The sequence below is a fragment of the Balaenoptera musculus genome, chromosome 8, assembly GCF_009873245.2.
Source record: "Balaenoptera musculus isolate JJ_BM4_2016_0621 chromosome 8, mBalMus1.pri.v3, whole genome shotgun sequence".
In the NCBI taxonomy this organism is placed as follows: domain Eukaryota; kingdom Metazoa; phylum Chordata; class Mammalia; order Artiodactyla; family Balaenopteridae; genus Balaenoptera; species Balaenoptera musculus.
In genome coordinates this window covers 98,803,405-98,925,738 of record NC_045792.1, presented here as the reverse complement: position 1 = coordinate 98,925,738, position 122,334 = coordinate 98,803,405, and the positions used below count along the sequence as shown (strand labels likewise).

The window sequence follows — 122,334 nt, the reverse complement described above, 5'->3', positions numbered from 1 at the left end:
ACCAGGATAAGGGGTTTTGGTCCCTGGTGATGATAGCCCTCAAGAAAATTAAATCTGAATTAATTTCACATGACTGTCCTGATGCACATTTTGCTGTTCTCGCCTTTTCGAATGTAGTGGGGGGACAGGTTGTGATATTTAATGAGAGTAAACATTTTGCACATAGATGTACAACAGTAAGGTCCTCCGTTATATCCAGCTCTCCTTGTTCTCCACCTCCATTTCTTCCCATGCGGTGGCCCTAGGTTCCGCCAGCTGTTCCCCATGACATTCCCTAGCTTCCCCTCTGCCATCATTTTCCACTAGGCGCCTTTCCTACCTTCCTTTCACAACCGATCAAGTGAAGGCTTGATTATTATTTCTTCTTTTCTGTGCTTTATCTTTTTTGTTTGGTTTTAATTAATAAAAATTAAAGTTTCTAAATTTACATTTTTATAGGGTATTGTAAATAAAAACAAATTGTATACTTGAAAAAAAATGTGTGCCTCCATTTCTACTTATTACTTCTGAACATGCTTTTTAATGTGTTTCTAGCATATTTAGATAGACCTCTTGGGGTTGGGGATTGGTAAGGATATTATTACCTAATTTTTTATCTTTTTTATTTTGTCATGAGGGAGACAACATAAAAAGATCTTATGTTTACTTGATAACTTTCCTTTAAAAACCTAGGATGCTTTCAGGACTTCCCTGGTGGCACAGTGGTTGAGAATCCGCCTGCCAATGCAGGGGACACGGGTTCGAGCCCTGGTCCGGGAAGATGCCACATGCCGCGGAGCAACTAAGCCTGTGCGCCACAACTACTGAGCCTGTGCACTACAGCCCAGGAGCCACAACTGCTGAGCCAATGTGCTGCAACTACTGAAGTCCGTGCACCTAGAGCCCATGTTCCACAACAAGAGAAGCCACCGCAGTGAGAAGCCCGCGCACCACAACAAAGAGTAGCCCCCACTCACCGCAACTAGAGAAAGCCCGTGCGCAGCAACAAAGACCCAACACAGCCTAAAGTAAATAAATAAATAAATAAATTTATTAAAAAAACAAAAAGCCTTTAAAAAAAAAAAAAAAAAAACTAGGGTGCTTTCGGCCATTGACGTTTGCCCGCAACTTTTTTTTTTTATAAATTTATTTGTTAGTTTGTTTTTGACTGCATTGGGTCTTCATTGCTGCTCACAGACTTTTCTCTAGTTGTGGTGAGCAGGGGCTACTCTTCATTGCAGTGCGTGGGCTTCTCATTGTGTTGGCTTCTCTTTGTTGCGGAGCACGGGCTCTAGGCACGGGGGCTTCAGTAGTTGTGGCTCGCGGGCTCTAGAGCACAGGCTCAGCAATTGCAGCACACAGGCTTAGTTGCTCCGTGGCATGTGGGATCTTCCTGGACCAGGGCTTGAACCCGCGTCCCCTGCATTGGCAGGTAGATCCTAACCACTGCGCCACCAGGGAAGTCCCTCTTCTCCAACTTTTAACTACAAAGCAGAATTATAAATTTCAGTAGATGGACTGCAGTTCATCTTCATCTCTAGGCATATGAGACTTTTTTTGTAAATTTTTGGCTGCGTTGTGTCTTCGTTGCTGTGTGCAGGCTTTCTCTAGTCACAGCGAACAGGGGCTACTCTTCGTTGCGGTGGCTTCTCTTGTTGCTGAGCACGGGCTCTAGGCTCACAGGCTTCAGGAGTTGTGGCTCACGAGCTCTAGAGCACAGGCTCAGTAGTTGTGGCGCGTGGACTTAGTTGCTCCACGGCATGTGGGACCTTCCTGGACCAGGGATCAAACCCATGTCCCCTGCATTGGCAGGCGGATTCTTAACCACTGTGCCACCAGGGAAGTCCTGGCATATGAGACTTTTTAAAGAAACTTCACATAGCCCAGTTTGGCCTTAAGCTGCCCTCATGGTTAGTATTTCCTTAGCTCTCATTTATATCTCCTCAAAAGAGGTGGAAAAAAGTTGGTCATTCTTTATAGTATTTCATGTTAATTATTTCAAACTTATCACAGCATTATTCATAATAGAAAGATTAGAAATAGCCTAAATGCCCAAGATCACAATAATGGCTAAGTAAATGATAATCTGTGTCATGGACAATTAGAATATTCAACCATGGAAAGTGTTTATGATATAGTATGGGGGGAAAGCAGAAAGTATATATGCTTTGAATCCAATTCTTTTTTTAAGAAAATGTATATATGATGAGAAAAAAATTGGGAGGATATGCTCCTGCAGGTTACCCCTAAAGGTGTCCATCTGTAGATGGCGGGATTATGGGGAACTTTCCTGTCTTTTGCTTTCAGTATTTTCCAAATCTTCTATAGAGAAAATGCATTGCTTATATTCTTAGAGGAAATATTGTCTTTGAACAGCTTAGTTACATGGGAAAATACTTAAAAATATAATGTTAAGTATAAATAGTTTTTATATATGTATATGACTTAATCTGTGTGGGGAAAAAAAAATGGGAAAGGAATGCAATCAAGGGTGATCAGAGAGCAGTGGATGCCTTTAAGGGGAAGGGTTGTGGAGGATTTTGTGTGTAGTTGATTGTTCCTGCTTTTCCATTGTCCAAATTGTCTTCAATGAGCATGTATTGCTGTTACAACCAAAAGGGGGTTATTCTCTAAAAACAGCTAAAATTAGTAGCCCTCTATTTTCTGGTGAGAAAATAAGTTCTAGTGGGACAAAATTGTCTGATCTAGTTGTGCTTGATTTCAGAGCCAGTGCATTTGACTTTGTAGCAGATGAATGTGCTGAAAAAAATACGTGAAAGCAAGGCAATTATCCTGTGAGATGTGGTCAGGTATTCCACTATTGAACATTTAAAATGATATACTAGGGACTTACTTGGCTGTCCTGTGGTTAAGACTCTGTGCTTCCACTGCAGGGGACATGGGTTCATCCCTGATTGGGGAACTAAGATCCCACATGCCATTCAGCATGGTGAAAAAATAAAATGATGTACCAGTTGAGGGGGTCAAAGAACCACTCTGATAAGTCCAAGCCATATCTCCCAGTACGCTTCCATATGTACACGAAATTGCATTTTTTCCTGACTGCTAAATCAAGATGGATGGATCCCAGCTCCATCTCCAGAAAGATCTGCGCAAGTCCATTTTGGTCTAAGTGCCAGTCAGCTGGCTTTCACCAAACCTGCCCTATCAATCGTCAGGAAGGCCAGGACAATCTTCTGAATTTGATAGAGGTCACTGGATGCCCTCCACCATCTACTTTTGGAGAGCAATAATGTCCATTGTGTGAAAAGTCGAAGTGGGAGATTGGAAGGCATCTTATACTTTCCTTCACCCAGCTATGTTTAAATATATTGATACTGTGATCCTTAAGAAATTTATATATGGGTTTTTAGGCAACAAGTCTTTAATCTGAGGAATCCGTATCTTAAAATCACCATTTACCTTCTTGAAGCAGAGGCACAGTTGTGAATAGATTGCAGTTCTCATAACAGCCTCTACTTTGCCTTTTATTATGTGAATGTTGCATGTAAGGCTGTTCCAAAGAGCTTGTCATTTATTATTCAGTGTGACTCTCTAAGCTCCCCAATTTAGCCAAGTTCATTCTCCAAGGCAGTATTAACCTAAGTCAGACCTGAGAGCTGGGAAACATCTAGAAGGGGGCTAGGTAATCAGTGATGTGTGCACTTTGCCAGTTGTGAATAGAATCTCTCATAAGTTGCTTAGATTTTACCCATCTAAAAATAATTCCATCACCACCACCACCCCGGAAAAACCATGGCTAACAGTTTGGCATATTGTCCTCTAAGTGATTTTTCTATGCAATTGCATACATAGATAGAATGGTAGATATTTTTACTTTTTTTCTCAGTACATCATGGATATCTTTCTGTGTTAGTATATAGAGAGGTACCATGTTCGTTTTAATGGTTGTATGGTGTTCCACTGTGTGCCATAATTTATTTAACTGCTCCCCTATTAATAGATTCAATCTCCAAATACTTTTTGTCAGTCATTATTGTTCATCCAACAGTGAACAAAGGTAAACCCACAATATCGCCTTACATTTCTACAGTTTTTTTTTATAGTGTAAAAAGAACACTAACATTCATTTACTAATTCAGATCTTCTCTATAACTTTTTGAAATAGAATGGGCAACTGTAATTGTACAGTAACAAAACGAGATCAGCAAGACCATCGAGCTAGTAAGGGCTAACACTAGGATTTAACCCATAAAGTTTCAAGCTCCACATCTAGCGTCCTGGCTACAAGAAGGCTTCTGTTCCTGGACCCAAGTTTCATGTAAGAGCCACCTGAGAAGCTACAAGCATTTAAGGACACATCTGCAAACCCTTTTGATTGGGTTTTAATGCCTTCATTTTCAGTAGACAGATTAAATAATTCCCTCTCAGTAATGTCCAAAAAAGGTAATTCAGGTTTTAACTGTTGGAGCCAATTGCAATATAAAAGGATCTGAATTACAGAAAGGCAGCTGTCAGGCATCTGTATGATCCTTTTGGTTTAAGCATCTTGAAAAGGAGATTTAAGAAAAGATTTCCTTCCACACCACTTCATCCCAATATTTTGAAATGCATTTTTTATATTAGATATATTCGGTCACAGGTGGTTGGCTCACTCATTAGTTCACTGCGTTAATACGTGAACTCCACAAATGCAGCAATTGCCTTGTTCACAGCTGTGCCCCAATTCCCAGCACAAGGGCAACACCTAGCAGGCATCCAACAAATGTCTTGTTCATAAAATAGTTGGGCTGTGAAGAAACAGCTTATAAAGGGGTTATTCAGAGCACAAACCTTAATGGAATAAATTAATCTGTGTGTGCAAGGCCCATTCCACACTACATTGTCACTCATTTTATCACAACAACCCCTAGGTCAGGAACAATTTGATAAGGTAAATCAGACAAACGTTTGTGAATGTCCAGCGTTACTCCAGGTACAGTGGTGACAAAAACAAAGACTCTGCCCTGGGAGGATATTTGGTGATAAGTGCTAAGAAGAGAACAAACGAGGGTAAAGGAATGAAGAGTGATGGGGGGATTTGTACTTTAGACAGAGAGGCCAGGAAAGGCCTTGATGGGCATATGATATTTAAGCAGGTACATGAATAATGAGAAGAGTACGGCCATGCGAAGGTCTCAGAAGAGCATCCCAAGTAAAATGCAGGAGATGGCCTCTCCCTGAGATGAGAATGGGTGAGGAGTTCATGGGACCACGGCAGGTTAATGTCGCTAGAGTGAAGGGAGCTGGTAGAGTGACCACACTACCTTAAAGGGATTTATTCACATTGCAACGGGAAGCCTTTGCAGAGTTCTTAAGGAAAAAGTACAAAACATCTGATTTATGCTTTTAAAAGTCACTTAGCTGGCTGGGGGGTATAAATTAGGAGTTTGGGATTAACAGATACACACTACTGTATAAAATAGATAAACAAGGACCTACAGTGTAGCACAGGGAACTATATTCAATATCTTGTAATTATAAGGGAAATAATCTGAGAACGAATAGATAGATAGATAGATGTATAACTGAATCGCTTTGCTGTTCACCTGAAACTAACACAACATTGTAAATCAACTATACTTCAATTTTTTAAAAATCACTTTGCTGGAAATTCCCTGGGCTGTCCAGTGATTAGGACTCGGGGTTCAATCCCTGGTCGAGGAACTAAGATCCCGCAAGTCACGCTGCATGGCCAAAAATAAAATAAATTTAAAATAAATAAAAAATAAAAATCACTTTGTTGTATGGAAAAGGAAATAGGCAAAAGAAAGGGCCACTTATGAGAAGGCCTCACAACACTCTTCCTGCTCTACAGGATGAGGAGAGTGAGCCTTTAAAAGGCAAAGTGACTGAGGGACTAATTTTTTTTAAGTAGATTTAGGATGGATGTTACCTTGAGGTGTGTGGGGGCTGTGGTTAAGAGAATGGGATTGGCATAAAGATGTAGGAAATTGGTCATTTATATTTCTTACGTTGAGTTGTGGGTTGACAGGTATTCATTTTACTTTTGTGCTTCATCACTTTTATATATCATGTGTTCTGTGAATGTTATGGGCTGAATTTTGTCCCTCATAACTCAAGTTGAAATGCCATTTGCAGCAACATGGATGGACCTAGAGATTATCATACTAAGTGAAGTAAGTCAGACAGAGGAAGACAAATATCATGTGATATCCCTTATGTGTGGAATCTTAAAAAATTATACAAATGAACTTATTTACAAAACACAAATAGAGTCACAGATGTAGAAAACAAACTTACGGTTACCAGGTGGGAAGGGGGGAGGGATAAACTGGGAGATTGGGATTGACATAATCATACTACTATATATAAAATAGATAACTAATAAGGACCTACTGTATAGCACAGGGAACTCTACTCAGTACTCTGTAATGACCTATATGGGAAAAGAATCTAAAAAAGAGCAGATATATGTATATGTATAAGTGATTCACTTTGCTGTACAGCAGAAACTAACACAATGTTGTAAATCGACTATACTCCAATAAAAATTAAAAAAAAAAAAAACTCAAGTTGAAGTCCTAACCCTTAGTACCTCAGCATGTGACCATATTTAGAGACAGCACATTTGAAGATGTATTAAGTTAAAATGAGGTCATTAGGGGAATTCCCTGGCAGTCCAGTGGTTAGGACTCTGAGCTTTCACTGCCGAGGGTGCGGGTTCAATCCCTGTTTGGGGAAGTAAGATCCTGCATGGCATGGCCAAAAAAAAAAAAAAAAAAAAAAATGAGGTCATTAGGGTGAGTTCTAATCCAATATGACTGGTACTTACAAGAAGTGGTGATGAGGACACAGGCACAGACAGGAGACCATGTGAAGATACAGGGAGAAGACAGCCATCTAAAAGTCAACAGCTCAAGACTTCCCTGGTGGTCCAGTGGTTAAGACTCGGCACTTCCACTGCAAGGGGCACAGCTTTGACCCCCTGTAGGTGAACTAGGATTCTGAATGCCGCACAGCCAAAAAAAAAATTAAAAATAAATAAGTCAACACCTCAGAAGAAACCAACCCTGCCAACACCTTGATCTCAGACTTCTAGCCTCCAGAATTGTGAGAAAATAAATTTCCATTGTTTAAGCTACCCCATCTTTGGTACTTTGTTATGACAGTCCTGGAAAACTAATAAGTTTAGGTGTCAAATATTTCATCATTATTTTTTTTTTAATTTTTAAAAATCCATAGGATAGTAGAAAAATATGTATCAAACTGTTAACAATGGTCATTTCTGGAAGGTGTGATTATGGGGAATTCTGATTTTCTATATTTACATTTCTGAACCCTTTATATCTTTTATAATGAGTTTTTAATGAGTATTTTGGTTTGTATTTAAAGGAAGGAAGAAAAGGGAGAGAGAGCATGGACATGATTTGTCCAATATTGTAGTGAGTGAGTGGCAGAAAAGAAAAACTGGATTACATTTACAATCATTTTCCAACATTTCTCCATCTAACAGAGAAGCAGACATGTTGTATGGGACTTCCAAAAATGTTTCTTAAAAGAAAGGAAATTCCCTTTTGTCCTCGTTCCTTCCCTCTTCTTGCTGCCTAGAATGAAGCTGTAATGACTGGAGCTCCAGCAGCCATCTTGGGGCAAAAGATAATCTCAACAATAGTAACAATGCACAGTGGAGGAGAAAGACGGAGGCTGTGTTTCTGAAGACTTCAGTGAGCTACCATACCAACCCTGAGCTTCCTACCTCTGGATTTCTTTTCGATGTAAGAATAAACTCTTATGTGTTTAAACCAACATAAATTGGACCTCTGTTACTTGCAAATAAACCTAGTCCTAATTATTACAAAGGATTTTTTTTAGTCATTCGATACTAGAGCTCATTAAGTGCTATTGGGGAAAAGTTCTTTGGGGTAATCTTTTAAAAAAATTATTACAAATTTGAGGGAATTCTCCACCCACAACCTCCATTTTCTCTGAAGTGCAATGCATGATTATCTGATGTGAAATAGGAGGGTTTGTGTAGCCTAAAGAGGGTGGTTAAAATGTTGGTACAAGTTCCTGGGAGGAACAAGAACAGGGGCAGGGCTAGTGATACTTTTTTTTTTTTTTTTTTTTTTTTGGCTGTGTTGGGTCTTCGTTTCTGTGCAAGGGCTTTCTCTAGTTGCGGCAAGCGGGGGCCACTCTTCATCGTGGTGCGCGGGCCTCTCACCATCGCGGCCTCTCTTGTTGCGGAGCACAGGCTCCAGACGCGCAGGCTCAGCAATTGTGGCTCACGGGCCTAGTTGCTCCGCGGCATGTGGGATCCTCCCAGACCAGGGCTCGAACCCGTGTCCCCTGCATTGGCAGGCAGATTCTCAACCACTGCGCCACCAGGGAAGCCCGTGATACTTTTTAAAAATAAAAGAAACTAATTCTATTTTCTGTTATCAATTTTAACTAAACATCAGTTCATTGTGTGGATGACACATGACTTAACTATTTGAATAGTTTCTGTTATTAAGAAAAAAAAAAAAAAAGATTCCAAGCCACCAGCAGTAAGAAGCCTGCCAAGGCTGAAGGCCTATTCATATCTGTGTTTGAATGCTGGTTTTGCTTTTATAAGTTATTTTACTTGTTTGAGTCTCAATTTCCCCATCTGTAAAAGGGATGGCAAAACAACTGGGATTGTGACAAAGAATAAATGAAATTACGTTTGTAAAAGTGCTTAACACTTAGTAAAAGCTATTCCCTCACTTTATTAATCCATTTGTGCCTCATATAAAGTTCCAGTATTTCTAGGCTTGTCATACCCTCAAGGAAGACCTGTGGGTCCCACCTTGATGAGTTATGTTGTGCTGCAAATATAATCTTAAATAATTAATAATTGCAGTTAGCGTTTATTGATTATTTACTATAGACCAGGCACATTTCATGCGTTTTTACTTAATCCTTCCCCAAAACCTTGAGAAATAGATGCTATTAATATGGTCATAAGGAAACTAGGAGAGGTCAAGTAAACAGTCCAAGATTTTTTTTTTTTTTTGGCCATACGGCACAACTTGAGGGATTTTAGTTCCCCAACCAGGGATTGAACCCAGGTCTTCGGCAGTGAGAGCTCAGAGCCCTAACCACTGGACAGCCAGGGAATTCCCAACAGTCCAAGATTGCATTCACTTAGCAAAAGCAGGATTTGAACCATGGAGACAGTAAAAAGATAACTGGTCGCCAGGGGTTCAGGGAGAAGGAGGGAGGATTTTTAGAGCAGGGAAACTATTCTGCATGAGACTGTAATAGTGGATACATGTTATTATACATTTGTAAAACTCACAGAATGTACAACATCAAGAGTGAACCCCAATGTAAACTATAGACTTTGGGTGATAATCAATTATAACAAATGTACTACTCTGGCTATTGATGGTAGGGGAGGCCGTGCGTGTGCGGGGATGGGGGATATTAGAATTCTCTGTACTTTTGCCTCAATTTTTCTGTGTACCTAAAACTGCTCTTAAAAAGCCTATGTTTAAAAAGCATGAAAGCGAAAATGTCCAAAGCATTGGTGATTGGCAGGTAAACCAGTCTGGACTGAACAGAGGAGTAAAACAATGGGGTAGGAAAGGAAAGTTTGAACCAGTAGTGAAGGGCCTTAGACAGTCAGGTGGGTAATTGGGACTTTAGCCTGTAAGTCAATGGGGGTTGTTGAGGATTACTGAGCAGGGAACTCAGGTAAAGAACAGACTTGTAGGAATAAACCTCTGGCTGCTATTGTGTGAGGAGAATTCGGGAAGATAGATTGGAGGCAAATAGAGTAGTGAAAAAGCAGGTAAAAAGCACAAGTGGGGGGATTTCCCTGGTGGTGCAATGGATAAGACTCTGCCCTCCCAATGCAGGGGGCCCGGGTTTGATCCCTGGTCAGGGAACTGGATCCCACATGCATGCCGTAACTAAGAGTTTGCATGCCACAACTAAGGAGCCTGCGAGCCACAACTAAGGAGCCTGCGAGGTGCAACGAAGACCTGGCGCAACCAAGTAAATGAATAAATAAATATTAAAATAAATAAGTAAAATAAAATAAAACACCAGACCATAGGGTAGAAATCCAAATGATATTTTAAAAAAAAGCACAAGTGGACCTGTAAAGAAAGGGGTGCATAGCTGTTGGTGGGAATGTAAATTGGTGCAGCCACTATAGAAAACAGTATAGAGGTTCCTTAAAAATTAAAAATCGAACTATCATGTGATCCAGCAATCCCACTTCTGGATATGTACCCCAAGGAAAGGAAATCAGTACATCAAAGAGATCTGCACCCCTCACTGCAACGTTATTCACAATGGCCAAGACATGGAAACAACCTAATTGTGTGTCAATGGATGAATGGATGAAGAAAATGTTATATATACATATGAATATTAGTCAGCCATGAGGAAGAAGGAAATCCTGCCATTTGTAACAACATGGATGGACTAAGTGAAATAAGTCAGATAGAGAAAGACAAATACTGTATGATCTTACTTATATGTAGAATCTTTTTTTTTTTTTTTTTGGCTGCGTTTGGTCTTCGTTGCTGTACAGGGGCTTTCTCTAGTTGCGGCAAGGTGGCGGTGTGCGGGCTTATTGCGGTGGCTTCTCTTGTTGCAGAGCACGGGCTCTAGGCACGTGGGCTTCAGTAGTTGTGGCTCGCGGGCTCTAGAGTGCAGGCTCAGTAGTTGTGGCGCACGGGCTTAGTTGCTCCGCGGCATGTGGGATCTTCCCGGACCAGGGCTCAAACCCGTGTCCCCTGCATTGGCAGGTGGATTCTCAACCACTGCGCCACCAGGGAAGCCCCTTAGTTATATGTAGAATCTTAAAAACCCAAATTCACAGACTTTCCTGGCGGTCCAGTGGTTAAGACTCCACGCTTCCACTGCAGGGGGTGCAGGTTGGATCCCTGGTCGGGGAACTAAGGTCCCACATGCCACATGGTGGGTCCAAAAAAAAACAGGCTCACTCTCCTAATCCCTTCAATTGCTTCCTGTTGTACCTATAATAAAACCCACACTCCTCAGGAGGACTTGCAGGCCTTTCACATCTACACTTTCCACCTCTAATCCCTCTACCTCAGGTACTACCTCTCTTTTCCCCCTCAGGTCTTCACACAAGAAAGACTATCTCCATCCTTTCTTTTTTTTTCTAACTCCTCCCCAGTTGCTTAAAGTGAGTTTAATCCCTATTTGAAACAGTTTACACCGTCATTCTCTTTCATAGCACTTGGTTGTTCTCCATGTTACCTTAGGTATATCATTACTGTACATATTTTCTCTATGCAAATACTGTATATATTCGTTTGTATGCTTCTAGTTTAATACCTGCCTGTCCCCAAGATCCTTTACGTTCCATGAGGAAATAGAGCCTATCTGTACATTCACTACTCTGCCCCCAACACTTGGCAAAAGCCTGGAGATTGTATAGGAGATGCTCAATTCATATTTGTGAAATGAATGAATATGCTAGGCTGTGTGCTGTCATGAGGGAACCAAAGATGAAACAGGTATGGATCACACACTGGAGGAACTCACCCTCGAGTAGGGGTGATATGGCAGGAACATAAATAACTATAGAGCAAGACAATGAACATCACAGGAAATTCTGAGTCGCGAGGAAGGGGCATTATTCTAGGCAGGGAATTCAGAGCAGACTCTACGGAGGGAGAGTATTATGTTGGGCCAGAAAGGAGGGAAAGTGGAGGGCAAATGTGGATAAGACATAGGGATCAACTTAATTGGAGTGTGGAGTATATCAAGACAAAAGAGTCAGAGAAGCTGGGAAAGAAGTGACACCAGACTGTCAAAGGGCTCACTTGCCAGGCTAAGAAATCGGGACTGTATTCTGGAGGCAGCGGTGGGCAACAACATTAACTCAACTCAGCCTTTGAAAACCTTTTAAAAATGTTTTCAGGTATACAGTAAAAGTAGAGATACTAGTACAAAAAATACCTGCATGCTTCTCACCAACATTCAACAACTAACATTTTGCCTATTTGCTTTATATATAGATATACAGTTACGCAGATGTAGATATATAGATATGTGTGTGTGAGCATTTCAAAGTTTGTATTACTTTTCTCTTTCTTCCCGTCTTTCCTCCTTCCTCCCTCCCTCCCTCCCTCCCTTCTTTCCTTCCTTCCTTCCTTCTTTCTTTCATTTTCTGAACATTGCAAAAGAAATCAACAGACTCCTAACATTTCTTCGAATTTTTTTTTTGTTTTTGTCTTTGTTTTTATTTATTTATTTTCTTCCAGTTTTATTGAGATATAATTGACATACAGCACTGTGTAAGTTTAAGGTGTACAGCATAATGATTCGACTTACATACATCATGAAATGATGACCACCATAAGTTTATAACCCATTTGTCATCTCATATAGATACAAAAGGAAAGAACTAGAACAAAAATATTTTCTTTCCTGTGATGAGAACTCTTAGGAATTACTCTTAACTTTCATGTATAATACAGTATTAATTATATTGATTATGTTGTGCATTACAGTTTCTAGTACTTATCTATCTTGTAGCTAAACGTTTGTAACTTTTGGCTGCCTTCACCCAAGTGCTCCTCCCCCACCCCTGCCTCTGGTGACCTCAAATCTGATCTCTTTTTCTACGAATTTGTTTATTCATTTGTTTGTTTTTGAAGTATAACTGACCTACAACACTATGTTAGTTCCTGTTACACAAGATAGTGATTCGATATTTCTGTATATTTCAAAATGTTCACCACACTAAGTCTAGTTACCATTTGTCACCATACAAAGATATTACATAATTATTTATTCCCCACACTGTACATTTCATACCCATGACTAATTGATTTTGCAACTGGAAGCTTGTACCTCTTAACCTCCCTCATCTATTTCTCTCCTTCCCCCAGCCCCCTCCCCTCTGGCAACTGCCTGTTTGTTTTCTATCTATGACTCTGTTTTTGTTTAGTTATGTTTGTTTGTTTGTTTTTTTTTGTTTTTAGATTCCACGTATAAGTGATAACATACTTTCTTTCCTGCCTTTCTCTGTCTGACTTATTTCACTAAGCACAATACCCTCCAGGTCCATCCATTTTGTTGCAAATTCAAATTTTCATCCTTTTTTTTTAAGGCTGAGTAGTATTCCATCGTGTGTGTATACCATATTTTCTTTAGCCATTCATCCATCAGAAGACACTTAGGCTGTTTCCATGTCTTAGCTGTTGTAAACAATACTGCAGTGAACACAGGGGTGCAGATATCTTTTTGAATTCGTGTTTTCATCTTCTTCAGATAAATACCCAGAAGTGGGATTGCTGGATCATATGGCAGTTCTATTTTTAATTTTTTGAGAAACCTCCATACTGTTTTCCATAGTGGCTACACCAATTTACATTCCCACTAACACTGCACAAAGGTTCCCTTTTCTCCACATCCTCGTCAACACTCGCTATTTTTTTGATAACGGCCATTCTGACAGGTGTGAGGTGACATAACATTGTGGTTTTGATTTGCATTTCCCTGATGATTAGTGATTTTGAGGATCTTTTCACGTGTCTGTTGGCCATCTGTATATCTTTTTTGGAAAAATTTCTATTCAGATCCTCTGCCCATTTTTTAATCGGGTTGTTTGGCTTTTTGATGTTGAGTTGTACGAGTTCTTTGTATATTTGATATTAACCTCTTATCAAATATATTGTTTGCAAATACCTTCTCCCACTCAGTAGGCTGCCTTTTCATTTTGTTGATAATTTCCTTCCTTGCGCAAAAGCTTTTAAGTTTGATTAGGTCCCATTTGTTTATTTTTTCTTTGTTTCTCTTGCCTGAGGAGACATAGCCCAAAAAATATTGCTAAGACTTATGTCAAAGAGCATACTGCCAATGTTTCCTTCTAGAAGTTTTATGGCTTCAGGCCTTACATTTAAGTCTTTAATCCATTTTGAATTTATTTTTCAGTATGGTGTGAGAGGGTAGTCCAGTTTGATTATTTTGCAGGTAGCTGTCCAGTTTCCCCAATACCACTTATTTTTTATAGTACTCTTTTATTTATTTATTTATTTTTATATTTATTTTTGGCTGTGTTGGGTCTTCGTTTCTGTGCGAGGGCTTTCTCTAGTTGCGGCGAGCGGGGGCCACTCTTCATCGCGGTGCGCGGGCCTCTCGCTAGTTGCGGAGCACAGGCTCCAGACGCGCAGGCTCAGTAGTTGTGGCTCACGGGCCTAGTTGCTCTGTGGCATGTGGGATCTTCCCAGACGAGGGCTCGAACCCGTGTGCCCTGCATTAGCAGGCAGATTCTCAACCACTGCGCCACCAGGGAAGCCCCCCAATACCACTTATTAAAGAGGCTGACATTTCTCCAGATTCTAAAGATGCTTTCATTCATATCCATCATACCAATATTACATTGAACAAATGTAATAACTGCTTTTTACTGGTATTAGGTCATCTAATACCAGTCCATTTTCAAATTTCCCCAGTTATCCCCCAAATGTCTGAAAAGCAGTTTTTTTGGGGTTTTTTTGTTTGTTTGTTTTTTCAGAACCAGAATCCAGTCAAACATTTGATTGTGTGGGTTTCTTTTTGAAATTAAAAAAAAAAAAAAAAGTTACAACAATCACCACGTGACTCTGTTATGATATCACTTTTCCTTAATCTTTATATCTTATCTTCTGTAAAACCAGTTGTCTTATAGAATATCTCACATTTTTTATTTACTTGATTGTCTCCTTGGGGGTGTTGTTTATCTGGTTCCTCCAGCCCCTGTAACAACTTACGTTTTTGTAGCTGTTTAGTTTATCAAACACGTTCGTATGCATTTAATCACAACAGTATCGCTGTAAGGCTTTATTCCTATTTAACAAAAATGAACACTGAGGCTTGGAGTGCTTAAATGACTTTTCCAACGCCAGAGAGCCAGTAAGTAGCAAAGGCAGGACTCAAGCATAAAGGAATTCACTTTAGTTTAGTTAAAACAACAACAATTAATCCCAAATAGCCTACATCTAACTGCAGATTTTCGAAGTGCATTGTCTCTCCAGAATTCAATAGATATTTCTCTTCTTTTAAAAACGTTTTCAGAAAAAGGATCTTTCAAGAAAGATTTTATTTTCCTGATACCGTGAAGCACATTGCCAAGAAAAAGCAATTTGTTTTACAACTTCTAACAGCTATTTCTCTTGTCCAGCAAAACTAGCAAAATGTAACAAATACCGGGTTCCCCTCAAAGCTGCGTTTGTAACAACAGTTCACAACGTCTAAATGTTAAATGAGTTACTGAATTTATGACTTTCATAAATGTGCGAACAAAATCAATTTATCTAAAATAACTATTTTCTGTGCAAAGTTAAGCATACACATGTGCGCTTATGATGCTAATACCAACAAGGGCCTTTCGGACTGTTAGAGACGCCGGTCGGAAGTACATGTAAACTCAGGTCTTCGCCAGTCTATTTTCTCCTCACAGCTGGGTCAGCAACTCGTGGAACAGAATTAGGAGAAGCTTATGACAGTCTACACTCAAGAGATAAGGGGTGTGGTGCGACGATGAGCAAACCAGGCAAAGGAATTAGGACGGTGGATTCAGGAGGAAACTGGGGAAGACATTTCTGGGCTCCCCAGGAATTCAGGCCTCCAGCTTGGAGCCAGCTGCTAGAAGGGGGCCCTAGAAGGGAGACTTAGGCAGGGGCTGACTACTGAGAAGTACTCTTCTCAGCAAGAAACTATGGAAATCTAACTCAGAGAGAGGGACTCCCAACACTGCGCGTACATCAAAAAACGCTTTTAAGAAGCTGACTCGCTTTCGCCTCTCACAAACATCCCCGAAGGTGGAAGCAGACGGGCACGCCCCGCAAGTGCCCTTCCCTGGTTTTATTGGCTGCCCTGGCCTGCCCCTTTCTCAATCTGTTTCTTTCATTGGTTAGCATTGATACGCTCCTGCTTTCACAGACAATTCCCGGAACCAATCATCTCCAACCACCGCTCCGTCTCTCCGCCGACTTGTGAGTGGCATCCATTCCAACCAATAAAAAATGAAAGTGAGGCTGTGACGACTACACTCCTCCCCTTTCTCCTCAACTCGTTCAGCAAATGGTAGAAAAGGTTGAGCAGCTGATACGAACCACCAATCCGTAAGGGCGGAAGAGGGGCGAGGAGAAGAGTGATGGGAGGGGGTGACGTGGCGGTGACGGGGGCAGAAACTAAAATGAGTGGCAGAAATACTAGCCAATCGACAATCAGACTGGCTGGGTAGTCTGCATTCTCGAGTCCTCCCTGAGCGCCGGAGACTTCGGGAAAGCACCAATGAGCTTTTCATGAGTCTGATTGGCCTTCACCTGCACCAATCAACGGCGTTCCTGGCGGAAGCGTCCCACCACGGGCTCTCACTGGGCGCTGGTGGAATGACAGGCCCAAGAGAAATGCCAATGTCCGAGGGGTCTTCCGCAAGTGACACTCAGCGGCACCAATCGACTTCCTCCTTCCCGGCGGCAGAGCCCTCCTCCCCGCGGCCGGCCTGGCTGGGCGGGGACGCTGCGCGGCGGCGGCTGATGCGCTAGCCAAGTGGGGCCCTCCGGGCGGCGACGGCGGCTCTCGTAGGCGGTTCCGGTCCTGTATCTCCGGGCGGCGGCGGCTCATGGCGGCGACGGAGCTGAGAGGAGTAGTGGGCCCGGGCCCGGCAGCCATTGCGGCCCCGGGCGGCGGTGGCGGCGCCGGTCCCCCCATGGTGGGAGGAGGCGGCGCCGGCGGCCGCGGAGACTCGGGGCCGGGCTCCGGGATCGCCCCGGGCACGGTGGCCGCGGTGGCTGCGGGCGGCCCGGGCCCCGGGGCCGGGGGAGTGGCGGCGGCGGGCCCGGCTCCTGCGCCGCCGGCGGGGGGCTCGGGCGCTGGGGGTTCGGGCTCTGCTCGCGAGGGCTGGCTCTTCAAATGGACCAATTATATCAAAGGCTACCAGCGGCGGTGGTTCGTGCTGAGCAACGGGCTCCTGAGCTACTACAGGTAACTGCTTCCGGGGCGCCGTCCCCCACTGCAGCCCATAGCCCCCGCGCCGTCACCCTCTCCAGCCCGCACAGCAGCCAAGGTCGCCCCAGGCCCCTTTTCGTCACTTGCGCGCGTTGACAGCCCGCGACACGAGTCCACCATCACGAAAGTGAACGCTCCAGGACTTACCGCTCCACCTGGGTGACCCACCCTTGGTGCCATACCTTCCCCTCGGTCCCTGGCCCTTCCAGTTGTTCGGAGAGCATCTTCTCTTCCATTGTGTTTCCAACAGCGTATGGGTGCAATGATTAATTCTGCAAGGAAGGCGCTGTTGTAGGTTTAAGGGACATGTATGGGAGGGCAAAGTCCAGGCACCGCTCCCAAGGAACTTACTGTAAAAAGTCCCAAGGCTTAGCTCTCTGTGCCTGGTCTCCAGAATTCAAGGTTATTAGCAGCCCTTGATGTACCCGCCTTTGCTCTCTCCACATTCAGGCACAAGGACACCACGCGTAGGGTGGCCTTGGTATCTGTCCCCTCTCTTTATCTCTTCAAGATTTGCCTAGGCTTTCGCCTTCTGGACAGACCAGAATGGAGAAGTGCACTCCAGTGTTTCTTTTTGCCTGCCCCACCTCCTCCCATGGGAATCATTAAGTGTTCCATCCAGTATTTCTGGGGTCTCTCTGGTCAGTGAGGTTTAAGTTTCATTAAGGGAAGAGTCCATGTCTTTTGTATGACTACTTCTGTTCAAAAATGCTTGTTTTGGGATGTTTAATATATGTTTACGGTGACCCACAATCTTCCCACAACATAACATGCTTTTGGCTACTCATGTTACTATAGATAGAGAGGTTAGGACACTGGATTTGGAGACAGGACATAAACATTTCCTGAGTGCTGGACAGTTTGGATAGGTGTTTTACATATGGTATTCTTTGACTCCCCAAAACAATCCGGAAGTTAGGAGATATTCCCATCTTACCAGTGAGGAAACGGAGACTTAGCTTGGGCAGCTTTCCCAAGGTCTTGAGTCAGGATTTGAAACTAATTCTTTTCACACCAACACAACCTAAAACCCAGGTTAGTGTTACATGGATCAGTCAGATATAGAGATAACTACTTATCCATAGCTAGTACATTTATAGATCATGATACTATGTATATTTTATACAAAGTGTATAGAAGTTCCCTTTAAGGGAGATTTTGCTTAATATAATGGCATTTCTAAGTGAAATCTTTTTATAAAGACCATTCTATTTGGGCCCCAAAACAGTGTTGTTAAGAACGGCTCACTCTATATTTCTTTTCCTCTGCCAGTAGTCACTTTGCCACCAGGAGGGTTCGGGTGAACGAATCTCTTTTCCACCAACTCCATTGTTTTGGCTCTTAAAGAATTTTGAGAGGAAATTGAAGATGGGAGTTGGAGGTTGTTGAAATAGGAACACATGCTTATCTGGTCTCTAACACAGTGGAAGATACCTTAGCACATCCTCACTGCTTAAGCCACATTAATTGTGAACACTTGTGTATTTCATTTTTTTTTTTCACCATCTTTATTGGACTATAATTGCTTTATAATGTTGTGTTAGTTTCTGCTGTATAACAAAGTGAATCAGCTATACATAAACATATATCCCCATATCCCCTCCCTCTTGCATCTCCCTCCCACCCCTCTAGGTGGACACAAAGCACTGAGCTGATCTCCCTGTGCTATGCAGCTGCTTCCCACTAGCTATCTGTTTTACATTTGGTAGTCTATATATGTCAGTGCTACTTTCTCACTTCGTCCCAGCTTACCCTTTGCCCTCCCCGTGTCAAGTCCATTCTCTATGTCTGCGTCTTTACTCCTGTCCTCCCCCTAAGTTCATCAGAACAATTTTTTTTTAGATTCCATATCTCTGTGTTAGCACAGGGTATTTGTTTTTCTCTTTCTTACTTCACTCTGTATGACAGTCTCTAGGTCCATCCACCTCACTACAAAAACTCAGTTTCGTTTATTTTTATGGCTAATATTCCATTGTATATATGTGCCACATCTTCTTTATCCATTTGTCTGTTGATGGACACTTAGGTTGCTTCCATGTCCTGGCTACTGTAAATAGAGCTGCAGTGAACATTGTGGTACATGACTCTTTTTGAGTTATGATTTTCTCAGGGTATATGCCCAGTAGTGGGATTGCTGGGTCGTATGGTAGTTCTATTTTTAGTTTTTTAAGGAACCTCCATACTGTTCTCCATAGTGGCTGTATCAATTTACATTCCCACCAACAGTGCAAGAGGGTTCCCTTTTCTCCACACCCTCTCCAGCATTTATTGTTTGTAGATTTTTTGATGATGGCCATTCTGACCGGTATGAGGTGATACCTCATTGTGGTTTTGATTTGCATTTCTCTAATGATTAGTGATGTTGAGCATCCTTTCACGTGTTTGTTGGCCATCTGTATGTCTTCTTTGGAGAAATGTCTGTTCAGGTCTTTTGCCCATTTTTGGATTTGGTTGTTTGTTTTTTTGATATTGAGCTGCATGAGCTGCTTGTATATTTTGGAGATTAATCCTTTGTCAGTTGCTTCGTTTGCAAATATTTTCTCCCATTCTTTCGCCTTGTTTATGGTTTCCTTTGCTGTGCAAAAGCTTTTAAGTTTCATTAGGTCCCATTTGTTTATTTTTGTTTTTATTTCCATTTCTCTAGGAAGTGGGTCAAAAAGGATCTTGCTGTGATATATGTCATAGAGTGTTCTGCCTATGTTTTCCTGTAAGAGTTTTATAGTGTCTGGCCGTACATTTAGGTCTTTAATCCATTTTGAGTTTATTTTTATGTATGGTGTTAGGGAGTGTTCTAATTTCATTCTTTTACATGTAGCTGTCCAGTTTTCCCAGCACCACTTATTGAAGAGGCTGTCCTTTCTCCATTGTATATTCTTGCCTCCTTTATCAAAGATAAGGTGACCATATGTGTGTGGATTTATCTCTGAGCTTTCGATCCTGTTCCATTGATCTATATTTCTGTATTTGTGCCAGTACCATACTGTCTTGATCACTGTAGCTCCGTAGTATAGTCTGAAGTCAGGGAGCCTGATTCCTCCAGCTCCGTTTTTCTTTCTCAGGATTGCTTTGGCTTATGTATATTGTTTGCATTATTATATTCAGAATTGATTTTCATTTTAACCCTTTCTAATTACTCATCCAGGACTATCAGTTTAAGGTTAAATCACAAATCTAAAATTTTAGTCTGCTCCAAAGTTTTTCCCCTACTCAGGTTCATGTTTTCCTGTTACACTGGCCATCATTCTAATGTTCAGTTGATTCATGTCCTAACTTGGCTTGTAAGTCACTGTTAACACTGATTCCCCATTTTCAAAAGTTGTGTATCAGCTGAGGGCCTTAATGTGTGGTCATTTTTCCTCATCCAAGTTCCTAATCAAATCTACTTTCTAGCCCAGTTGAGTCTTTGATCGGTACCAGTCTTGATCAGTATTGATCTTGGTTGGCCAGTAATAACCTATATGTTGCTATCTTTTAAGTACTTGTAACCACTTTTCACTTCTCTCTTACAATAGCTAGTGGTACCTGTCTGACTACAGCTAAAACTACTTCCAAAACATATCAAACCACATATTGGGAAATATACCACATGCCTGTCCTTGCCAGCTAAGATGGTTCCACCCACATACCAACCAAGCAGCAGGATCCAAAGTTATCAAATCTACGCACTACCCTCAAAATCACATTGAAGTACTTCCTATCAACAAATTGGTAGTTTATTCTTTCAAACAGGTTCTTTGGGTCCCCATCTCCTTATTTAGCTAACTCGTCTTTCCTCCTGCTTTTCATGCCTCCAAAACGAATCGTATCCTGTATATGCCTTTTACAAAATACTGTTTTCTTTTTAACTGAGTACTTCCTAGACCCGTGCTCTGATGAACTGTCCTAATAGGCTTTGGCATGCCTTCTTTTTACCTATCCTGTTCTTCCTCACAAAGTTACACAGATGTCTGGTTACTTAAAACCATATGTAGAACCCCAGCTCTCCTAGACACATCGTGACAAGCCCATAGTATTAGTTTTCCTGGCTAGCTTCTAGAGACTGAGTTACTATTTCTGCTGGCCTTTTCAGGGAAGACCTTACTAACCAGAAAATACCACCTAATACTGAGGTGCCTAAAGAACTTATCTTGCACTCTGAAAAGCATGTCTTTCTCGCTTCTGCACTAATCATTTATAAGCATAGGTGTACCTGCTTGAACCCAAGAGCTCCGAAGTTAAGCCCGCCCTACTTCCAGAGTTCTTTGGTATTTTAAAAACTGCTACAGACGTTATGTGATTTGAGAAACTTCTTTAGTTCATGAAGATGACCCAAGCAGAAGAGATTCCTAGGAAGTGGCTTGTGGAAAATACCAACACGTTGTGAGGAATGTGGTAGACGGTCCAAGTAACACCTTTGGAGTAGAAAGCAAGGGTGAGCTGGCCTGTCAGCTGTGGGTCTGTAATTCAGCCTGCATTATTCATAATGTAACTGAAGCTTGGGGGCAGGGGAGGGGAGGTAAGAATAGAAAAACCAGGGATTCACGTTACAGTGTGGCAGGTGCGGGCGCGATGGAAAATGGCCTGGTTTATTGAGGACCCGTTTCCCCCCCCCCCCGCCCCCATCCCAGCCATCCCATACTGCTCATTTGTGCATCTGAGGAAGAAAAACCAGTTTCATGGGACAAACCGAACGATAGCAAATCTGTCTTCCTAAACACAGCACACAGACTTTCTCAAAGCCACCAAAATCTTAGTTTCCAGAGCTGGAGTGTGTGTCATCTCTGGCATGCAGGAATTCTGGATGTGCCAGGTATGTTTGGCCGCTTGGCACTCGTGAAAGAGAAATGGCTCTGCTTTGCACTGTGGCAGTTGGCAAAGGACTTTGACCTCTTTATGTTCCAAGTTGGTCAGGGGAAAACTGCAGTCTCAACATGCAGGTCCCTGGGCATAATCGGCGGGTGGGGGAAATTAGCACAGTTTGCCCTGTACACTCAGTTGTGCTGGCAGCTTGATCTTTTATGCCAGGTCTCTTGTAGCTTGTTGTCACCAACCAGTGCTGTAAAGTTCAAAAGTTAGTCTATTAATAGAACTGTCAGTCAGTAGAAATGGGGAAAATTTTTATACCCAGTCCTCTGAGAACAGATTTGCTGAATCTCTCCTAGCTATTAATAGGATGGCTTAGGAGTTCCCACCAATAGAGGTCAGTGGACCCTAGGAAAGAATATATTCCAGAAAGATTATACCACCTGGTGATTCTTTAATGATTATTCTTTCTTTACTCCCACAGAAAGCTAGTTATTCCTATTTCATATCATTTGAGCTGTAGTCAGTATTTAATACTCTAAACGTCTAAGGGTGCCTTACACTTCTGCAAGATAGTTGTTAAGAGTAGTATGAGAATTTCATTTGGGCTGAGTTATAGTTGGGGGAATGGGTTGTTCAATACGTGTAAAATGGAGCTATTCTTAGAGAATAAGATTATTATACAGAATTTTGTTGCATGAGTTTATAAAGCACTATTTCATAATTATATCTTGCTAAGTAAAAGGTAATTCCTGACTGCAAAAGGGCATGAGGGAACTTTCTGGGGTGATGGAAATGTTCTACATCTTGATTGTGGAGGTGGTAGCACAAGTGTATACATTTGTCAAAACTTACTAAATTGTACTCTTAAAATTGCTGGATTAATACTGTATGTAGTTATCCTTCAGTGAAGCCTATTTTTTAAAAGCTAAGGGTGAGAGGGACAGCAGAGCAATAAAATCTTATAGGCTCTGAAAGGAAATCCCTACTGATTGTTTTTTGAATTTTAGGGAGCCATTTGAGGGAAATACTACAACTGGCTAATTCCTAAGACTGCTGTATTTTCGAAAGGCTTAGAGTTATGAAATGGAATGTGAGGAAGGATAAACCACGCATCAGCTTTTTACTTAGCTTGTCTTTGGCTCGTTATTGCAGGTCAAAGGCAGAAATGAGACATACCTGCCGTGGTACCATCAACCTCGCCACAGCCAACATCACGGTGGAGGACTCCTGCAACTTCATCATTTCCAACGGGGGTGCTCAGACCTACCATCTGAAGGCGAGCTCAGAAGTAGAGCGGCAGCGCTGGGTCACAGCCCTGGAGCTGGCCAAGGCCAAGGCTGTGAAGATGCTGGCAGAGTCAGGTAGGGAGCAAAGAGTATTGTGTCTGGGGAACATTCTGTTTGCCCCTCTTATGCACACATCTTATTTTGTCCCTCATTGTCATTGTCATTTAATTATCAGCTGTCTCCTGGATGTCTCAGGCTTCTGCTCATCCGGCAGAATTTCTCCTGGAGTGCTGGTTTTCAGCTGGGGGCAATTCTGCCCCAAAGGGGACATTTGGCGAAGGCTGAGGAGTGGCGGTGTTGGTGGCATCTAGGGAGTAGAGGCCAGGGACGCTGCTAACCTCCTGCCAGTGCACAGGGCAGCCCCACAGCAGAGAGGTGGCTGGCCCAAAATGTCAGCGTTGTTAAGGTTGGGAAACTCTGCCTTAGGAGCATATCAGTTATCCTTTTGGCTTTTAATGCCAACTGACTACCTTAAATTTTTGAGAAATAATTATTTTATTGATAGATCAGTCAGGATTATTACAACTCACACTTTGGATCTGTCCTGACTTTTTTCTTTTCTCCTGGCATCTTCTTACTTAACTCTTTTCTGGTGGAATTGAAACCAACAATCTTCGTAGATTGCCAAAAACATTATATGTGAAACCCCCTGGCAGTGGGCAAAGAGACACCTGATGGGTGGTGTTGCTCTTATATCAGTCGGGGCAGAGGGGCGTACAGCCCTTTGTTCAACCCAGCTTGGTGCTTGCGTTGGTGGCCAGAGCTGTTTCATGCTTGAGGCACATGAAAAAAATAATAATTACATGTGATATTTTCTGTGAAAAATCTTTATTTTGCTACCATAGACTCACTAAAAAGAACAATCTAATTATGTTTTGATTTTTCTTAAAGGAAAATGGTAGGATTTCCCCGCAGATGTTGATAGTTTAGTCATGCTGAGCTTGGTCATCATAGAGCTGACCAAGATGCTCACCTGCTAACTTCTGGTTGTTCATCTCTTGTGTTTCTTATCCCTTGTTCTTTCCCGTGCTGTGTTTACTATCTCTTAAGCAATGAAAGGAAAGTTTACTGCTTTGTTAGTTTCCGGGTAACAGCGAATATTTTGACTCTGGCCCTGCTGTCTGCCTAACAGATAGGGCAGGTCCTTCCTTGTTTCTTTTGTTTTGATTTTAGTGCTGATTTCAGCACCCCCAAAGGAAGTGACACTGCTGGAAAAGAACTTTGCAGTTGCAAAGTGTTAAGGACAAAACTGATAGCAAGAGGCACAACACAGCTCTCTGCTTGACTTACTATTTGAAAGTCATTTAACAGAAGACCTTGCACAGCTTTCAGTGCAGGGGTGGCTTTAGTGTCAGATGAGCTCATCATGAAGTTCCCGAGTTCTCCTTTAGAAAAGATAAGTTGGGCTTCTCTGGTGGTGCAGTGGTTGAGAATCTGCCTGCCAATGCAGGGGACATGGGTTCATGCCCTGGTCTGGGAAGATCCCGCATGCCACGGAGCGACTAGGCCCGTGAGCCACAACTACTGAGCCTGTGCGTCTGGAGCCTGTGCTCCGCAACAAGAGAGGCCGCGACAGTGAGAGGCCCGCGCACCGCGATGAAGAGTGGCCCCCGCTCGCCGCAACTAGAGAAAGCCCTCGCACAGAAACAAAGACCCAACACAACCAAAAATTAATTAATTAATTAATTAATTTTGAAAAAAAAGATAAGTTAATGAGTCTTTTGATGATGTGGACATGGTTTACAGAGAGCAGCTAGACTGCAGTTCTCAACGCATGTCGTACAGGCCCACTGATCACCCAACAGATGATAGTGGATTTGCACTAATAATCAGTGTGACTGGATTGGGCCCCTCAAGCTAGGGTTAAAAGGCTCAATAATTCATTCCCAGCCCCAAGAGCCATTTAGCTTCTCCATCCTATCCTCTAGGTCACTGGTTTGCAAACCTCAATGTGCATCACAATTACCCAGACACCTTATTCGAAATACAGATTCCTGGACCTTGCCTCACAGCAGCCAAATCAAAGTTTTTCTGGGGGTGGGGCCAGAGACTGCACCTTTAAGAAGAACCCCAGGGTTGGGACATGAGGGGATGGAGGAGGGTGGTCAAAAAGTACAAGCTTCCAAGGACTTCCCTGGTGGTGCAGTGGTTAAGAATCCGCCTGCCAGTGAAGGGGACACGGGATCAATCCCTGGTCCGGGAAGATCCCACATGCCACGGAGCAACTAAGCCTGTGCGCCACAACTACTGAGCCCACGTGCTGCAACTACTGAAGCCTGTGCGCCTAGAACCCGTGCTCTGCAACAAGAGAAGCCACCACAATGAGAAGCCCGTGCACCGCAACGAAGAGTGGCCCCCGCTCGCCACAACTAGAGAAAGCCCACTCACAGCAACGAAGACCCAACACAGCCAAAAAAAAAAAAAGATTACAAAAAACAGATTAAAAAAAAAAGGTACAAGCTTCCAGTTATAAGATAAATAAGTCCTGGGGATGTAAATACAACATGATGACTGTAGTTAACACTGCCATTCAGTGTATTTGGAAGTTGTTAAGAGAGTAGATCCTAAAAGTCTCATCACAAGGAAAAAAGAAACTTCTTTTTGTATCTATATGAGATGGTGGAGGTTAACTTCTTTTAATCATTTCACAATATCAGTAAGGTGTATATGCTGTACACCTTAAACTTACAGCAGTGCTCTATGTCAATTATATGTCAATAAAACTAGGAGGAAAAAAAAGCATGAGCAGAAAAAATGCTTATTGTTGTCTGCCCCGGGAAGAAAAAGTAGTAGTACCCCAGGTGTTTGTGACACAGGTGGGCTGTGGACCACGCTGTAGGCGAGTCATCTGGCAGTGGTGAGCTCTCAGTCGGTCAGAACGCACAGCCTGAGGAGTGTCGGTTTGGTTGTGGGCAGAGTGGGTAGGGTTCCGACTCTCAGCCCTGGGCTTGGAGTCCTATCACTCACCTTTCCGCCCGTACAGATGAGTCGGGAGATGAAGAGTCCGTCTCACAAACCGACAAGACTGAGCTGCAGAACACCCTGCGGACCCTGTCCAGCAAAGTGGAGGACCTGAGCACGTGCAACGACCTGATCGCCAAGCACGGCACGGCACTGCAGCGCTCGCTCAGCGAGCTGGAGTCCCTGCGGCTGCCGGCCGAGAGCAACGAGAAGATCAAACAGGTCAACGAGCGGGCCACGCTCTTCAGGATAACGTCCAACGCCATGATCAACGTAAGCGCGCACATGTCTGCCTTTTTGCTTCTTTCCCTCTTTGAAATGTAATTCTCCCCAAATGCTGGAAAATCGTAGTTGGTAAAGCATAGGACGTTAGGTCCAGCTTAATCGTTCAAGGGATTTGAGTTACATTTTTTTTGTTGCATGAAATGGAACAGGGTGCACAGATGGAATGACTTTCCCGCTCTGCTTGAATGGCAGGAGGACACTGCTCCAGCCCTGCGTCTGCCACCAGCAGGGCATCTGATGGTGACGTTAGTTGAGTCCCTTCACCTCTCTGGGTTGTGGTTCTTTCTATCTATCTATCTGTCTGTCTGTCTGTTTATCTATCTACCTATCTATTTATTTTTCTCTAACTTTATCTATTGGAACTAAAAGGTCTTCATGGGCCCTTTCCACTTCCATGTTCCTTGAGATTTTGGTTGGAGTCTGACCCCCTACTTTGCTAACACGCCCTGGCCTACAGTGTGGTAAGTGGGGGCTGGATTAAGTACTAGTGAGAACCTTGTAATCCTGGTTAGTCCCATCTTTAGTCTTGGATTTGTCGGTTCTGGGTGTAATTCTGGGTGATAAGACAAAATATTCAACCTTGGGTACTTTTCTTTTCAAAAGAAGGGGCCAGTGCTTCTGCCTCCTTATGACTCCTGGCCTCGGGTGCTGTCGTTGGTTTAGGGAATGCTTTGGCTGCTTGGGTGCAGGGCTCCAGGTAAACCCAGAGTGCCACTGGCGTTGGTGATGTGTGTCCGATACTGGGTGATAGGTGTGGAATGAGCGCACAGTTTAAACAGCGCTCTTTCTCCCCTGCTGGTGGCTGATCCTCACCCGGCAGCTTATTTTAGTCAGCTTCCACATAGGAGCACGGGAGGATAGTTCATGAGGCACGTGAGAAAGGGCTTCTGCACGTGGTGGTTTCGTTTTTGTTTTTGTTTTCCTATCTAATTAAATGGGATGAACTTACTTCACTAGGGTCAGATTTTTCCTTGTTTGAGGAGTGATAATAAGGCATCTGCTTAGAACTTGTGTTCACGTGGCTCTTAGAGATCGAAGGTCTTTTCCTATGACCAAGGGAAATTTTGGTTTTTTGCATTTAAAACCCCTTTGTTTCTTAATAGAAAGTTGTAGTAACTTTTACTTTCGTGTCATTTTCTGAAGCGTTGAACACTCCTCAGTGCTCCGACTCCCACAAAGTAGAGGAGAGAAATTATTTTGTCCTCTTAAGGACTGCAGGCAGATCAGTGTCTCCCAGCACCATTCTGCAGACCAGCACTGGCGCTTGTGTTTCTGATGTTTGGTCGTGTGCTCTCTTTCCAAACTCCTGTACTTCTTGGTGCCTGTGTGCCTGTTTTTCTGGTCCTCCTGTGATCAGGAAGACCTCATAAATCATACAGGTCATTTAATCAATAGTAAATAAGTACACTTTTGAAATAGAACAGCTCAGGGCACAACCTTCTGTTACCTTTTATCCATGTCAGGTGAACGCCCTGCTCCATGACAATTTTTTTCCTACTCTGATAGGAAAAATTTGCTACATAAAACACCTCTCGATTTAAAAATGTCTCATAAAACTGGAACTTTATTTTGGACTTTTCTCTTGAAAATATGCTTATCTTTGTTCCTGGGGACAGTTCTTTTTCCCTGAGTTCTAGGTATCCAGAGTTTGTGTCAGTTCTCATTCTGTTCTCCCTGGGTGCACTGTCTTTGCCTCTTTTATAGCCAGTTACTGCAGGAAATGCATTTTTTAGCCCTGTGTTGTTTCCTTTGTACCTTTTAGGGGATGATGGCAAGGCCTTAAAACTGACATGCTAGCACAGCACATCTCTAAACAGGCAGTGTTATAGCAAAGGAAGAATGCACTCATTTCACTCAGTTGCTTGCTTGCTTAGGATATAGCTTTTCTTATTATCAGAGTGAATCTAAGCAGGGGAGTGCATTTGACACTGTTAGTGTATGCATTTGCTAATGCACTGAACACCTGTTGAGCACCTTCTGTGTTCTAGGCACTGTGCTGGGGATATAAAACTAATGTGGCTGTGGTCCCTGCCCTCAGGGAGATTACTGTCCAGTGAGGGGCCTGAGAAGTGAACAGATCATTATGGAGTGTGCTGCGTGCCAGGAGGGATGTGAGCACAGGCTGCTGTGCTGTAGAACCGCGGGAGTGTCTAGCTCAGACCAGGAGGATCTGAGAAGTTAACACCTCAGATAAATTCTGAAAGACCCGAGAGAGTCTTCTTACGAAAAAAAAGCAACAAAGAGTTTGGGGTCCTGAAGTCCAACTGCCCCAGTTAACCATCTCTGTAACCTGGGGCACCCTAGTTCCTCGGTGACCCAAGTTCCTTTTCTGTAAATGGTGATGATCCTAGTAGCTGCTCTCAGGGTGTGGAGAGGCTTTTATTAGATAATGGGTGTCGAGTGTTCAGTAAAGTGCCTGGCATATAATCTTCTCTCACTAACTTTGAGTTATGACCCCTGTTCTTCAAAGGAAGTGAGGGAGGAGAGTTGATCCAGGTGTGGTGTGTGTGGATCCCCCCCCTCTCTCCCAGAGTCTGGGAACCACTTGCAATTGACTGTTAGCCAAGCAAGGAAGTAGCTAGAGATAAGACTGAAGAGGAGTTAAGTATGGGGGGTGGGGGGCTGTGTGCAGATCCTACTAAATGGGCTTGGTAGTAGTGGATTAGAAGAGGATAAGACCGATTTTGATGCAGGCTTAACTCTAATAGCTAACACCTTATTGAATGATTACTGTGAGCCCGGTCTAAGTGCTTTACATGTTAAGCAACAACTTTTGAGATAGCTACTGTTGTCACTCTTTGTTTACAGGTGAGGAAGATGAGGCACCATGAGGTTAAGTAACTTGCTAAAAATTCTGTAGTTAGATAGTGAGAGGGAGCTGTGACAATTCCAGAGTATGTCCTCTGTACTGCTTCTGAGTGTGCAGGATGGAAAGAAATGTACAGATTCCAGAAATATCGAAGAAAAATCAGGATTTGATCATTGGATGTGGGGAGAGAAGAAAACTAAGAATCAAGGATGCCTTTTAGTTTTCTGGCTTGGGCAGGTGGAAGGGCCCTGGAACTGTTCTTGGGATGGAGATGCAGAGTCAGAAAGGGAACATGGTGAGTTCAATATGGGACCCACTGATTCTGAGATTACCTTGAGCCATTGAGCAGGCAGTTGGATAGTCTGGTCTGCAGCTCCTTGAGCGCAGAGCTGGAATGACTGATTTAGTAGGCATCAGCCCATAGGCAAAGGTTGAAACCATGGGAGTAAATGTTCTGTTTACCTTTTAGTTTCTCTTTAACAGGTTATAGACTTTTAAGCTTACGTTGCTCCCTTCCTTCATTTATTTATTAAGCAAACTGTACCAGGCTCCCACTATGTACAAAGCAGCTAAGTTAGGAGCTGGAGATAAGTATGTGAATAAGCTATAAATGGTGTCTTCAAGTGGCTCATAATCCATCTGGAGAGAAAGTCACGATATTGCTGTGGATGGTGTAAAATAGAAATATGTGCAAAGTGCTGTGGAAAGTAGAGGAGAGACTGGCTACTTATGAGATGGGGGCTGGGGGGGAGTGTCACAGAGGAAGTGACATCTGCCATAGATCCTAAAGAATGAAGAGGACTTGGCCAAGCAGAGAAAGGGGGTAGGAAGGCATTCTAGGCCAAGCAAATCGCACGTTCTCCGATGGGCAGGCCTGAAAGAAATCTGCATGTCTGAGAAAGGGCGAGCGGTTCAGGGTGGCTGCATGGCAGGGTGCAGGGGTGGCTCCAGCTGCCTGGACAGGAGGACACAAGGGCCATTTACGTCCATAACCAGTAGTTAGGATTTGGTCCTGATGTCGATGGGGAGCCAGTGAAGGGACTAATATGGTCAGGTTTGTGTTTTGTCTCGAGATCTCTTCTTCGATTCCTCAGGTAGGCTTCTAATTTTTAAGATCAGTTATTATCTTAGTGACCAAAATAAAAACCAATTAAATTTCCCCATATTTGGTTTAATTCAGTGCAGACTCTCTGTTCTCAGTGTCTGAATTCCTCAGTTTTAGGTCACTTGAGTTCAGTTGAGAATGTATTGAAAGCAATACATGCGTATCTCATGCTTTTCCTCACCTTTTAGTCAGTAGGTTTCTTCTTTGGAGCGGTTCACATAGCTGCCCTTTGTAATGTTGCACGAATACTTTGTCTAGGTTTGTTGCTCACTTGGCATTTGTTTGGTCCTCATGACCAGGAAAATATGAAAGAACTGTGACAACCACATTCAATTTTTTTTTTCTGGAGTTGACCTTGATTGTATCATGGAGCTGGCTGTCCCTGATACTGTGGAATAACAGGGAAGGGCTTTCATTGTAATTTGCTAGTTCACGTTCCCAGAATAAGGTTGCTTACTGGGCTTACAGAGGCCTGAGGGGAATCTCTGACCAGCTGAGTTGAGGTGACCTATATCGGCTCTTTCTCCATACAGGCCTGCAGAGATTTCCTTGTGTTAGCGCAGACCCACAGCAAAAAGTGGCAGAAGTCCCTGCAGTATGAAAGGGACCAGCGCATCCGCCTGGAAGAGACCCTGGAGCAGCTAGCAAAGCAGCACAATCACCTGGAGAGGGCCTTCCGCGGAGCCACGGTGCTGCCGGCAAACGCCCCTGGCAGCGCTGGGTCTGGTAAAGGTGAGCTGCTTGCTTGGCTCTTGGATGGCCTGTTCTCATCCAAGCCAGATGCTTTTCTGCAGCTGATAGAGAGAGCTCCAGGTTCTCCAGAATCAGCGACTCATGTGAGATGGGATTCGAGCCCTTTATTTCTTCTGACTTCCCCATTGCTTTCTACCATTTGTTACTCTGTTTGTGGTTAATATTTGAAAGCTCCAGCTGTGCCAGGTTTTGGTCAATGCAGCCAAAGGAAACAAATGCGGCTTTCCTCCTTGTAGGTCAGTGCTGCTCTGGCAAAGGAGACGTGAGTGATGAGGATGACGAGAATGAGTTCTTTGATGCTCCTGAGATCATCACCGTGCCTGAAAATTTGGGCCACAAGTAAGTCATTCTTGATTCCCACCCCCCGCAAGATGAGCATATCTGGCCATGGAAAGGTTAGAAATGTTTCAGTGGGAGTGTCATAGTTGTTTACTAAGATATGGACTCTTTTCCTTACGTAAGTGGAAGACTGTCAGCGTTTTTACATGAACAGGTTCTCCAGAGATGTCTATTCATACGTACTGTTTTCTAAGTGTCGTCGTTTGATCACTCATCGATAAGTTTGTGCAGTGTCCTTAGCATTCTGCTTTGTAAAGACATGCTGAGGACCAAACTCTAGTTCTGACGTTTATGCTAATTCTCATACGCTTCCCATCTGTGTAGACGTACTGGCAGCAACATCAGCGGAACCAGCAGTGACATCAGCCTTGATGAACAGGTAACTCTTATTTGGGAATTACCAAGACTGAGGGACTTAGGTGTCATTCCCAAGGATTTGCTTATACATTACTAAGAGAAACAGAAAATGCTGATTTTTTTTTTTTTTTTAATTTTAGCATGGGGGAAGGGAAGCTTATAAATACTGGGTTTTCTGTTCTTTGTGGGTGATTGAATGGCTTTGTTTCTGCACTTAGTACAAGCATCAGCTGGAAGAGACCAAGAAGGAAAAGAGAACGCGGATACCGTACAAGCCAAACTACAGCCTCAATTTGTGGAGCATCATGAAGAACTGCATCGGAAAAGAACTCTCCAAGATCCCCATGCCGGTGAGGGTCTTGCACGACCAGGCTCCGCCCGGAAGGCCTCTCAGGCCCCGGTCAGAAGGGTGCTGCCGGGACAGCCTCCGCCCACTCCTGTGGCAGTTTGTGGCATGGTCCTTGTTACCCTTACAGTCATAAACGATCCCTTAAAACTAGCTGCTTCAATTTTCGCTAGGGATCTGGTATGTTTCCAAATCACCTAGGATCAGATGCATTTGTTCAGTAACGGTTATTTATGAGCAAATTCCTATGCCAGATGTGCTGAGGACCTGCAAAGATAAATTCAGCATCGTTTCTGTTTTCAAGAAGCATGTAGTTCAAGAGACAGACATGAAAACAGGTAGAAAATATTCCTTTCTATGATGGGAAGTACTGTGCTTACAAAGGTTTGGGGAGACAAAAGCAGAACCAACTCATTCCAACCAGGAAGCTGTGGACCATCTCCCTGGTGAAGGAGCTGTTTGGACTGACCTCCCTGCCTCCTGTCATGCCCTCCTCCAGTCTGTCCACACTGTTTTAAAAAGGGATCTTTTTAATATTGCAAGTGTAGTCATGTCATTCCTTAGCTTAACATCCTTTACTAGCGCCTTACTGCTTTGAGATCTCTTAGTGGGCTTGATACTTCCTCCCCGAGGACAAGGCTCCACCTGTACACGTGCCGTGTTCTGGTCTTTGGGAGTTACCTTCAGGGACTCACCGGCATCTTTTTTTCCGCCCCCCTCAGGGCATTTGCACACACTGCTCTTTCTGCCCAAACTTTCATCAGCTTCCCACCCACCTATGCCACTTTTCTTTTGCCCTGGCTGATACCCTTTTTTTCAGGATTCGACTGTGGTGTCGTCTCTTTCAGCAGACCTTCACCCATGCATCTGGTCAGGGTGAGCCGTCTCTTCCCTGTGTTCCAACAAGTGCCACTGTGTATTTCTGGGCAGTGGGTTTAACTTACTGGTTCACTCCCCAGGAGTTTAATGACTGCCTAGCTGCCTGGGGTTGTATCAGTGTATCAGGTATAGGTTCAATTTAAAGAATCCAAAATATGTTGGTTTAGACCAGGGGTCAGCAAACTGTGGCCCTGGAGCCAAATCTGGCTGCCATCTGTACAGCCTACAACCTAAGCATAGTTTTTATGTTTTTAAATGGTTGAAAAATATCAAAAGGATAATATTTTGTGATGTGAAAATTATATACAGTTTAGATGTTAGTGTCCATGAAGCTTATTGGAACACAGTAAATGCTCATTCATTTACCGATTGTCTGTGGCTGCTTTCATCCTAGAACAGCAGTGTTGAGTAGGTGTGACAGAGGCCATATGGCCCTTGAAGCCTAAATATTTACTATCTAACCTTTCACAGAAAAAGTTGGCCAACAAATATTAGCTTAACTCACTATCACGTTAAAGTCCAGAAGTAGGTGGTCCAGGGCTGGTACGATACTCCAATCTGTCATGACCGGGCTCCTTTCTGTCCTGTTGTTCTGCTGCCTGTGGCCTCAGTTCCTAGGTGTTAAGTGGCTGCTCCAACTCGGGCCGTCAGGATCGTGTTCCAGTCAGCAGGAAGAGGGAAAGAGGAGAAGGGCATGTCCTGCCTTTTAAGGGTGTTTCCTGGAAATTTCATGAACCATTTTCCCTTCAGTCTCTTTGGCCAGAACTTAGTTACATGGCCTCAGCTAGCTGGAGAGGAGACTAGAAATGAAGACTTCTATTCTTGGTGGCATGACCTAGTTAAAAATTGGGGATTCAACTACTTGTAGAAGAAGGCAAGAATGGAGAGTGGGGGATGGCTACAGGCTCTGCCCATAGCCGGTTGCACGGCATACAGACAGCATTCTCGTAGCCTCTTGGGGCTTATGGACCAGTGAGTGGTTTCTGCCTCTCCGTGGACTGTTCTTCACGGGCAGAGGCTGCTCTTTATATCCTTGATGCTTAGCCGGTGCCTGGCACATATGCATCACTCAGCAAATGTTAAAGTAATTAATTAACTGAGTCTTGGAAAACAAATAGATTTGTACGTAAGTGCATAGGATTTCTGTTAGAAAAATGTTGACCTCCAGACAGGGAAAGGCCGTGAGTAAGCACACTGGAGAAGCATAAAATAAGTGGTTGACTAGGGGCCTGAAAAGAAGCCCCGCTTCTTTGCCTAGTGCCTTGAAGGAAGTGGTGGAGAGGCAGGCTGGAAAGGCAAGTCATTGCAGCCTCAGAAATGCAGTTCCTGCTTAGAGATAGGTTCTGAGTCCAGGTGACCTCTCTGTCCTACTTTACCATTAGTTCCTTGTTGACATTGTTAGGAGGAACGTGCAGTCCTGTATCTGCTGGCCTGTGGATCTAGTCCTCACCCTTCCCCTGCTCTGTGCTGTGTCACAGGAAAGCTGATCCCTCCAAGCTGTGTTTCTCAGGCTTCCATGTCTGCTGGCTCTGGCTGGGCTCCACCAGTGCGAGGCACCAGAAGGAGTTTGGAGCGGGAGGAAGGGAGAAACCCCAGGGTACTCCCCGCCCCGGCTACATTCTCTTGGGCAATGCTCTGGCAGCGGCTGTGTGGCTCTAGTTTCCACTGGACAGGCCCCCCTGAGGTTTTAGCTTCTGCGCACGCCTCCGGCCTCTGTGCTGCAGCAATACCACTGCTGCGCTTTGCTCCTCCTGCCTGTCAACAGTTACGGCTTCCTGCTGCTGCTGCTAATCTCTAGGCTGTCATTTTATGCTGCCCAGCTCTCCATCAGCTGTATAACTAATGCCCTGCTTCTTTCCACTGTAAATTCTCAGATTGGTTTGTTTCCCTGTTAGCCCTCTGAGGGATAAAATGACCAGTATAAAAAGCTTGGCACTTTCAGAGAAACTGTGGTTCCTGGAACAGCTGTTGGGGGGCAGGGCTGTGTGTGTGTGTGATAAGCGGTGATGGGCTAAGTAAGGATAGACTGATTCTAGGCCCAGGTGGTGCTCATCTGTCCTATAGCCACCGGCGGAGCACATCACCTGTCCCATTTTCCTCGAAATGTATGGAAATGTTACTACTGCGTGTTGCCTGCAGTTCTGCCACGGAGAGATTTTGTTGGCATAATTAATAAGTACTGTCTTTTAAAAAGACACTTGAGGATTTGAGTTCTGTCCATCCATTTCCCCTCAGTGTGCATTTTTCTTATCATAATGCTTTTCTCTGTGCGGACAGCATGGCTTTGGAGTGTGGTACACTGTTTTTAGTTGAGGCAGGGTAGATCCTGCTTCCCCGTTGGGAAATTTTCGCAGAGAAATGCTTAGTATATTTCTCAGAAAAAGCAGGCTCTAGTATATATATATTTTTTAATGTATAAATGCATAGAAACAAATATGAAACTATTAATAGTGGTTATCTTTGGGTGATGGTATTTCAAGTAGATGTTTTCCTTTATACTTTGTTTCCAAAGTTTGTTATAGTGGAAATTACAAGATGTTTCATAATTGGGAAGACAGTAAGCATGAAGGTAGTATGTGACTCAGAGATTGGGGGTAGGAGGCTGGATAAAAATGCAGAAAAAGAAAAAGAGGTAGGACTGTAGGAAAGAAAAGTGTTGTTTTATTAACTGAAATTTTGTGTTAGGTCAGCTCCATTCAATACAAAGGACATTTTTTTTCTTCCTTCCTCTCTTCTTTGGACTCAACTCAGGCTAGTGATATTCAGGCTTATTTAGCTGTATTGCTGGTTAAATAAGCTTTATGGACTAGCCTGGGAGGCTAACCTCTTTTTATAGTAATTTTTTAAAGTAGGAAAGTCATCATAAATTCCAGTCAACTTAGAAGCTAATTCTTTGGGGGATGAGGGGACAATGTCTGTTTTGTTCACTTCTCTGTACCCGCTGAGTTGTACAGGGTCTGACACACATGAGGGCTCAATAAATATTTGTGGCATGAATGGACATCTTCTGCCCGACAGAGGTACACAGACACACACTTGCTTCACCTGTGGCTGAGTGCCCTAAGTTGGCTCTAAAACTTGAAAGGTAGAAGCACTCAGAGCCCTCTCTTAGCCCCCAGCATGAGTACTCCAGGTGCAGAAACGCAACTGTCCAGCCTCAGAGAAGAAAGCAGAATCCTGGCCTGATGTAGAACTGACCTGAGACTCGGCGATGGTCTAGTCTGGGAGTGAAGCTAACTGCTGTAATGTTTTGTCCACTAGTCAGGACACGACTGCACTTAGAATCTACTACCCTTTCTCTCCTCCCTCAAAAATGTTAAATACCTAACTTCTTCTCTGCGTATACTTGTGCTGAAGTCCATTTCCCCTTTTATTCATTCATTCAATACCTATTTCATGGTCTCTCATGGGCCACGCATCAGTGGCTCTTGGATATGCAGTGGTGAGCAGAGGAGGCATGGTTCCCATCTCAGAGTGCTTCCAGTTAGTGAAATAAATGAAAATGGAGATTTCCACCACTCATTGACATGAACAGTTGACCAAGGAGAATGGGCTGCTTTCAGGCTAGATCTTGGAGTTGCTCTGCTGAGCAAAGGCCTCTTCTTTTCCCAGTGATTTGCTTTTTTTTAAAAAATTAATTAATTAATTAATTAATTTTTATTTTTGGCTGTGTTGGGTCTTCGTTTCTGTGCGAGGGCTTTCTCCAGTTGCGGCAAGCGGGGGCCACTCTTCATCGCGGTGCGCGGGCCTCTCACCATCATGGCCTCTCTTGTTGCGGAGCCCAGGCTCCAGACGTGCAGGCTCAGTAGTTGTGGCTCACGGGCCCAGTTGCTCCGTGGCATGTGGGATCTTCCCAGAGCAGGGCTCGAACCCATGTCCCCTGCATTGGCAGACAGATTCTCAACCACTGCGCCACCAGGGAAGCCCCAGTAATTTGCTTTTTCATCTTGACGTCTCAGTATGTGTCTCCCTCCGACCGTAAAAAGAAAAAAAAAAAAGAAAGAAAGAAATTGTCTCATTTGGATGTGTGGACAAAGTTTTTATATCTGCTCTTTTCCTGACAGGTAAACTTTAATGAGCCCTTATCCATGCTTCAGCGCCTTACTGAAGATCTGGAATACCATGAGCTGTTAGACCGAGCTGCAAAGTGTGAGAACTCTCTAGAACAGCTCTGTTATGTTGCAGCTTTCACCGTGTCCTCCTACTCCACTACTGTCTTCCGTACCAGCAAGCCATTCAACCCACTCCTTGGGGAGACCTTTGAGCTAGACCGATTAGAGGAGAATGGCTACCGATCCCTCTGTGAGCAGGTAAAGGAGCCTCAGGACTGTGACACGTTGCCTTTTTGAAGGAAGGGATGATTTTTTTTGGTTGCTACCCCTGGGTGTTCACGTTTGCAGAAATTCCAGACCCCGTCATCCCAAACTGCCTTCTTTTCCTTCAGGACTTCAACACTGGAGGCCCTGGTATTCATCTACTGCTATGGGTGTAGACATGTCAAGTGTGAATTTGGGGTGTTTATCGCCAGTGAACAGGCAGTATCTTTTTTTTCTCCTTTCTTCCGTCTAACTTGAACCACTGATTTCTTCAAGGTGAGTCATCATCCCCCTGCGGCTGCACACCACGCTGAGTCCAGAAATGGCTGGACATTGCGTCAGGAAATCAAAATCACCAGCAAGTTTCGAGGCAAATACCTCTCCATTATGCCCCTTGGTAAGGCCACCATCTTTGTAAGAATTTGTGCTCCAGAAAGGAAAGCTTTTCTGGCAGGATGGAGGAGGTTACTGGTTCAGTAGTCAGGAACCTGGAGGTCTGATTCAGGCGCTGAAACTTATGAGCTAGCTTTGTGCAGGTCATTTAACTTCTCAGCTGCTGGGTGGGTGAGGGGGTGTGAGACTCTTGAAGGACCCATCCGGTCATAAGTTCTTTGTCTTCTTAGCTATATTTAATGCATCTTTAAGTACTATTTTAGAATACACATTTTAGCATGCATTTTAAAAATTCTATCTTTTAGTTGGTGTTGTTTACCCCATTACCCTAGCAATCAGGTTCTCTCTATAGATCAGAACTCTTGTGACTGCAAGGTTAGGTTTCCTGGGTAGCCCCTCCTCCTCCTCCTCTCCTTTCTCCCCTCTCTCTTCCTCCACCGGAGGGGTTAGGTATCATTTATGTAACAGCTGAACTCCAGGTAAAATGAAACTTTATTTTAAAAGATCTTATTGGATTACAAGTTAATTTTGCACCAAGATCAAAAAGATCAGACCTGGGAATAGGAATCCTAGCATGCAGTGTTTGTGTGTCTGTACTTTAGGGGAAATGAGATTATTCAGAAAGGGTAGTAGATTCTTGACGTTCTTTTGAACTAGAGCCAGCCACATTTGGCCATGTGTGTACTGAAGAGTGAATGTTGGTCTGCAGAAAAAGAAACACAAAGCAGGTAGAGAGAAAGCAAGTAGCTCCCTAGAGACAGAGCTGATAGTAACTGCCTGAGCTCTCAATGGCTTTCCATTTCCTGGTTCTAGTCTTTCATGTGGCAGAGCTGCAGTGCTGGGTTATTGCAGTACAGTCTTCTGCTTTAATAAATCCCCCTTTCTCTCAGAAACACACAATGTAGCAGGTACAGTGCAAACTAGAAATTAGCCAGAAAAAAATCCAGGGATGTTTGTAACATATTAAAAGACAAGAAACTGAAATGTTAACTCTGGTGTTTCATGGTTAATATGCAAGAGGCCCTTAGATGAAAAGGAGACTAAGTGATTTTGGTCTTGATCTTTACTGAGAACCTTTGAAAAGGTTCTAATTGCTTAACTGTCTTTGAAGCTGATGGTTTCCGAAGTGTGTTAGGTTAAGAGTAGTAAACACCTGAGATGTTCACACTTAATCTGCAGAACTAGGGTGTCAGTGGTCATATTGCAGTATAACTTTCATCCATGGAGAAGAGTTTCAGAGGCCCCCTGAGGGTTGCTAAAGGGATTGGTTATATGTATTTAATTCTAAGGAAGGTTATATACATTTTAAAAATGGCAGTAAACCTAAATTACCAGTGATGTGCTGTACATTTTCTCTGTAATTTGACTAATCTAGAATTCTTTGAGGGGTAAATAACTATAGGAACATGATATAAGTGGTAGATCTAATTTTTTAGAGTTAAAAAAATCTTGGATAAGATTTCATTCCTTTGGTTGTTTAAAGATTCATCAGGATGTATTATCTTAAGTCACCCCATCTATTAGATACTGAGTATATTTACCACGTACTAGGTATGGTTCTAAGGTGTTCAGGAAATGTAAGTGAACAAAACAAAGATCCCAGCCTTTGTAGGGAGATTGAACAAGAATTGACATAGTGGGACTTTCCAGGTGGTGCAGTGGTTAAGAATCCGCCTGCTAATGCAGGGGACGTGGGTTCGATCCATTTCCAGTGGTGTTCAATTCTCAGAGGGTAAATTGTTAAGCCAAGAGATGTCATTGAAGAAAGACAAATGGACAGGGGTGTGAGTGAGTAGGCAGATGGATGGTTTTTTGAGGTGGTGGAAGGGAGTCTGAGTCTTCCAGTAAAATAGACTGAAAAGGTTAGAATTCTTGCAATCTGGAAAAAAGAATGCTTCTAGGAAATATAATTGAAGTTTGCAAAATTATGAAGACTGCAGTAGAGGATAAATCTGAGTTTGCTCATCCACGCATTTTGGAATTGGGTGGTAGCTTCAAGTTTAAAGAGATACATTTAAATAGAGGATTATTTTATAGTTTGGAGTTCTCGAACCCAAGAAGAATCACAATTTGATATTATGAATGAAACAACCACTCAGCCTGTTGATCTCTGTATCAGTGACACTGCTGGGCTCCATGCACCTTGAATTTGCCCCAGCAGCACTTCAGTCAGAAAGTCCTCCTTATATATTTTATCCGTTTTTCCAATTTCTACTTTTTGATTAGAGTAATTAATCCATTTATATTTATTATAATTACTGATCAGTTAGGATTTACATCTGCCATTTTGGTATTTTGTTTCTGTACATCTTATGTCCTTTTTGTTCCTCCTCTACTCCTCCGTTGTTCCTTCTTTTGTGTTAAATAGATATTTTTCTAGTTTACCATTTTAATTCCCTTGTTATTTCTTTTACTATATTTTTAAAGGTATTTTTGTGGTGGTTATCCTGGGTATTAAAATTAACACCTTCTAATAATCTAGTTCAGATTAATACCAGCTGAATTTCAACAGGATATAAAAACTTTGCACTTATATGGATCTATTACCTTTTCCCTCCTTTGTGCTTTTATTTTCATACAAACTATTTTTCTACATTATAAGTCCATCAACATTGTTTTATAACTGTTGCTTTATGTAGTTGTCTTATACATCATATAGGAGAAAAAAGTTATAAGCAAAAAATACACTTATGCTGTCTTTTTTTTTTTTATTATTAATTAATTAATTTATTTATTTTTGGCTGTGTTGGGTCCTCGGTTCGTGCGAGGGCTTTCTCCAGTTGCGGCAAGCGGGGGCCACTCTTCATCGCGGTGCGGGGACCGCTCTTCATCGCGGTGCGCGGGCCTTTTCACTATCGCGGCCCCTCCCGTTGCGGGGCACAGGCTCCAGATGCGCAGGCTCAGTAGTTGTGGCTCACGGGCCCAGCTGCTCCGTGGCATGTGGGATCTTCCCAGACCAGGGCTCGAACCCGTGTCCCCTGCATTAGCAGGCAGATTCTCAACCACTGCGCCACCAGGGAAGCCCTATGCTGTCTTTTATATAGTTTAATTGCTGTTACCTTTACTGGTCTCGTAATTTCTTAAGGTAGATTTAAGTTACTGCCTAGTGTCCTTTCATTTCAGCCTGAAAGACTTCCTTTAGCATTTCTTGAAGAGCAGATCTGCAAGCTAGGAATTCTTTCAGTTTTTGTTCTTCTGGGAATGTCTTCGTTCTCCTTGTTTATGAAGGATAATTTTGCTGGACATAGAATTCTGGGTTTGATGGTCTTTTTCTTTCAGCATTTTGAATATGTCATCCGACGGCCTTCTGGCCTTCATGGTTTCTGAGGATCGCTTGTGTATGATGCATCACTTCTCTCTTACTGCTTTCAGGATTCTCTCTTTGTCTTTGTCTTTCTAGTGTGCTTATGATCAGTTTCAGTGTGGTGCTCTTTGAGTTGATCCTACTTGGCATTCATTGGACTTCTTGGAAGTGGAGATTAGTGTTTTTCGTCAAATCTGGGGAATTTTGGGCCATTATTTCTTCAAGTGCTCCAACTGTTATCACCACCTCTGGCAGCTGTTGTGTTAAATAATTGCCACGGATTGTTTTGATAATTGCCCCAGGAAAAAGGCTGAGGTGAGCGGGTGCTGAATCAGATCAAATGAAGATAAGCCCAGCCAGTGGGAGTTTACAGGGAGCCACCAGATAGGTCAGACAATGACAGTACTTTGGAGCTGGGCTTTGGGAGCTTCACACTGTTCTACTCCCTGCAGTGTTTGCTAGACTGCTTGCTGGTGTTCACGGCTACCATGACTGTGAGGCTGCCAGTTTTCAAGGCTACTGCTGAGCTGGGGAGAGAAGGATAGGAATGGGGCAGGTTAAAATGCCACAAAGCTCATTTTGCTTACTGAGATTGAGCCATTTTTCTTGAATAAATGTTTCTTGGAGTATTGTAAGCCTTTGGTTAATTTCCAGAGTTATGAAAAAGTTGATTCTGATCACTTTTGTTAGTGTGTTCATGTTGATCTTACTGGGGAGCTGATACATGGAAGTTCTTACTCTACCATTCTGCAAGTGGCTGTCTTCCCCTTTATACATTTTAAATGGCTCAGTTTTTGGATCTTTGACTTATTGCCAAGTTTTCAACACACAAATAATATATAAACGAAGGTAGTCATAGGGTGTTCTTTATTTTTCCACTATCCCAGTGAACTGGAAGGGCCACTCTGCAGAACAGCAGGTACATCATCAGGGTGGGATATAGGGTTGTGGTATTGGACTGTACACGTGTTCTGCTCTTATTTTGAACTTCAGCTCTAGCTGTCACTAGCTCTGGGACCTTGGGAAAATTATTTGACCTCTCTAAGCTCAGCGTCTTCATTTGGTAAAATGAGGATGTGGTAGGTTGAATAATGCCCCCCTGCCCCCAAATATATCCACATCCTAATCTCTGGAACCTATGAATTTATCACTTTACACAGTGAAAGGAACTTTGGACGTGTGGTGAAGGATCTGGAAATGGGGACATAATCCTGGATTATTCTATGGGCCTAATGTAATCAACAAGGGTATTTATAAGAGGGAGGCCGGAGGTTCAGAGTCAGTGATAACAGAAGCAAGAGGTTTGAGTGATGCTAGGAAGGATCCACAAACCAAAGAATGCAGGTGGCTTGTAGTAGCTGGAAAAAGCAAGAAAATGGATTCTCCCCTTGAGCCTTCAGAAGGAACACACACCTGCTGACACCTTGATTTTAGACTTCTGACTTCTAGAACTGTAAGAGAGTAAGTTGTGTTATTTTTTTAAAATTTATTTATTATTTGTTTGTTTTGGGCTGCATTGGGTCCTCATTGCTGCGAGCGGGGGCTACTCTTCGTTGCAGTGCGAGGGCTTCTCATTGCTGTGGCTTCTCTTGCTGTGGAGCACGGGCTCTAGGCACACGGGGTTCAGTACTTGTGGCACGCGGGCTCAGTAGTTGTGGCACGCGGGCTCAGTATTTGTGGCTCGCGGGCTCTAGAGCGCAGGCTCAGTAGTTGTGGCGCACGGCCTTAGTTGCTTCATGACGTGTGGGATCTTCCTGGACCAGGGCTTGAACCCGTGTCCCCTGCATTGCAGGCGGATTCTTAACCACTGCGCCACCAGGGAAGTCCCAAGTTGTGTTATTTTAAGCCACAAAGTTTGTCATAGCTGGTTTCAGCAGCAGTAGGATACAAATGTAGCCTGCAGCTAAGGTATCAACAAATATTTGAGTGCCCACTATATGCTGGTAACTAGTCTAGTTGGGTACATAATGGTGAACAAGAGCTACTTTGCCCTCATTTAGCTTGCATTCTTAAGTAGACACAAAAGTAAATAAAACAAGTACTTTGATTTCATATAGTGGTGGTTCAGTGAAGAAAATAGAGCAAGCGGAGATGGGGTTAATGGTGGAGGAAGGAGAGTGTTGTGTGTTCCCTTGTAGCGGAGTCAGGAACTTCTCTGAAAAGGTTACATTTGAGCAGAGACCTGAGAACAAAAAGAAACAAAACCAAAAGATGACTGGCACAGAGAACCCCAAAGATAAGGGCCCTGGGGATGGAGCAAGCATAGCACGCATGAGAAACAGCAAGGCCACAGCAGCTGCTTCAGAGTGAGGAGGGGGACGCAGTGGATGAGACCAGAGGGTAGGCGGGGGCCTGATCTTATAGCGTCTTGTACACCGTGGAAAGGAGTTGAGTTTTATTCTAACTACAGTGGGGAGTAATGGAGAGATTTTATGGTGTGGAAAGTTGATATGGCATGTTTTAAACAGATCATTTTGACTAGAGACTTGAAGGGGGCCAGAGTGGAAGCTGGGAGGCCGAAAAGAGGTTCGGGCAAGAGCTGCTGGTGGCTTAGACTGCAGTGGTGAAGGACAAGCGACTTAGGCCATAATTAGGCAGAGCAAATGTTTCTGAAGATGGCTGTGAAGAGTAAATGAGTGAGGAGAGCCTAGCACAGTGTCTGGTACACAGCAGGTGGTCTCAGCAGAGCTGCCATTGCTGCTGTCAGGGTCATTGTCACCATTGTTATCCTCATCAGCGTGACTGCTGCTGCAGCCACCGGGGCTACTTTAACCTTTTGTACAAGAAAGACACGCCTCAGCCACGTTCAGTGTTCTTTTCTTTAGTGGTTACAGAGGGAGCTTAGAGTTATACCGTTACTGGAATTAACTGTGTTATTTAATGTATATACCTTCTGAAATTTTTTGATTATTTTGAATCTCCACTCACCTCTGTTGAAGCCACTGATTTTGGTTTGGTATTCATTTGAGATTATAGGAACAGGAGAAGACCTTACGTACTGAGTGCTATCAAGGGCACAAATCAGGACCAGCCCCATGGAGAGACACATAGCAGAGAGTGTGGGAGGATCCTGGACATGAGTTTCCATGCCCTCTCCCCATGAAATCAGGGCCCAGCACCTTCCTGGCACATTGATGTGTTTAACATCCTAGAAGCTCCACCAGGCTTCCTTGTCCAGAGATTTTATTGGGGTTTCATCGTGTGGGCACAGTTGATCAAACCCTTGGCCACGTGACTGAACTCAATATCCCGGCCTCCTTCCCTCCCTGGAAGGAAGGAAATATCACTCCCGGGAGGTCAGGAGGCCAGGTCTAGCCCATATCAGGTGACCCGCAGCCGCTGCTCTCTCATGACATGGTTGGTCTTTCTGGCCCACCCTCGTCCTAAGTCATCTTGTTGGCATAAGCTGTCTAGGGGCCCACCTGAGGCACCTCCTTGGCATATGTCACCAGGGCCCTCATGAGTAACAAAGACACTACTGTCGCTTGAGAAATTGCAAGGGTTTAGAGGTTGGACAAAGACCAGACAAGTTCTTTATTATACAGCACATGCTCACACGTCTGATGAGTGGTGGAGCCAGTGCCCCTGCTCTATCCACTACTCCCTAATTTTTTTTTTTTTTTTTTTTTACTATTAAGGCCCGTAGGTAGACAAGTGATTTGCTTAAAGTCACACAGCTAGTTACTCACAATAGGGCTTGTCCCCAGTACTGACTACCAGTGTGTGCTCTTTTCCATAATGCCGCTTTATTTTTTCATGTTGGGGCAGATGTGACCTGTTCCTGTAAATTTTGCAGCTAGTATGGCAGGTGCAGTTAGTGAAAAGATTGGGGTTTTTGCTTTCATTTTTATTTCTACATTTGCAGAATATTACTTCCCAGCTAAGCTGTATCAGCTGTCAGTGTTTGTCCTCATTAGTTATATTTTATTCATAAATTTAAAAATCACGTGAAAAATTCAATCAGTGCTTCCAACATGTATAAAGGTTATAAGTCCTTTCTGACTTACTGTTTTCTTTTTAAAAGTAAGAAATATTGATAAAGTAAAATCAATCCATCATTGTTTCTAGCCTGCATGGTGCTGTTTTTCTAATATTTGGCTTAATTTGTGTACCACTCTGTGCCTCTAGGTAGCATCCACTGTATCTTCCACGCAACTGGGCACCACTACACTTGGAAAAAAGTTACCACGACAGTGCACAACATTATCGTGGGCAAATTGTGGATCGATCAGGTGAGTAAAGGGACTCAGCATGCTTCTGAAGTTCAGAAGAATACCTCCCTACGTCCATCTTTGTAGTATTTAGGACATGTGAACTGGCCCCAGACTGCTGTTACTGGTTTATCAGTTTTGCCTAAGGAATTTCTCTCAGGCAGTAATCCCACCCCCAAACTCCCCGAGTTTCTATACCACAAACTATTACCTATAAATGACCAAGTTACAACATTCATTCAGTGACTACTCTACTAGGGCTGTGTTAGGTACTATGAAGAATACAAGAAAATAATAAACATGGCTCCCATCCTTCATCCTTTCATTATTCATCAAACATTTGTTGCCAGGCTGAGTGCTAGGTCTTGGGAATACAAAGTCATATGAGGCATTGTCCTGCCAAGAGTTATTTTATCATTGGAGATATATGACAGATATTTGTAGGATGAAAAGTATTTGACAAAATAGACTAGTGTAAGAGCTGTACTAAAATACTATCTAGGGGCTTCCCTGGTGGCACAGTGGTTAAGAATCCACCTGCTGATGCAGGGGACACGGGTTCGAGCCCTGGTCCAGGAAGATCCCACATGCCGCAGATTAGCTAACCCCGTGCGCCATAACTACTGAGCCTGCGCTCTAGAGCCCTCGAGCCACAACTACGGACCCTGTGTGCCACAATTACTGAAGCCCGCGTGCCTAGAGCCCGTGCTCTGCAACAAGAGATGCCACTGCAATGAGAAGCCCGCATACCACAACGAAGAGTAGCCCCCGCTCGCCGCAACTAGAGAAAGCCCACACTTAGCAACGAAGACCCAACGCAGCCATAAATAAATAAACAAACAAACAAACTATCTAATTCATTGTCAATTTGCTCTTAAGACAGTGGTTGCAGCAAATTCAGAAAAGAGAGGGAATACTGTCTGAGCAGTCAGGAAAGCCTTCACGGTAGATGTGGGAATGAAGCTGAGTCTTAAACAGCTTTTTGGGATTTACAAGATAGAAAGGAGGAGAAAATGCAATGAATAAAGTGTAGAAAGGCCCACCATATGTAGGCCTGAAACCGTGAGTAGAATACTTTAAGCACAGAGTTCATGAAGGGTACGAGTGGAGGATTGGTTTGGGAAGGTAAATTATTGTGTGAATATCAATGTGTGTGCTGAAGGTCGAATTATGCCACTGAACATGTGACACACAGTTTTTTTAAAAAAAGGTCATTTGGCCTTGATTCCAACCTGGAATACCAGGATTACAAAGGGATTCCACAGCATCTCAGGGTTGGCTAAGACCTGAATCTTAAGCACGGGAAAGCTAGAATGTAAGATTGAAAGGAATTATGAGGCATGGGGCTTAGCATATATTCAAGTCATCCAGTCTTAATAAAACCAATCCATGATTCTTTTCTTTTTATAGTCTGGTGAAATTGATATTGTGAATCACAAGACAGGAGACAAGTGCAATCTTAAATTTGTTCCTTACAGCTACTTCTCTCGGGATGTAGCAAGAAAGGTAAGAGAAGTTGAAATTAAATTGTTTTTCACTTAGTGTGTATCCCATAGAAAGTCTGCTCCTTTGGAGCTGGTGTAGATGGATGGATTGTGTGTGTTCAAAAAAAAGGAGAGGTAAAGGAGAAAGCAAAAGACAACAAGTTAGAGAGTAAAAGTCAAGAGCAATGAGGGATTGGCATTTCCTGGCGGTCCAGTCGTTAGGGTGCTTTCACTGCCGTGGGCCCGGGTTCGATCCCTGGTCGGGGAACTAAGATTCTGCAAGCTGCGCAGGCTTGGCCAGAAAAAGAGCAGTGAGATTTGAAAATGGGAAACACTGAGGAAGGACGAAGGAAAGGGTTACCGGAAGAAGGCATGGGTACTTTGACCCCTGTGAAGTCTGAGTGAGAGTTCTGGTACCACCGCAGTGGAATTGTGCCGTGAGTTTTGATGGGAGAGTGAAGAAATTTGTTTGTGGCTCTCTCTGATTTCTGGAGAGAAGAATATAACATAATTCTGAGTACAGTCAGATCCTTTTCCTATGTATATCATTACAACAAAAACCTATACAACAAAATGGTAATGAAACCTCCAACTCATGACTCAGTTATTTTAAGCAGCTCAAGAAAACATAACAAAATAATTTGAATGGCTCCATGGAGTTTGTCATAACAGGATTTAACCAGTATTTACCCTGGGACTTTGGTTTCCAGAGTAGTCAGGTAAGCTAACACAGCGAATGCCGTACTCCAGAGCCCTGCTTTCCCTCCTTGTAGGTGACAGGGGAAGTGACAGATCCATCAGGAAAAGTTCACTTTGCCCTTCTGGGCACGTGGGATGAGAAAATGGAGTGTTTCAAAGTACAGCCAGTCATCGGGGAAAATGGGGGTGACGCTCGGCAGCGAGGCCACGAAGCAGAGGAAAGCAGGGTCATGCTGTGGAAGCGGAATCCTTTACCGTGAGTATCAGTGTGGGTCCCGCCCGGGTCCTGCTGTGACCTCAGCCTTGGAGCAGTGTTGTGGCATGTCTGCCTTCCTTCCCACTTAATTCTGTGAGGGACTGAGCGCGGGAAATCGGAACCTGGAGAGATGACCGGAAGGCTGTCCCCGTGTGGTTGGGTTGTAGCGTGCCTTGTCCCAGGAGAGTTCAAACTACGCAAACCACGTCTGCCAAAAATATTTGGTGTTTCCTAAAGGTCCCTTGGATTGTGATTCAGAAGGATGTTTTTCTATAATTTAGAGTAAAACTATTCAGAAGTGGCTAGAGGAGAAAGATGCCTATCACCTGTGGCCCAAAGGCCTAGCAGCAGTGTAAAGGTCCCTGAGATAATGTGCAGGACTTTGGAAATAAATTAAGATGGAGGCCATTTGTCTCCTCTCATTATTTAATATGTTCAGTCCTCAGTAATAGCCAAGATTATCCCAGAAAGAGGTTAAAAAGAAAGCAAAGGAAACAGGAAGAAAGAAGTTTTATTTAGTAGAATGTTTCATCCTTCCTAATTTCACCTGAGCATAGCACAAGCCCAGAAAACTATCCAACTGAATGATCCTGGGGAGGCGATGGGGAATGGTCCAGTCGGGTCTCTTAATTAGGTGAACCTGATGTGGTCCTAGAGTCTTTCCATCTGTAGAGCAGCCTGGGTGATGTAGCCCTTGGAGTGAACTTAGTTGGTGCTCTGTAACTAACAAGGGTCTCAGCTCTGGCATTACCCTTCCTCTTTCTCACCCTTTACTTTTAGGAAGAATGCAGAAAACATGTACTACTTCTCAGAGCTGGCTCTAACTCTCAACGCCTGGGAAGCTGGCACGGCCCCCACAGACAGCCGATTACGGCCTGACCAGAGACTGATGGAGAATGGGCGCTGGGATGAAGCAAATGCTGAGAAGCAGCGCCTGGAGGAAAAACAGAGACTTTCCAGAAAGAAGAGAGAAGCCGAAGCTATGAAAGCCACGGAGGATGGTAGTGGACGCCTTCTACTCTGTTTCCCAATCCCGATGCGTGGCAAATGCCCATGTGTTTTTGGCTCTAATTCTGTTTTTCTTTACCCTCTTTCCCTTTTAGGCACGCCCTACGATCCCTACAAGGCACTGTGGTTCGAGCGGAAGAAGGACCCCGTTACCAAGGAGTTAACCCATATATATAGGGGAGGATACTGGGAGTGTAAAGAGAAACAGGACTGGAGCTCGTGCCCGGACATTTTCTGAACCGGCCGTGACGAAAGGAGGAGGATCGCAAGGAGAAGAGGACAGGATGCGCAGGAAAGCTGGCAGTTGTGACTCTCTTACGGAGAGCTTTCCTCAAGTTTGTCTGTCTTAACCAATCATTTTTTCCGAATCAATCACCAGAAGCAGACACCGTTGGTGGTGATTGGCTGGTTGCCTTAGCTGATTGAAACTGAAATCGACATTCTAGATACTGTGTGTGTGAGGGAGAGGCGTCGTGGCCGAGTGTTAGTGTCGCCCCACCTCCGCAGAGTCTCGTGCTCCTGACTCTTCCCTCTCCCTCTGCCCTGGTTTGAGATGCTGTCCCTCACCCGCCCCTGACAGAGCCTGCCCAGCCAAGACCTGCGGAAGAGGATGGTGCGGGGGCGTTCCGGTGCTGTTCAGAGCAAGAGCTGATTCTAGAGCTTCCCTTTAAAAAGAAACACGTAAGACTTACCAACAGAGGCATTGTGAATGCTCGCGGTGGAGCTCAGGCGTGACGTTATGAAGTGTTCACAAATGGGGTCAATGTAACGGGGTGTCCGTGCAGAGAACACCGTGGCACTGGAACACTTGGGAGAGGGACTGTTCTGCAAGGCTGGGACGTTCAGAGTTAAATTCTTGGAAGTTTCGATCTTCACTCGCGTAAAACACCCTGCTGCTGTTCTCCATCTTCTTTGACAGCAACCAGGGCCACTTGGGTGGTCGGTAGGAGGGTTGCGTTATCCTCACAAAGGGGTTTTACGGACTTGCTCAGGCGGAGAACTTCTGAGAACACCAGGCAGGATGGAAGAAGACTGCTGGCCACTTTCGCTTTCCCCGTTCCTCCTCACCCCCATCCTTCATTGCCTTTCCTCTCTTCTCCCTCCGCACAATACTGATGCGGGTTTGTGCCCTGTGGAGCAAAGCATTACCTGTCCCATTCTGATATACTTCAGAATCTGAGAGAAGGAGTTTATCTGGAATAAGTTTTCACCATCTCTCAAGCCCCAAGGACTGGAGCCACCTCTGGAATAATGCGTTAAGTATCTGTATATTATATATATGTAGAGAAAAATCTAATTTTTCTTTGGTTTGATTTTCCTTCTTCCCATTAAGAATCTTGATTTTTGATATCACTTGTCTCCCTGGGACTCTCTCTTGGACACACTGATGTGGATCGGAGCCCCCTCTGCTTTCCCTCTTTCAGGGGCAGACAGATTCCAAACCTGAGCAGGATCCCACCCAGCGGTTGCTGAGCAGGGACTTTGTCCATGGTTTGTATCATGAGGTGCCCACTGCTGTCTAGACTCTGCTCTTCTAATTACCTGACTCTTGAAAATGAAATCCATAACCTCTTTCCTACCTTTTTTCCTTCTCTTACTAGGAAGAGTATGGGTAGAAAGTCAGGAGGGTAATTTCCAGTTTCAGCCTGCCTCTGTCCAAATCTCAGCACACAGAGCTGATCCCCAAAAGAGCCTTCTTCCTAGGAATCGGAGCTAAAAGCGCCGTCCCGTGGGGTGGGTAAGAGAACTGCTCCTGCTGGGCCCTGGTTTCCTTCATTTTTTTGTTCTGTATTTGTTTAAGTTGTCTTGTTCAGAAATCTAACCCCTGTGCCACCCACCCTTGGTTGAGGATCACAAATCGAGGTGCCTTCCTTGTATGCTTTTTGTTAGTGTTTTTTGTTCCTGTTCCTAAACTGCCGAGCCTCAGCCAGTGTGGGTGCTAGGGGGGGAGAATCATTCCAGAGGAAGCCATCCCTGCGGGGAAATTGGATTTATACTGGGTAAATAGTACTCTTATTCCTTCCCCACCATCCCTCCCTTCCTAGCTGTGATGAACTTGAGAGAGGGACAACTCCTGGGGAATTTCCTCCTACGAACTCGATTCCCAGCATAAGCAAGGGATTATTCCAGGGCTGCTTCTTTCAAGGAGGCCCATAAAAGCGTTGATGTAACTGGGGTGGGGGGCGGAGCTTTAGACAGCGGGAACTCCCCAAACAGACGGAACTTCCCTGCTCTGTCTCCTGCCCCCCCCCCTCCCTGTTCTTCCGCCACCATCTGCACTACATTTCCAGCCTGATCCCCAGTGAGGTTCCTGCTAATGGAAGAGGCTTCGAGTCCTTCAGGTGAAATAAAGTCACATGAAAACAAAACAAAACTATATATATTTTCGGTTTTTTTGCCTTATTGTTTTTTTTCCAAGAAAACTACTAAATTAAATAATTTTTAAAAAGTCATATTGTTTGTCTGATTCACTTCTACTTAAGGAGGAGACAGTGGGAAGAGGTGGAGAAGTGGCCCCTCGGTGATTTGTTCTTGGCAGTCTGGGAACTTGATCGTCATGGGAGATGGAAAGAAAAACTGGGCGCGGATTTCCAGATGTTTCGACTATTCAACAACATTCCGGAGGACCTAATGACCACATGAGTAGTTTTAACAGCCCCTGATGCTTCAGTGCCATGTCACTGTCAGGGTCCCACCTTGCCATAGGGGAACGGTTTCTAGTGTTTTTGATACTGGGCCTGTTTCACCTCAAAAAATAAAAGTTTTCTTGAATTTAATTTCTCTTGCCCATTTAGATTTTCAGGATCTTAGCTGTTCTGTGTAAGGATTCAAATTCTATATCTTGAAACATAAGCAATTGAGTATTGATTTGAAGACCTTGGAGAGAAGTAAAGGACAGTGAAAATGCTTGTTTTTCTCTGCACAGTTCAGGGAGGGGAGAAGGTGGGCAAAGTGAACGAAGGGGCATAGAGTGGCCTCCGATGAGGGTGAGCGCCAATTCCTGCCCGGAGGGGGCGCTGCACCTCACTGAGCATCTGCTTCTGCGCCCAGAGTGCTGAGACTGGAGCTCTCAACTTTGCCAGGCTTCCACTTAAACACTTTCAAGAAGTATATGTTACAATTGTCATGTTGAATATGAGGAAAGGCTCAAAAAATAAACTGAATAAATCTACTCAAGGTCACATAGCTGATTGGTTAGTCACAGTACTGGAATTCAAAGCTGGGTTGGTTTAACCCCAGAGTTTGTGACCTTTACAAACTTGTTCTCTGTGAGAAACTGGGTTGGAAGGCGGCTGGTAGTTAAGTCATTTCCTCCTGGATTATACATCGTGCAGAAATGCATATCTCTGTTTCCAGAAGCTTCTTAATGTGGATAATACCATTTTGGGAGTCCCACGTGAAGGAAGGGGCATTGGAGCATTCTTTTTGGCCATGCCATGCAGCATGCGGAATCTTAGTTCCCCGACCAGGGATTGAACCCACCACGCCCCCTGCATTGGAAGCATGAAGTCTTAACCACTGGACCGCCAGGGATGTCCCGGAAGGAGCATTCTTGAAGTTCAGCCTTCTGGCTCCTTGATTTCTCAAGGCTCTCGTGCCCACAAAATCAGCTATGTTGTCAGCGATTGTCTTTTCTAGCCTGGTTCTTGGGAAGGCCACTTAGCCTTGATGTTAAGTATCGGCAACGTTTTTTTTCTGGCACGCTAAAAACCGTGGTAGTCGACCCTTGACACTTGGTGAGAGCTGCATCCTGCGATCTTGAATACCGTATGGTATGTAATTTCCTCCAATAGGGGCAGTCAATGTACGTGAAACATTTGAATAATCCCTCCTTCAGTCCTTTAATGGGCTACTGTGACATGATGGGTTGGGATGTGGATCCCGAGGAGTGTAGCTTACTCATGATTCAAAATTACACCTGTCAGGGACCTCTGAACTCCCACAAAAATGTTAAACCTATAAATTTCAAGGGTCTGCTCTACTTTCTGCAAGATAAGTGAAAATCAACCTATAGTATAGTCCTAAAAGGAAGTGTAGAAAAATCTTTAGAATTTATTCACTATAAGGTATATACCTTGTGAAACCCTAAGATTATCAAAATTTAGAGCTTGCTTCTAAAAGTTTATAAAGCTTTTGCCCAGTACTGTGCCCTGCCCTGTGGGACGCATCCCTCAAGCCTTCCCTGGCTTTCCCTTCTGAAGCTCATAAAATTATCTGTGGTTATGTTCTCCTCAGTCTTTCCTCCCTACTGTCTTTTCAAGTAGAGTGCTCCTTTTGGGGTTCACAATGATGCCCCAGGGGAAGGAAGCAAGCTGGTCAGATGAGGCATCTTTAAAGGCAAGAACTAAAGAGCTCAGAATCTTCTATAAATAGCCTTGCAGAGGTCACACCTGAGTTTGACCAGGTGATTTAAGAAGTTAGTAAACCAGTTGGCCCTGAGATAGGTATGGCTAGGAATGTCTCCATTCGTTCATTCATTCATTCAACATTGACTTCCAGCTTGTTACATAACATAACATTAGAGATACAAATGGGAAGAAAGAGCTCAGATAAACGGGCAATTACAATCTAGTTTGATAAATGGCATGAAAGCACTGTAGAGGGGCAACAAGCCTATAGGGAGTGGGAGGGAGGGGATAAAGACATGTCAGGGAAGCCTTCTATTCAATACAACTAGGAGAATGTATCTGAGTTGAGAGTTGCAGGTTTAATAGGGGTTAGGGGAAGGGCAACGTATAAGATGCTGCATGGATAAAGATGGAGAGCAAAGTCGAGGAAAGCATCCTGCGTTTGGATGGCTGCATGAATGGCTGTAGTTTAAGGTCAAGGAGAGGGCACTGATACAGTGATGGAGAGAGGTAAGGCCCAAGTCACGGAAGTCTTTATATACCACATAAAGAAACCTTGGTTTTCGTTTTCAGCAAGGGAGCCAGTGAAAGATTTGTAAGCAGGGTGACGGGTTCCAGTGTGGAAAATGATTGGCAGGTAGTCAGATCAATTAAGAGACTGGAGAAGTTGTGAGAATGAAGAGAAGTGCAGGGATTCCAGTATTGCCTGGAATGAACAGCAGTTGAGTATGATCATTTGTGGAGAGCAGAGGGAGGGAGGGAGGGAGGAACTTGTATTTTTCTGGCTCAGGAAACTTAGAAGGAAGGTGGTAGCAAGCTAAACAAGTCTAGAGGGAAAGATGGGTTCATTTTGGGGCATTCTGAGTTGGAGGAGCCTGAGGAGAGGTTGAGGAAGCGATTTAAAACATGGGTCCAAATGTAATGGCTACATTTTTGTGAGAAGTGAGGAATGAGATGCTGAGAGGGGCTGCACAGTAAAATCACCTGCAAGTTAAAAAATATATAATCCTGAGCCCCATCTGCAGAGATTCTGATTCAATTAGGGTTAGGGCTAGTGCAATTATATATATATACATATATATATATAATAAACGCAGGGGTCACAAAATTATGAAATGGGAGGAGGAGGTGGGATAAATCAGCATATTAGGGGATATTATTAAACCACAGCTTGCTTCTCAGAGTTTGAGAGGTCTGAGCCAATTCCATATTTTGACAATGTCTATATGTTTCAAATTTTTTAAACGCTAAAATGAGATTACAGAAATTGAGGTATACTTTAGTTAGGTTTAGCAAATCAGTGCTTTTAACATACAATGACTCTATATATACTTCATCAGGAGGTAACATTGAAAATTTACATTTGAAATCTTTACAAATGGCCTTCCTGTCTGTCCTCTTGCATACATTTCTTGAGACCACTTTGACAATATCTGAAAAATTCAAAATGTTCATGTCTTTGGGACTTGCGAAATCTGCCTTCTCACAAGAAAAACAAATACAAAAGGATAGTCATTGCAGTATTGTTTTTAATAATGAAACCTAGGGGAAAAAAGTCAAAATGTCCATCATTAGGAATTTGATTACATGGATTGTGTTATATCCATACAATCCAATACTGTGCATGGGTTAAAAAGAATGAAATAGGTCTACATAGCTGACATGAAAAAAAAAAAGTCCATGATTTATTTTTAAGTGAGAAAAGCAAATTTAAGGGTAGTTAAAAAACAGAGAAAAGTAAAATTATTTATCACATCTAGCTTATAAACAGAGGCCTTGCCTCATCACCTCTAATATTTGTTAAGTGCCTACCTCCAGCTGAACCTATAACCGAATCCTTTTTTGCTGCAATGGAACAGATATTATTTCATTATAGATATAAGGAAAACCTTTTCTAACGGAAGTCGAAATAGCTCAGTTGGGAGACCATTAGACTGAAAATCTAAAGGTTCCTGGTTCGATCCCAGGTTTCAGCAACGGTTCCGTGACTCTCCTCTTCTCAATAGTATGCGTAGTTGTCTCCGCCTCTGTAAGGAGGGGATCTCAGGCTGCCACCCAGGTCTCACTTGGGCATGGATGATAATGAGCTTGGGTGGACCCGGAAGCACGGGCCGGTTTTCTTTCTTTTCTCTGGGAAGGAGGAAACCGTAAAGGGATTTATGTCTTTGCTTTTAAGCTGCTCTGTGTGGCCGGCCGGCTCTCCCCACACACCGTGCGCCGTTCGCTTTCTAATTCATCCCAGCCCGCCGACTTCTTTCCGACCACGTTCCAGGAGCTGCCGGCGTTGGACTGTCTCTCCGCTGGGACGGGCGCGCCGGGGCTCCGCAGGGGGATTTGGCGGTCACGGAGCCACCACGTGCGGGGCGCGGGGCTGCACAGAAAGAAATCCTCGATTTCAGCTTGGGGTTTAACAATAACAAGGACAGCTTTTGCTGATGGTGGCGGTGGCGGGGTGGGGTAGGGTTGGAATTCCTTTCTGGTTTATGTCTACACTAGCGTTACCAAATCAAATACAGGACGCCCAATTAAATTTGAATTTCGGAGAAACAATGACTATTTCTAGTATAAGCCTCCCAAAGATTGGCATGGGGACATAATACACATTCGTTATTTTTCTGAAATTCAAATTTAACTATTTTTATTCGCTAAATCGCAAACCACTATTGTACATCATATCCCCACACATCTCTGGGTGCGCCCCTCCACCCCACACCGCGCCCCCGGAAAGATACTCAGAAACTATAGTCAGAACGAAGTGGATTTCAGAAGAGACTGGTAATTTCTTATTCTCATCTCTCAGGTTTCAAAATGCATTTGCGTCCATCAGCTGATTTGTTCTTATCACCACCGGACAAGACCTTGGTGGGGATCACCAGGAAACAGCCCAGGAATCAGCCATCTCACCTGGTCCCAGGCTTCCAGAGCTGTCCGCTCTCGCCTGGGATGGGGGTGGAGGAAAGGGAGATTTGGAAGCTGGAATGAATCTTAAAAAAAAAAAAAAAAATCGTGTTAAGATGATGAGCCACTCCATTCAGGGCAGTGCAATGGAACACACGCTCAGGGAATGCCTTCTTTTCTGCCAGCTCCCAGGCTGGGACATGGAGAGAGAGGAATGAGACCTAGTCCTCACATAAAAGGCAACATGGAGAGCTATTGCTTTTGGACCTATTATTTGTCCTCCCCTTTCTGTTAATCTGTGCCAAGATGCCTGCTGATGAGGGGCTTCAGCCCCCAAAACTTTGCGCTCTTGGGTGGAAGGATGCATTTTGCTTAAGGGACTCTTTGAAAAATTCAATGATCATCAAAAGGAAGGAAAACAAAATGGTGGATGAATAGATCGGGCAGTTCAAACTTTGCATGATGTATGCCGCCATGTGTGATGGTGAATTTTATGTGTCAATTTGGCTAGCTATGGTGCCCAAATGCCAGTCTAGGTGGTGCTGTGAAGGTATGCTTTGGATGTGATTAACATTTAAATCAGTAGACTCTGAGTAAAGCACATTACCCTCCATAACGTGGGTGTGCCTCGTCCAATGAGGTGAAGGTTTAAGAACAAAGACTGGGGTTTCCTGATGAAGAAGGAATTCTCCTCAAGACTGTAACACAGAAGGCCTGCCTGAGCCTCCAGCTGGCTGCCCTGCTGAAGCTGGACTCAAGATGCAACATCAACTCTTACCTGAATTTCCAGCTTGTTGGCCAACCCAACAGATTCTAGACTTGACGGCCCCCACAATGCCCTGAGCCAATTAAAAAAAAAAAACCAATAAATAATTCTCTATCCACCCAGACAGCATGCTTTAAAGTGTTACACACAGGTGGGCACCATACTCCTAGGAAATGTTGGGCCTTTGCCCTGAAAGGGCAAACCCTTCCCAGTTTCCAGCCTGAGGAATCCCTTTGGGAAGTATTTGGATACAAGCAAGAAGCTCTGAGAAGAAGACAGGTGTGTCTGCCTGCATCTCCAAGCTCGCAAGCCTGGCATACCCCTACTCACCTTTCAAGGCACAGTTCTAATGTCTTTTTTCCTGCCAGGTTCTGCTCTACCCACATTCTAGTCATTCCTCGGTGTTACCAAAGTATATATCCCTCTATTAAAGCATTGATTACACGGTCCCAAAGGTCTGCTACCAGCTCTATAGTAGCTCCCCAGTGCAAGGGAGGAGACCAGGGATGGTGCGGGTCAGCAAGAGCTTCCCCGGTGGGATGGAGGTTAAGCTGAGTCCTCAAAAGTGCTTTGGGCGGACAAGGGGGAAGAAGTGAAAGGGAGGTGGCATTCCAGTTAGAGGGAACACCGTGAGCCAAGGCCCAGAGGATTGAAAAGGTATAGCGGGATCTGTAGAACGAAAACAGTGGCGTGTACGCTTGAGAAGTGGAGGGAGGTGGGTTCAGCCTACCCAGAGTGGGGTGAGCGCGCGTGCGCAAAGGCCAGGCCCGTGGGGGCGGGGCGGGCGAGTGTGGCAAGAGGGGGGCGGGCGAGGGTGGCGAGCGGGGCGCGGGCGCGCTCTCAGAGCCCAGGGCGGTGGCGGCTGCCACCACTTCTGGCTGGATCCCAGATCGTCTCTTTCAGCTCATCCGTTTCGTGGGCGCCTAGGATGGGAACAGGGAACTGCGAAGTGGCGCTTCTCGGGAGAAGTAGCAGCTTGGTACCTGTAACACTGAACTGTGGTCTCCGATCCTGTGCGCTTTGGGTTTAGGGCAAGGAATCGCGGAGGGGCGGAGACAGTGAGTAAGCGGCTTCTCCTCCCTCCGCAGGGTTTTGCAGAAATCAGGATTCACGTTTGCCAAGGGGTCTCTATATAAAAGAGGACGTGTTCTGTTTTATTTGAGAAATCTGTATTCATCTGCCAGAGAACGACTTAATCACCTTCTGTCCATACTCCCCACTTCGCCTGCCCGGCGCCGTGGGATCTCTGGACTGGAATTGGATTGAATCACACACAAAGGAGGAGTCCGGAAACTCACCCGGTATCCCGCCCACTAGCTGCAGCGCAAACGATTACATGGCTTTCATTCACCGGAGTGCGCCATTTCTGCAAGAGCCCGGATAGCTCAGTCGGTAGAGCATCAGACTTTTAATCTGAGGGTCCAGGGTTCAAGTCCCTGTTCGGGCGGAATTTTTATTTTTTAACAGGTATTTTAAAAGTGAGAACCAGCTTTAGGGGCCTCTGATTTTTAGCCGGTTGACTTTGGAAAAGGGAGTAAAATGTGGAGCGTGTACCCTGCGTTTCCAACGACTTCCCGGGGGTAAAAGCAAGGCAGACACCACGGGCCTTTGTGCAAAGGCCTCCGGGAGATTCGCAGTGCACAGCTGTAGGGTCTAAATAAGCTGGCTTACTCGGCAGCCGCCGCCTGGGCTGCTTGGTCTCAACTACTGCTGCAATTAAAGAAAGGGGGACGAAGCCTTCAGGAAGTCGCTGGGGCTCCCGCAGTCGCCGCCTCCCTTCGCTCTCCGTGAGCGAGCCCTGCAGACCCTCTCTCTCGGGTTCCCTCCCTCTGGGTGCCTGAGGATTGTGGAACGGATCCTGCACCCTTCCACTCCACCTTGCTACCCTTCTAGAGAATATTTTTTGCGCTCTGAAAAGGAAGAGGTGCCATCTAGAAACTGAAGCACCAAGCAGGGCAGCTCCTCCTCTCTACCGAGGTCCAGTCTCTCCGCTAACCCCCAAAGTGTGACCCTGAATCCAGGGAGAAGTTGAGGTTGAGATGGCAGCTTCTGCTGGTGGGAGAAGGAGGGTGCCTGCTGGGAAAGAGTGCGTTTGAGGGGCTGGAATGCGAAGTGTCCTGGAGTTCGAAAAACAAAAATGTTAGCTCCCACTGACTACAAATTAATAAGGACAGCATTTGGCTCCTGAGAAGTTTTGAGGAAGTCTGGTTGTAGACACAAGAGCTCAGGCATGGATTCACCAAGACTAAACTAATCTTCCCTGTGAGGTGAAGGGACCAAGTACATCCTTGCTTACCTGGAGACTGAGCCTTCCTTGCTTCTGCCAGGCAGCAGAAGAAAGTCGATCTTGAACTCATTAACAGGATGGGGATGTGGGCTGATTGAGTCAGCTGCCCTCTTAGGTGATGGACTATGTTACCTAACGTACCCAAAGAACGCTGATTGGTGGGGCAGGGCGAAGGTGGACGTAGAACTCAAGTGGGAGGCAGGGCCTTCATACCTTCACCTTCCAAGCTGAACGCCTTACCCTGTGCCTACACAGACCCACAATTTTCTTCTCTCCAAAACACAGCTTCCTCATCAGGAGAAAGGGAATAATAGTAATAACATCCCTCTCATAAACTTGTGCTGATTAAATGAGGTAACAATGCATGCAATAGTGCTTAGTAGAGTCTTTGCCCCAAAGCGAGCATGCAGTACACTGCAGCTATTATTATTAAAGAGCTTTCAGTCTAGGGAGGGAACAAAAGACACACTGAAACAGGTAAGAAACCATTTCAAAGAAATATGTTCCCAATATGTGAAGATCATGAACCCGTATTCATGTGACTTGTGTTGGTTGGTATGTACTGAGGCGACAGCAATGGTCACCGACCCAAGGAAGAGTGGGCTTCTTTCTTGAAGAAAGTGAATCATGGCGTTCAGGTGGTGTTCCAGGGAAACAAAGTAAGGGAGCTGAGGCAAACACTCGGATTTTGCCTCTTCTTCCTGAGGAAGTCCCCTGGAAAGTGATCAAGTCCATTTCTGGCAACCTTGAAAAGTGGAGTCTCTTTGCTCCGATCATTTCCTGACTGAACAAGAACACACCAGGTGGGGGGAAAGGAGAGGACAAGGGGAGGAGAGCACTGAGACCTCCTGGCTCTTTCCTCCTTCCTGTCCTCAAGTTCACTCCCTCTCCCTTTCACCAAGGGGTGAAAAGTGAGAAAAAAGCAAAACAAAACAAAACACCAAAAATAAAAAGGAAAAGACAAATCAAAGTCTCTCTCTATCAAGACCTTTCGAGCTTTGGAGCTGAATAGCTCTGCTTGGGTTCTGGATGATTTGAGGAAAAATTAGTTATTTCATTTAAAAATTATCATACTATATCAACCTTAAGGCAGGTGGGGGGGGTGGGGACTGAACTGACACCACGTAGATGACGTGCTGGGCACACAGTAGGCACTTAGTAGGCGGCTGTCTTTCCTCTTATTAGGGTCCTGGGGAGACGTAGAAAAAGCCTTAGGAAGACAAGAATATGTAGCCTGGGACAATTTCCCCACATGACAGAAATTCTTTTTCTCACTCACTGCCCTCGAAATCTGAGAGCTAAAATAAGATGCAATTTGGAAGGTGAAATTGGGAATTGGAAAGGTAGTGATGAAAGACTTTCTTAGTTTTTTTTCTTTTTTTCTTTTAAGTTTCCTTAACAGGGTTGAAAGGCCCCTCATCCTCGCCGAAATAGCTCAGTTGGGAGAGCGTTAGACTGAAGATCTAAAGGTCCCTGGTTCGATCCCGGGTTTCGGCAGGGCTTTTGCTGACTCACCATTGGACGGGACTGGAGTCTGGAGTACCTTCCTTTCCTTACAGTGTCTCCCCTGAAGGCTCACCTCCCTCCCCGATCCCACACACTGCGAGGATCCTAAGAGCTTAAACCTCTTAAAGATATCACAAATCATGGAATGACCTGGACCCATTCCGCTTAGACTATGTGTCCGATGTTTCATCGTGTGATGGCCACCACTTCTGGTCTACACGTAGAAGGTCTTGAGTTTGATGCCAAGTATAGTTACGCTGGGCTTGCAAGTGTTTCTCATTGACAACAGACACGAAGACTTCAAAAACGTTTGTCTATACACGCAAGTCAGGGTCCTATCAGCGTGTTAGAAATTTGGTCAACAATGGTTCTCGGCTGAAGATGTGATTTATAAGCACGTGTGTTGACCTGAAATATTTCTTGGAACCCCAGTTTTCTCACAGCGCTTTTAATAAACAGTGCGTGAACTATTATCACTTAGTGCCAAAATTTGCACATTTACTGCCAGGAGAATTACCATCCGTGAGTCTGACGACAGGGGTGTAATTTTCTTGGTTATGTGTTTATTGACCTTTTCTATATAAAATGATACATGTTAGTTTTAAGGAAAAAATATCTGAAGACAAAGTATCTATCATACAAGGTTGGAAGAGAAAAGACTGAGGTTGGAAGAGAAAGTTATCAGTCGCTTTCCTCACCGTTCACTTTTTCGGCAAAATCCACCGTTGGTCTGGCCTGGGTTGTAAACTCCAGGAGGGCTGAATCAAGTGTGTTCTGCATAACCTCACACCTGCTCAGCGAGAGTGGTGGGGACGCACACTCAAATTTGTTTTAGGAGTTTAAAATAGCCGCCTGCACAGGGACTTGAACCCTGGACCCTCAGATTAAAAGTCTGATGTTCTACCGACTGAGCTACCCGGGCTCGGAAAGACAACGTGGCTCCTAGTCTATCCGCAGAAAATAGACCACGTGGCCCTATTCTTTTCCTATTCGATTAAAATCCCGAGTCTTTTTGTTGATTATGTGAGTGGTGAAACTGCAAAATCAAGGTCGGGAAGGCGTTTGGCGAAAGAATCTTTTCTGATCCCATTACAGAAAGGCTATAAAGAAAATAACTGCCTACCAGACCATGCTTCCACCCCAGCAGCGCCCCCTCCCCTCGCATCCTAAAGGGAGCATCCCAGGAGGAATTCTCCAGATCTAGGACGTCTGGATTTCTAAATCCAATCTTGGTCTGTGAAGAGTCCCGGAGGGTCTTGCGGGTGGAATCTTATGAGTAATTGATTAGGTCTCCAATCTTTATTAGTCAGAACCCATCCAGGACCAAGATCCGGTCCTGGTCCTCAGTGGGGCGGGAAGGCACGCAAAACAGAAGTCAAGCGCTTTGATGGTGGGAAGCAGGTCAACACCAGAAGTAAGCGTCCTGCCAAGTATTCCAGCGGGAGGTGATGCCCAGATGAGCTACCAATGGTGACTGGGGCCCTGAAGCCTTGGGAAGAGAATTTTGAGCAGAGGAAACAGCAAAAGGAAAAGGACCTTCGCCAGGGAATCTGAACATTTTCCTTGAAGCTCCCATTGAAAGGTTTGGATCAGGCTGGATTTTATATTTTTAGGAAGTCCCATTACCCTGGCAGCTGTGTCCTGAATATAACTAATCTGGACACACAAAAAAACAAAAAGTTTCCCGCCATTTCAGGAAACAACCCATGTTGCCTACCATTCCACTAAACAACGAACGTTGCAGCCATCAGGCCACCAGCCACTGCAGCTTCCCTGGTGGTGCGCCCAGAGGGGAATTCAGGATGGAGAAAAACAGGATACTGGCCCTACATAGTTAAGATGCATGTCAAAGGAATAATTTCAATGAACCCAGACCCTTGCGTCTTCCCATACTTAGAAAAGCACTAAAATAATTAACTTGAGATGTCTGCTTTTTTTGTGTGTGTGTTTGGCAGTAATCATTTGATGTTCAACTACATGTTTTTTTTTCCCCAGCAAAAAATCCTATATATCCTGGCCCCTCCCTTACCTTCCTGGAACAGTTCCTCAGAGCTGAGAGGCCGATTCCCTGGCTATAGTCTTCAGTAAGGTCCCTGAATAAAACGGAACTCTCAAGTTTTAGGTTGTGTGTTTTTTCAGTTGTCATTAATAGGCGCATTTTTTCATTACTCCTGTTTCTTCATTGCCATGTTATTCATCGAGGCATTGGATAAGATCCCTTGAAAGGGAAGGGAAGGGAATCCTATGGGGTAGAGCCTCATAACCATTATAGCTGTCCTCGGATTTCAGAGACACTCTGAACTCTGTGGGGGAAGGATGACGTCTGCAGTCTTTTATGGAGAAATGTATCCGTGTAACCGAGCAGGACCCTAGGGGGCCTTCCTGGGACAGAGACCCCCAACTCCACCTGGTGTGCTCCACCTGCCTCTTGTTTGTAGAAAAGCTTTAGTCTCCCGGGCCTCCCAAGAGTCAGAAGAAGCTAGCTCAAGAGGTAAGGATTGGAAGAATGTGAACATATAGTAACAAAAGCTAGCAGTTGGGCCAGGAGAACTGGTAACAATGTAAACAGATCAGCCATATGAGTCACAGAATCTTTAGTTCTTCCCTGAAGGACATAGACAACGGTGTCTGATGCACATTCCTGAGTTGTTTTGCAGATACTAAAACCACCACCAGAGGGAAAAAGCTAACTGCATGATGACCAGACCGTAGCCTTGACACAAGCTGCTCCATCTTGGGCAGTACTGAATCTATGACTTGCATACTTCCGGAAATTTGCCTCAAGGAAGTGGAACCAAACCGACCCTGCAGTTGAAGATGAACTGTGCTTAAAACAAGGTGATTCCGACCAGACCACCGCATGAACCGTTTTGAGATGATTATCGGAGCCGTCTGTGCTGTTCTGCACATAGCCCACACCTGCACACCCCTGAAACTACCTGGTTTTTCCCTATAAAACCCTTTTCCCTCTAACTGGCAACTTGGAGATGGTTTTGGGGACACTAGTTTGCTATCTTCCCGGGTTGCCAGCTTCCTGAATAAAGCACCAACCCTTGTGTCTCTTGAACACTGACTTTTGCATGAGATCAGCTGAACCTGAGCTCGGTTCCGGCTCCGGTTGGTAACCTCAGGAACTATGAACAAAGTTTAAAAAGTAATCCACTAGGGAAAGATAGTCACGTTATGTTAAACAAAAATGACAGAAGGTGCTAAACCATACGTATGATATAATATTTGTGGAAAAGTCAAACGATGTGTATATGAATATATATCCTTTAATTATATATATAATTAATTATATATATTTGTATATTTGTTGTTTGCATATACATAAGAGATGTTTAAGGGTAGAAAACAATCTGATAAAAATGACCACCTTTTGAGGAACAGCAATGAAGTGTGTGAGAAGAGTCTCTCACTGTTTCCTTTATGTACATCTGTATCATTGCATTAAAAAAGCATGTATTGTTTTCAATAATAAAATAAATGAAGAAGAAAAATATTGTCAGTTAGATTATTCCATCCTTCTGAGATCACGTAGGCAGCCCTTTAGATCAAAGCATCCCTGATCCTGTGTTTTCTACAGATCCCAGCAGAGGAAGGTGAAAAGCAAATTTCCTTCCCAGTAGAGGCTCCCTCCATGTTTCAGGGTTTTGGAGGGGAGTATCTGGTGTAGGGGAGGAAGGACTTTTTTCCTCTATCCTTCTTAGTTCTGGCTGGTCTAAGAATTAAATTGACAAGACAGATTAACAGAAGAAAATTAAACAAAAGTTTAATAATATGTGTACATGGAAGGGACCCAGGAAAATTAAGTAACTCGCCGAAATGTCTGAAAACCTCACCTTAAATATTATCTTCAGCTAAAGCCAAAAGAGGATGTTGGGGATAGTGATTTGGAACCTCAAAGGGGAAGAAGGCAATTGGCATGAAGATGGAAAAGCAAATGTTTGGTAAACCACGGTTAACTGGGCCATGCAGAGACCATGGGACACAGAGAGGAATTTGAACACTTTTAGACTTTGCTAGGTTTCTCCCTGTCTACCCACCTGGTTCGTACTATAGTAATCTACGGTGATAACTCCTTTCCTGGAACAGATCCTTCATCTACATTCTTTAGGCAGTTAGGGAGAAGGTCAAAAGTCAAACTTTCTTCCTGAGTCTTTTGGACCTTGATTGTTTTCAGCTCTAAACAATCCGCATGCCAGAGAGACATTTTGGTGTGGTAAATTTTGCTCCCCTACACTGGTATTGAAAAATCACCAGTGAATTAGGTGCGCTTTTCACAAATGAAGATGTAGATCCCTAAGAATCATATGACAAGGCTGGATTTAGCCAAGAAAAATAAAAAGAGCCTCCCCCCCGGAAAAAAAAAAAAGCCTGTAAGATGAAGACAATTCTCTGGGGGAGTTAGTGAGCCTTTGGTCTAACCTCAGCTTCCTACAACAGTTCTGTACTCAGCTTTGAATGTAACGCAGGAGAGCGTGAAGATTTGTTTCCTGTTCCCCTAAGGCAGACTAGACTGACAGGCATTGAACCCTGAGAACAAAAGTCTCAAACTGTGTATAATCAAGTGTTAATGGTGTGGAACTGGGCTGCTTAGCGTAGAGACAGTTAACTGGAGCTGTGTGTAATTTCATTTAACAAACTATCCTGTTTTTTTTCTTACGCACCACCCCTCCATCCCTCCGTCCGCCATCTTGAAATGCCCCCTCTTCCCACTTTCTAAGTTCTTTGGTTTGGGAAGTTCCCTCTGATCCTTAAAGACAGGGGTCAGAACATGCCGCAGAGATCTCTGCTTGATCCTCTGCAGAGGGGGTTGGGTCCCGAGGACTCTGAGACTGTCCGTATTGCTGCTCCCACCACAACCTGCCTTCAACACCTGTTTAATGGTCTGTCTTTCCTCCTAGAATGTTTCTGCTGTGAGGACAGGACCTCTCTGTACATCTCCACTGTTATCCAAGCAAGCTCTCAAAAACTGCTGAATGAATGAATGGACAGTTGACTGAGGGCCAGGGGTCAGGGAAGGCTTTTCGTGGGGGAGGAGGGGGCAGAACTGGTCCCTGGAAGTTTTTGTTTGGTAGAGAGAGGGGAGAACATTCCTGTCAAGGTGAATGATTTCCATAATCAAATGGAATAAGTTTGTCCTGAAAAAGTTCTATGCCACTGTATTGTGCCACCCCACTTAATTCTTTGTAAGAGCTTATCGCCATCTGAAATTCTCCTATTTATTTGCTTGTTTATGGACCATCTCTTCCCTCTGTCGCTCTGTCCTGTAAGTACTTCTGGACAAAAACCTTGTCGGTTAAGGACCTTCTGTTTTTTTTTTTTTTTTTTTTTTTTAATGTTATTTTCTGTTTGGTTTACTTTCTTTTCTTTTAAATCTTTGCATTCCCACAACCTCAGCGTTTAGAACGGTATTTGGCACATAGCATGATCTTAGATAATCGCTATTTCAAAAAGTGAACGTTTTTACTGCGCAATGTCCCTCTCGCCCCCTCCCCTACAAAGTAGTAAAGTTTCACGCAGACGTTTACTTTTTACCTTCCAAACCATCGGTTCTGAAACTATTGCTACACTTTCTACGTCTGCTATAAACTTTCAGATTAAAAGGTCACTGCCACTTAACCGCTCAGGCTGGACGCCTCAGGCTGCAAAATGGACGGCTCACAATCGTTAAATCCTCAGGAATTCGGAAAAAATGATTCAGGTTATGTTCAGAAAAGCAGACTCATTTGTACCAGAAGTGGGGTTCGAACCCACGAGGATATAAATCCATTGGATCTTAAGTCCAACGCCTTAACCACTCGGCCATTCTGGTATCCGCCAACTTTATCCTTATTTTTACATAACCTGAGTAATACTGACCTGCGAAAAGTTGCACAATTTAAAAATTTTATGCCTTATGTAAAAGAACAATACGGGGATGGAGGGGATGGGAAACTCAGTAACTTTCATCACATCCTGCTAATTTCCTCATGTCCAGTCACCAGAAACTGGAGCCACACGAAAGCGATGAAGACTCAAGTAGCAGGATTCCTAACACAGTCACGGCTGAGGACACCACAGGGAACTGGAATGGGTTCCTTTTCAAAGTGGGCAAATCTCATCGGAAATCGTAGGTAATGTGTTTGTCTTCCTCCTAGCTCTTTTCTTATCAAAATAAAAGCGACTCTGGTGGGACTCGAACCCACAACCTTTGAATGCCTCCAATACTAATCTAGAAGTCCAATGCGCTATCCATTGCGCCACAGAGCCCGACACGTAAGAGCCCTCCGCGTTGCTTACATCAAGGGAGGAGCGGCGTCTGTCTGGAGGACGGTCGCCTGCACGTCGGGCCACGCTGTCTTTCTCGGACAAACGGGGGAGCCCGCGTCGCCAAGGAGAAGCGTGGATGGGCATTGCGCTTGAAAGTCTGAAATCTGAAAGTTTCTTCTCGCGAGCGATCGCCAGGCATCAACTCTCAACCTCATTGCACATCGGGAGGAAAAAGTCTTTCTGTGCTGTTATTCTATCCTGGCACAAACAGGCAGCGGGCGGTTCCATAGTGTAGCGGTTATCACGTCTGCTTTACACGCAGAAGGTCCTGGGTTCGAGCCCCAGTGGAACCACAGCATGGAGTGCTCCTTTTTCATGGATACTTTAAGGTTTCTTTTTGCCAGCCGGAACTTGAGTTTTACTCCAGGAAGTCGGAGACGCTGCCGTTTCCAACCGGGCTCAGCGCTGCGCTCCGAAGCACAGGCTAGGCTCCAGAGGTGTCCGCGCACATCGGCCACCAAGGCTGCCCCCTCGTGGCGCCACTAGGGAGGTGCAAGCGGCCCCGCCCTGCTCAGGCCATCGCGCGTCTCTGCGCCTGCGCGCTCCCGACTACCCCCCGCAGTTCTGCCTCCAGGTGCCTGGGTATGAGTCCGTATCCCGCTCCTTCTAAACCCTGCTTTGCCATCTTTCAGTGTTGCTGCCACCACTCAGTTAAGGGTTATCCCGAAGGTCACCTCTCTCCTTTGTTGATTACTTCCAAGTCCACTGACCTCGTACTTTTATTTAAATTACAAAAACTTTTTGAAAAATTATATGCTCATGGTGGAGAATTCCAACAGCCCCACGTGTTTTACGGTGCTGTTTCCCTCTGGCAAAGAATTTCCCTTTGACCAAACTCTAGCTGGGCTCCTCTGAGCCCTCCTCTCAACTAGGCGGCCTATAAGACTTGAAAAAACAGTTAACACTAATGTTGTTTTTAGCAGCTCAAGGCTGCATGCCTAAAGTGACTCTAGTTTCAGTGAAAGTGTCAGCCTGAGAAAACTGAATGCTGCCGCCGCCCCAGCCCCATTTACTGTTTGTTCCAGCCAACAGCTGAATCTTGGGGGCCCCGGATCAGCAGTATAACTATACATTTTCTTTATAAATCACTTATGATTAGTGTACAAAGGTAGAGTTGCCAGAGGTACTGCTCGACCCCAACAATATTCTAGAAATCTTTCTACTTCCTTCTTAAGCCTTCACTCATCTTTTCACTTCCGGTGTTTGGATATATCCTAATTCTTTAGTCTGTGCTTTTTGATGAGCGATTAAATTGTACTCAGTCTTACAGATGATACCGTAGTGGAATTCCTTGGTCATTGGTTTTGGGGTGGATCACTATGTAGAACAATAATAGCGGAAATCTTGAATAGTCATTATTATCTAACCCATTTTACAAACGACTAAGAGGAAGCACAGAGAAGTTACCTAATGGCCCAAGGTCACACACTGGCCCTAGACAATTAAGGTGCAGATCAAAGGAATGATTTCAGTAAGCCCAGACTCTTGCATTTTCTCATACATAGAAAGGTGCTAAATTCATTAACTTGAGATGTCTATTTCTTTAATCACCAGTACTCTTTTGATGTTTGACTATGTTTTTTTGTTTTGTTTTTTTGCAAAAACTCCAATATATCCTGGCTCTCTCTTACCTCTTCAGAACAGTCCCTCAGATCTATCTGAGAGGCTGTATCTCAGGCGTAAGTCCTCGGTAAGTCCGCTGAATAAAACATAATTCTCCACTTTTAGGTTGTGTTTTTTTATTTTCTTTTTTTTCATTCGACATAGGTTTTTTTTTTTTTTTTTTCGACATAGGTTTTGAGGCTTCGTCTTTGGAAATAAAAATCTCAGCTAAATTCTTAAACGTCTGCCAAAGGGAGAATCATGGAAAAGGAATAGGTCCCTCTAGTGGTGAGAAGACATTATGAAACATTTTGCTCTGTAGACACTGCTCCTAAATTTAAGAGGTTCTTTAGAAATACAGCTTCCCAACATCTCCCAAGGTGGGACATGTTGAACGATTTAGCCAAAACGCAAATACCCTGTGTTAGAATCCATATGTTAAAAGATTGTTGTCAAGCAACACGTTCTCATTACATGGAAGGAGAAGGAACACATTTTCATGGGAAATAGATTTTAATGTATACTGCTTCTCTCCAAAGTACTGTGGTCTTTTAGGAACCCAGTAATCAATTAATTGTCTCTTAAAAGTAAGTGTGTGTGTGTGTTTGCGTGTGTATCCTGGGATAGTCTCAAAGTAAAAAGTGTGTATACGTGTGTGTGTATGTATTTTTTTTTTTCCTGGAACTAGTCTCTTGTGAATCCTCAATTCACTATTTGCCTCTAGGAATTAAAGACTAAATGCTAAAAAAGGTATGTGGAAGGGAAGATCTTTGGCTTTTTTTTTTTTTTGGTAATAAAAAATGATTCACAAGGAAGAAAGTAGCTGCTACTGTTGATAAAGGAACATACTAGTTATGGCAGAATATGATTCTGTATTCTTTGGTTCCAAGGGAAGCTTGAATTGTTTTTGACGTTTTTGTTACATGGGTAATTAGGTACAAAATTCAAGGCTGAAGTCAAAAGTGTGGTGAATGATTTTAATTCTAGGTAGGAAGTAACAACCACCCAAAAGAAGCAAATGTAGATTTTTAAAAGATCTTCCAACTTCAGTGAAGCATCCATGAGTCCAGGATCAGATATGAGCAAATGTGAATTTTGTCAATAGCGTCTGCCTTGTGTTGCCCCTGACACCTTGCTGAAGTGTTCCATCCTTCTGTACCTGGGTCTCTGGGCTACCTTTACACCCCGGACTTGGATTTACCTCCCTCACATGCACCCACTGCGGCTTTCGTGTCCTACATCGCTTCCACTCTGGGATGACACCTGGTGCCTTTGGCTGTGCCAGTAGACCACCTGAAATTAATCCCTAGTGAGATAATACTGAGAATGGATTTAGAGATTTGACTTCCAGTGGACCTTGAGCCTCATTATATGCTCATTGTAATACATTAGCATCTAAATGACATGCCCACAGGCACCATGACAGTTCTGAGGCCGACCATGAAAGGCCAAAAAGTGGGCGGTGGCCCAATTCCTGGAAGTCCCTGCCCCTTCCCCAAAACAGTTAGAAAAATCCTCCCACTCATTAGCCTATGAAATTACCCAGCCAAGGAACTCCCTGGTGGTCCAGCGATTAGGATTCCATGCTTCCACTGCAGGGGGCATGGGTTTGATCCCTCGTCAGGGAACTAAGATCCTGTATGCCAAGGCCAAAAAAAAAAAGGAAAAAAAAATTACCCTGCCCATAAAAACTAGCGACCCCATATTTGGGTCCTCTCGCCTTCTGGGATGGCCCACACTCTGTCTATGGAGTGTATATTTCTCTAAGTAAATCCACTTCTTACCTATCACTTTGCCTCTCACTGAATTCTTTCTGCGCTGAGACATAAAGAACCTGAACTTCAGCGAGTCCTGAAGCCAGGTGTGTGATCTCAATTAAAAGATAGTGGGTTCAAGACCCATCTGAGTTTTGGCAGGGTTCAAGTCCTGGTGTGAGTTGTGTGCTTTCAGTGGCGTTGTATCTAGCTTGAACCCCATGAACTGTGTCTAATTTATGAAATATCCCACGAGCAGGAATTTCAGGGCAACACCAAGGGAGCAACAGTACACAGTGATAGAGCTGGTTGGGAGGGGCTGGATTTTGGAGCAAGTTTCCCTTGTTTGTGTTTCCCTCCTGAATCCCTCTGTGCAAATGGCTCTTTACTTCCCTTACATCTGTCCATCAGACATGGCTGGGAGATTAGACTGGGATATAACAGGCCAATCAGTACTTCCAGTCCAAATTTTAGTCGACTACAGTTTTCATCTATTTACTCGACAAAAATAATAGGTTGCCAGGAGACCCACTGGAATTTATTATTGTTTCTATTCTCTTAATGCGGAGGCTCTAAAGAAAATGCTAGAAAGAGGAACGAGGAAGAATTTAGAATGGGCTGATTTGTAATCTTCTAGACAATCAGTCCCTGAGTAATGGAAAGTCAGTTTATACTTAAACCTTTGCTTCTTGTGAACCTGTGACTCAGGCACATTCTAGCGAAGCAGACAGGGTAGGGTTCCTTTCTCCCTTGAGGGCTGGCCCAGAATAAATGGCAGGAAAATGATGTTGAAATTATTAGAGGTACGGAAGCCTTACCATACGTACTCCTTGGTCAGATAAAGACAGCAAAGTGCCTTTCATAACATTACAATAGAGGATACATTTTCGTAGATGAGCTTGTTTCAGATGCCCTCAAATCCTGCCTGAGGCAACAGGAGTAGTCAGACATGCATTTAGCTGATGGTCAGCGATCTCAGATCTAGCCTTGCCTGAGCCATTTATTAGCTATGAAAACTTTGAAAAAATATGAAAGTTATCTCAGCTTCTGTAAGGGAAACCCAAAGGTCTCCTTAGAAAAACAGAACTCATATCCTCCACGGTGGGCAATGGCAAATTTCCACAAAGGGAGGGGTGGCTGGATTTTATAGCCTGGACTCCTGGTCCCTGGAGATCATTTTACTAATTATTGCTTGGGCTGTACACGTGGTACAGCCACAACTCAAGAACTGAGAGGTAATTTTCTCTCAGACTTCATTTCCTCACCTGTAAAATGAGGTGTTTGAGTGATATAAGTTTTAGAGTCCCTTTCAGAGCTGACAACTTACAGAGCTGAGACTCTAAGTTGCTGACAACCACGCCACGAGAAATTCTTACAGAGACGATTATTTCAGACCATCCTTATTAGAGGATTCTGCTGTAGGGCAAAGGGAAAACTCTGGCCTCACCATGGTCTGTTGATTGGGGTCTTCTATTGTGTTGTGAGAAAATACTTTTCAGTTCTGACTCTTCCAATCTGGACTTCATGGCATCTATTTCTTTTTTTTTAAATAAATTTATTTTTGGCTGCATTGGGCCTTCGTTGCTGTGCACGGGCTTTCTCTAGTTATGGAGAGTGGGGTCTCCTCTTCGTTGCGGTGCACGGGCTTCTCATTGCGGTGGCTTCTCTTGTTGCGGAGCACGGGCTCTAAGCGTACGGGCTTCAGTAGTTGTGGCACGTGGGCTCAGTAGTTGTGGCGCATGGGCTTAGTTGCTCTGGGGCATGTGGGATCTTCCCAGACCAGGGCTCAAACCCGTGTCCTCTGCATTGGCAGGTGGATTCTTAACCACTGCACCACCAGGGAAGTCCCCTATGGCATCTATTTCTTTTCGTAAGTTCCAAATCTCCTCTTCAATCTTTTCATGGCTGACTTCATCTCCTGGTTCCTCAGGGTGTAGATCATGGGGTTCAGGACAGGAATGATGACAGTGAAGGTAATGGAGACAGCTCTGTCCATGGGGAGGGCAGTGAAGGGCCGGGCGTAGACATAGATGCAGGGCACAAAGTGCAAGGTCACCACCGTGATGTGGGCTGTGCAAGTGGAGATGGCTTTTCTCCTGCCCTCCCCAGTGTGAGACCTCAGCATTGTCAAGATGACTGTGTAGGACACAAGGAGGAAGATGAACCACAGTGTAGAGATCAAGCCATTATTGGAAATCATTAAGACCTCAAGGGCTAAGGTGTCGGTGCAGGCGAGTTTGAGGACCTGGGGAACATCGCAGTAGAAACCATCCACAACATTAGGTCCACAGAAGGGGAGTGGGAGCAAGAGGGAAATCTGCACGATGGAGTGGACGAAGCCCCCCACCCAGGAGGCCACAATGAGGGCAGTACATCGTGCCCTACTCATGATGGTCACGTAGTGCAAGGGCTTGGAGATGGCCATGTAGCGATCAAAGGCCATCACAGAGAGAGAGAAAATATCTGCCCCACCGAGGAGGTGGAAGAAAAACATCTGAGTGGTGCAGCCATTGAAGGAGATGACCTTTCTCCTTGTAAGAAGGTCTACTAGGACCTTCGGAGCAGTGATGGAGGAGAAGCAGATGTCCAAGACAGAGAGATTGCGGAGCAGGAAGTACATGGGGGTGTGAAGGCGAGACTCACAGGTCACGGTGACAATGATGAGGAGGTTTCCCATCACAGTAGCTGTGTACACCAAGGATAACAAAAGAAATAAGACCAGGCTCAGCTCTTGGGACTGGGTCAGTCCTTGAAAAATAAATTCTTTCACCCTGGTGTAATTTCCCTGCTCCATCGGGTCATGTTTCTTTTTCTTCTTCAATTACCTGGAGAGAAAACAGAAAATAGAATATAGAAAAGATATCATTAAAAACAAAAGGAGGGCTTCCCTGGTGGCGCAGTGGTTGAGAATCTGCCTGCCAATGCAGGGGACACGGGTTCGAGCCCTGGTCTGGGAAGATCCCACATGCCGCGGAGCAACTAGGCCCGTGAGCCACAATTACTGAGCCTGCGCGTCTGGAGCCTGTGCTCCACAACAAGAGAGGCCGCGATGGTGAGAGGCCCGCGCACCGCGATGAAGAGTGGCCCCCGCTTGCCACAACTAGAGAAAGCCCTCGCACAGAAACGAAGACCCAACACATCCATAAATAAATAAACAAATAAATTAAAAAAAAAAAACAAACAAACAAAAAAAAAAAAAAAAAAAACAAAAGGGGTGTGAGTTATATGACCAGACTGCCTTGGGGTTATTTGTATGGTTATTTTTCTTTTGGGCAGGGATGCCTACAATTCTATCTCTAGTAGATGGCATTTTCTGAGTTCTCTCAGAGCAAACCAAAGAGTGGGTTTCCAACGGGTGTAATTAATTGAAGCTCCTAAATCAGTACGTTATTAAATTCTTATTAAAAATTTTACAGGCTTATCATTTTATAGATTCTATATGCCTCTTAAAAAGTCACTGAATGCTCTGAGAAGTGAAGAGACTAGCTTTGCTTTTGTTTTCATGCACACTCATGTATCTAATTGTTAGGAAGTGGGAAACACACGCAGGGGAAAAATATAAAACACAGCCTGTGGCTCTAATGGAAGCTTGTAGTTTCTTCTCTCATCTTCTTCCACAGGAGACCATCTGCTTGGCATAGTCTGGCCAGATTTTCATGATACCGGTGATCCACACTAAATTAAGGCCAAAAAACCAGTTTATGGTTTACTGTCTCCCTAGGATAAATAGCTTTGCAGCAGCTAAGACAATTTAATTGAGTAAATCACTGTTTCTTTCTTCTTCTTCTTTTTTTTTTCCAGTCTCCCTTCTTTTGGTGTCTTGTTTTCCTCTGATTTCCATGGCCCAAGATTGGGACTTGGCAACTGATAGCTATAGCCCCTGCTCCCCGTAATGCTCTTGGAAAGGACTTCGCCCTCCAGGACACTGGACAAATGGTTTTCCTTTCTCAGGCTCCCTTCCTTTCATCACTTACATTTGTACGTCACTCCTTGTCGCCTCAGTATTTGTAAAGGTTTTAGTTTTGCACAAAGAGCAAAGATGTTAGTATCAGCAGAACTGAATTTGTGTGTGTGTGTGTTTTAAAATTTTATTGAAGCGTAGTTGACTTACAATGTTGTGTTAATTTCTGCTGTACAGTAAAGTGACTCAGTTAAACATGTATATATATACATTCTTTTTCATATTCTTTTCCATTATGGTTTATCACAGGATATTGAATATACTTCCCTGTGGTATACAGTAGGACCTTGTTGTTTACATTCTATATATAATAGTTTGCATCTGCTAATCCCAAACTCCCACTCCATCCCTCCTCCCCAAAGAGCCACAAGTCTCTTCTCTATGCAGCAGACCTGAATTTGATAGACTCTGTCACTTAATTGGTAGGTAGCTCTGAGCCTCAGTTTATCATCAGTAAAAATGCATATAATCATGTTTTACAGGATTGTGAAACTTAAAGAAACTTGTTTAATTCACTTAAACTGAGTTCGGCACAGACCACATTTCCGCTGCGTATATCACAGTTAACATTTTGCAGAGCCAATCTTTTACACACATTATTTCAGAAACGCTGACAAAAATACACTTTTTTATTCTTTTCTTATAAAATATGATTCTTTGAAATAATTGCAACCATTATCAAATGTAGCATTTCAAAAGCAGATACGTTTCATACAACGGGATATTATTCAGTGATAAAAGGAAATGAGCTCTCAAGCCAAGAAAAGACATAGAGGAAACTTTGGTTACATTACTAAGTGAGAGAAGCTGATCTGAAAATGTCCATACTGTACGATCCCAACTATATGACGTTCTGGAAAAGATAAAATTATAATGAAAAAATTAACGGTTGCCGGGGGCCGGGTGTGGAGGTGGGGAGGGATGAATAGGTGAGACACGGGATTTTTAGGGCATTGAAACTATTCTATATGATACTCTGATTGTGGATACATGACATTATGCATTTACTAAAACCCATAGAATGTACAACACTAAGAGTGAGACCTCATGCAAACTGTGGACTGTAGTTAATAACAATGTATCAATATTGGTTCTTCAATTGTTACCTAATGTAGCACACTAATGCAAGATGAATTAATAATACGTGCATTACCAATAAGGGAAACTGGGGTGGTAGTGGGGAGAGGGAACACTCCGTAGGTTCTAATTTTTATGTAAACCTAAAACTGCTCTAAGTAATAAAATCTGTTACTCTAAAAACAAACAAACAAAAGTATACCAAAGGATAAAACCATTTAGAACATTTCTAGTTTGCAAAGGAGCACAATTTTTTAAAAACTTTTATTACCAAGTTTCATTTCCTATAAATCCTACTTGATGCTTTTCTCCTGTTTCCCATCCTGTTTTAAAGAGAACATTTAGATTAAATTCTAGTTTGGGTGTTGACAGGCATCAGGCTATTGTGATTTTGCCAACTGCTTAAAACAAAACTGTCTTTTGTAGCTTTTTTTTTTTTTTAAATCGGCTTTGTTGCGGTGTAGCTTCCGTACAACGAACTGCACACATTTAAAGGTACAGTTTGATGAGATTTGACATACATATACACCCATGAAGCCATCACCACAATTAGGATAAGGAACATCTCCATCACCCCAAAGTTTCCTTGTGCCCCTGAGAACTGCAGAATCTCGGCACCTAATGACTCTGTCCTAACCTGCACCAAGAGATGACCAGACTGTATCATGGCCTCTGGCGGCACAAGGCTGTGTCCTTAGGATGACCCCAAACGCCCCATTAAAATGCCTTCCCGGGAAAGCACAAAGCTGCAGGGAGAATTTACTGTTTGTTCCAGCCAACCTCTGAGATAGGCCGCTGACCTCCTTTACTTAGAGCATTTATGGGAAAGGCCTTGTAATTGTCAATATGTATCTCTTGCGACTAACAAGTGTCTCTCTCAAGGACTGAGAGCCTTTCCTTTAAATATCATCAACAGGAAGGAAGGGGCCTCTGTCTCCCAGTCTCCGTGGGGGGGTTACTTCCAGCTCCCAGACATAACCAGCCTAATCGCACTGACACTGACTCACTCTTTGCAATTTTTCACTTTTCTGGCTCTACTGAGCCCCAGCGTGTCCCCCTCACTCTCCCTTTAAAGCACCCATCGCTTTGGGCAAATAGGCTTGGAGCTTAGCCTTTTCACTATTGTTTTCACTAACACTGGGCTGTGTTCACCTCTGACACGTCTTTGTACCACTTCCCTCTGTATTCTGTCCGTACTGAAGCCAACCTCTCGTCCTGCTGTTCATGACTCAGCTCTCCGGATCCCACTGTACTTTATGTTTCATTTTCTCATCAGAACAGAACTTCTATGTTACTAACTTTCCTCCTATTCCCTTTCCTTTGAAGCCCAAGCAACACAAAGCTAATTTTCTTGGCTCACTCCCAGTGATCTATGAATCCATCAATAACTCCCAGAAGATTACATCCTTTTCAAATATTTTTAGTTTTTAAAAGGGCCAGTTAGTGACTTCCCTGGTGGCACCGTGGTTAAGAATACGCCTGCCAATGTAGGGGACATGGGTTTGAGCCCTGGTCCGGGAAGATCCCACATGCCGCGGAGCAACTAAGCCCGTAGGCCACACCTACCAAGCCTGCGCTCTAGAGCCCGTGAGCCACAACTACTGAAGCCCTCGAGCCACAACTACTGAAGCCCGCGCGCCTCGAGCCCGTGCTCTGCAACAAGAGAAGCCACTGCAATGAGAAGCCCGTGCACCACAAGAAGAGTAGTCCCTGCTTGCCGCAACTAGAGAAAGCCCGCGTGCAGCAACGAAGACCCAACGCAGCCACAAATAAATAAATAAATAAATTTATTTAAAAAAAAAAAAGGGCCAGTTATTTTCTTCAGAGTAAATGCTTTTTACAGATTTTTTAAAAAAAATGATCAGAACACATGAAGTTTTTTAGATAATGCACAGAGGATTTTTCTTTTTCTTTCTTTCTTTTTTTTGGAACAATAGTGGAATCTTTAAAGGCGTGTAAACTCCAGGATGTTCAGTCTTTTCATGAGTGAAATGGGGGCCTTCACTGCCTTGAGTCCCTTTGCAAGTAGGCAAGGTCTGCACAATATTAAACAATATTAAATGGATCCATTGATCTAGGTGATTTCTAGACCTTTGGAGCTTTTTTTTTTTTTTAATTTTTAAATTAAAAAATTTTTTCTTGTTGGAGTATAGTTGCTTTACAATGTTGTGTTAGTTTATACTGTACAGCAAAGTGAATCAGTTACACGTATATACACATCCCCTCCTTTTCAGATTTCCTTCTCATTTAGGTCACCACAGAGCTTTTTAAAAAATATATACATTTTGGAGGACTTTCCTGGTGGTCCAGTGGTTAGGACTCCACACTTCTACTGAAGGGGGCCCCGGGTTAAATCCCTGGTTGGGGAATTAAGATCCCACGTGCTGTGTGGTGTGGCCAAAAAAAAAAAAAAATTTTATATATATATATATATATATATATATATATATATATATATATAAAATTTTTTTTTTATTGGAGTATAGTTGATTTACAATATTGTGTTAGTTTCAGGTATATAGCAAAGTGATTTGGAGATATGTATGTATGTATATATCTATATTCATTTTTTTCTATTCTTTTCCATTATAGGTTATTATAAGATATTGAATATAGTTCCCTGTGCTATACAGTAAATCCTTGGTTTTTTAATCTATTTTATATATGGTAGTGTGCATGTGTTAATTCCACATTCCCAATTTATGCCCCCCACACCTCTGGAGTTTTAATACTCAATTGTTTTAAATAATGTTGCCCTCAATTACCTTGTGACGAGTCTAAGACTGTGTTCTGTCTATTGCTTTTACCAACATTTGAACCTCAATGAACTGTAAACCTCAACTGTTTCTTGATAGTTAACTGATGGCTTATTAGTGGTGGCAAGAAAAACGGCTGCTATCAAGAATTTCCAGGGGCGGTCTACCGTAGTGGTTAGGAGAATGGGCTTTGAAACCCAAATGCACGAGGTTCTGTGCAGAAATGAGTCGTGAAAGTAATCAAGTCACCAATGCAACTGAAAAATGCTGAAAAATGGGTACACTTCCCTGCACAAGATACATGTACAACTAAGAAAGTAAAGATGGAGGGTGGGAGGACAAATGAGAATCCCTCTGTATGTGTGTCTGCAACAGGAAGGAAGGAGAGAAAACAGAGAACTATTGTTTATAAGTTTGCTTTTGTCCTTGCTTTTGGCAAGAACGAGTTCAAGATCTCAAGAACTTCTTTAGAAATAGGCCCAGGTAAACCTATTCTAATAAAACAGGCTTGGGAATTTCCTGGTGGTCCAGTGGTTAGGACTCGGGGCTCTCACTGCCGGGCTGGGTTTGATCCCTGGTCAGGGAAATAAGATCCTGCAAACCGCACAGCTGGCCAAACAAACAAACAAAAAACCAGAAAAAAAACCCCCAAAACCCCCAAAACCGGCTTATTGAATTTCATAGAGTCCCCAACTTGAGGGAATCCCCACCACAATAGTCCACCAAGCATATGTTCCCCCATCCCTCTTGACAAGCTGACCTTCTCTCTATGCTCTTCAAGTCCCCTTCCTAATACTGAAGGACTAATTATTCTGCTCTGCATCACTAAAGTTTTTAGCTTTAATATACAGCATCCTCTACCTTTCAGGAGCATTATTAACCTTCAAAATAGTTCTGAAATCCACAATAATATTTCAAAACTGGTAGTGCATGGGCACACATGCTCAGACATATAGTCAGACACACAAGCACGCACTCAAAAGCCCCCAATGTCACCAAATAACCTCACTTAAAGCTCCCGACCTCTAATCCTTACCCAAGAAGTAGTGCTAGCCATTCGGTTGCATACACTGACCTTAGGAATGATTGATTATCAAGGAATACTCCTCTTTAAGGTAGACATGCCTCTGGGGGTTGGTTGGTACAGTACCTTCTCTCCTGATATAGGAGGCAAAGGGTAGGCTCTGAGAATTGCCTCTGAGTGGTCCTAACACACTGCCCCACGGTGCCGCTGCCGTGAGCACCAGTCTCTGAGCCCCAGCCCCAATGGAAGGATCACCGGAGGGAACACTTTTGCAAGTGACTGTTGAACCTGAGTAGCCAGACTTTCCTATTGGGATGCAGTTCCCTAGAGTGTTATTAAGAAATTGAACACACACCGGAAGGGGTATGCAAACATGCACATTTTGGTTTTGAAATTCTCCTAATGCAGGGGAGGAGATGTATCCTCATAGACCTTGGGATTAGAACCCAAATGTCTTTGCCTGAAGGGCTCATAGGGGACAAACAGGGGAGTCTGTCTCCTTAAGAGGCAGGAACGCAGGGAAAATAAATAGAACTCCCAGGAGGGTGTGTCTCAGTCCATTTCATTTCTTTCTTTCTTACTTTTTTTTTTTTAGGCAGATGGTTTGCTTGTTGTCCTAATAATATACATAATCAGATGCATCATAAAGACTGGGAAATGCATTTTCTCCTTGTTTTCCACCAAACTTCTCACACAAAGAGGGAGTAAAAGCAGACAAAGGATGGGTTGGTACCATTCATCCATTAAATATTTAATTATAAAATATTTACTGAGTACCTTCCATGTTCCAGGCCCTATAATCCCAAAGATCTCCATTTTCTCTCTCCTCTCATTTCTTTTTTCCTTTCTTTCTTTCTTTTTTTTTTGCCATACCATACAGCACGTGGGATCTTAGTTCCCCTACCAGGGATTGAACCCTCTGCAGTGGGAGCTCAGAGTCTTAACCCCTGGACTGCCAGGGAAGTCCGTCTACCTCCCCTCCCCACCCCCGCATTTCCAATATCATTTTTGAAAACTCATCTCTCAACATAGATCCATGGATTGTCTCGCTTGGATATAGTGCACACCTTCAACTCAAAATGTCTAAAATTGATCTGATCATTGCAATCGAGAACTAAATACTTCCCTCTCTGTAGCTGACACTATTATTCTCCTTGTCACAAGGGCTCAGTATCTCTGAAATACCTCTGACACTTCCCCTTACCTTTTTTTTTTTTTTGGTCTTTTGTAATCCTTCCTGAATAAATTAGTTTTAGGTTTCTTTCATCATTTGCAATCATTTTTCATAGTTTACTTGGAGAACTTGTCAGTTCCTGCTGATATTCACACTCTTGTGCGATCCCCTCCCCTCGTGTGTGGATTAGATTTAGTGACTTGCTTCTACTGAAGAGAATACAGCAAAAATGATAGGATGTCACTTTCCAGATTAGTCTATAAAAGACCGTGATTTCTATTTTGCTGACACACTCTTTTCTGCCTTGATTGCTAGCTCTGATGAAGTAAGCTGCCCTGTGGGAGAGGCCCACAAGGCTAGAACCTGGGGATGACCTCCAGCGAACAGCCAGGAAGGAACTGAAGCTCTCAGGCCAATAGCTAATGATTCTGGCTCATATGAGTGAGCTTGGAAGCCAATCCTTCCCCAGTCGAACCTTGAGATGAGACTGCTGCTCCCAGCTGATGCCTTGACTGCAGCCTTGTGAGAGATTCTAGGCAGAAGACTTAGCTAAGCTGTGCCTGGATTCCCAACTCACACAAACCATGACTTAAGAAATGTGTGTTGCTTTAAGCCACTAAGTTTTGGGGTAATATGTTATACAGCAATAAATCACTAATATCGTACTGAACTAATAGTCTGCTATTAAGTAAAAGCTATGTGGATGATATTCTCTTTCAGACTGGAAAGGCAAGTCATGCAACAGTAACAAACAACAGAACTCTGCAGATCCCTCAAGGGTAGTGTTTTGTGGCTGGAATTTCATGGATGCTTCAATATAGTTTATGTGGTACTGACTACACTAGCATCTTGGAAACTAAGCTGAAACAACCTGAATCTTCTTTGAATTTTTCAAAGAAGTACAGAATGACAGGATCACTCCTAAACCAGACCGTTTATGTATATAGATACATTTATTCGCTTATGAAAAATATTGTGGAAGTTTAAAATCAATGTTCTTTATGTAGGACCAAATATATAGGATCTGTGTAGGATAAGCTAGAATCATTTCATTATCTGATAGTTCTCTAAGAAAATGTCCCTACCTGGAGAAAAAAAATACGTGTATATATTAATCCAAGTAATTATTTCACGTCATGGTGAAAGAGAAGTAAATTTAATGGCATTCTGAATTCAATTTCCTTTCCTCACTGTGTGTTTTTTTTTTAATTAATTAATTTATTTGTCTTTATTTTTGGCTGTGTTGGGTCCTTGTTGCTGTGTGCGGGCTTCCTCTAGTTGCGGCGAGAGGGGGCTACTCTTTGTTGCAGTGCACAGGCTTCTCATTGCGGTGTCTTCTCTTGTTACAGTTGCAGAGCACAGGCTATAGGCGTGTGGGCTTCAGTAGTTGTGGCACGTGGGCTCAGTAGTTGTAGCTCGCAGTCTCTAGAGTAGCTGTGGTGCACCGGCTTAGCTGCTTCACGGCATGTAGGATCTTCCCAGACCAGGGCTCGAACCCGTGTCCCCTGAATTGGCAGGTGGATTCTTAACCTCTGTGCCACTAGGGAAGCCCCGAAGCCTGTCTCTTTAAATGACTTCCTGGAACAGCTCTGTCTAAAGACCAGCGTTGGCCTGTGACATGAGCAGGAAATATATTTTTATTGTGGTTAACTACTTTGATTCTGGATGTTTTTAACACAGTATTTAATCTACTTTGATTACACATGACTGTCAGCTTCTGTGGTTTGAACTTTATCACAGCTGGAGACATAGTACAGTCAGTAGGTCCCAGCAAAATATCAGCTGCATTGTTAGATAAACCTTCTCCTGGCATCGTTCTCATTTCTTTCATTACAGATACTAGCAAAATCTCAGATTCACTGATTGAAACTTCATGCTTTTGATTCATCTTTCTTTCACTTCTTTTTTTTTTTTTTTTTATAAATTTATTTATTTATTTATTTATTTATTTTTAGCTGTTGGGTCTTCGTTTGTGTGCGAGGGCTTTCTCTAGTTGCGGCAAGCGGGGGCCACTCTTCATCGCGGTGCGCGGGCCTCTCACTATCGCGGCCTCTCTTGTTGCGGAGCACAGGCTCCAGACGCGCAGGCTCAGTAATTGCGGCTCACGGGCCTAGTTGCTCCGCGGCATGTGGGATCCTCCCAGACCAGGGCTCGAACCCGCGTCCCCTGCATTGGCAGGCAGACTCCCAACCACTGCGCCACCAGGGAAGCCCTCTTTCACTTCTTATGGACTGAGTGGAAAGTGTAAAGGAGTTGTAAGGTCCCATGTGCAGAAACAAGGAGAAACTTGGGTCTGGCTAGTCTGTGATTGAGATAATCCTGCTGTACAACGGGGAGTCAGTTCCTTCCCATGGGAATGCTTAATATCTGTCTTTGCTTAAGCCTTTCACAAATCCAGGTGAGCTGTCTACAACCTCTACCCATCAGTGTTATTTCTGTATGAATACTCCCATGTACAGCATTACCTCCTTCTGCCCAGGAAGAAACCACAGCTTTGGAGTGATTTGGAGATCCTCTCTCCCCAGTAGAAAGCATGGATTTGCGTTGCTCAGGGGGCTACAAATGGAGTTCTCCTTTCCCAGTTTTCCTTTTAAATGTCAAATACAGGTCTTCCCTCCAGGAGTGTACTATGTTGTGGCTGCAATGAGCTCACTGCCACACAAATGTGGCACGCTCTTACACCATTCTCTCCCTCTGCACATACTGAGTTATTTGCTTGGATTGTCCCTCTCTGCCTTATAAGCTTTGGAAAGGTCGACTCGCTGTTAAATGTCTTTTGAAACTTTCAAGTGCCTACAATATTTCCACTACACTTTGTTCATACCTTCATGAAAGCATCTTGGGGGATGCCTCTAACAGTGACTATTTTTAATCTTTTTGCAGCAGTTTGAATCCTAGCACTGTTGGGCCCATAAAAAGCACCCTGTAAATACTCGTGGAATGAATGATTGAAAGTGGGTAGTGGAAGACATGAATGGGACTCACCTTAAAGCCGTATCATCCATAGGTCCCCAGCACATACTATAGGACCAACCTCTTTTAGGACTCCATGGTTATCTATAGATGTTAATTGCTTTTGGCATTAAGGTGATTGAAACCGAGCAGGACCCTGTGGGGCTCCTGGACATGGAAGCCTTTCTGTGTCCCCTGTTTCTTGTTTGTAGAGAATAGACTCCAGCCTCCATGACTTTCTCTGAGTTCCAAAGGGCAGATTCGTACAGTTGCTAATCAGGGAAGGGAGGGGATGTAGAGACAAGGGAGGAGCAGTCAAGTAATAGTAGTGTAACCTTGGGGCAGGGTCCTGGTTCTGCCTCAAGGGATAGAGATAACAGTATATTTTGGGCTCTTTACAGAATTAAAACCCCCAACAAATGGAAGATGTTAGCATTCTTCATTCCAGATTAAAGGAACCAGAGAAGCTCTTTAAGAGACCACCTGTGGCCAGATTAAATGAGTGCAGAAACTGCACACACCCTAATCTTAGCAGCAACCCGGCCCTTGAACCATTGCTATAAAACTCCTCACCAAACCCTCCTGGGTTGAGGACACACGGTTTTGGGGGGCACGAGCCCGCTGTGTCCCCCTTTGCCTGACAAAGCAATAAAGCTGTTCTTTTCTACTTCACCCAAAACTGTGTCTCTGAAATTTGATTCGGCACCAGTGCACAGAGGCTGAGTTTTCAGCATCATGATTTCTTCCCATTTTGAGAAAGCAAAATTTAATATTTATCTTTATTTAAAAAAATTTTTTTTTGGCTGTGCAGGATCTTGGTTCCCTGACCAGCGATCGAACCTGCACCCCATACAATGCAAGTGTGGAGTCTTAACCACTGGACTGCCAGGGAAATCTTTAATATTTATCTTTAAATTTTGGGATTATCTGGTCCTCATAGAATTTAAATCCTTTCCGAATGCCCTAGCTGTGTCTTTAGTTTCCTCATGGCTGACTTCATTTCCTGATTTCTCAGGGTGTAGATCATAGGATTGAACAGAGGGGAGATGACAGTGAAGGTGACAGAAATGGCGGTACCTGTCAGGAGGGCAGTGAAGGGCCTGGCGTAGACATAGATGCATGGCACAAAGTGCAGGGTCACCACCATGATGTGGGAAGGGCAGGGGGAGATGGCTTTCCTCCTGCCCTCCCCTGCCTGAGACCTCAGCGTCATGAGGATGACTGTGTAAGAGACGAGGAGAAGGAAGAATGTAAACCAACTGAGTAATCCATTATTGGAAATCATCAGGAGCTCCAGAGTGAAGGTATCAGTACAGGCGAGTTTGAGGACCTGGGGGGACATCACAGTAGAAAGTGTCAAGAACATTGGGTCCATAGAAAGCCAGAGGGAGCAACAAGGAAATCTGCACGATGGAGTGGACGAAGCCCCCAACCCAGGAGGCCACCACCAGGCTAGTGCATCATTCCTTACTCATGATAGTCAGATAGTGGAGGGGTCTTGAGATGGCTACGTAGTGATCAAGTGCCATCACAGAGAGAGAAAAGACATCTGCTCCCCCCAGAAGGTGGAAGAAGAACATTTGAGTGACACAGCCATTGAAGGAGATGGTCTTTCTCTCTGACAGAAGATCAACCAGGACCTTCGGAGCTGTGATGGAGGAAAAGCAGAGGTCAAGAGCAAACAGATTACGGAGCAGGAAGTACTTGGGCGTGTGAAGACGAGATTCCCAGGTAACAGTAACCATGATGAGGAGGTTTCCCGTCAGAGTCGTCATGTACACCAAAAACGAAAAGGCAAATAAGACCCAGCTTAGCTCTCAAGACTGGGTAATTCCCAGGAAAATAAATTCTTTCACTCTGGTATAATTCCCCTGATCCATTGGGTCACAGATTCTTTTTCAAGTATATCTCTGGAAGATATAACAGCACAGTTAAAGAATGTGTTATGAAGTCTACTGTTGTCTTTTCTGTCACTTGAATTTTGGTGCTGGCCTGGGAAGTTCTTTTTCCATGCAGGCGCTGTAGCTGCAATTCTGTATGCCACGGTTAGGTAGAATGACCCAGGTTTCTGACACGAGTCATGTAAACAGATAGGTTCCATCACTGTGGCCGCTGAAACACAGGTGACAGGTCTGTGAACCTATTCAATTCTACTTTTACTACAACATATGATACAAAATAATAAATAATAAGCATAAATTTTATGACATCAAGAATTTGTGTTCACAAAGGACATCATTATGAGAATTAAAAGAGAACCCTCAAATGGGAGAAGATATTTACAATACATATATCTGAGAAAAGGTTCTCATCCAGAATATGTAAAGAACTTCTACAAATCAGTAAAACAAGATAGATGACCAAACCAGAAAATGGCAAAAGACATGAACCAAACTTCACAAAAAAGAATATCCAAATGCCAATTCAACTTCATGAATTACCAAGGAAATGCAAATTAAAATCACAGCACATTAAAATCACAGCACATTAAAATCACAGCACAGGCTCTACTGCACACACACCTAAATGGTGGAAAAAGATGAAAAATATCAAGTGATGGTGAGGATGTGGGACAGTTGGAACACTGCTGGTGGGGTGTGTAAAATAACCACTTTGTTGTTTGATTATATCTGCTAATACTAATATATATATCTTTATTAAATATTATCTTAAGCTGAAGATCTATCTATGTATCTATGTATTTATCACCTATCTGTCATTCTATCTATCTGCCCATCTCCATCTTAAGAACAATCTATTCCACTCCTAGGAAGTATGGACATATGTTATATCCACCAAAAGATATATCCTAGAGTATTCATAGCACTGTTTGTAATTGCTTCAAACTGGAGAATGACACAAATGCCCATTAACGGTAGAAAAGCTAAATACTGTTAAATTCACACATGACTACATAGCAATGGAAATGACCTACACTACACGTAACGATATACACCAATCTCACAAACAGGATGTTGAGCCAAATGACCCATGCACAAAAGAGTGCACACGCTCTTATTTTGTTCACATAAAGAATCAAAATGTACAAAACTAAAGGGAACATGAGGGAGGCTTTTGAGGTGCTGATAACGGTCTCTTTTCTTGATCAGGGGGCTTGTTGCAAAGATATATTCAGCTTGTGTGAAAATCCATTGAGATGTAGGCTTATGTGCGTTTTTCTATATGTATGTACTGTAGGCTTATGTACTTCAGTAAAATGTTAAAAAAAATAAACATACAGTGATTACTTTATAACATTTTAATCTCATGTGTAAAGAATGAATTTCATTTCAAGTAAAATTTAATTGACCACTAACTTTCATAACAGTTATTTTATAATAAATAAAGTTAAAGCCTTTACCAGCTACAATCTGAGAGTTTTTTTATCTTTCTCTCATTTACCCACTTTAGGTCCTCCCAAATTCTTGTCTTATGCAGTTGCCCCGCTGTAGTTCTTTCTCTGATTCTGCTTTTAATTCCTCTATTTTTTCCCCCTGCATTTTGCTCTTTGAACCTTAGAAAAAAATCCTTTAAAGACCACAGTTCCCCAGGCAACACTTTCCTTTTTATTCATACAGAAGAATAAGAGCCCCTTTTTCATTTCGTTGTCGTTAATTTTTGGTGTCTATGTCAACAACATGGAGTGATAAGAATACATGTTCAGAATAATGATCACAGAAGATTTCAGCTCTCCAGAATCCTAAAATTCCCCACACTAACTACTTACCATAACTAGAAAGTGGAGAAATCATTCCCAAAGGAGTCTTTGGTTAAGCTGGAACATAGAAATATTTTAATTGATGACAGCATCTTATTCTAGAATCTTTCTTTTGGATATTGGAATGATAAGTGAATGGTTTTCAAATCTTCTGCTCAGGAAACCACGTGACAAGATTAAGAGCTTCTGTGTCACCTGTTCTCTTTCTCCCTCCCTTCTTTCTTTCTCATGTTTTTCTTTACTATTTCTATTTTCTTTCCTTCCTCTATATACCATTTCCATGACAGTATTAGGGTTCTCCAGAAACAGAACTAATAGGATCTATGTCTATATCTACATCAGCTATATCCATCATATATATGTATATATGCACATATATATATAGAGAGAGAATTATCATGCAGAATTGGCTCACGCTATTATGGAGGCCGAGAAGTCCCACAATCTGCCTTCTGCAAGCTGGAGACCCAGGAAACCTGAGAGTGTAATTCAGTCATAATTCAATGATCTGAGAACCAGGGGAGCCACTGGTGTAAATGATGAGATGAGATGTCCCAACTCAAGCTGTGAGACAAGAATAAGGGGGTACATTTCTCCTTCCTCCACCTCTTTTGTTCTATTCAGGTTTTTAATAGATCAGTTGGTGTCCACCTATTGGGGGAGAGGCAACTAATCTGCTTTACTGAGTCCATCGATCCAAATGCTAATCTCATCTGGAAACACCCTCACAGACACACCCAAAAGCAATGTTTAATCTGAATCCCTGTGGCCAGTTCAGTTGACACATAAAATTAATCATCATAATGACTTGGAGAGAACAGTGACTCAAACACAGGTTCTATCCTTAAGGAATTGATAGTTAAGACATTAAGAGTGTTGTAGCTTGTGGAATCCGCAGAAAGAAAAGGGAGGCAGTACAAAATCGTGGGGCTCTATACGAAAAACGGTCCCACTTGGTCATATAATGTTTGTAAACCTTGTCCGGGAGGGCTGCTGGGACAGTATCACATCCCACACTTGTATCTTGGACACACATATGTGGATCATCTAGAGCATTTATTAAATTTGGGTTTTCCTACTTCCTGGTTTGACCTTGGGCAAATTACTCAATAACAGTACCAAACTCATGAGAAATATATGTGAGGTTCACAGGACATGGGTTAGAGTCAGTTCTTAGCCTGCACCGTTATGATTTCTACGATATGATGATAATAAGACCTACCTCATGAGCAGGGTTCTTCTAAGGAGTAGGCGAGATTGCATGTCTGTTTTGCAAACTGAAAGCATCTGAGGATCCTGAGTTTGCCAGTGGCTACCCAGTCTCACCAGCTCCAGGTGAGTGCTGCTTCCTTACACAAGCCAGGTCCCTTTAGGGGGACTTGACTGAGAGTGGCTCATCTTGCTACTGACCCTGTGGTTCAAAGCCCTCTTTCCAACACTTGGAATAAGTGTAAAATGCCATTTATCCCATAGGGATAGTTTTCTTTTTTGCTTAGGGATTTGAACTAAAGCATATGCAAAAAATTAGACGATTGTATCACACTCCTGCTTATAAACATAGATAAATTTATTTCTGTATGCAGTTGTAAATATAGGCGTTTATATTTAAAAAAACATTTCCAGAAAGAAAATAAACTATAATCGTCCCTTTGAAACCCTGTCATCTGGATATATGGCTTCAGCCTACAGTAGCGTGGGGTCCAGGCAACTTTCAAGGTCTCAGCATTATAGAAATGTGGGCAGAATAATGGAGCTCTGTTTTGCTTATTTTTTTCTTGCTTTTAAAGAACACTTCTGTTCATTTTATCACTTCCAAAACCCGCCATATCCATGTGAAATAGATATTATTATCCTGATTTTATAGATGAAGAAACCAAGGCACAGAAAGATTAAGTAACTTGGTCAAGGTCTCACCGCTGGTAGAGCCATGTCTCAAACCAACATTTGTCTTATTCGAAAGACCGATGCTCTTAACTACTTTAACTATACTTCTTCCCGGTGTTGATCAGCTCTTCCAGAAAACCCTGCAAAGAAAAAAAATCCTCTGTAAAACAAGTGAAAGTAGACTGTGGGTGTAAGATGGTGGTGGTAGAAGCCGGCACGCAGTGAGTGAAAGGTTTGGCTGAGAGAAACTTACATGAGAGGATGTCAGAAGTGACTTGGAGGGGCTTCCCTGGTGGCGCAGTGGTTGAGAATCTGCCTGCCAATGCAGGGGACACAGGTTCGAGCCCTGGTCTGGGAAGATCCCATATGCCGTGGAGCACCTAGGCCCGTGAGCCACAACTACTGAGCCTGCGCGTCTGGAGCCTGTGCTCTGCAACAAGAGAGGCCGCGACGGTGAGAGGCCTGCACACCACGATGAAGAGTGGCCCCCGCTCGCCGTAACTCGAGAAAGCCCTCGCACAGAAACGAAAACCAAAAAAAAAAAAAAAAAAAAAAAAAAAAAATAAAAAAAAAAAAAAAAAAAAAAAGTGACTTGGAAAAAAAATCAGAGTTTGAAAAGTAGACTTTGCAGTCCTCAGAGCTACCTTCACCAGGAACCTGCATCAATCACATAGTGTTGCAATGCCAGGTGCAGACATGAGTTCCGAGAAGCATGACCTCTAACACAAATTCCTCCTGAAGATCATGGATCTTGTGGGTTCCTACGATGCTGTCTTTGTATGGAGTGGGAAGGATACTTTGAAACTGCAAGATTACGTACATTGCGTCAAAACACAGGCACATAGAGAGGGAGGGGGAAGGGATAAAGAAATACAATTTGGGGAGGAGGGATAAATTCAGAGTTTGGGAGTAACATATACACACTACTATATATAAAATAGATAACCAACAAAGACCTACTGTATCGTACAGGGAACTATACTCAAGATTTGTAATAACCTATAAAGGAAAAGAATCTAAAAAAGAATATATATATGTATAACTGAATCACTTTGCTGTACACCTGAAACTAACACAACATTGTAAATCAACTATACTTCAATTAAAAAAAAAAAAGAAATACAATTTTATGTGTTTTTGCGAGGTCAAAAGAAGGATCGTGAGGGCTTCTTAGAAATCACCCCAAAGGGGACCGTCCTTTAGAAACAAGCTTACTAAACATCTTTGAAAGAACCTGCAGACTCAGGGTTACACCCATACCCCGGCTTCCTACGAAGAATGCTGCTTCATTCTCTACACTGGGTTGAATCTCTGAGAGATCTCCCAGGTCACAGTTTTCTCTTTCCCAATACTGAAAAGTCTCTACTCTTGATTGAATCCCTAAAAGTTTTAGGAGCATTTTTCATATTCAGTATTACATGAGTGCACAGATTAGCTAGCTATGAAAACACCTTACTCAAAGCCCCGCAAATTCCATTCCCAGCTAAGAAGCAAAGCTGGCCAGACTGTATATACTGAGTTCAGGAATTGCTGTCTTTAAGAGCTGTTTTTCTAAGGTAGTCACCTTCTGAGAGCTGGGGTATCGGCACTTTCTCAACTCCCTTCAAAACAACTCAAACCTCAACATCCTACCAACTAAAATGCATCATACCTCCTGGGGCCAACTGACCTTCTTCTTCTATGTTGCAAGGCACAATTCCCCTCTTCTTAATCATGAAAAACTACCACTTTTCTTTGCTTCATTAAGACTTCTGGTTTCAGTAGGAACATCCTATACACTTGCAGCATTTCTGAAAAATCAACACTACCAGCTTTTCAGTTTCAGAAGTTCGCATACCAGCACTTAACTGACTCAGTCTCCAAGTGAAAAATCAATCCTCTTACGATGCTCCAATGCCTCTTAGAAGTAGGTTCTGGGAATTCTGTGCTTCATGGACAGCCTACCTCAAGGCTAGTGATTTTGTTATGCTTTTCCTTCAGGTGGGAAAAGGCGACCTCAGGGAATCACATCCTTCTGACTCTTCCACATTGCCTTATGGTGTCTTGGCCACCACTGTTAGTCCCTCAGCCACAAGCCTAATAAAGGAATTAGCAAAGGGAATATTGTTGAATATGAATGTGGAGGCTGAGTGGCCAATTCAATTGTGTTCTCTTGGGAGTCATTAAAATGTCATCAAGCCCTCCTCTTTGTCTCTCTTCCCCTCCATCACCCCCTCTCTGCCCCACCTCACATGTATCTGCAGAGACGCTAGTGCACATTCAGGACATATCCTTTTCTCTAGAGGAAGCACATGAGACAGTGCGCTATCCTCCTTGGCTTAGGAAGAAAATGTAGTGTTAAACCGCACCATGGACCATGCAATTTTCCTCCTCACCAAAATTGCTTTGCTTGCAATCAGCTGGGAAATGAAGCTTAAATAAAAGGGCAACAATAGAAAAATCAAAGCTCTGGGGCTACTGTCAGGGTAGCTCTCAGAGACTGGATGGTGCAGATTTATACATGCAATTTCTGTTTAATGTGACATGTATATTGCCCCTATGCAATTATTTTAATCTACATCTCTGAGATCCATGGCTCACTTAGAACCTAGGGAGGCAGCATGGTAACAGTTTTTGATATTTATCAATTTAATTACTTCAGAATTATTTTATGTTATTAGGTTCATGGGTACCCAGAGATGTTTATAGTTAAAATGTTTGATTTAAGGGCGTGAGGTAGGAAAGGGTAGTTTGAAAGCTATGTTTACTCCCAGAGTCTGTTGAATTTTCTATGGCTCTTAGCAGCAGAGCTTAAACAACAATAAAAGCTGATTTAAATGGGAAAAATGCAGCCCAGCTTGTGATTTTATGTCATCCAGAGAAATGATACATCTTTGTGTAATGAGATGCAATTGCTTTCCCCTTCTCCTGAATTACTGAATCAGGTTATACTGTGTGTTTATACATAGTTTGAGGAAGTGTCAGGGACAGTGGTGTGGCAGGGGTTCATGAGTTCCTGCTCCCTTGGGACTATGCTTCTGAGATACAGTGATCCAGACTCCATAGGTCTTCGGTGCCATCCAGTTTCAACATAGCGATAAAACTGATTTGAGTGAGTCGCGAGAGATGGGAAGGAAAGGAAAGGAACAGTCCATTTGCATGAAATGGACTATGAAGTGGCTTGTGGTATGCATTTTTCATAGGCAGTTTCATAAAGAAAAGCTTAGAGAGTCTAGAGACCAGAGCTACCCGAGCAAATGTAGCAGGACCCTATGAGTGGTGACTTGACAAGTGAAGATTATTCTTAGAATTTGCAAGCTGGATTAATATTGTAAAAAGTTATCAATAGAATTGATTGATCAGGTGGCAGGAAATGACAAGCAAGTGAGCTGATTAGTTCATAGATCCTTATGAGGCTAGCCCAGATCCAATGAGGGACGTAAGTGAAGTTTGTCTTCAACACTCACTATCTTTTGGCTGACTCCCCTGGGACTCTCTTCCATCCACCCTGAGTCTGCTTTCTTGGTTTGATCCCTCATCTCTACGCTCAAAGCCAAGGTTTATCCTTGACCCATTATATTCTTTTGCTATGAAACTCTCCTGTGCTGTACCTTATCAGCTTCAGGGTGACCCTTCAACCTGTATAAATAACAGGAAAACCTATTGTCATGTTTTAATGACAGAAAGCTAGAAATTTTAAGATGATAGGGGCTTTGAATTCAATGTACATTCCCATCATTTCCACACCATGTTTTTTTTTTTTCTAATAATGATGAATATGCGCCATATAGGAGAAGAGTATAACAGGATGATGGGGGATCGAATGTGTCTTAGGCAGAGCAAAAAGGATCATATTAAAATGGATGCATTTGTGGTTTTTACCATGAGATGTAGAAAGCAGTTAGCCCTAGGAGATTTTTTAACTTTTTATTTTTTTATAGAGGAGCTTGTTAACCCAGTGAATTTCTTTTTTTTTTTTTAAGCAGATATTCATTTTTAGTTATTTATTTATTTATTTTTGGCTGTGTTGGGTCTTCGTTTCTGTGCGAGGGCTTTCTCTAGTTGCGGCGAGCGGGGGCCACTCTTCATCGCGGTGCGCGGGCCTCTCACTATTGTGGCCTCTCTTGTTGCGGAGCACAGGCTCCAGACGCGCAGGCTCAGTAGTTGTGGCTCACGGGCCTAGTTGCTCCGCGGCATGTGGGATCTTCCCAGACCAGGGCTCGAACCCGTGTTCCCTGCACCGGCAGGCAGATTCTCAACCACTGCGCCACCAGGGAAGCCCCCTAGGAGATTTTTAACTAACTGCTTTATACTTTCTAAACTTTCTGCATTTTAGATAAGAAATATGTAATAAGCATAATTTTAAAATAAAGGTATTTTCATTTTGGAAAAGAGAGAAATACAAACACTAATATAAAAAAATTAAATGGACCCATTTGCCTTTGACAGAGCATTTACTATCTGCCAGGCATTGTATATTTCATATATACCGTCTCATCGTAACCTTCACAACAACTCCATAAGATGGATCGTATAAGTACATTTGTATAGGTGAACTCTGACCTGTGAAGAGTTTAACTAACTCAAGATCACACAGCTGATGGATGGCAGAGATGGGATTTGCACCCAGGTCTGTATAACTCTGAAGTTAGAGCTTTCAGCCACAATGCTTTACTTTTGACTTTAATTTTAATCATATTTTCCCAGACAAAAACACTAACTTATACTCCCTCTTCACAAACACTAGCAGAGTGCAAAATAGACAGCATGGTTAGAGTTTTACCTTCTTTAACACCTCCTCTCTCTCTCTCTCCAGTGGGAAAAACGTAAATCGTCAACAGTGAAGCCAATCTGAGATTGGCCCTGGTAAGGCTGCAACTGAAAACCAGTTCTTGAATAATGAGAATGGATTGCTCTTTGTGTAGGATCCCTGAGGTTCTGTCTGCCTTTGTCTAAACTTATCATGAGAACGTGAATCTGGCATGTCTAGTTCTGCATAAGATAAATCCCTGGAGGCCATTATGGGAAATCTTCCCAAGCTTCTTCATTCCTGATAGGAATGCAGGAGTACAACAATTTGTACCTTTGAGATTCTCACTAGGTTACGAGCCCATAAGGAGTTTAAGCAGGAAGAAATTTCTTAATCTGTGATAGGCCACATGTATTCATATATGTGTGTTTCAGAGGCACTGACCATGAGGTCTTCCTAGAACAAGATTGCAGTTTGGCATGGACAGGTCCAGTAATGAAATAAATTACATTCATAAGGTGAGAGCAATTGACTGAGTATCTGAAGACTTATCTCTGTAACTAAGTTGATATAAGACATAGGGAAAACCACTCTATTCTTCTATTTACTTACCTCTTGAAAAAGGGGTTAGATTCAGTCAGTCTCTTTACCTGCCATATACCTTTCATGATTGACACGTTGTTATTTTGGTCTTTGAGTGGAAATACATCCAATCAACTCAATCCTATAACACTGATACATTGTGCTCACCAGAAGCTCGGGTTATCATCAACCTATTAACTTAAAGTGCAAAATAAATTGTTACCTAGTAAGTGTAGTTGGTTTATTGACAATATATCTGAGTATATAAATATGACTCCATGGGAAAAATAATGAAAGGGGTCCTTGCTGATGAAGAGGTTGGAGAGTCTTACTCTATTCCATTACAGGAGGCATGAGTCTTCCCTTCAGTCTCCTCATGGCTGACTTCATCTCCTGGTTCCTCAGAGTGTAGATCAAGGGGTTCAGCAGAGGGGAGATGACAGTGAAGGTGACAGAGATGGCCTTATCTGTGGGGAGGGCAGTGAAGGGCCGAGCATAGACGTAGATGCAGGGTACAAAGTGTAGGCTCACCACGGTGATGTGGGAAGTACAGGTGGCGATGGCTTTCCTCCTGCCCTCCCCTGCCTGAGACCTCAACATCATGAGGATGACTGTGTAGGACACAAGCAAGAAGATAAACCACAGGGTAGTGACTAAGCCATTGTTGGAAATCATCAGGAGCTCAAGTGCAAAAGTGTCAGTACAGGCGAGTTTGAGGACCTGGGGGACATCGCAGTAGAAAGTGTCAAGAACATTAGGTCCACAGAAGGGGAGTGGGAGCAAGAGGGAAATCTGCACAATGGAGTGGACAAAGCCGCCCATCCAGGAGGCCACAATAAGGGCAGTGCATCGCCCCCTACTCATGATGGTCACATAGCGCAGGGGCTTGGAGATGGCCATGTAGCGGTCAAAGGCCATCACAGAGAGAGAGAAAATATCTGCCCCACCGAGGAGGTGGAAGAAAAACATCTGTGTCATGCAGCTTGTATATGATATGGTCTTTATCTTTGTCAGAAGGTCTACTAGGGCCTTCGGAGCAGTGATGGAGGAGAAGCAGATATCAAGGATGGCTAGATTACGGAGCAGGAAGTACATGGGGGTGTGAAGGCGAGACTCATAGGTCACAGTGACCATGATGAGGAGGTTTCCCAGAAGAGTTGTCATGTACACAAAGCACAAAAAAAGAAATAAGACCAAGCTTAGGTCTTGGGACTCAGTAAGTCCAAGAAATATAAATTCATTTACTCTGGTGCCATTTCCCAACTCCATTGAATCTTGTTTCTTCTTCTTCTGTAGCTTGGAAAAAATTTCAAGTGTTGTTTCAGTAAGAGTTTACTCTCCCTTAATAGATTCAGGTTTATAAAATCAGGTATTAGGTCTAAAAACTAGTGAGGTATTTTCCCCACTGGATAGCTGTTCTGGGGTTATTGCTAACGTGTGCAAAGTGATATCTTATGACACAAGCATGCATTTAATTATTATTTCGTCTGTAAATTATAAATATTTTAGAAAATGCATAAAAATAATGTTCTAAGTATGTGAGTTCCAAATATTCAAGATAAACAGGTGGATGTTAAATATTTGTAAAGGGACTATTGTGGCATGAGTGATATAAAAGTGGAATCAGTTTGGTGTGTGGGTAAAACAGTGCCTATTTGATAGGACTGAGTTCCCATGAGTTCCACAGGGGTGTGCTTGCTTCTTTTTTTTTTTCCAGACTGGTGCCTCATTTAAATGGTTTAATAACTATAATCTTTAGAATTCTCTTTGGACTGAATTCTACAGAAGCACTCCTCTCTTTTCTACACCACAAATTTAATTCTATGAAAAATTAGAATATTTTAAGGCCATAAAATTCTTCTCTATTGCTCTATTCTTCCATAAGGGGATTTCTTGTTTCTACCTTTACTTTAAACTACTTTAGGTACCAAAACCCCTGTGTGTCAAAATAACAGCTATGGAAGAAGAAGCTGTAACTCAGAATCTCTCTTCTATTCATTGTTCTGATTTATTTCTTAAAATTTATTTTTTAAATTGAGCTATTATTGACACATAGACTCACCTACTTGAAGTGTACACTTTGATAAGTTTTGACATAAGCATATACCCGTGACATCATCACTACATTTAAGATAGTTAACATATCTATCACCCCAAAAGTGTCCTTGTGACCCTTTGTAATCTGTTCCCTCTGCCCCTCCTTCTTCAGGCAACCACTGAGCTGCTTGCTTTCTGTCACTATACATTAGTTTGTATTTTCTAAAATTTTCTATGGATGGAATCTTACAATGTGTACTCTCTTTTTGTTTGGCTTCTTTCACTCATAAAAATTATCCATGTTTTGGTGTGGACCAAGATTTTGTTCCTTTTTATTGTATGGATATACCACAGTTTATTTATCCACTCACTTGTTGATGAACATTTGGGTTCTTTTAATTTTTGGCTATTACACATAAAGAACAGGTCTCCAAAAACCATAATTCAAAAAGAGTCATGTACCACAATGTTCACTGCAGCTCTATTTACAATAGCCAGGACATGGAAGCAACCTAAGTGTCCACCGACAGATGAATGGATAAAGAAGATGTGGCACATATATAAAATGGAATATTACTCAGCCATAAAAAGAAATAAAATTGAGTTACTTGTATTGAGGTGGATGGACCTAGAGTCTGTCCTACAGAGTGAAGTAGGTCAGAAAGAGAAAAACAAATACCGTATGCTAACACATATATACGGAATCTAAAAAAAAAGAAAAAGGTCATGAAGAACCTAGGCGCAAGACGGGAATAAAGACACAGACCTACTAGAGAATGGACTTGAGGACACGGGGAGGGGGAAGGGTAAGCTGGGACAAAGTGAGAGAGTGGCATGGACATATATACACTACCAAATGTAAAATAGATAGCTAGTGGGAAGCAGTCGCATAGCACAGGGAGATCAGCTTGGTGCTTTGTGACCAGCTAGAAGGGTGGGGTAGGGAGGGTGGGAGGGAGGGAGACGCAAGAGGGAAGAGATATGGGGATATATGTATATGTATAACTGATTCACTTTGTTATAAAGCGGAAACTAACACACCATTGTAAAGCAATTATACTCCAATAAAAATGTTTAAAAAAAAAAATAAAGACTGGGTTAAGCAAAAAAAAAACACAAAAAAACCAAAAAAACAAATAATACTATGTGTACTTACCATATTATATTTTATGGGTATATAAAAACAAGAAATTGAAAATAAATATGTTCAATATAAATATGAACATGATTAAATTTCAGCGTGTTAAAATTAAAAAAAAGGTAAAAAGAATGGGTCTCCATATGGACATATATTTTCATTTCACTTGGGTAAGTACCTAGGAGTGAATGGCTGTAACCCTTAAATTCAATAATAAAAAAACAAACAACTCAATTAAAATAAAAAGAACAAATGGTTTGAACAGATACTTCAACAAGAAGATATAGGGGTAACAAATAAACACATGAAAAGATGCTGAATGTCATTTATTACTGGGGAAATGTAAGCTCAAACCACAGTGAGATAATAGTACACACTTGTTAGAATAGCTAAAATTAAAAAGATGGATATATCAAGAGTGGGCGGGACTTCCCTGGTGGTCCAGTGGGTAAGACTCCTCAGTCCCAGTGCAGGGGACCTGGGTTCCATCCCTGGTCGGGGAGTGAGATCCCGCATGCATGCCACAACTAAGAGTTCACATGCTGCAACTGAGACCCGGCTCAGCCTAAATAAATAAAATAAAATAAAATATTAAAAAAAAAAAGAGTGGGCAAAAATGAGATGAATTGGAACTCTGGTGGGAACATAAAATGGTACAACCACTTTTAAAAATAATTCGGTAGTTTCTTAAAATGTTAAACATATACTTACCATATACTCTTATGGCTTTTGAATTCCTTTTTTGTTTTTGGTGAGTCCTTGAAATGGGGCTTAACTTCTTTCTTTGCAGTTTATCTCCCTTTTTTTGCTGTAATCAGAAACAGAGGAAAGGGGAAAGCTACTTCCCTCCCACTTTCTGGGTGTATTTTTTGCTTCACCACTTTGGCCCCAAGCTCTGCACTGGTGTTTAGAAACAATAGCATCTCCTTCACATAATTTTTTTAAGGGTTAAATGAATTCATCTATGTAAAGCATCAGTACTGGAAGCACTGCCTAATCCACAATAAGTGTGATTATACGTGTGTTACCTAAAAGAAAAGCTCTGGGTCAGTAACTCTCACAGACACACAGCTTCTTTAAATACACTGACAATCTTTTGGAGGAGCTGAATATTTCCCAGAACATGTATTCTACAACTTCATCAGACTAACCTGTTTTGAGGAAAATAGAAGGTATTTTTCTTTAAGTGGCAACCACTGAGGGTGGTGACACTGTATGGCAGTAAGAAGGGAGTTTGCTTATTTTGGCTTCTTGTCTGATGTCATCTTAGCAGATCAGAGAAGGCTAGTGCGTGATCTCTGCAGGAGAACTGTCTGGGCTCAAGTCCTGGTTTTGCCCCTGTGTGATTTGGAGGAGTGGGTCTCCATTTATCAGAAAGGAATAGGTCCCATGTTCACAAACTATCTTTGATAATTCAGACAACATCCTCCAGATTTTGCTGCTTCTTTCAGCTATCTTGAATCTATCTAATTATTTAGCGAATATTGATGGAAAATTGGCATAATTCTAAGTTATTTGAGAGAAAGGAATATAATCCTAAACCAGTGGAAAAACAATTGAAATCTAATAGTAATATGGGAGTGATGGGGACCATCTAAGGACAAATGAAAAGCTGTGTGTGAGAAAAGGATGATTTCTCCTTAAGAGGCTCAGAGAATCCTGCCTGGAGGAGGCGGCATTTACATCGGGGCACGTGGGAATGGAGAGAAAGGGAGCTCTGGCTTTAGGGGGCCATTTGAATATATAAAAGTTGCTTGTGAGTGGGAAGTTTGGCGGGAATGAAGAGATGCAAACAAGTAGGCATGGAAAGACATAGGAAAGAAAATCATTGCTATATATATATATATTTTTTGGTTAGGCTAAGGAAGAGTATATGGGTGTTCATTGTACTATTCTTTCAGTTTTTTTGAAGGTTTGCAATATTTTATTTTTCTCTCTAGTTTTATTAAATTTAACATAAGAAATACCTCTGTAGATGTGAGTCTGAGGGGGGTCCATCTAGATGAAGTAAGCCTGAGAAAAATCTCTCCTTTGTGCAAATCCAGGGGTGCCAGAAAACAAAAACTGCCTTCTCCCAGTTCCAAACTGAACTCATTTTTATGTCTCTCCTCTTGCAATGTCTTCTTTGTTAATATTTCTTATCTATGCTGTCTGTCCCTGAAGGTTCATACTGGGATGCATTATCTTGTGTACTTATTACATACATTATTTGCAGTCAAAATATATTTATAAATATTAACAATTACACCTAGATTTCAAAATTTCTCACTTGTACATATACACACCCAGACACCACAGACGTACATACCCAGGTAGAGTTATACATCTTACCTAAAATCTCCAGTCTTCTTTCCAGGACTCCAACATCTTACATAATCTTCACATGAATCATTCGGCTTCAGAAAATTCTGTTAAATACCCCTCTGAAGGCCAGTGATTTCAATGGCTTCTCTTTCAGGTTTATGTGAAAAGGTCAGACACAGGGAATCATATTTTCTTGGCTCTTCCATGTTGATACAGAGTGCCCCATCGTATTTACCAATTCCTTAATCCCCAAATCAGTGTGAGAATTATCAGAGGGAATGTAGTTGGACGTGGCTCTGGAAAAATTCTGCTGATGGAAAGGTTGTTTCAGTGGGGATAATTAAAGAGCACATATACTACGTGCTATTTAGATACACACACTTTGGAACACACATTTTTGTTTGGGGTCTAAAATTTTCTAGCAGTCGTAAAGATTCTCTCCTTGACCAAACACTGCTCAGCTGCCCCTGAATTTTTCAACAAAGTCTAGACTTTTGGACCTCCATGTTTGTCTCTGCATTGTCCAATTTTAGCAAAAATCCTGCTGTCACTTTAGCCAGAATTCCCCGCCCTCCTCATTTGATCACCTTCCACATCTAATCAGGTTTCTCATCCTCCAGCACCTCCCAGGTGATGTCTGATCGCCCTGGCCTGCCTTCAGCAAGAATCCTGTTAGGTCACTTTAGCCAGGATGCTTCCTTCCCCCTGTTTCCCTTTGTAATTTTCCTATTGGGAAATAAATGTTCTTAAGGATTGTGAACAATGTCCTTAGGCAGCTTCACCCTTGCAGGGAGATTCCTGAAGTGTGACACAGAGGTGTTGGCAGGAGCCCTTGGATCTGAAGGGTTATGTAGGTGAGAGTGAAAGAGATCTCAGTGGGGTGCCAACCAAAGTGGGTAATGGAGCTTTCATGAGATCCACACTGGCTCCACCAGCAAATTCTACTCGCTGGACCTTCAGAGTTTTCCAACATTCTCACCACCTGTACCATGACTACCCGAAGTCATGGCTTCATTATTTCTGCTGTAGTAACTTCTTAATTGGTCTCCGTGTTTTCGTCCTCAGCCCTCTTCAGTCTATTCTTAACAGTAGCTCCTGCAATTCTCTTTAAAACATGCATAATGAGTCCACTTTTCAAAGCCCTCCAAGTGCATCCCACCTTACTTAATGTGAAAGTCGAAATCTTTCCAATGGTTTAAAAAAGTCCTAATGACCTGGACCCATGACCCAGTTATCTCTCTGACCTCAACTACTACCCCTCTCTTCCTTGCTTCCTCTCATCTAATTACAAAGTCCTCCTTGCTGTTTCTTGGATGCTCTGGGCACATCCCCACCTCAGGGCCTTTGCATGTCTGATTTGTGGGCTGAGGTTTGTACCACGACATGGACATTTTTATAATTAAAAAAAAATTAAGATCTATTCAGCTCGCTGCTTTGTGACCACCTAGAGGGGTGGGAGGGAGGCGCAAGAGGGAGGGGATATGGGGATATATGCATACATATAGCTGATTCACTTTGTTATACAGCAGAAACTAAGACAACATTGTAAAGCAGTTATACTCCAATAAAGATGTTAAATTAAAAAAAAAAAATTAAGATCTATTATCTACCTCCAGAAATGGAGGGAAAAAAACCTCCCAGCAGTTGTAAATAGCATAGTAAGTAAACAAATAAAAGCTGAGTTGATATATAGAATAATGTTTTCCACTTCATTCCGACCCTTTTGAGTGTATATGCATCGTCTGAAGCAGCTGTAGAGGTTTCTGTTCATTTTAAGGAGTCAGGTTGTCGGAGAATAAAAACGAATCAGTTGTTTTCTTAACCATATTCTCCAATGATTTTAGCAGCAAAAATGAGTGAGAGGCAATATTCATTCATCGACCTTTTAAATTTTTATGAATGTTTTCTATGTTCCGCTTGCTCTGCCAGGTGCTGGGGATAAAACTATAAACAAAGCATAAAGAGAACAAGGAATGGGAAACAGGGTCCTGAGTGCTGTGCTGGAGCCAAGCGCAGGGCGCCGAGGGAGAGCAGTGGCGAGTGGCCAGCGGGCCAGGGCTTCAGAGGAAGGTGAACGTGAGGACCTGCGTGAGGTCACAGAACTCATAAATGCGGAGGTCCATATTCTAATTCAAGCTGTGCTGGCTTCAAGGCACCTGCTCTCAACTGCTGGAGTGTGGGCTTTGGAAGGGAAAACCTTCAGGAAATAGATATTTAATTTATTCATATTCTAGAGTCAAAGCAGGTGCTTCGCTTGGATGTGTTTACTTCCTTATGATGTGATCACTTCATGAAAAATCTTATAGAATCCAAATGCCCAAACTGTGTTATTTGCTAATGTGTCTCAGCTCCCTTCCTGTGAACATCGTAGAAATGTAGAGGGAATGTCTGGGTATATATATATTTTTTGTTTTTTCTTAATTAAAAAATTTATTTAGATAAGTGTAGACTCCCATGTGGTCTTAAGAAATAACAAGAGAGACCCCACCTTAACTCATTTTCCCCCAGTGACCATTTCACAATATCTATGTATATCAAAACATCAAGTTGTACATCTTAAATATATGCCATTTGTATTTGTTAATTATAACTCAATAGAGCTGAAAAAAACCCCCACAACTATCCAGTGTGATAAAATTGTCTGAGTGTATTGGATTCCATTTTCTTTATTTCTTTCAAGGCTGTATTGCCAAGTGACATACACTTCTCTGGCTAACTATCTGATTTCTCTACTTCTTTTGTAACATAAACCCCATTTTTTTACATTATTATTGCATGCTGACCAGAATATTTGTAAGTCATATGTATATTAGTAGAAATATAAAAATTAATCAGAAATCTTTTAGTAAATATAGTTTATTTGATGCACAAACATTTTGAAAGGTGGTGAGACAGTGAGCTATCAGTCTACACCCTGTCAGAAGGCATGAATTTTCCCTTCAGTCTCCTCATGGCAGACTTCATCTCCTGGTTCCTCAGAGTGTAGATCAGGGGGTTCAGCAGAGGGGAGATGACAGTGAAGATGAAAGAGATGGCCTTATCTGTGGGGAGGGTGGTGAAGGGCCGGGCGTAGACATAGATGCAGGGTACAAAGTGTAGGGTCACCACGGTGATGTGGGAAGTACAGGTGGCGATGGCTTTCCTCCTACCCTCCCCTGCCTGAGACCTTAGTAATAATAATATGACCATATAGGACACCAGGAGGAAAGCGAACCACAGTGTGGTGAGCAGCCCGTTATTGGAGATCATCAGCAGCTCAAGCATAAGAATGTCAGTACAGGCGAGTTTGAGGACCTGGGGGACATCACAGTAAAATGTGTCAAGAACATTGGGTCCACAGAAGGGGACTGGTAACAAGAGGGAAATCTGCACGATGGAGTGGACAAAGCCCCCCACCCAGGAAGCCACTATTAACCCAATGCATCGGCCTCTACTCATGATGGGCACATAGCGCAGGGGCTTAGAGATGGCCACATACCGATCTAATGCCATAACTGACAAAGAAAATACATCCACCCCGCCAATAAGATGGAAGAAAAACATCTGTGTGAAGCAGCCGTTGAAGGAGATGGTCTTTCTCTGGGACAGAAGGTCCACCAGAACTTTGGGAGCTGTGATGGAGGAAAAGCAGATGTCGGCAATAGACAAATTACGGAGCAAAAGATACATGGGGGTGTGGAGGCGAGATTCACAGGTCACTGTGACCATGATGAGGAGGTTTCCCAGCAGAGTTGTCACATACACCGAAAGCAGGAAAAGGAATAAGACCAAGCTCAGTCCTTGATTCTGGGTTAGGCCGAGGAAAATAAATTCCTTTACCCTGGTGCAGTTTCCCAGCTCCATGGACTCATCGTCTTTTTCTCTGTTTTCTCTGAAGCTACTTCATATGAAAGCGCTCATCCATTTATTTTGTTTTCTTCTTAAACACTGTGAATGCAGTTCAGGTGTTCCTCATGTGGCCGCAGTGTTTGCAATGTGTTGAATTGTCCACATTTTTAAGATTGCAATCAGTTTGGGGATCCAATCAAATCATCACATGTGAAATCACTCAATACTTCTTTTCCTATAAATCTGTTTTTGGAAAGAAGAAGCGTTCGTGTTAAGTAGCGACATTTACATTTGCAGTCTGTTTTATTAATTTATTTTGGTTTTTTAAATGTTACTATTATTTTTAATTTCACACAAATTTATTGATGTCAAGAGCTGTCTGAAGCAGTTTTTTTGTATTCAAACCATATCTTTGTATTCAAAGATAAGTAAGACACGGCTCCAGCCATTGTGGACTTATAGTCTACAAGTTTAATATTCCTATTAGCAAATATTCTGTTGACTTGCTAAAAAAAGTTGTCTTCTGTTTCTGATTATAGTGTTGCTGTGCATGAGTCAGTTTCCTTGCTCTTGGCTGTTTTATGTCGAATTTCTTAAAATTGCAGTCTCTTATTTTGTGTAGGTAACTTGTCATTGTGGTTACTTTATACTAATGAGATAATTTACTTAATAATTTTTTAAAAATACTTAAAATTTGATATTGGAAAACAGATTGAAACAGTGTGTAAATCCAAATCTCAAAGGCTATCATAACTTTTCTTATTGTGGTAAAAACACAAACGTGAGAGCTACCCTCTTAAAAATTTTAAGTGCACGATACAGTATTGTTCACTGTGGCCACAGTTATGTACAAAAAATCTCTAGAACATATTCATCTTGTATAACTGATGTGATCCTTGCTTGAGTCTGGAGGAGAGAAGAAAGATAGTGAGCCACTTCTGAGAGGCGGTCCGTACTGTATCAGGCACGCTCTTCTCTGCCTCTTTCCTTTTGTGGATCAAAGAGAAAAGAGTGGAGGGATCACACAGCAGGAAGAGACATTGGTATTATTAGAATAATGCCCAATTTTACGTAAGCTGTTATAAAGCATTCTCAGGAGATTTTATAATTATTATTTTAAAATTAATTTATTTATTTTTGGCTCCATTGGGTCTTCGTTGTTGTGTGCGGGCCTTCTCTAGTTGCAGAGAGCGGGGGCTACTCTTTGTTGCGGTGCACGGGCTTCTCACTGTGGTTGCTTCTCTTGTTGTGGAGCTCGGGCTCTAGGCACGTGGGCTTCAGTAGTTGTGGCTCACGGGCTCTAGAGCGCAGGCTCAGTAGTTGTGGCACACTGGCTTAGTTGCCCTGCGGCATGTGGGATCTTCCCAGACCAGGGCTTGAACCCATGTCCCCTGCATTGGCAGGCAGATTCTCAATCACTGCGCCACCAGGGAAGTCCCCTATAATCATTATTTGTTTCTCCTTATACTTAGCAAATGACCGTTTATTGCAATCTTCAAATGCATGTAGATAAATTGGACCACATTGTCAAAGTGTTTTCAGGCTGATGAAATGAATGATTGTGTAAATTGATGAATGTAATACATGATCAAATGTGAAATGTGTTATGAGAAGAGAAGAAGTAGAATTGAGTGGAGCAGGACATATGATAGGAGATGATAGGAGATGTCATGATTTTCAACAGTAACAAAAGCTACTATTTTTTGAGCTTACTCTATGTGGAAAGGTATTAAAAATATTTAATTTTACCACTATCCTTTAGTAAGGGATAATGTTATTCTTGGCTTTCATATGGAATATATTATGAATTTATGTTTGGTTGAAGGGAAGGAAGAGATGGAAATAGGATGAAAATAAACAAAGAAACAGTCTTTTTTTAAACCTTCAATCATATATATATATATATGATTATATCTATGACTATATATATGTATATATATATAGTCTAATTTTGTATAACAAAAATGTTATACAAAAATAAAAAAATCTGAAGATAAGCATTTGGCAGAAAGGGCTTTGAGAATCACACTGAATGGACCACACTTCTGCATTCCTCTTAACACGACATCTTTCTTCCCAATGGTAACACCCACCTTTGCTGTCTCTGTCACTGAGAAGACCATCTTGGTTCTGAAACATTTAATACAACTGAGAAGTATTAAAGTCAAACTATTTTTACAAAATCAATAAGGACATCTCAATTTCACTATGCGTAACCTTAACCTTAGCTAGAAGTTGAATGTCTTTACCTAATTCCTTTGATCCTGAAACTCCAAGTACAAATTGTACGTCCTTAGGTTGAGTGCAGAACAAAACACGGGTGACGTTAATTCTTGGAAATTTTGTTCCTGCAGGTAAAGCCCTTTGGAGGACTAAATATCTTAGTGTCTTTTCTCCCCTTTCAAGAAAAAAAGGGTAGATTCAAAGAATCACATCTTCAAGGTTCTTTCACTGTGCCTTATGCACAAATCCCTCAGCCTCAGGTCTCATATAAGAATTGAAAAGGGAATATTATTGGACAGGGAGGGGAAGTCAAGTGCCTGATTGCGCCGTTTGTGACGAATTTTCAATGGGAGTTATTAAAAAGTCACCAAGATACACACACACACACACACACACACACAGACACACGAACATAATTTGGTTGGTGTCCAAATTATTTAGAGGCAATAGATGAAACCTATACCTTTTTCGACAGCTCAATCAGAACTTAGTTAACACATGCCAATTGCTGTTCCTGCAATAATAAAAGGGTCCAATTTTGTTGGTGTGCAAGACTCAGAGGACACCAGAGACAAGTGAGTTTTAATTATATTGCCAAAAAACTAGAAGAAGAGAACTGGCCCCCAAATCCTTTGCTATTAGTCCAGTTTCTGATTATACACAGGATACTTATAGTCTCATGAGTCCCCTCAGGTAGGGAAATATGACTTAGATGGTGTTTGGGGAACACACGATTTTCTTGTTTTCCAACACTCTACTCACGTGGAATCTCTCAATTTCCATACAGCTAGATAAGTACATTAGTAAAGCTGTCCACACAATTGCTGTAGTTATTTAAGATTAATTCAATTATTAAATGGTTTCATCTCATATGGAAGGTACTTTTTTTCTAGAATGATGATGGGTTTGGATTTACCTGCTTTTCGATTTTGTTTTAGTATATTCAACTAGTCTACAAAAATAAAAACTGCATGGGTTAGGGTGTTTGAGATGGGTATTTTTTCCACCTTTATTGAGATATAATTGACATATATGTTGTGTATGTTTAAGGTATAGACAATGTTGTGATTTGATACATTTATATACTGCAAAAATGGTTATCCTAGTAGTGTTAACTAAAAACTCCATTATCTCACATATATACTAATTCTTTTTTTTTTTTTTTTTTTTTAGTTTTATTTATTTATTTATGGCTGTGTTGGGTCTTCGTTTCTGTGCAAGGGCTTTCTCTAATTGCGGCAAGTGGGGGCCACTCTTCATCGCGGTGCGCGGGCCTCTCACTATCGCGGCCTCTCTTGTTGCGGAGCACAAGCTCCAGACGCGCAGGCTCAGTAATTGTGGCTCACAGGCCTAGTTGCTCCGCGGCATGTGGGATCTTCCCAGACCAGGGCTCGAACCCGTGTCCCCTGCATTGGCAGGCAGATTCTCAACCACTGCGCCACCAGGGAAGCCCTACTAATTCTTTTTTGAGGTGAGATCACTTAAGACATACTCTCTTCCGTATTCTAGAGTGAACATGTATTACTTTTGAAACATACTAAAATCAATATCTAAACAAACTTAGAGGGCATGTCTTACTTCCTATGCTTCATGACTGTGAACATACATAAAATTCCTTTTTAAAGCTGCAAAGGTCAATATGAAGAGCCAGTAGATGTCACAGTATGTGTCACATTGAACCTCCTGATGTGAAAAATAGAAACAAAGTGAACGGAATTCAGATTTCTAAAGGTTCCTACCAGTGAAATTTCTGATGTTTTTTAAATCTATTCAATAAATACCCACTGAGCACCATGTTAATGAGGATTCTTGGGTCGCATGTGACAGAATCCCAAATCAAAACACAAAGAAGAAAATAAAAATTATGTAACTACTCGTAAATAAATAACTTGGCATGCCAGTTTCTTTTCTGCATCCATGTTTTTGAAATAAAATTGGAGTTATACTAAAAATAAAAGATGTAATCTCTTAGCAACTTTCAAGTCTATAATACAGTATTGTGAACTATAATCACCGCTTTGGACATTAGATCCCCCAAACTTTTATTTATATTATAACTGGGAGTTTATACCCTTTGACCAACATCTCCCCATTTCTTTCACCCCCAGCACCTGGTGACCAACTTTGTTTCTATAAATTCAGATTTTTAGATCCCACATATAAATGAGATCATACAGTATTTATCTTTCTCTGTCTGACTTATTTCACTTATTTCATTAGGACTTATTTCACAAGGTCCATCCATGTTGTTGCAAGTGGCAGGATTTCCTTCTTTTTTATGGCTGATAATATATACGTATTTATCCACATATTTATCCATTCATCCACTGATAAACACTTAGGTTGTTTCCATTTCTTGGATATTGTGAATAATGCTACAAGGACCATGGGAGTTCTGACACCTCTTCTAGATCCTGATTTCGTTTCCTTTGGCTATATACCCAGAGGTGGAATTGCTGGATCATTTGTAGTTCTGTTTTTAATTTGAGGAAACTCTATATTGTTTTTCATAGTGGCTGTACCAGTTTATATTTCCACCAACAGTGTACAAGGATTTCCTCTTCTGCACATCCTTGCTGACACTTGTTATCTCTTGTCTTTTTGATTATAGTCATTCTAATAGGTGTTGAAAGATATCTCATTGTGATTTTGATTGGCATTTCTCTGATATTTAGTGATGTTGAGCACCTTTTCATGTATCTATTGACCATTTGTATGTCTTGTTTGGAAAAATACCTATTCAGTTCCTCTGCCCATTTTAAAATTGGATTTTTTTCCTGCTATTGAGTTGTATGAGTTCTTTATATATTTTGGATATTAACCCCTTATCTGATATATGATTTACAAATATCTTCTCCCATTCTGTAGGTTGTCCTTTCATTTGTTGATTATGTCTTTTGCTGTGCAGAAGCTTTTCAGTTTGATGTAGTTCCATTTATTAATTTTTGCTTTGTTGCTTGTGTTTTTGGTGTCAGATCCAAAAAATCATTGCCAAGACCAATGCCAAGGAGGTTTCCCCCAGTTTTTCTTCTAGGAGTTTTATGGTTTCATGTCTTATGTTTAAATATTTAATCCATTCAAGTTAATTTTTGTGAGTGGTATAAGATAGGGGTCCAATTTCATTATTATGCATGTGGTTATCCAGTTTTCCCAAAAATATTCATTGAAGAGACTATCCTTTCTCCATTGTATATTCTTGGCTTTTTTCCCATAAATTAATTGATTGTAATTGTATGGATTTATTTCTGGGCTCTCAGTTCTGTTCCATTGGTCTATATGTCTGTTTTTATGCTAGTACTATGTAGCTTTGATTTCTACAGGTTTGTAGTATGGTTTCAAATGATAAGTGTGATGCCTCTAGTTTTGTTCTTTCTCAAGATCACTTTGGCTATGGAGGGTCTTTTGTGGTACCACACAATTTTAAGGATTGCTTTTTTATTTCTGTGAAAATTGCCTTTGGAATTTTGATGGGGATTGCATAGAATCTGTAGCTATCTTTGGGTAGAATGGAAATTTTGTAATAAGAATTCTTCCAAACCATGAGCATGGAATATCTTCCCATTTATTTGTATTTTCTTGAATTTCTTTCATCAGTATTGTATGGTTTTCAGTGAACAGATCTTTCACCTCCTTGGTTAAATTTATTCCTAGGTATTTTATTCTCTTGATGCAATTGTAGATGAGATTGTTTTCTTAATTTATCTTTCTGATAGTTTGTTGTTAGTGTACAGAAATGATGTGCTTTTTGACTTTGGTGGTTTACAGTTTTGCCACAATGTGACTATATGTGGACTACTTCTTATGTATTCTAGGATGATATGTTATGAATATGGGAATTTGTATTTTTCATCAATTATAGAAATTTCCCAGTTATATCCCATAAAATAGTGACCTTTCCTCATTCATATTATTTTTTCATTCTGGAACTCATGCAGATATATTACTTATTAGATTTGTTCATTTTCTTTACTAAGTCTCCTAACCATACTTCTGTGTATATATGTGACCGATTTCAGGGAGTTATTCAGTTGGTTATAGCTTTCATTTCTAGAAGTTCTATTTCATTCTTTTTACAAACCTACTTTTTTTCTTTTATTATCTTTTTTTTCTTGCTCATTTAAAACACTCCTTTAAGGGACTTCCCTGGTGGTCCAGTGCAGAAGAATCCACCTTCCAATGCAGGGGACGTGGGTTCGATCTCTGGTCGGGGAACTAAGATTCCACATGCCGCGGGGCAACTAAGCAACTACTGAGCTTGTGCTCCTCAACAGGAGAGCCCACGTGCCACAAACTACAGAGCCCACGTGCCCTGGAGCCCGCATGCCACAACTAGAGAGAAGCCCACATGTAGCAACTAGAGAGAAGCCCACTCGCTGCAACAAAGATCTGACACAGCCGAAAAACAAACAAACAAACAAACAAAAACTCCTTTAATTTTTTTAGCTTCTTATTCACATTACATTCTGTATATGATTACTCCAGTGTTCAGGTCCTTGAGAGTCTGTTATGCTTTGGTTGTTTCTTTTGATTCTTGCTAATAATGGCTAGTTTCTTCATGAATTTTTAATTTTGAATTATGAATTTATGTTCAGCTACTTACGTGGAAAACTTGGAAGGCTCAGGTTCAGTGTGCATTCCTTCAGAGAAGGCAAATATTTGTTTCTTCCAGGCATCATAAGTCATTATTAACCCTGAATTACTCTTAGTTAATTTTTCCCTTTGGAGTTTCCCATTTCATGTAGGCAATGCAAACTTGAATCCAAGACTCCAGTCAGGGTTTTGAATTCTCAGAAGAGATGATTTTTTTCCACTCAAAGCTCAGGTTGAGGCAAACAATTTCATTGTGATCTTTGCTGTGGGATGATTTTTATCCAGTTTACCCTTCCACTGATGGAGGAGTATTCAATTCTCTGGTTTTCTGCTTTATGTTTATTTTTGGTCCTGAGCCTTTTCCGTCCCTTCTTGTGAGTTCAGATATGCACTGAAGTGTATGTTTGCAAGAAGCAATGCATGTGCATGTTTAAATCAGGACTTTACTTCATGACATGTGGTCTTTCATTTTGCCTAAAATAGCTCTTATTATATTTTCTCCATGGATATTGGTGGTGTATAGAAAAAAATGATGCATGTAATTTGATTTTATATGTTATCACCAAGTTGAATTCTTTTACTATTTTCAGTAATGTTTCAGTGAATTCCTTATAGCATTTTGGGTATATCTTCTCAATATCTGAGAATAATGACTTTTTTTCCTCCAGTTTTCCCACCTTTATATACTTTCTCATTTTTGTAGTGTTTTTGAATTGTAAGTGAATTCAAGTTCAATAATTAATATTAGTGGTGATAGTGGGCATTATTGTCTATTTATGAACAGTATTAAAATTGTTTTAATGTTTAATCATTAAGTATAATGTTTGCTATATAGTTCTTGTTGATTTTTTTTTTTTAAAGAAAGTTGGCAACTACATGTTCTTTTTTTAAAAAATTAATTAATTAATTAATTTATGGCTGTGTTGGGTCTTCGTTTCTGTGCGAGGGCTTTCTCTAGTTGTGGCAAGTGGGGGCCACTCTTCATGGCGGTGCGCGGGCCTCTCACTATCGCAGCCTCTCTTGTTGCGGAGCACAGGTTCCAGACGCGCAGGCTCAGTAATTGTGGCTCACGGGCCCAGTTGCTCCGCGGCATGTGGGATCTTCCCAGACCAGGGCTCGAACCCGTGTCCCCTGCATTGGCAGGCAGATTCTCAACCACTGCGCCACCAGGGAAGGCCCTTGTTGATATTCTTTATTGAGGTGGTACACTTTTTTCCACAGTTCTTGGTTTCTTAGGTGTTTTGTTTCCTAGGGATGTAGGTTGAATTATAGTGAATATTTTCTGCATCACTGAGATAATTGCCTTGTTTCTTCTTTTAATCTGTAATTGCAGTGAATTATATTAATATTTCTCTTTGAATTTCTGGAACAAATTCTACTTGATCTTGTTGCTATGTAATACATTGCTATGTAACTTCCTAATGTTTTATAAGAATTTTACATCTATCTCTAAAGATGTGATTGGTATGTACACCTATATTAGATATGTGATATTATTAGATCTATTAGGTGCTATTATCTAGTTTGTCAATAGGGTTACGCTAATTCTTATAGAATGAGTTAAGGAGCATTCTAAAATGTGTAAGATTTGGAGATTACTGGCTCCTTGAATATTTATTGGAAATCACCTGCAAAGTTATTTAGGCCTAGCATTTTTTTTTTAACAAGTTTATTGGAGTATAATTACTTTACAATGGTGTGTTAGTTTCTGCTTTATAACAAAGCGAATCAGCTATACATATACATATATCCCAATATCTCCTCCCTCTTGCATCTCCCTCCCACCCTCCATATCCCACCCCTCTAGGTGGTCACAAAGCACTGAGCTGATCTCCCTGTGCTATGCGGCTGCTTCCCACTAGCTATCTAGTTTACATTTGGTAGTGTATATATGTCCATGCCACTCTCTCACTTCGTCCCAGCTTACACTTCCCCCTCCCCGTGTCCTCAAGTCCCTTCTCTACGTCTGCGTCTTTATTCCTGTCCTGCCCTGAGGTTCGTCAGAACCGTTTTTTTTTTTAGATTCCATATATATGTGTTAGCGTACTGTATTTGTTTTTCTCTCTCTGACTTACTTCACTCTGTATGACAGACTCTAGGTCCATCCACCTCACTACAAATAACTCAATTTCGTTTCTTTTTATGGCTGAGTAATATTCCATTGTATATATGTGCCACATCTTCTTTATCCATTCATCTGTCGATGGACATTTAGGTTGCTTCCATGTCCTGGCTATTGTAAATAGAGCTGCAATGAACATTTTGGTACATGACTCTTTTTGAACTATGGTTTTCTCAGGGTATATGCCCAGTAGTGGGATTGCTGGGTCGTATGGTAGTTCTATTTTTAGTTTTTTAAGGAACCTCCATACTGTTCTCCATAGTGGCTGTATCAATTTACATTCCCACCAACAGTGCAAGAGTGTTCCTTTTCCTCCACACCCTCTCCAGCATTTATTGTTTCTGGATTTTTTGATGATGGCCATTCTGACCGGTGTGAGATGATATCTCATTGTAGTTTTGATTTGCACTTCTCTAATGATTAATGATGTTGAGCATTCTTTCATGTGTCTGTTGGCAATCTGTATATCTTCTTTGGAGAAATGTCTATTTAGGTCTTCTGCCCATTTTTGGATTGGGTTGTTCGTTTTTTTGTTATTGAACTGCATGAGCTGCTTGTAAATCTTGGAGATTAATCCTTTGTCAGTTGCTTCATTTGCAAATATTTTCTCCCATTCTGAGGGTTGTCTTTTCGTCTTGTTTATGGTTTCCTTTGCTGTGCAAAAGCTTTTAAGTTTCATTAGGTCCCATTTGTTTATTTTTGTTTTTATTTCCATTTCTCTAGGAGCTGGGTCAAAAAGAATCTTGCTGTGATGTATGTCATAGAGTGTTCTGCCTATGTTTTCCTCTAAGAGTTTGATAGTGTCTGGCCTTACACTTAGGTCTTTAATCCATTTTGAGTTTATTTTTGTGTATGGTGTCAGGGAGTGTTCTAATTTCATACTTTTACATGTATCTGTCCAATTTTCCCAGCACCACTTATTGAAGAGGCTGTCTTTTCTCCACTGTATATGCTTGCCTCCTTTATCAAAGATAAGGTGACCATATGTGCGTGGGTTTATCTCTGGGCTTTCTATCCTGTTCCATTGATCTATATTTCTGTTTTTGTGCCAGTACCAAACTGTCTTGATTACTGTAGCTTTGTAATATAGTCTGAAGTCAGGGAGCCTGATTCCTCCAGCTCCATTTTTCGTTCTCAAGATTGCTTTGGCTATTCGGGGTCTTTTGTGTTTCCATACAAATTGTGAAATTTTTTGTTCTAGTTCTGTGAAAAATGCCAGTGGTAGTTTGATAGGGATTGCACTGAATCTGTAGATTGCTTTGGGTAGTATAGTCATTTTCACAATGTTGATTCTTCCAATCCAAGAACATGGTATATCTCTCCATCTATTTGTATCATCTTTAATTTCTTTCATCAGTGTCTTATAATTTTCTGCATACAGGTCTTTTGTCTCCTTAGGTAGGTTTATTCCTAGATATTTTATTCTTTTTGTTGCAATGGTAAACGGGAGTGTTTTCTTAATTTCACTTTCAGATTTTTTTGTCATTAGTGTATAGAAATGCAAGAGATTTCTGTGCATTAATTTTGTGTCCTGCTACTTTACCAAATTCATTGATTAGCTCTAGTAGTTTTCTGGTAGCATCTTTAGGTTTCTCTATGTATAGTATCATGTCATCTGCAAACAGTGACAGCTTTACTTCTTCTTTTCTGATTTGGATCCCTTTTATTTCTTTTTCTTCTCTGATTGCTGTGGCTAACACTTCCAAAACTATGTTGAATAATAGTGGTGAGAGTAGGCAACCTTGTCTTGTTCCTGATCTTAGTGGAAATGGTTTCAGTTTTTCACCATTGAGGACAATGTTGGCTGTGGGTTTGTCATATATGGCCTTTATTATGTTGAGGAAAGTTCCCTCTATGCCTACTTTCTGCAGGGCTTTTATCATAAATGGGTGTTGAATTTTGTCGAAAGCTTTCTCTGCATCTATTGAGATGATCATATGGTTTTTCTCCTTCAATTTGTTAATATGGTGTATCACGTTGATTGATTTGCGTATATTGAAGAATCCTTGCATTCCTGGGATAAACCCCACTTGATCATGGTGTATGATCCTCTTAATGTGCTGTTGGATTCTGTTTGCTAGTATTTTGTTGAGAACTTTTGCATCTATGTTCATCAGTGATATTGGCCTGTAGTTTTCTTTCTTTGTGACATCTTTGTCTGGTTTTGGTATCAGGGTGATGGTGGCCTCGTAGAATGAGTTTGGGAGTGTTCCTCCCTCTGCAATATTTTGGAAGAGTTTGAGAAGGATAGGTGTTAGCTCTTCTCTAAATGTTTGATAGAATTTACTTGTTAAGGCTTCTGGTCCTGGGCTTTTGTTTGTTGGAAGATTTTTTTTTTTTTAATTTTTATTTATTTATTTATTTTTGGCTGTGTTGGGTCTCGTTGCTGTGTGCATGCTTTCTCTAGTTGTGGCGAGCGGGGGCTACTCTTCGTTGTGGTGCGCAGGCTTCTCATTGCGGTGGCTTCTCTTGCGAAGCGTGGGCTCTGGGCGCGTGGGCTTCAGTAGTTGTGGCACTAGGGCTCAGTAGCTGTGGCTCGCAGGATCTAGAGCGTAGGCTCAGTAGTTGTGACGCACAGGCTTAGCTGCTCCGCGGCATGTGGGATCTTCCCGGACCAGGGCTTGAACCCGTGTCCCCTGCATTGGCAGGCGGATTCTTAACCACTGCACCACCAGGGAAGTCCCTGTTGGAAGATTTTTAATCACAGTTTCAATTTCAGTGCTTGTGATTGGTCTGTTCATATTTTCTATTTCTTCCTGGTTCAGTCTCAGCAGGTTGTGCATTTCTAAGAATCTGTCCATTTCTTCCAGGTTGTCCATTTTATTGGCATAGAGTTGCTTGTAGTAATCTCTCATGATCGTTTGTATTTCTGCAGTGTCAGTGGTTACTTCTCCTTTTTCATTTCTAATTCTATTGATTTGAGTCTTCTCCCTTTTTCTCTTGATCAGTCTGGCTAATGGTTATCAATTTTGTTTATCTTCTCAAAGAACCAGCTTTTAGTTTCATTGATTTTTGCTATTGTTTCCTTCATTTCTTTTTCATTTATTTCTTATCTGATCTTTATGATTTCTTTCCTTCTGCTAGCTTTGGGGTTTTTTTGTTCTTCTTTCTCTAATTGCTTCAGGTGCAAGGTTAGGTTGTTTATTCGAGATGTTTCCTGTTTCTTGAGGTAGGCTTGTATTGCTATAAACTTCCCTCTTAGCACTGCTTTTGTTGTGTCCCATAGGTTTTGGGTCGTCGTGTCTCCATTGTCATTTGTTTCTAGGTATTTTTTGATTTCCCCTTTGATTTCTTCAGTGATCACTTCGTTATTAAGTAGTGTATTGTGTAGCCTCCATGTGTTTGTATTTTTTACAGATCTTTTCCTGTAATTGATATCTAGTCTCATAGCGTTGTGGTCGGAAAAGATACTTGATACGATTTCTATTTTTTTAAATTTACTAAGGTTTGATTTGTGACCCAAGATATGATCTATCCTGGAGAATGTTCCCTGAGCACTTGAGAAAAATGTGTATTCTGTTGTTTGGGGGTGGAGTGTCCTATAAATATCAATTAAGTCCATCTTGTTTAATGTATCATTTAAAGCTTGTGTTTCCTTATTTATTTTCATTTTGGATGATCTGTCCCTTGGTGAAAGTGGGGTGTTAAAGTCCCCTACTCTGATTGTGTTGCTGTCAACTTCCCCTTTTATGGCTGTTAGTATTTGCCTTATGTATTGAGGTGCTCCTATGTTGGGTGCATAGATATTTACAATTGTTATACCTTCCTCTTGGATCGATCCCTTGATCATTATATAGTGTCCTTCTTTGTCTCTTGTAATAGTCTTTATTTTAAAGTCTATTTTGTCTGATATGAGAATTGCTACTCCAGCTTTCTTTTGATTTCCATTTGCATGGAATATCTTTTTCCATCCCCTCACTTTCAGTCTGTATGTGTCTCTAGGTCTGAAGTGGGTCTCTTGTAGACAGCATATATATGGGTCTTGCTTTTGTATCCATTCAGCCAGTCTGTGTCTTTTGGTGGGAGCATTTAATCCATTTACATTTAAGGTAATTATCGATATGTATGTTCCTATTCCCATTTTCTTAAATGTTTTGGGTTTGTTATTGTAGGTGTTTTCCTTCTCTTGTGTTTCTTGCCTAGAGAAGTTCCTTTAACATTTGCTGTAAAGCTGGTTTGGTGGTGCTGAACTCTCTCAGCTTTTGCTTGTCTGTAAAGGTTTTAATTTCTCCATCAAATCTGAATGAGATCCTTGCTGGGTAGATTAATCTTGGTTGTAGGTTTTTCTCCTTCATCACTTTAAGTATATCCTGCCACTCCCTTCTGGCTTGCAGAGTTTCTGCTGAAAGGTCAGCTGTTAACCTTATGGGGATTCTCTTGTGTGTTATTTGTTGCTTTTCCCTTGCTGCTTTTAATATGTTTTCTTTATATTTAATTTTTGACAGTTTGATTAATATGTGTCTTGGCGTGTTTCTCCCTGGATTTATCCTGTATGGGACTCTCTGTGCTTCCAGGACTTGATTACCTATTTCCTTTCCCATATTAGGGAAGTTTTCAACTATAATCTCTTCAAATATTTTCTCAGTCCCTTTCTTTTTCTCTTCTTCTTCTGGGACCCCTATAATTCGAATGTTGGTGCGTTTAGTGTTGTCCCAGAGGTCTCTGAGACTGTCCTCTGTTCTTTTCATTCTTTTTTCTTTATCCTGCTCTGCAGTAGTTATTTTCACCATTTTATCTTCCAGGTCACTTATCCGTTCTTCTGCCTCAGTTATTCTGCTATTGATCCCATCTAGAATATTTTTAATTTCATTTATTGTGTTTTTCATTGTTGCTTGGTTCCTCTTTAGTTCTTCTACGTCCTTGTTAAATGTTTCTTGCATTTTGTCTATTCTATTTCCAAGATTTTGGATCATCCTTACTATCATTATTCTGAATTCTTTTTCTGGTAGACTACCTATTTCCTCTTCATTTGTTAGGTCTGGTGTGTTTTGACCCTGCTCCTTCATCTGCTGTGTGTTTTTCTGTCATCTCATTTTGCTTATCTTACTGTGTTTGGGGTCTCCTTTTCACAGGCTGCAGGTTCGTAGTTCCTGTTGTTTTTGGTATCTGTCCCCAGTGGCTAAGGTTGGTTCAGTGGGTTGTGTAGGCTTCCTGGTGGGGGGAACTAGTGCCTGTGTTCTGGTGGATGAGACTGGATCTTGTCTTTCTGGTGGGCACATCCACATCTGGTGGTGTATTTTGGGGTGTCTGTGGCCTTATTATGATTTTAGGCAGCCTCTCTGCTAATGGATGGGGCTGTGTTCCTGTCTTGCTAGTTGTTTGGCGTAGGGTGTCCAGCACTGTAGCTTGCTGGTCGTTGAGTGAAGCTGGGTCTTGATGTTGAGATGGAGATCTCTGAGAGATTTTCGCCATTTGGTATTATGTGGAGCTGGGAGGTCTCTTGTGGACCAGTGTCCTGAAGTTGGCTCTCCCACCTCAGAGGCACAGCCCTGATGCCTGGCTGGAGCACCAAGAGCCTTTCATCCACACGGCCAAGTACGTGGGGAGTTTCTTCCCTTTTGGGAGGTCTGACGTTTTCTGCCAGTGTTCAGTGGGTGTTCTGTAGGAGCAGTTCCACTTGTAGATGTATTTCTAATGTATCTGTGGGAAGGAAGGTGATTTCTGCGTCTTACTCTTCCGCCATCTTCTTCTCCTCGTTTGTAGATTTTTTGATGATGGCCATTCTGACCAATGTGAGGTGATACTTCATTGTGTCTTTTATTTTTTTAAATTAATTTATTTATTTAATTTATTTTTGGCTGTGTTGGGTCTTCGTTTCTGTGCGAGGGCTTTCTCTAGTTGCGCCAAGCGGGGACCACTCTTCATCGTGGTGTGCGGGCCTCTCACCATCGCGGCCTCTCTTGTTGCGGAGCACAGGCTCCAGACGCGCAGGCTCAGTAGTTGTGGCTCATGGGCCTAGTCGCTCCGCGCCATGTGGGATCTTCCCAGACCAGGGCTCGAACCCGTGTCCCCTGCATTGGCAGGCAGATTCTCAACCACTGCGCCAACAGGGAAGCCCTAGAATAAGTTTTAATACAAAAAAAAACCTTCTAATTTGAATGTGTCTTGAGAAACCTAATACTTGACATGCGAGTCAGCAGATTTTAATCAGCCTAAGGCTTTTAGTTCTAAATGACATCTACTTCAAGAATTGCACATGGGTATTTTACTTTTCAGGGGCTGAAGATGAAACACTATCGAAATCATGAAATTATACGTGCGCTAAGCTGAAGTTGCCGGCAATTGTGTCCTCAGGATGCCCTCACCTGCCTTTGCCTTAGAAACGTGAGCCTGCTGGGTTCCCCATCTTCACTTCTCTGCTCTTCACCCAAACACAGGCACAGTCTACACTGCTCCCTGAGACACTGGGTTGGAAGTCTAATGATATAAGAGTCAGCATAAGGAATAGGGTCAGATCTTTGTAGGAAAAGTAATTTTCACTGGAGAAGCTGGCAGTTGCAGATGCAGTGGGAGTTATTAAAAAGTTACTAAGCAAAAGGAATCTATATTGGAATTTTCCAATCTAACTTTCTGTTATTGCCTTCTCATTTAATTCCAGTGTGGTCTTAGACCATACTTTGGGGGCTTCCCTGGTGGTCCCTCCGCGCTCCGTGCAGTCCCTCTGCGCTCCCAATGCAGGGGACCTGGGTTCGATCCTTGGTCGGGGAAATAGATCCCGCATGCAGGCCGCAACTAAGAAGCCCGCATGCCGCAATGAAGATCCTGCCTGCCGCAACTAAGACCTGGCGCGGCCAGAATAAAAATAAAGACATAAATAAATAAATTAAAAAACCCCCATACTTCGTGTGATTTATGAATAAAATGTTTTATTTTATTATCTTATTTTTTAAAGTAGTTTTAAAAAATATTTATTTAATTTTAATTTTTTTGGCTGCGTCAGGTCTTAGTGGCGGCACATGGGATCTTCGTTGTGGCATGTGGGATCTTTCGTTGTGGTGCGTAGGCTTCTCTCTAGTTGAGGCACATGAGCTCAGTAGTTGTGGCACGCAGGCTTAGTTCCCCTGTGGCAGGTAGGGCCTTAGTTCCCCGACCAGGGATTGAACCTGCGTCCCCTGCATTAGAAGGCAGATTCTTTACCACTGGACCACCAGGGAAGTCCCAATAAAATGTTTTATAGTCCAGAATGTGGTCTGTCCTGGTAAATGTTCCATGTGAACTTAAGAAGAATGTGTATTATGCTAATGTTGGATGAAATATTTTATAAATATTAGTTAGATCCAGTTGATTAGTGGTGCTATTCAATTCAACTGTATCCTTATTGATTTTCTGCCTGTTGGATCTGTCTGTTACTGATAGAGGGATGTTGATGTCTCCAGCTATGTAGTGGATTTGTTTTTTTCCTTGAATTTCTATCAGTTTTTGCCTCATGTATTTTGACACTCTGTTGCCAAGTACATACACATTAAGGGTTGTTATGTATTCTCTGAGAATTGACCCCTTTATCATTATCATTATAAAGACTCTCTCCTTATCTCTGATAATTTTCCTTGTTGCAAAGTCTGCTTTATCTCAAATTAGTATGTCTACTCCAGCTTTCTTTTGGTATATCTTTCTCCTTTGCATTACTTTTAATCTATCTCTGTCTTTGTACTTAAAGCAGGTTTCTGACAGAATATGTATAGTTGGGTCCTTTAAAAAAAAATCCACTCTACAGTCTGTCTTTTATTTTTATTTTGGATATTATTTTATTTTAATGAGATATGATTGACACTTTATATTAGTTTCAGGTGTACAAAATAATGGTCTTGATACTTGTATGTATTGTGAAATGATGACCACAGTAAGTCTCGTTAACACCCATCACCATACATAGTTGCAATTTTTTTGTGTGTGTGATGAGAAACTTTTTGTCTTTTTTTTTTTTTTGGGTCTTCGTTTCTGTGCGTGGGCTTTCTCTAGTTGTGGTGAGCGGGGGCCACTCTTCACAGCGGTGCGCGGGCCTCTCACTAACGTGGCCTCTCTTGTTGCGGAGCACAGGCTCCAGACGCGCAGGCTCAGTAATTGTGGCTCACGGGCCTAGTTGCTTTGTGGCATGTGGGATCTTCCCAGACCAGGGCTCGAACCCGTGTCCCCTGCATTGGCAGGCAGCTTCTCAACCACTGCACCACCAGGGAAGCCCAACTTTTTGCCTTCTAATTGTCATAGTTAGACTATTTACATGATAAGGTGGTTTAAAAAACCATTTTATTGCAAACTATAGCTCACTTTCAGTAAAGTAAGGCATAATTACAGAACATACCACTGTGTAACCTTCACCCAGATCAAGAAATGAAACACTGAAGGAAGCCCTGGAGTGTTACATCCTGACCACCCCCACCCCCCGCCACTAGAGCTCATCACAATCCCCACTTTTGTGATAATCGCTTGTTTGTTTTTTTAAAAAAATTATTTTAACAACTTATGCACCCATAAACAATATAGTTAATTTTGTCTGTTTTTGAACTTTATATGCATTAGATCATATTATAGGTATTATTTTATGTCTGGCGTCTTTTACTTAAGGTCAATCCCTGTTGTCGCACGTAGCTATAATTTGTTCACACTTATCACTGCATGATATTACATTGAATAATATAGCCCAATTATTCATCCACATCTTTTGAACATAATATATATATAAATATATATATATATATTTATAGTTTATAATACTGTTCTAGGCACAGAGTGAGTGCTCATTAAATGTGGCATATTAATAATGGTAACTTTGGGGCATGGATGGATTATATCTCATGGAACTCCATGTTGACATATGTTAAATACAGAAAAATTGAGTCTACCCTGAGAGATACACAAGTTCATAGGAAGGTGGTTTTTGAGGTGATGTTGGGGATTTAGTCTTGAGGTTGAAAAGTCAGTTCAAAGGGCTCTTTTTAATCATTATTTTATTTTGTCCTTAAAAATTCAAAGAGTAGCCTTGAGAAAGAACATTAAAGTTTAAGGGTAAGATTTCTTAGCACCATAAATTTTTTTCTTTTAGACAAGTTGACACCAGAAGAAAAGGAGTAGATATACGCTTCCCTGAATGTTACTTTAGAAACAAATCAGAATGATTTATCATCATGAGGGATTTTTGGCCTAATTTGAATCCCTGGAAGATGTGAAAGATGTAGAGGCTCCTTGAACCTAGGGGAGGGGATTCTTTCCTTGAGACAGAGGGGAAAGCCCCTGCCCTCAACGTAAAACAGAGAATTCAGTTTGCACACAGAACCACACAGAGATGGAAACCTAACACAAATTACACAAATTACATATAGGTATAGAATTTAATTCTCACATCTATTTTGAAAAATAGATGTGATAATTAATATTAATCAACTTTAAATGAGTAGTATTGCCTAGGTAGACTTAGAGAATAAGGATTTGAGAGCATAAGTGACATCCACAAATTGTCAGAGTCGGCAACTTTTGGATCTGAAATTCGAACCTTGATCATCTGAGAAATATTCACCTTGCAGGTTATTGTGCTGATTACATCCAAAGAGCAACTGTGAAGTGTCTGGCACAATGCTCCAGGAAGAGTAGACAGTCAGGAAACGTTAATTCTTTAATGCACATTGTGGGCGAGTGGTGGAAGGCATCTTGGGAATCAATCCTCCTTCAATTAGATAATAATACCTAAACCAATAAAACAGATAAGATTTTATCGGTGTGCAAGACCCAGAATGTTTTACACATATTACCTTATTTAATTAGCTTTTGCCAGCTTCAAATGTCTTAAAATATGCGGCTAAGTTTGAGCTTGACCATTTGGGTTGCTAGTTTTGGTTTGACAGGTGTCTTGGCTGTGAGAGTAAAATGGCATAAATTGATACCAATGTCTGTAATCGGAGCTGAGTCAGACTGTGAGGTTCTCGAGTTCGTCTGTGAGTGCGCCCTCTTCTGGTCTGGAACTCGTCTTCTTTCAGCGCTGCCTCTCCTTTTAACTTCTCAGGTGCTTAGAGACCTGCTCAGTTTTCTCTTTCAGATCCTTACCGTACAAATGACTATGAATCTTAAACAGTAACTTCCTTTTAAAAAAATGCTTCTTTTAAATTTATTAAATTAAAAATAAGAACGGTTTTGAAAGACAATCACAAATCACTCAATGTGTGACAAGTGTATTTGTAAATAATGGGAGATGAAAAGTGATTGGTATAATGAAAAAGGGTTCATCATGAAGGACTAGCTTCTTT

General features: G+C 42.4%; 5 protein-coding genes and 8 non-coding genes across 14 annotated transcripts; 6 read left to right on the top strand and 7 right to left on the bottom strand.

The window, feature by feature from the left end:
• The first annotated feature begins 15,069 nt into the window (after positions 1–15,069).
• Positions 15,070–51,300, top strand: LOC118899295 (oxysterol binding protein). 2 transcript variants are annotated; one of them, XR_005020924.1, is made up of 15 exons: positions 15,070–16,923; positions 22,885–23,093; positions 26,002–26,252; positions 30,712–30,910; positions 31,168–31,270; positions 31,595–31,649; positions 31,846–31,977; positions 36,917–37,162; positions 37,445–37,565; positions 44,994–45,097; positions 46,487–46,582; positions 47,334–47,515; positions 48,296–48,516; positions 48,619–49,778; positions 51,007–51,300. XR_005020924.1 is itself a non-coding variant. In XM_036860777.1 (14 exons), the coding sequence occupies exons 1-14, from the start codon at positions 16,562–16,564 to the stop codon at positions 48,759–48,761; spliced, it is 2,424 nt and encodes an 807-aa protein (XP_036716672.1). In that variant the 5' UTR covers positions 15,070–16,561; the 3' UTR covers positions 48,762–50,941. The 2 variants fall into 2 exon arrangements, 1 of the variants encoding a protein (XP_036716672.1); XM_036860777.1 differs by lacking the exon at positions 51,007–51,300 and having other exon boundaries at positions 48,619–50,941.
• Positions 23,663–23,805, top strand: LOC118900304. The gene has a single exon (XR_005021086.1). It is a non-coding gene; the product is annotated as a small nucleolar RNA SNORA48 (small nucleolar RNA).
• Positions 51,301–54,775: 3,475 nt separating the features above from the next.
• On the top strand, positions 54,776–54,848 carry TRNAF-GAA. Its single transcript has one exon. It is a non-coding gene; the product is annotated as a tRNA-Phe (tRNA).
• A 3,062-nt stretch (positions 54,849–57,910) lies between these two features.
• TRNAK-UUU lies at positions 57,911–57,983 on the top strand. Its single transcript has one exon. It is a non-coding gene; the product is annotated as a tRNA-Lys (tRNA).
• Positions 57,984–60,247: 2,264 nt separating this feature from the next.
• Positions 60,248–60,320, top strand: TRNAF-GAA. The gene has a single exon. It is a non-coding gene; the product is annotated as a tRNA-Phe (tRNA).
• An 858-nt stretch (positions 60,321–61,178) lies between these two features.
• TRNAK-UUU lies at positions 61,179–61,251 on the bottom strand. Its single transcript has one exon. It is a non-coding gene; the product is annotated as a tRNA-Lys (tRNA).
• Positions 61,252–66,064: 4,813 nt separating this feature from the next.
• On the bottom strand, positions 66,065–66,147 carry TRNAL-UAA. The gene has a single exon. It is a non-coding gene; the product is annotated as a tRNA-Leu (tRNA).
• Positions 66,148–66,495: 348 nt separating this feature from the next.
• On the bottom strand, positions 66,496–66,584 carry TRNAR-UCU. Its single transcript is given in 2 exon segments — positions 66,496–66,531; positions 66,548–66,584. It is a non-coding gene; the product is annotated as a tRNA-Arg (tRNA).
• A 280-nt stretch (positions 66,585–66,864) lies between these two features.
• TRNAV-UAC lies at positions 66,865–66,937 on the top strand. The gene has a single exon. It is a non-coding gene; the product is annotated as a tRNA-Val (tRNA).
• A 4,921-nt stretch (positions 66,938–71,858) lies between these two features.
• Positions 71,859–72,794, bottom strand: LOC118899597 (olfactory receptor 4D9-like). The gene has a single exon (XM_036861361.1). It carries the CDS (start codon positions 72,792–72,794, stop codon positions 71,859–71,861), a length of 936 nt encoding a protein of 311 aa, XP_036717256.1.
• An 11,093-nt stretch (positions 72,795–83,887) lies between these two features.
• Positions 83,888–84,824, bottom strand: LOC118899809 (olfactory receptor 4D9-like). The gene is given in 2 exon segments (XM_036861781.1): positions 83,888–84,280; positions 84,282–84,824. Coding segments are annotated over 2 exon segments (936 nt in total).
• A 9,366-nt stretch (positions 84,825–94,190) lies between these two features.
• Positions 94,191–95,126, bottom strand: LOC118899816 (olfactory receptor 4D11). The gene has a single exon (XM_036861790.1). It carries the CDS (start codon positions 95,124–95,126, stop codon positions 94,191–94,193), a length of 936 nt encoding a protein of 311 aa, XP_036717685.1.
• A 7,117-nt stretch (positions 95,127–102,243) lies between these two features.
• LOC118899814 (olfactory receptor 4D10) lies at positions 102,244–103,179 on the bottom strand. The gene has a single exon (XM_036861788.1). It carries the CDS (start codon positions 103,177–103,179, stop codon positions 102,244–102,246), a length of 936 nt encoding a protein of 311 aa, XP_036717683.1.
• Positions 103,180–122,334: the final 19,155 nt, after the last annotated feature.

What these genes read in the sequence shown, in the direction of transcription:
- LOC118899295 (XM_036860777.1), top strand. Translation starts at nt 16,562, where the DNA reads ATGGCGGCGACGGAGCTGAGAGGAGTAGTGGGCCCGGGCCCGGCAGCC. An exon ending in CAGCGCTGGGTCTGGTAAAG is followed by an intron (nt 30,911 to 31,167) that starts GTGAGCTGCTTG and finishes TCCTCCTTGTAG; the next exon opens with GTCAGTGCTGCTCTGGCAAA. An exon ending in CCTCTCCATTATGCCCCTTG is followed by an intron (nt 37,566 to 44,993) that starts GTAAGGCCACCA and finishes CTGTGCCTCTAG; the next exon opens with GTAGCATCCACTGTATCTTC.
- LOC118899597 (XM_036861361.1), bottom strand. Translation starts at nt 72,794, where the DNA reads ATGGAGCAGGGAAATTACACCAGGGTGAAAGAATTTATTTTTCAAGGA.
- LOC118899816 (XM_036861790.1), bottom strand. Translation starts at nt 95,126, where the DNA reads ATGGAGTTGGGAAATGGCACCAGAGTAAATGAATTTATATTTCTTGGA.
- LOC118899814 (XM_036861788.1), bottom strand. Translation starts at nt 103,179, where the DNA reads ATGGAGCTGGGAAACTGCACCAGGGTAAAGGAATTTATTTTCCTCGGC.